Source organism: Engystomops pustulosus, chromosome 3 (assembly GCF_040894005.1).
Source record: "Engystomops pustulosus chromosome 3, aEngPut4.maternal, whole genome shotgun sequence".
NCBI lineage: Eukaryota > Metazoa > Chordata > Amphibia > Anura > Leptodactylidae > Engystomops > Engystomops pustulosus.
This window is the reverse complement of record NC_092413.1, coordinates 48,105,769-48,227,664: the sequence shown is the minus strand read 5'-3', so window position 1 is coordinate 48,227,664 and position 121,896 is coordinate 48,105,769. Positions and strand designations below refer to the sequence as shown.

Genomic DNA, 121,896 nt, shown 5'->3' with positions numbered 1-121,896 from the left:
AGCTAAATGAAAGTGTATATAAACCTAGACTCTGATGATCTAACCACATTGTCAGCTCACAGCATCTCATGGCACAGAGGAATCATAAAGTGCCTGCTTAGAGAGTCCCCACCCACTCTCTGGGATTTTATACTGAGCATCACTGAGTTATAGGACTTAAGACTGCTGCTAAAATATTGCAGCTAGTTATAAGACTGGTCTGAAGCATTTTATCACGTGCAATTGAATGGAGAGCATGTATCAAAGTTTTGGCCTGCCTTTTTCTTTCATTTTTGAGACTTTTCATGGTGCTTGTGTTTATTTGCACCTTTTTTGCGCCTAAAACAGTCTTTTTTTTAGTTTACCATTGTCTGGTTTTCTGCAGTGTTCCCTGAGTTATCATCAGACTCTAGATGTGAAAGTTGTGAATTTTGGACGCAAATCAGCGGATGCCCCTGACCAGGGGTAGAGATTAGCTCAAAGCTCTTTACTTCACAACATACAATGAGCAATGTCTTAGATGTTATTAAAGGTTTTCCACATCTCACGAATTTATCTCCATAAAATGTTTCTCTGCACATTGGCGCCGCTAGTTATACAGCCGGTCATATGCTTGAAAGGGTAAGTGCTGCAGTTCTCTGTGCAGTGGATCCATGACCAACCAATTGTGCAGGCAGCTGCAAAGCCTCCCAGTTAAAGAAAAAGGGAATTTTTCCATCTAGTGTGGGGATATTTTATAAATGTCTGACCTCTTAGATCCTCATCTATCTTCGGAAAGTGGGTATTCTTGGCTTAACAGAAAGTGTGCCACACATGCACCTATTCAACTCTATGGGACCAACAGAAATAGACAAAACTATACACTCAGAGCTCCCATAGAGTAGAATGGAGAGTGGCCGCACATGCAAAGCAGACTCTCTGCTCAGTCCAGCTATGTGAAGACCACGTTCCTGAGAAAGGTGTGGATCTTGGAGGTGAGAATCATTTCTATCATGTATTTATGGAAAACCCTGTGGATATGGCGTAAATAAGCTTGATCCCTTTAATGTGATAAGGTGGCAAAGAAAAAAAGTGTTAACGTAAAAAACAATCCTATAGCCTCAGGTTTGTATCAAATGCCTACTTTATCAAATGGGATTCCTTGTTTATTTTGACATCTAAAGATAGTGGTACAATAATGAGCTTCAGTTTTGGTCTAAGAATCTTTATTACTGTTCCAAAAGATCAGTCATAGTATGAGAAATTAGGATGTCTCAAGGAGCTTTCCACTTTGGTCGTTTTTTCCACTGCAAAAAGAATTGCAAAAAATACTTGGTACTCTAGCCCTGCTATGGGCTGGTTATTAAGTGATCCAAATTGGTTCTTTAGTGTCACTTGCCTGAACTTCTCTGCTCTGATTCATCTAGCTGTGTTTTTCAATGAGGGAAGCAGATACTTTCTACAGCAGGAAAGCAATGACATGGTATCTGATCAGAATTGAATTGTTCCCCTCATAGCTACGGATTCCAATTTTACCCAAACTGGTTGACGTCTCTTCAAAGCCCGATGTGACTATGGGAATGCTCATTTTGTATTGTCATGTGAAAATACTAAAAAAAATGTTTAAAAAAAGAATAGATTTTTTCCAAACTAAAGCAAGCTGACCTAGTACTCTGCAGTGGAAAAGGGGCTTTATTGAAGTCCTATAAAGCCAGACAGGAGCATGAATCCTACTGCTTTCTTTGTCATTTGTTAATGATTTTATATTTTTATATTGTATACATTGTTTACCTTTCCAAAAAAGGAATTCACCTTAGCTGCAATAATATTCTGCACTACCTAAAGTGTAGACAGGGTCAAATACATTTGGTTGCCTGGCAACATTTTTTATGAATTAGGCCCCTTATATACTTAATACATCTCTTTGGTCTTATGAAGGTCATTCAATGCATTATAATATAACATCAAGTCATCACCAGGACACTGTTTCAATCACTGAAGTGTAAAGTAATGCAGCTCTGAGCCTTTCCTAATAATTACATTGATAAAATAGTCTGAATACAATATTCCACATATTTCAAGCAGTTGACAAATGCATAGAATATAGCATGTACTATGTGGGGAGGTTGGTGTTATATATGATTCTGCTGTAAAATTGGACACCACCTATAATGTCCCTGCTAAATTGCCTTCACTTTCCAGTATTCCTATGCTGTCCTGATCTATTTACTTCCATGTCTATTATCACTGAACCTTTGACTCATTACACGACACAGAAGCATTGTAGATTATATAACAGATCTTCAAGGTCATTGGATGTCACCAGCAATATGTTGTATGGAATCTGCAGCATGGAGGCTTTTTGTAGTAGTAGATCCCATGGGAATATCCCTTAATATTGGGCTTCATGCTCCAGAAGACTATTTGGAATATCCCATTTGCTTGTCCGTCTCATTTTTTTTTACTATCCCTCTATAGATTCATTTAATATCCTAAGCTGGTCAATAAAAACTATTTTACAGAACAATCTTGTTTAGGCAATTTGCCTTCATCCACCCTCCGGTAGGAATAGTTTGTCAAGGAGTGGTTAGGATCTATATTTATTGATGCCTTAGTATAAAACTGTTTCTGCATCTCGTGAGAATAGCTGAAGGAAGTTTAGTTTGAGTTTTATTATTCGTCTTGTCAATTTAAAGTAGTAAAAAGCCAATATGTCAGGCAACAATACAGCCAAGGAACAGGGCAGATGTCTGCGATGTCTGAGCATGTAACCTACGGCTACCTGTTAAAGAGATGTAGGAATAGGGGACATACGTAAGGTGCATGTTGTTTCCAAAACAAATTAGATTTAGGGAGAATAAATAAAGAAAATAGATTTTTTTTAACAAAATGTAACAAGGGGAGTCAATTGACTGTATTCTATTGGCTTTATAGTCAATATATATTGCAAATAGTGTAAGGGGAAGCAGGGCAGTGCACCTTAGCAACATATTGACTTCAGGCTATAATTTTACAAGCTGCAGAAGGAAAAGAGACAGATTCTACTTTTCAACGAATCTACCCTCAGAGCCTTGCATTACCTTGGATGCACCTTCTTTATATGGTACAGTTTACAGAACCAAATAATACTGTCTGTGTCCAAATAAAAATGTCCTCCACAACATATTTATTTTTGCTCTACTCACCAATTTACTAAGTCACAAATTGGTCACATAGTTTATAAATCAGTGTCCAGGCCCTTTGATAAACCTAAGACCAAATCTTCAGATCTTATCTTATACAGGATCTGGGGACTGGGGATGCTCTGTTCTTAGTTATTATTATACCTTCCGTTGATCAATCATGGCTGGATACATGTTCCTTATCATAAAGAATTATATTCTTCTTATCTTCATGAATCAGGAACTGGTACTAGACAATTATATTGGTTCATCAACTAAAGATAACTTGTTCTTATTGATGTGAAGAAGATCTCATTGTGATGTTAAAAGTTCTTGTCTCGCTCTTTCAATGGAATCCACAGTCATGATTGTCCCTTTTCTCCAAAGCAAAACATTTTTCACATACTATGACTTCTGTTATGTGCTTTTCCCACAAACTTTACGAAGTCACATGATGTTTTGTATCCATTATATTTTAGCATTGAATGGGTTTTTAACACAATTATAGAAATGTAAACTGTTACTGGTGGACTTATCTCTCGTGCTTTCTATGTATCCCCTATGCCTGCATAAAATAAAAAATGTATTTATCCTTTCCATATATTTTAAAAGGTTCTGTCTTCAAATAACTTTGATTTATCTTCTGTTCTGATCCAAAAAGACATAGTGGTGCTTTCACTTAGGTTTTCCTATGTGTTTTCTGGCAATATTGCAAATGGACAAGATATATGGCGTATACCGTGGACTTACTACATCTCACATCCTTGTCATGTCTTTCATCCTGCCAACCTTAGTCAAAAGCCTCTGACTCAGCCAAACCAGCTCCCTACACTGTATTGAATAGACGCAATAGACTCTTTGGGCCCCTTGGTACCAATTGAGCATCGTTGCAACGCCACAGCCTACCTGAGTATTGTTGCTGACCATGTCCATCCCTTTATGACCACAATGTACCCAACATCTGATGGCTACTTTCAGCAGGATAATGCGCCATGTCATAAAGCTGGAATCATCTCAGACTGGTTTCTTGAACATGACAATGAGTTCACTGTACTCAAATGGCCTCCACAGTCACCAGATCTCAATCCAATAGAGCATCTTTGGGATGTGGTGAAACGGGAGATTCGCATCATGGATGTGCGGCAAATCTGCGGCAACTATGTGATGCCATCATGTCAATATGGACCAAAATCTCTGAGGAATGCTTCCAGCACCTTGTTGAATCTATGCCACGAAGAATTGAGGCAGTTCTGAAGGCAAAAGGGGGTCCAACCCGTTACTAGCATGGTGTACCTAATAAAGTGGCCGGTGAGTGTATGTTAAACAGTGATTTACAGATTTGCAAACCAGCAACATGAAAAACATGTTTCGTTCCATGGATTTGTAATTATTAGCTTATTCCCTATGAATCTTGTTTACATTTCTAAATTATTATTTACCAGTGACTTTATATATTTTTTATCAGAAGGAAATTCCATATAATTTTACAACCCATTTAACAACTAAAACAAAACAATGTCAGCAACTTTATAAATAACTTTGATTAAGTTCCTTGATTTTGAATGGGAAAAAAACTCATTTTATTATTGGGGTGTAATGGTGCCAGTGGGGTTTCTCTGCGTTGCTGCTTTGACACAAAAAATACTTTTATTCCCCTGCAGACTCTAATGTCTCTGCACAGTTTTTGTGGAGCAACGTTCGGTTCAGTGGGTGAAGAAGAGAAGGCATTTCAGGTAAATATTTTATACAAAGGCTAAATGATAAAAATTATGCAGGGAATTTATCACTACTTCTACACCAGTGGCTCTAATGGACAGGCACAGGGCGTCTACAGCATGTCACGTAGACTGGTTGCCCATAAGTGAGTTTAGACTAAAACTTTGATCTGTGCACTCGCAGGATTCCTGGACCACTACATGTATCACTGGGCTGAACTCAGAGGTTTGGCCTGGGAAATCTCACCAGCACATGAAACAAGTTTCTTGCATGAATTGTGCTCATGGGCAACCAGCCTTAGGCTGCATTTACACAAACGTGAGAGGGACGCAAGTTTGCGGCCATACATATGTCCCCCATAGACTGTAATGGATTTATGCAGTGATACGGTGCCACTGTACCTCTCTGTACATGGGGAAAAGATAGGACATATCCTATAATTCCCCGTGTACAAGGCCATGTGCCATGCATCTCTATGGAGAGGGGAGGGGTCACCCCTCTTCCTCTCCAGTGTGCTGGATGTTTGCCCGCTCAGCTATGGGTGGGCAGGCATACGTTTGTCTAAATGCTGCCTTAGGCTACCGGAACACTAATGTTTTTGAAATCTGTCTGCAAAGCACAAATCTCTTGACCGTTTTTGTGGTCAGTGTTTCTTCAGTATTCTTCATCTTTCTGAGCCGTACGACTGCAAGAATGTTCTGTGTGTCATCCCTATGTTCGTTTTTGTGGATCTGCAAAATGAAAAAATAGAAGGCTGGCAAATGATGGCAGTAGCTTTCCCAACCCTTTGGAGTGTCACATGATTGTGTTATCAACTGATTTGCAAATAAGGACACCACACCGGATGACACTTGTGTTTATTGCTTGTTTTTTATGTTCACATAGATATTATGGAGGTCATTTTTCATAGCTGTTGTTCCAACGCACGGCGTATGATAGCACCGTACCAACACGTTGTGGTGGATGCATCAAGAGGCTTATACTTCCTGATACATTTGCAGGCTTTAGTGAGTGAGCAGACACATGGCCGTGCCCACTTTACACCCCCTCCATGCCCACATGGCGTGCAGGTGGCATAGTTGTAAGTATAATTGCAGTGCGCAAGAAATTGTGATTATTTTAGTTCTTCTACACCATAAAACTACCGTACAAGCACTGATAAGTTCCCCATTAAAGGAGGATAGAGCCACAAACATGGCCAAGAATAGGACCTGCTAAGGGGCACTAGGCTCATAAACAGGGAGGAGGAAAAGGCAGCTGAATGTATGGACATAGGCGCACATGAGGCAGAAACAATGTGAAAAATACATATGTGTGCATGAGGGCCAATTGCTGAAAATTCTTAGTACAGAGTGAAAACTTGCCACCTACCCCATGTGTCAAACTGTCTTTGTTGTCCACAGAAACCAATCACAAAACATCTTTTATTTCTGAAGAGCTGTAAAAGATATGAAAGCCATTTTGTGGTTGGTTGCATACATTCAGTATTATTGTTCGAGTTCCCTCTTTCACAATGTGGTATATTTACACAGAAATATTCCCAATGCGCCAAAATATAAATGTAACTCTATTTGATTTAGAAGCTTGTCCCAGACCTTGAAAGGGTACTGCTGTTATAATTTCCATATTCCTGCCAAAACGGGGAGCATAAACAAGAACAAGAATCTGGCCAGCTCCCAAAATTGTAACAGAGAATGGATGCAGACTGACAGAAGAGTCACATCAATTAAACGGGAAACAGACTATGCAGATTGAATTGGTTTGGATGAAATTGAATCAATGTATTTGCTCAGCCTGCCATCTACACACGTGGAGAGTCCTCATTTTCCAACATCTTGAAGGTATGACATTAGTAAGCAATTTCACGGGTCTAATTGTCTTAATTAACATAAGCCAAATTGTACAAAATAATTGTTTTCTGAGCCCTTTGGGAGAGAATGTCTCTAATTTGCCTCAGGCTGCCTAGGTAGTATTTTCTTTAGAAGTCTCCGAGACTTATGTGCCATTTCAATGCATTAATAATGCTTCCCCCTGATTTATTCATGCAATAGTGCTGAAGAATTGTACAAAATGCATGTAATAAAATGAGGGATATTAAGCACTTAGTTCCTTTTACACAGCATAGTTCATAATTCAGTAACACCTTTATATTGTTTATTTGGAAATAGGGTATTCTTTGATTAATTAGGTTGTTTTTTTGTTGGTTCATTTTATTACACTCTTTTATTACACTTTTTGTTTGCATACACTGTAATGGGATGTGTGATTTATGAATATACAGAAAATGTAAATGGCTTCATGATTCTAGCAGAAAGCATATTTTTCAACAGAAGTATAGAATATAAGAGATTCATCAAGAGCAAATGACAAAAAGTATTTTTCTTGTAGTTTGTAGCATGATGTATGTCTAATAAGATCTCCACAATCTGAAGTACAGCTGTAGGGGAGCAGAGGTAGCAGAAGCAACTGGATTCTGTTACCTGAAGGGTCAAAAGATCCATATACCACATCAAGTCAAAACACACTGGATGGTTGCTCGAGTAAAGAAACTGGAAAAAGGACCTGCTGTTCGGGTTTTGTGTAGATTCAAAAACAGACAGACATGTGGGTTAGGCAGGAATGTAAACTTTATTTCATTGACTCATTTAGATCATGTAGACATCAATGACAATTGCTTTGCTTGTACTTTCTTATGTTGTAAACACTCAGACTTTTCTATTTTATTGTACATATGTTATGTAAGATGTCTTGTAACCATTTGCCTTCCTGTACTCTGACCTATTGTTTGTCATTAATAATATAATAAAAAAAAATTATTTAAAAAAAGAAACTATAGAAATATGGTTATTAAAGTGACACTGTCACCAGATTTTACCCAAAGTTATTACTCATCCTCTCAGGTAGGGTATTACATGTCCTTTCTAGAATTCAGTTTTTTATTTGAAATCTCCAACCTGACAATTCTTATTTAGTACAGTAAAACTGGGAGATCACTATACACATAGGACAGTTGGCCAACTTCAACCAGATCAATCCTATAGTTTTTGAGAAGATTTGCTATTACTTTAGGTGTCTGGCAGCTTTCTTCTTAACACATACTGTGACATCTGTGCCAAAGTCTTCCTCTGTCCGCAAAATACGGCTTAGGGTACATTCATACACCCATATGCCTGGCATGCATACCGCTGTGCACTGGAGAGGAGGGGGCGGGGACACCCCAGCACACACGGGGAAAGATAGAGCATGCTCTATTTTCTCCTCGTGTACGGCACGGATTGGTGCCACTCATGTGTTGCACCATACAGCCGCCGAGCCGCCATTGCCTTCTATGGGGACGTATACAGATTCGCGGCCGCCTATATTCTTCCCCCTAGACAGCCATGTGAATGAGGGCATAGGTGGTGTTGATTTTCTTTTTCTGTTCTAAGTGTCATCTGCCTGTGTAGAGTTTCACCACACCAATATTTCATGGTCCAGCAAGAGTTAGCTGATCTCCTATAAGTGTTTGGTTCACATTCAGTCCAGTGACGCTTTTAGTTTTGCTTGAGCTGCTAATCTCCTGTCAGATTACTTTGTTGTCTGCTTTTTCTATCTTTCTGAATTTCTGGTTATTTGATCCTGGTTTACATTTAGTGACTATCCCTTTGGACTCAGATTGTGTGCTTCTTTTGCTATCTCCATTGTTACCCGGATCTCTGACTACGCTTTATAGTGTTTTCCATTTGTTTGTCTTGTCTGTGTTTTCAGGGGCTCAGTTTGAGGCTCACTGTCCTGTCTTTACTTCACAAATTTAAAGAAGTATGTATTAAAAACACTCAATACACAAAATGAGTGTATATATATTCAAGGCGAGCTACAATAAGCAAACATCTAATGTAATTAAAACATTTTAAAAACGTTTATTAAAATAGAAAACACAACAAAACAAGGCAAAAGCAACAAAAACCAAAATCAGAATACCAGAGACATAAAACTGAAAAGTCCTAGGGCAGGCTGGAAGGTGACTGGTGCTCCAGGGCAGGTTGGCAGCATAGCTGATGTTCCAGGGCAGGCTGGCAGTATAGCTGGTGCTCGAGGGCGGGCTGGCAGGATAGCAGGTGCTCCAAGGCAGGCTGGCAGGATAGCTGGTGCCCCAAGGCAGCCTGGCAGAATAGCTGGTGCTCCAGGGCAGGCTGGCAGAATAGCTGGTGCTCCAGGGCAAGCTGACAGGATAGCCGGTGCTCCAGGGCAGGCTGGTAGGATAGCTGGTGTTCCAGGACATGCTGGAAGGATATCTGGATGGAGGGGTCCAGGACTCTGGCAGGATGCCAGGATGCCAGTTCCAGCGTCACTGGCAGGATAGCAGGATTCCGGGTTCCAGGGCTGCTGGCAGAATTGCAGGCTGCTGGGTTCAAGGGTCACTGGCAAGATACTCAGATAGAAGTGTTCCAGCATTGACAGGGTACTTAGAACCAGAATCCCTGGCTGCCGCTAACATCACAGACCTCCCTTTCACCATCTGCCCGGGGAACATTTCACTACACATATACCAGAAGTGCCCCAGGGGGAAGCTTCATTACATTTTGGCCTCCCCCAATTCTTGCATCCACCCACTGGTGTGGAGCAGGCCTGTTCACCTGGAACAAGCTATCAATGACACAACTAGGGGAGACCACGCATCAAGACGGTCACTCAGGTACCAGGGGAATCCAGCTGCCCCCAGAGCCAATGTCAGGCCTCAGTGGGAGGATAAACAGCAAGAAGTAGGAAGCGTGTAAGGGGGTGTAATAAATCTAGTTTCGGATATTTCATCTGAGCAATAGTTTCTATCATGTATAGCAATTTTCAATATTAGTAGCAAACCTCTTGACGTTAATGGACACATGCACATTAGGAAATGTATTGCTTTTTAACCAATTCATTGACATTTTAAGAAATGCTACTGAATATTCCAGGATGTTTCGCAAACAGCTTATTCCCTAGAAAAGCTTCTAAAAAATGTCTTCTCACAGAAAGACAATGCATTTCGAGACAACAAGTGAAGTCATCTAATGGATGTTTAATGCAATAATGTAAATTTAACAAGGCAATGCATCAAGAATTTAATATTAAATTCTAATAAAAAATTCTTCTACAATTGTATGATCATCTAGGGGAGTTTACTTTCATTTCTGATACAAGCAAGCAAGGGCCTATCCAAAGTGATAGCATCCATATCAGCAGCTATGGGGCCCGAAGTGTCATAAGTATATTTTCAAAGTGGGTGGGTGCCCCATTCAGTAGTCTTCTATTGGGCCCTGCCTCTCGTAGTTACACAACTGACAAAATGGAGCTCATTTACTAATGGGCCAAATCGCCGGGTTTCCCGAATATTACCGATTCGCGCCATTTTCCCTGAATTGCCCCAGGTTTTTGGCGCATGCGATCGGATTGTGTCGCATCGGCGCCGGCGCACGTGATGGAAAACAGAGGCATGTCCATCGGAAAACCCGACAGATTCGGAAAAAACATTGTATTTAAAAAAGAATGTGTGTCGCTTGACACACACTTACATGCACAGAAGAGAAGAAGGTGAACTCCGGCGGACCTCAGTTCAGCAGCGACACCTGGTGGACATCGGGCGCACGGACCTTAGTGAATCCCGGCAGAACCCGAATCCTTGTTGGAGAATGCACCACTGGATCGCGACTGGACCGGGTAAGTAAATGAGCCCCTATATTGGTATAAAAATTACACATTTACTAATAAAAAATCTCAATAATACACAATGAGGGAGATTACTGTTGTAAACTCAGACATGTGGAAACTAGACTATAATTAATTTTCAGGGGTGGAGCCAAAATACAATTCACATCTGACATGTTACCCCAAGAAACAAAATATTGGACTTGAGTTCAGCTCCATATACCCCAACAAATGAACTGTTGCATCAGCCAATTTTGTGTTATGTTTTCGGAGTTAGATTGGGTACAGCGACCTTTGAACAGAATGGACTAGACTGGCCTACACAAGTCAAATAATAATTTTTTGTTATCAGACCATTTACTGACCACCCCTGTGGCATTAGTTTACAAAGCACTACCTCTGTGACTAAAAGGTTTGTTTTTTTAAAGGAAACCTGTCACCGGGAATATAAATTTTAGGTGATGACATGTTCCAATAGCCTATGTTATGAGGATTTTAGAAAAGCCTTTGACAGCAGTCTAAATCATGCCTGTGCCTGTGTCTCTGTCTCCTTATGTATTCTTTAGTACTCTCCTTCCCCTCCCTCCCCTCAGTGCACATGATAGCAAGGGGGAGGGAGTTTGGAGGAGAGAAGACTGAGCAAGCACACAGAATGCTGTAGCTAAAGTAAAGTTTTAAAATGTACTGCAATGCTGACAATAGCATTTTTATAATCAGCATAAACTATCGAAACCAGTCGCTGGCTGAAAAATCCTTTTGCAAGTTCTCTTTAAGTTGAATTTGTATGTTAGCTTGAGCCGGTATATTTTGTGTAACTTTAGAAATGTTTTTTTTTTAATCCCTGTGACAGTTGGATTTTCAAATTTTTTAGTTGTCATAGAAACAAGGATTAGCAATACAACTATATTGCAGACACCTCTGACAACTCTAACAGCCTTGGGCGAAATTTAAGTACATTTCCAGCATCCAAGGAGTTTTACCAGAGGTCACAGTGGACAGAAAGGACGGTTCTGTAACTAGGATCAGTTGTAAGTCAGATGCCCTTCAGTTGGGGACTAGCTGTACTTTAGAACTATAGTAGGCAGATAGAAGATTAACACAATTTTATTATAATATTTTATATAATATTACATTGACAAAAAAGTTATTTAACCCCTTAGTGACCAAGCTCATTTGCGCCTTGATGACCAAGGTCTATTTTTCATAACCAGCATGTGTCACTTTATCCGGTTATAACGTTAGAAGACTAACTTACCCAAGTGTTTTTGAGTTTGTTTTTCTGTGACATTTTGTACTTCAAAATAGTTTAGTATATAGTTAGTATATGTAACATTTATTTATGAAAAAGGGGAATTTGGTAAACATTTTGAAAATTTTTTTTATTTTCAAACTTTAAAATGTTCTGTTTTTCAAACTGCCCAAATTAGTTACTAACTAATATTTACCATATCTTACCATAGCTTTGTGTTGGCGTCATTTTAGAAGTGTCCTTTTGTTTTATTATGATGCTAGAAAGATCACAAATCGAATACCATTCTCTCAAATTTTCAAGAAAATTTTTGAATTTTATTTCATTTCTATAGCGGTTTAACAAGTTCTGTTAATAGAAACCCCCCACATATGACCCCGTTCTATTAACTTCACCCTCAAACTATTCAAAACAGCAGGTAGGAAGCTGGTTAACCCTTTATGTATTTTAAAGAGATTCAAACAAAATGAAGGTTTGATTTGGAATTAACTAATTTTTATCATTAATACATTCATTTAGCTGCAAAATGTACCCACATTAACTGAATAAAAGTAGAAAATGCATCTAAGAATATATTGTGCAGTTTTTTCTGAGAAGAGGACACCCCACACGTGGATGTAACCGACTGTCAGGGCACATGGCTGGGCGCTGAAGGGAAGAAGCCATTGAGCTTTTGTAAGGCAGGATAGTTTTCAGACACCATGATGTGTTTGTAGAGCCCCTGAGGCCACATTCACACGTGCCATTTTGGTTGCTTTTTGAAACACAATCCAAAGGCTCCACCTGCAATCGCACGAAGATCCAGCACCTGATATCCTGCATGTGTCGCTCCCCGCTCAGGTCCGCCCAAGTCCACCTTCTTCTTCCCCGTGCATCTAAGTGTTTGGCTCGTCTGACGGCCCGTGTGTCAGGTGAAAGCCGACGCGATTGCGCTGATAGCGCGTGACACAATCCACGGTGCGATCCCAGAAAAATCGGGAAACCCGATGAAAGTGCGGCTGTGGGCCCCTTAGTAAATAAGCCCCAATTTTACCAAAATATGTGATCACGAATGGAGCCTTTGGATTACGTTTCCAAACGCAACAAAAATGCCACGTGTGAACGTGGTCTTAGGTAACACAAACCCTTATCCCAGAGAATTTGTAAACTTTTTATCATATTAACTCCTTGGCACTGATGAGCTTTTTCCAGTTTACTTTCTGTTTATCGCTCCCTACTTTCAAAAAACAATAACTTCTTTATTTTCCCATGTACAGAGGTGTTTGAGGGCTTATTTTCTGTGTAACACATTATACTTCCTAGTGACGTTATTTTATATTCCATCCCATGTACTGGAAGTGGAAATACAATTCAAAATGTGGTAAAATTGACAAGAAACCGCATTTGCGCCATTTTCTTGTGAGCTCTGTTTTTACGTCTTTCACTGTACATTCCAAATACCATCTGTAATATATTTTTTGCTTTGGTACGATCACAGGGATATCAAATTTATATAGGTTTTATTAGTTGTTAATAGATTTTACTAAAAATTTAAAACTTATGTACCCCCAAAAAATTATTACCTTTACCATATTATGACTCCAATAACTTTTTAAAACTTAGGAGAACAGAGATGGCTAAGGTGTCATTTTTTTTCCGGGATGAGCTGACATTTTCATTGATACCATTTTGGGGACTGTATGACTTTCTGTCGCACTTCTTGTTCATTTTCTAATTGTTGTAAAATGGTGAAAAAGGGGCGGTTTGAATGTTATTTTCAGTTAATGTAATATATGATTCTGTAATACTGTATGTAATACATGGTCATAAATTATTGATTTTAAATTTTCATAGATTATAACTTTTGGCACATGGCGATACTTACCCTTATACTTAGTGCAATGTTTAGATATTCGCAAATGTTCCACAGATTCAAATTGCAAATTTTAGTAATATGTAATTTAACGGCAGAGGCTACTGGGGCATGTACTAGCATTAGCTCCAAGTGCCTAACTATCATATGAACTAATGATTATTAGGTCCCCGGCTGCCTGGCTTAGAAGACGGCACCCCACGATCAGTCCCCTCTCTCTGCAGGTACTTAGATCCTGGGGTCACAGCAATATGACAGCTGGGGCACTGCTCCTCCCTGCACAGTGGGTCCATGCAGAACATAGGTTAGGCCGACGAAAAAAAGGCCCCTTAGTGACCGACATAGAAACCCCTATGGGTGGTCATGAAGGGGTTAAAGGAAATCAAAATCAAGCATGATAAACCAGGGACCCTTTCTTATAGATCCAGACGCTGTGACTGTGGTAATTTTTTTTATGGTTGTTATCCGTGGCCTTCTTCTTCTTCCTTCTAAAATCAACATTACAGCTGGTAGAGGGAGGAGGGAAGTGCTGAGCAGTAGCAGGGGAAGGGTGAGATTCTGTAACAGCCTGTGAAGCTTCAGCACGAAGGGGCTCTGTTACAGCCTTCAAGAGCCCTTCTGGTTCATAGCATAATATGGAGGAAGGATGGATAACAAATATAAGAAAAGTACCACAGACACAGTGCCTGGATCTATGAGTGTCCCTGGTTTTACATGCTTGATTCTGATGGTAGATTTCATCTAACTCTAATTTGCCAAATGGGTTTAATACAGTTTTACTATTGGAGGCTGGGAGCAGTATCCCACCAACTAACTTTTGCTAGATGAAAATCTATTTAGAAAGACAATGGGGCTCATTTAGTAAGGCTCCGCACGGCGCATTTTCGTCAGGTTTCCCGACTATTTCCAATTTGCGATGCATTTAAGTGGGGTTTCTGGCGCAAGCTCGCTGACAGACAACCCGACTGATTTGGACTTAGCGCGGGATTTACGATTCAAATTGTGTCGGAAGACATGCACTCATATACACCAGGAAGAAGAAGGTGAACTCCGGCGGACCTCAGCAGGGAAGCAACAGAAGCAGCAAAATGGACGCACAATCTTGAAGAATCCCGCCGGACTTCATCCATGTCGGAGAACGCACGTCAGGGATCGCGAAAGGACCGGGTAAGTAAATCTGCCCCAATGTGTAGCTTCACATTTGTAACCAAAAAATATATTGCTGATCACCAAAAATGTAATCTGATTAAGAATAAGACAAGACTATTGGATGTTAAAATACTGTATATAGTATTCTCGATGTAGATCTATATACCGTATATACTCGTGTATAAGCCGAGTTTTTCAGCACAAAAATGTGCTGAAAAACCTAATCTCGGCTTATACACGAGTTAATTTAAAAAAAAACCATGAGTTAATAAAAACTCGGCGGTGGCTCCTGGGCGGTGGCTCCCGGTCCTCTATGCGACTTGCCGGCGGGCGCACAATATGATGTAGCGGTGTCGCCGCTGATGACGTCATCAGCGGCGACACCGCCGCATCGCACTGTGCGCTCGCTGGCAAGTCGCATGGACGCGACTGCCGGCACGTGAAGATCGAAGAGAGAAGCCGCCACAATGGATCGGGAGCTGCCGCCGAGGACCGGAAGCCACCGCCCAGGACCAGGAGCCGCCGCCGAGGACCGGGAGCCGCCACTTCAAATCAAAGGTGAGTATCGTCGGAGGGTGAGTATTAAGTTTATTTTTTTATTATACTGAGGGCAGGCTGTATACTTTTTGGGGCAGGCTGTATACTTTTTGGGGCAGGCTGTATACTTCATGGGGGCAGGCTGTATACTTCATGGGGACAGGCTGATTGTATACTACTTGGGACAGGCTGTATACTACAGGGGGCTAGCTGGCTGTATACTACACCCTCGGCTTATACTCGAGTCAATAGGTTTTCCCATTTTTTTGTGGTAAAATTAGGGGTCTCGGTTTATACTCGGGTCGGCTTATACTTGAGTATATACGGTATTATATATATATATCTTTAATATAATATCAATTGTCAAAAAGAATCCTGATTGGAATATACATTGTGATCAAGTATGAGCAGAAATTGTATTTATGGCACATTCTGGAATAAAAGTAAGAGCCTTGGAATGATGACAGTGACTGGCAATATGGAATATTTCTTCCAAGGGTCATAATTGAAACTCATATTTCATTTTTCTTCTGCAGTATTACAGAATCATATATTACATTATATATGCTGAGGTCATGAAAATGATTGGAAGAATGGAAGATGTGAACTCATACAAGGAACATTATTAATGCCTTTCTTTTACTTGAGTGCTTTTACATTAACTTTATGATTTTTTTTCTTTTACTGTAATTTGGAAGGCTTCAGTCACAACAGAAATAAATAAAAAAGGGTTCTATAGTGTTGTATTCATCTTACTAAAAGAAATTACCGTGCATGATATGTCCTTAATTCTATGTGTTTTTCCCACTTATCTACATATATTCATTCAGAGACATTGTACAGTGTTTGAGTCTAAGGGCAGGACTGATGGTGGACAGCTAAAATGCAATCTGACAGTTTTAGATAAGAAGTTATGTTCTGCCATGATTTACCTGCCCCAGTGATTGTCATTGTACTCCACACAACTTCTATCTCACTACATGGTTGTTGGAATTCACACACATGGCGAATTCTTAACCCCTTAAGGGCTCAACATGTTTAAGCTTTAAAGGCATATTCCCATGAAGACAAGATTCTTAAATATACTCAGGATAACAAAAGAACAAATTCTTTGATTCTCTGTTAATACAGCATTTCAAAGATATAATTCCAACCTGTCTCTATAAATCCTGGTGTATACAATTTTGCTTGCTCTGGGAACCGACCATAAATTTTCTATCCTCTATGGTCGGCCAGGGCAGATTCTTCTCGTGAATAGCTTCTCCAGTCTGCAGCATGCAGTGCTCTCTGCCCCACCCCCCTCCATTACAAGCTCCCACACAGACATTCAGACATTTCCTGTCGGCAAGCGGCAGCGTGCACAGACTAAGACCCCATGCACAGGGGCATAAACCGTTGCATAGACGGTGGGCACAATGGGGCAGATTTACTAAGACTGCCTGTTCAGACTGCAAAGGACGCCCTCTGCACTGCTCCGGCAGAGTGCACCACTTTATTTTTGTTCCCCTTTACCAAAAGCCATGCAACACATTTCTGACAGGCTTTGCTTGTTAAATGTGGTGCACGGTCCAATTGGGCACCGGAACTCTCCCTTCCGTTCACAAATTTGTGTCGCATGACGAATAGTGCAGCTCAACCACAAAAGGGTCGTGTGTGATGAAAATGTGGTGCACTTCTTAAATACCTGGGAAGAGGGGTGCTTGTATACTGCGAGTGGGGGAGGAAGGCTTGTATAATGTGCGTGGGGGAGAGAGGAGCTTTTAGTAAGTGTAAGCCGCTTCTGGTCATTGTATTGAACAGATGCCGCTGCTGGTCATTTTAGTGAGTGGAGGCCGCAGCTGGTCATTTTATTGAGTGGAGACCACTTCTGGTCATTTTAGTGAGTGGAGGCCGCTGCTGGTCATTTTAGTTAGTGGAGGCCACTGCTAGTCATTTTATTGAGTGGAGACCACTTCTGGTCATTTTAGTGAGTGGAGGCCGCTGCTGGTCATTTTAGTGAGTAGAGGCCGCTGCTGGTCATTTTAGTGAGTGGAGGCCACTTTTTTTGCATTGAACCGGTGCTCATTCAGACTGTGAGCCACATTTAACATGCAACGTCCAACAGAAGTGTGGTGCACGCCCTATGTTAAAGGTCCACCAAAAAGAGAAATGTTGCACTCTGTCAGGGCACTGCATAGGGCACTGCATAGGGAGCTAGATTGATGCAGAACGGGCGCCACAAATCATGAAGCTGGCGCTCTCTGCACACTGTTTTTAGTAAATGTAGGCCATCAATTCCATTTATAATTTTAGGAATCATATTAGCCACTTATTATAAACTATTAACATTGCAATGTCATCCTAGTTTTGCATAAACTGATTTATGTTGTTTTCTGCAGCTTACAGAAACAATTATTCAGCTACCCGATCAAAAATCTGTAACAGATAACCCAAACATAGGCTCATCGCCAGTACAGTATTGATGTTCCTGGCAACAGCCATAAATTAGTCTTGAAAAATAACATTTAGTGATTTTACCATCTCTGGATCAACACTGTAGGATTATAGGTTAGGCTTGATGGACTTGCACCTTTATTCAACTTCATCTACTAACATTGTAGTATGATTTATTGTAGATGCATGGTATACAGACTGCTGTTCAATGTGCCTTTGCGGGCCATGTCTGAAAGTTAAAACATTACTAATTAAGATCAGTGGCTTTCGGCTGCCTGCCCTTCACGGAGCTTGCAGTACTGCATCCCTGCAAATACCATCTATTCAGATGGGATCCTTGAGATTTATAGTTGTACCACAATAGGAAATCAATAAACTAACTAATTTGCTTATGTTTTAGTTGTTTTTTTCTGTCATTCCATTATTTTTACTATAGTCTTTTTCTTCCAGTGCCTTATATATCTTTGTTGGGAGTAATAAATATCAGCACATCATATTTTATTTTCATTAAAGTTACCGTAATTTTAATACCATATTTTACCGGACTATCAGACACGTCTTACTATAGGACGCACCCCAGATTTAGGCTTCCAAAAAAGGAGAAATACATTAACCCGACCGATGGGTGGGATAAGGCTGCACAGAACATGGAGGCAGCATGCATATATTACCAGGCGGCGGAGCTGAAAGGTCCTCTGGTGACGTAGCCCAGAGCACCTCTGGCTCATTTGAAGTTTTTTAGAAGAATGGCAATGTAGCTGGATATAACAAAAGCGAGATCATCTCCTGATAGACACAATGGGGCACATTTACTTACACGGTCCTGACACCTTACATAGGTCTGTACACCGAAGTGTGAAAAAGTTATTGGCCTCAGAATTTGGCAAAATGGCAAATATATATTTTGTTGCAAGAAAGATTTACATTTTTTTTAAATCTACTAAAACCTAATAAAAGCTATCCCTGTGATCATAATGACCCAAAGAATGCAGGGGAATTGTCATTTGGAGTGTATAATAAAAGCCGTAAAAACAGAGCTCACAAGAAAACGGCTCAAAACTGTTTTTTTTGCCACTTGGAATTTTTTTCCAGCTTTCCAGTAAATTGCATAGAATAGTAAATGGTGCCACTAAAAAGTACAATTTGTCCTTCAGTTAACAAGCCCATTTACATTTCTCTGTTAAAGGAAAAATAAAAAAGTTAGAACTTTTGGAATGAAGGGAGTGAAAAACAGAAACGCAAGAACAAAAAATGTCCTATAAGGTTTAAACAACTATGCAACCAGTTTGGCAGAATGCTTCAGGTCATTGTCCATTTGGAAGACTTAATTACGTCCAGCTTTTACTTCCTGGCTGATGTCTTCCAATGTTGCTTCAGTTTTGCCACATAATGTTATTTCTGCATGATAGCATCTATTTTGTGAAGTGCACCAGTCAACCCCCAACATGATGCTGTCACCTCCATGTTTCACAGTTGGGATTGTGTTCTCAGGCTTTTCCCTTCTTCCTCCAAATGTAACAATAGTCATTATGACCAAACAGTTATATTTTAGTTTTGTAAGACCACAGGACATGTTTTCAAAAATGAAGGTCTTTGTCCCTGTGTGCATTTGCAAACATTAAGCAGTATAATGGCAGGACATTTCCATCTTGTTTGCACTTGCATATAATTGTTTGTACAGATGAACATTTAGGTATCTGAAAATTGCACCTAAGGATGAACCAGACTTGTGCAAGTCCACAATTCTCTTGCTGATATCTTGGATGATTTCTTCATACTTTCCCATAATGTTACACAAATAACCTGTGTGTTTCATGTGTCCCTACAAAAACAACCACACATGTGTCTCATAAACTCAGATGTTGCCAATAAACGCAATAAACACAGATCCATGTTTTAGACTCTGACTTTTAACGAGACAAGGCATATCTTTATTATGGGTCTATAACAAATATTTTATTAATATACATCCTTTTTTCATCCATTTGGGGAATGTAGTCAATAAACCTTGAAGAGCAACTAATCTCTGTTTCACAATGTCTGAAAGGGTAAGAACTCCAAGGGTTAACAATACATATTACATATTCTGAAAAGTGGTTATCATCAATCTATTGGATAGAGCTGAGGCATTGCTTAATTGTTTTATTAGTTAGCACAGATGGAGGCTGACATGCGGAAAACCTATATATTAATAAAGATTTCTTGTCAATGTTACTCAGGCATAAATTTATATGCATTTAATCTGACATTTTTGCTCTTTCCAATGAATTCACTCATTAGATTCTAAAAGTGCCTGGTTGCATCAATTAGACAAGAAAATCCAGTGAAGAGGGTCATTTTAATTTTAAGTTTCCTTTCCAGTATAAATAAACGTTTTTTTTTCCCCTTTAGCATAAGTGTTATCCAGCATGAATGCCCTTTTTGTTGTACAAATACAATTAGGGTTTCAGCTAGGATTTCAGTTATTGGAACAGTAAAATATTTTTGATTTTAATTTGTGTTGTGGTAATTATTACATAATTTTTTTTTAAGAACCCTGGATATTTTGATATTTTAAAAAGTGGACACTGGTGGAACTACCTGCTATAGAGAAGCATTGTTGTCATAGGAAGCACTTAAAGTTGACTGTAAAAGTTAAAGGGGTATTCCAGGAATCAGCATAATTCATATACAAGTGGGCACTCAAAATATAAGCCAATGTGTAATTAGTTGTTATTTAAAATTTTGCTCCCCTTAGCAGAAAATGCTGGTGACATAGACTGTGATGGAGAATTAAAATGCTACTGGCCCTTTAATCAGTCCGTTAATTTCCTCCGTGCGGTCCGTCGCAGAAAAGAAGATGGCCGCTGGTCACATGTCCACATCACATGTCCTGTACCTGCCTGGGCAGGGTCATGTGATCACCACTACGTTTGGCTGTAGTCGGTTGGTTGCAGTGCATCCAGTATGGACAGTGTTGTGGTGATGGCAGTTACACATCATTACTATGGTAACAGAGCAAGAAAACCTGTTACATCATCACTGTTAGCAGAGCATAAGTGGTAGGAGGAGTTACTGAGAACTAAAGGATCATGGAACTTGTAGTTTCCAGTGGCGGCCATCTTAGTGATAACTCCACCTACTTTAGAGAGGCCATACATTTTGTAAATCCTAAAATCATATTATTTTAGCTCCGTTTTGTGACTAATGACATTGAGTATTGTTGTATTCATTTATTTATATCATCAAGGGTTTTTGTGTCAGACGTTCATATTCCCGGAATACCCCTTTAAGGAAAGTGGAAAGGGAAACACAGGAGGCTACATTAAAGTGTGGGAAAGAGAGCATGGTGGGTAAAGGAGAGTGGTATGAGGTGGGGCTACAGAAAGGGAGGCATAAGGTGAGGCATAACAAATATGTTAATTTCGCCGTTTTATTTGCTCTGTATCTTTGTGGGCACCCTACCCTTGGCGTCTTTTCTGGTATTATATTTCTATACAGCTTGTTTGTTTATATTGTACCAATAAAGATTCAACTTTTGAAGTATCTTTTTCGAACATAGTCTTGTCCTCCTTACCCCTCGTCCTCGGGGGTACCATTGGATTTATCTGTTTGTTTCTTTGTGGCAATAGACTAGGTGTGTTCATCACATTAGGGGTGTCACTTTGGAATAGAGGTGGGACTACAGTGCAACATCAACGGTACTATCTGTTGTTTTTTTCCCTCTATCCTCCCCTTAAGCTTTTTCCTAACATTTTGTTTTAATACGAGGTGGGGCTGTAGAAAGGGAGGCATAAGGTGAGGCATAACATAAATGTAAAAGAAAAAGTGGTAGCAACATGTGGATGGGCTTTACAAGCAAAGAAGGGCCCAGAAAAGGGGTACTTTAACTTTATTTTTACATGTAAAGAGTTGTGTGTCGGTTTGTTTTCTATGTAACCCGTTGCACTTCATAGTGACTAGAGATGAGCGAACATGCTCGTCCGAGCTTGATGCTCGGTCGAGCATTAGGGTACTCGAAACTGCTCGTTGCTCGGACGAATACTTCGCCCGCTCGAGAAAATGGCAGCTCCCGCCGTTTTGCTTTTTGGCGGCCAGAAACAGAGCCAATCACAAGCCAGGAGACTCTGCACTCCACCCAGCATGACGTGGTACCCTTACACGTCGATAGCAGTGGTTGGCTGGCCAGATCAGGTGACCCTGGGATAGACTAGCCGCTGCCCGCGCTGCTCGGATCATTCTGTGTCTGGATGCCGCTAGGGAGAGAGCTGCTGCTGGTCAGGGAAAGCGTTAGGGTGTTCTATTAGCTTACTGTTAGGCAGGAGTGATTCTCAAAGAACCCAACAGCCCTTCTTAGGGCTACAATAACGTTCTACTTTTTTTATTTTAATTTGCATCTAGTACCATTTTGTGAGGAATTAGCAGGGGGACTTGCTACCGTTGTGTTTAGCTCTTAGTGGCACACATATCCATAGCAAAGACCGAAGTGGGAAAATTTAGTAGGGGTTAGATTTCAATTAGGCACTAACTCAGTGTCATCTCATCTGGCATAGTAGTGTGCTTTGATACTTGGCTAGAAAATAGCCATAGGAGAATACAAAGAGCTTACTTACGCCTACAGTAGCGTTCTATATATTTGATTTCTGGTTGATCTGCTGGTGGCTGTACTTTCTGCAGTGCATGTACTAGCCAATTCTGAGCAATTTGTAGTGAGACTTGCGACCGCTGTGTTCTGCGCTTACTGACGCACATATCCATAGCAAAGACCGAAGTGGGAAAATTTAGTAGGGGTTGGATTTCAATTAGGCACTAACTCAGTGTCATCTCATCTGGCATAGTAGTGTGCTTTGATACTTGGCTAGAAAATAGCCATAGGAGAATACAAAGAGCTTACTTACGCCTACAGTAGCGTTCTATATATTTGATTTCTGGTTGATCTGCTGGTGGCTGTACTTTCTGCAGTGCATGTACTAGCCAATTCTGAGCAATTTGTAGTGAGACTTGCGACCGCTGTGTTCTGCGCTTAGTGACGCACATATCCATAGCAAAGACCGAAGTGGGAAAATTTAGTAGGGGTTGGATTTCAATTAGGCACTAACTCAGTGTCATCTCATCTGGCATAGAAGTGTGCTTTGATACTTGGCTAGAAAATAGCCATAGGAGAATACAAAGAGCTTACTTACGCCTACAGTAGCGTTCTATATATTTGATTTCTGGTTGATCTGCTGGTGGCTGTACTTTCTGCAGTGCATGTACTAGCCAATTCTGAGCAATTTGTAGTGAGACTTGCGACCGCTGTGTTCTGCGCTTAGTGACGCACATATCCATAGCAAAGACCGAAGTGGGAAAATTTAGTAGGGGTTGGATTTCAATTAGGCACTAACTCAGTGTCATCTCATCTGGCATAGTAGTGTGCTTTGATACTTGGCTAGAAAATAGCCATAGGAGAATACAAAGAGCTTACTTACGCCTACAGTAGCGTTCTATATATTTGATTTCTGGTTGATCTGCTGGTGGCTGTACTTTCTGCAGTGCATGTACTAGCCAATTCTGAGCAATTTGTAGTGAGACTTGCGACCGCTGTGTTCTGCGCTTAGTGACGCACATATCCATAGCAAAGACCGAAGTGGGAAAATTTAGTAGGGGTTGGATTTCAATTAGGCACTAACTCAGTGTCATCTCATCTGGCATAGAAGTGTGCTTTGATACTTGGCTAGAAAATAGCCATAGGAGAATACAAAGAGCTTACTTACGCCTACAGTAGCGTTCTATATATTTGATTTCTGGTTGATCTGCTGGTGGCTGTACTTTCTGCAGTGCATGTACTAGCCAATTCTGAGCAATTTGTAGTGAGACTTGCGACCGCTGTGTTCTGCGCTTAGTGACGCACATATCCATAGCAAAGACCGAAGTGGGAAAATTTAGTAGGGGTTGGATTTCAATTAGGCACTAACTCAGTGTCATCTCATCTGGCATAGTAGTGTGCTTTGATACTTGGCTAGAAAATAGCCATAGGAGAATACAAAGAGCTTACTTACGCCTACAGTAGCGTTCTATATATTTGATTTCTGGTTGATCTGCTGGTGGCTGTACTTTCTGCAGTGCATGTACTAGCCAATTCTGAGCAATTTGTAGTGAGACTTGCGACCGCTGTGTTCTGCGCTTAGTGACGCACATATCCATAGCAAAGACCGAAGTGGGAAAATTTAGTAGGGGTTGGATTTCAATTAGGCACTAACTCAGTGTCATCTCATCTGGCATAGTAGTGTGCTTTGATACTTGGCTAGAAAATAGCCATAGGAGAATACAAAGAGCTTACTTACGCCTACAGTAGCGTTCTATATATTTGATTTCTGGTTGATCTGCTGGTGGCTGTACTTTCTGCAGTGCATGTACTAGCCAATTCTGAGCAATTTGTAGTGAGACTTGCGACCGCTGTGTTCTGCGCTTAGTGACGCACATATCCATAGCAAAGACCGAAGTGGGAAAATTTAGTAGGGGTTGGATTTCAATTAGGCACTAACTCAGTGTCATCTCATCTGGCATAGTAGTGTGCTTTGATACTTGGCTAGAAAATAGCCATAGGAGAATACAAAGAGCTTACTTACGCCTACAGTAGCGTTCTATATATTTGATTTCTGGTTGATCTGCTGGTGGCTGTACTTTCTGCAGTGCATGTACTAGCCAATTCTGAGCAATTTGTAGTGAGACTTGCGACCGCTGTGTTCTGCGCTTAGTGACGCACATATCCATAGCAAAGACCGAAGTGGGAAAATTTAGTAGGGGTTGGATTTCAATTAGGCACTAACTCAGTGTCATCTCATCTGGCATAGTAGTGTGCTTTGATACTTGGCTAGAAAATAGCCATAGGAGAATACAAAGAGCTTACTTACGCCTACAGTAGCGTTCTATATATTTGATTTCTGGTTGATCTGCTGGTGGCTGTACTTTCTGCAGTGCATGTACTAGCCAATTCTGAGCAATTTGTAGTGAGACTTGCGACCGCTGTGTTCTGCGCTTAGTGACGCACATATCCATAGCAAAGACCGAAGTGGGAAAATTTAGTAGGGGTTGGATTTCAATTAGGCACTAACTCAGTGTCATCTCATCTGGCATAGTAGTGTGCTTTGATACTTGGCTAGAAAATAGCCATAGCAATAGGATAGCATTGTTTGGTTTTAAAAACTAAAAAAAAAACAAAAAACACAAAAAAAAACAAAAAACACAAAAAAAAACAAAAAAAAGTTAAAAAAAAAATAAAGTTATAACTCTCATTTTAAAAATGTTTAACCCGAGGGCTAGGGGTAGAGGACGAGGGCGGGGACGTGGGCGTCCAACTACTGCAGGGGTCAGAGGCCGTGGTCCTGGGCGGGGTGAGACACCACCTGCTGATGAGGGAGCAGGGGAACGCCGCAGAGCTACACTCCCTAGGTTCATGTCTGAAGTTACTGGGACTCATGGTAGAGCACTGTTGAGGCCAGAACAGTGCGAACAGGTGATGTCGTGGATTGCTGACAATGCTTCGAGCAATTTGTCCACCACCAGTCAGTCTTCCACGCAGTCCACCCATGTCACCGAAATCGCCACTCCTCCAGCTCCTGCACCTCAGCCTCCTCCCCCCCCAGTCTGCCCCCTCCCAGGAAAATTTGGCATTTGAACCGGCATACTCTGAGGAACTGTTTTCTGGACCCTTCCCACAGTCACAAACCACTTGTCCGGTTGCTGCTGAGCAATTTTCCGATGCCCAGGTTTTCCACCAGTCACAGTCTGTGGGTGATGATGACCTTCTTGACGTAGTGGAAGTGTGTAAAGAGGTGTCCGACGATGAGGAGACACGGTTGTCAGACAGTGGGGAAGTTGTTGTCAGGGCAGGAAGTCCGAGGGGGGAGCAGACTGAGGGATCGGAGGATGATGAGGTGACAGACCCAAGCTGGGTTGAGAGGCCGGGTGAACACAGTGCTTCTGAGACGGAGGAGAGTCCTCGACCAGAACAGGTTGGAAGAGGCAGTGGTGGGGCCAGACGGAGAGGCAGGGCCAGAGCTGGTGCATCAGCGCCAAATGTGTCAACTAGTGAAGCTCCCGTGGCGAGGGCTCTTGCGGCGAGGGCTAGATCTTCAGAAGTCTGGAGGTTCTTTAAGGAAACACCGGATGACCGACGGACTGTGGTGTGCAACATTTGCCAAACCAGGCTCAGCAGGGGTTCCACCACTACTAGCTTAACTACCACCAGTATGCGCAGGCATATGAATGCTAAACACCCCACTCAGTGGCAACAAGCCCGTTCACCTCCGGCCGTGCACACCACTGCTCCTTCCCCTGTGTCAGCTGCTAGTCAGCCCCCTGCCCAGGACCCTGCCACAAAAACCCCATCGTCGCCTCCACGATCCTCCACAGCATCCACCAGCGTTCAGCTCTCCATACCCCAGACGCTGGAGCGGAAACGCAAATATAGTGCAACCCACCCGCACGCCCAAGCCCTTAATGTGCACATCTCCAGATTGCTTAGCCTGGAGATGCTGCCCTATAGGCTAGTAGAGACCGAGGCCTTTCGCAACCTCATGGCGGCGGCCGCCCCTTGGTATTCGGTCCCCAGCCGCCACTACTTTTCCCGATGTGCCGTCCCAGCCCTGCACCAGCACGTGTCAGACAACATCACCCGTGCCCTGACCAACGCCGTTTCTGACAAGGTCCACCTGACCACGGACACGTGGACGAGTGCTGCCGGGCAGGGCCACTATATATCGCTGACGGCACATTGGGTTAACTTGGTGGAGGCTGGGACCGAGTCTGACCCTGGGGCTGCTCATATACTGCCGACGCCGAGGATTGCGGGGCCTACCTCGGTCCAGGTGTTTCAGGCCTACTATGCCTCCTCCTCCTCCCACCCCTCCTCCACCTCCTCCTCCGAACTACCATCCGTGGGCACGGCGCCATCAGTCGGTAGCTCTAGGCACAGCAGCAGTGCCGTCGCTAAGCGACAGCAGGCGGTGCTCAAACTGCTGAGCCTAGGCGACAAAAGGCACACCGCCCAAGAGCTATTACAGGGCATCACGGCGCAGACTGATCTGTGGCTGGCACCGCTGAACCTCAAGCCGGGAATGGTTGTGTGTGACAACGGCCGTAACCTGGTGGCGGCTCTGCAACTCGGCAGACTGACACATGTGCCATGCCTGGCCCATGTGTTAAATCTGATAGTTCAGCGTTTCCTCAAGACATACCCCAATCTGCCTGATTTGCTCACGAAGGTGCGCCGCATCTGTGCGCATTTCAGGAAGTCCAGCCCAGATGCTGCCACTCTCAGGGCAGCGCAGCGCCGCCTCCAACTGCCCGCTCACCGACTGTTGTGCGACGTGCCCACGAGGTGGAATTCAACACTGACCATGTTATCCAGAGTTTACCAGCAGCGCAGAGCGATTGTAGACTGCCAGATGTCAACTTCCACCAGAACTGGTAGTCAGGTCAGTCAGCTTCCTCAAGTCTACAATGAGGAGTGGACGTGGATGTCTGATATCTGTCAGGTGCTGAGTAACTTTGAGGAGTCAACACAGATGGTCAGTGGCGATGCCGCCATCATCAGCCTCACCATCCCGCTGCTTGGCCTGTTGAAAAACTCTCTGGTCAGCATGAAGTCGGAAGCTTTGCGCTCGTCACAAGAGACAGGTGAAGAATATTCCCTTGTTGATAGCCAAAGCACCCTCAGGTCTGTTTCTCAGCGCATATCGGAGGAGGTGGAGGAGGATGAGGAGGAAGAGGAGGAGAATGTTGGCGAGACACAAGAGGGGACCATTGTTGAGTCCTTCACTGTTCAGCGTGTATGGGCAGAAGAAGAGGAGTTGGAGGAGTTGGAGGAGGAGGAAATGGACAGTCAGGCCAGTGAGGGGAGTGAATTCTTACGCGTTGGTACTCTGGCGCATATGGCAGATTTCATGCTAGGCTGCCTATCCCGTGACCCTCGCGTTCAAAGAATTTATTCCAGCACCGATTACTAGGTGTTCACTCTCCTGGACCCACGGTACAAGCAAAATCTTCCCACTCTCATCCCTGCAGAGGAAAGGAGTGTGAGAATGCATGAATACCAGCAGGCCCTGGTGCACAAGCTGAAACAGTATTTCCCTTCTGACAGCGCTAGCGGCAGAGTGCGTAGTTCTGTGGGACAAGTAGCGAGGGAGAGTAGGCGAGCAGGCAGCTTGTCCAGCACTGGCAAGGGTACGCTTTACAAGGCTTTTGCCAGCTTTATGTCACCCCAGCAAGACACTGTCACCTGTCCCCAGTCTCGGCAGAGTAGGGCTGATCTTTACAGAAAGATGGTGAGGGAGTACGTAGCTGACCATACCATCGTCCTAAATGATCACACAGCTCCCTACAACTACTGGGTTTCAAAGCTGGACATGTGGCACGAACTGGCGCTGTACGCCTTGGAGGTTCTTGCCTGCCCTGCCGCTAGCGTCTTGTCCGAGCGGGTTTTCAGTGCAGCTGGTGGCATCATCACCGATAAGCGTACACGCCTGTCGACTGACAGCGCTGACAGGCTGACGCTTATTAAAATGAATAAAGCCTGGATTTCTCAGAATTTCCAATCTCCACCAGGTGAAGGAAGCTCAACCTGAATAATTGATCCACTCCTCCTCCTCCTCATTTTCCTCCTTCTCCTCCTCTTTGTACAGTAAAGCAGAGGAAAATGGCTATTTTTTGACAGGGCCCACTGGCTCTTGCTATAGTACTTCATGCATTTAATTTTTCTGGAGGGCCACCTACCCGGTCCTCTGTTTGAAACAATTTTTGTGAGTGCCACATACAGGCACTCAATCTATTCCATTTTACTGCAGGGCCACCTACCTGCTCCTCTGGTTTGAAACATTTTTGGGACTGCCACATACAGGCACTCAATCTATTCCATTTTACTGGAGGGCCACCTACCTGCTCCTCTGGTTTGAAAAATTTTTGGGACTGCCACATACAGGCACTCAATCTATTCCATTTTACTGCAGGGCCACCTACCTGCTCCTCTGGTTTGAAACATTTTTGGGACTGCCACATACAGGCACTCAATCTATTCCATTTTACTGGAGGGCCACCTACCTGCTCCTCTGGTTTGAAAAATTTTTGGGACTGCCACATACAGGCACTCAATCTATTCCATTTTACTGGAGGGCCACCTACCTGCTCCTCTGGTTTGAAAAATGTTTGGGACTGCCACATACAGGCACTATCCAAATTAAATTGTCTCCATAGCAGCCTCCACACGTTGTCTCCATTGCTACCTCCAAAAGTCGTCCATATAGCTGCCTCCATACATCGTCCCTTTATCAAACGAGGTGTGTCAGGCAGAAATTTGGGTTGTTTTCATGGATTCCACATCAAAGTTGTTAACTTTGTCGCCACCCTGCTGTGTTATCCACAAAATATACTGGCAAACTTTTACCATTTAGGGATATTATTTCAGCGCTTCTTGCGCATCTGTTTACATTCCCCTCACCCGGCATATCCTAAACTTATAAGAACGCTACTACACTTGATCTTATACAAAAGGTTCTTAGAAGTGCTGTTTGGGGAGTAGCCTAGAGACAGGGGCTTGGATTGGCGAAAGCTCGCCTGGCAGCGGAGCGCCAGCTCCATGCGCATCATGCGCTTCTTGCGCATCTGTTTACATTCCCCTCACCCGCCATATCCCAAACTTATAAGAACGCTACTACACTTAACTTGGTGCAGGCTGGGACCGAGTCTGACCCTGGGGCTGGTCATATACTGCCGACGCAGAGAATTGCGGGGCCTACCTCGGTCCAGGTCTCAAAGGCCTACTATACCTCCTCCCACCCCTCCTCCACCTCCTCCTCCTCCGAATTACCATCCGTGGGCATGGCGCCATCAGTCGGTAGCTCTAGGCACAGCAGCAGTGCCGTCGCTAAGCGACAGCAGGCGGTGCTGAAACTGCTGAGCCTAGGCGATAAAAGGCACACCGCCCAAGAGCTATTACAGGGCATTCCACATCAAAGTTGTTAACTTTGTCGCCACCCTGCTGTGTAATCCACAAAATATACTTGCAAACTTTTACCATTTAGGGATATTATTTCAGCGCTTCTTGCGCATCTGTTTACATTCCCCTCACCCGCCATATCCTAAACTTATAAGAACGCTACTACACTTGATCTTATACAAAAGGTTCTTAGAAGTGCTGTTTGGGGAGTAGCCTAGAGACAGGGGCTTGGATTGGCGAAAGCTCGCCTGGCTGCAGAGCGCCAGCTCCATCCCAAGATCCAACTAACATAGTTGCAGCACCTTTAATCTACTACTAGTTCACTGCCTCCATAATAATAATAATAATAATAATCTTTATTTATATAGCGTCATCATATTCTGTAGCGCTTTACAAATCATAGGAAACAAATACAAATGTAATGTAACAGAGCACAACATTTGTATGGAACAACAGGAGTGAGGTCCCTGCTCGCCAGAGCTTACGGTTTATGAAGATGATGGGGTAACACGAGGTAAAAGAATATTTAATGGTCAAGCCATTCTTCTTAGGGAATAGAAAAAAATATAATAAATGGAATTGCTGTCGCTTGAACCACTCAGCCGTCATCTTATATACCAGGTCCAGGGTGAATGGGACTGCAGAGAAGTCTGGTGCCTGTTGGTTGCTGGATAACAGATGGGAGGACGACACAGGACGGGTTAGTAGAAGAGTTAAAACTTCATGCAGTTAATGAGTGTTATAGGCTTGCCTAAAGAAATGGGTTTTAAGAGCACGTTTGAAACTTTGGAGGTTAGGTATTAGTCTGATAGTCCGGGGCAGAGCATTCCATAGAATTGGTGCAGCTCTAGAGAAGTCTTGGAGACGCGAGTGGGAGGTCCGCACTAGGGTAGAGGTTAATCTAAGATCACTGGCGGATCTAAGAGCACGGGTTGGGCGATAGACTGAGATAAGAGAGGAGAGGTAGGGGGGTGCAGCATTATACAGAGCTTTATGGATGAGGGTTATTATTATTTTAAACTGTATTCGAAAGGAGACTGGCAGCCAGTGCAGCGACTGGCATGAACTGTAAGCATACATGGTCCCCTTATCAAACGAGCTGTGTCAGGCAGAATTTTGGGTTGTTTTCATGGCTTCCATGTTAACTTTGTCGCCACCCTGCTGTGTAATCCACAAAATATACTGGCAAACTTTTATCATGTACCGATATTATTTGAGCGCTTCTTGCTCACCTCCTTTGGTTCCTCTCTGACACCCATTGGTTTGAAGCCTGAGTCCAATTAGGGTATGTCGCCATGCCACTCTCTAGCCTGCTGCCGCTGCCTCTGCATGCCGTCCCCTATAGTGTCAGGGTCAATTATTGGATGTTTTAGATGCTATCTAGCTTCATTCTGTCACTCTGTCATGGCCATGCTGTTGCCCATAATTTTGGCATAATGGTGCGATTAGGCAGCCTCAGAGGCATCCATGCATGCTGCCCCTGCTGTTTCCTGTCCATTTCCGTGGTGTTTCCATCCTTTTCTGAGGTTCCCAGGTGTTTGGCCAAGCTTCCCTGTGCAGAGCCTTGGTCCCCTTGAAAAATGCTCGAGTCTCCCATTGACTTCAATGGGGTTCGTTATTCGAGACGAGCACTCGAGCATCGGGAAAAGTTCGTCTCGAATAACGAGTACCCGAGCATTTTAGTGTTCGCTCATCTCTAATTAGCACCGTTTTCTTGTGAGCTTGATTTTTACGGCTTTCACTGTGCACTCCAGATGACACATCTCCATTATTATTTGGGATCACGGGGATACCAAATTTGTATAGATTTTATAATGCTTTCATACATTTACAAAAATTAAAACCACCTGTACCAAAAAATTTTCTTTATTTTGCCATCTTCTGGCACTAATATCTTTTTCATACTTCGGTGTATGGAGCTGTGTGTGGCATCATTTGTGACGTTTCCAATGCTACCATTTTGAGCACTGTACATCATCTATTACAATTTACAAATCAGACAGCCTTGGATCTTTGTATGACCTGAGGCTGTCATGGTACATATCGCTGCTCCCCAATGATGTCACAGGGAGCGCTGATGTAAGCCAATATGGCGATGCCCACGCGCCTCTGGCTTTTTAACGGCGATTTGCCAGCAGCAAATCATACTATGTTTGGGCCACTAAGAAGTGTATTATATTGCATTAGCACACTAGGGGACAACATATAGGGGGGTGTAAAGTCATAGGATTGCTATGGGGCCCAATCAATTCTGGTTATGCCCTGTGGATATCAAAATGTTTGTTTAAGGCTATCCCGATATTTCCCCAAAAGTGAAACAGCTGATAAGATGTTATACAGGGGGTCCCCGTCTAAAGTACACTCAACTTACAGACGACCCCTAGTTACAAAGTGACTTCTGGCTGTTGGTAATTTACTGTACTTTAGCCCTAGGCTACAAAAAAACAGCTGTAACAGTTATCACAGGTGTCTGTAATTAAGCTTCATTGCTAATCCTGGCTCTTATGACAATCCAACATTTTTAAATTCCAGACCAAAAAAATTTGCCTAGAGCTACAATTATAAAATATACGGTTCTGACTTGCATACAAATTCAACTTAAGAACAAAAGTCCAGAACCTATCCCAGTTCCATGTTCTGGGCTATGAAATCATTTCCGTGTAAACAATATGGAAAACACTATTAAACCGGGCAATCATTTTAACTATCTGAGCTTCAATGTTTTGTAAAGACCAGAAGACTACAAAGGCAATTTATGAAGCCCCACTTACACTTTTGGGCCAAGGCCACATTTAGTGGTACAAGAAGGACACTAGTTGGATACAGAACCTTTCAGATCCTAGATGACAGTGCTTTTGGTAGAGAATCTTTTAGTCCTACACATTTGTATAAGCTATTGTGTAAGCTTTGGATTAATTTCAGAAGTTTAGAAGACATCAATAAATCTCTTACATTCGCACTTCTCTGGGAGAATAATTATTTATCTGGGTTTTTGATGCTGCTATTAAATTGTAATAAGGGCTTGATCCTAGTTTCAGAGTTATTTAAAATATAGAATTGAAATAGGAAATGGATATCTTTGATTTATGTTATGTCTTTCCACAGTGGTTTCATTATTTTCAATGGCACCAGCTTTTTCACTCTTTGGGTAGTAATCCCTGTAAAAGGCATAAACACAAGATGGATGGTTACACTCTTTAACCTAACCCTCAAAATGTGAAGTTTTTTTCTTTTCATTATAGGACCTTTTTGCCAATACATAGGTGACATTTTTATTTTAAATTAGTTAAATATTGTAAGTTAGTTAATAGTTAATAACAATCTTATTTGGCCAACAAAGCAAATTGTCTAATTAGAAATTTTTATACTGTTAATCAACCGCTTTCTTTTCTGCTTCCTTATAATAGGCTGGCTTTTGATGTATGCCCCAAATGTCTCCAAGAGACGCAGACTGGATCCATATAATTTGGCGGCACCCCAAATTAGTTTTTACACTGGAAAGGATCCAAGATGTTTGGAGATGCTATTATTTTACAGATAAAATTATGTTTTCTAAACTTATGTTTTACAGTAGAATGAATATATTTCATTCTTGGAGGTCAAGTTGACCTACCTCTTTAAAGAGTAAGTACACATTTTTACTGTCCTCATCCTGTGGGGGGTTACAGTAGTCCTGTTGTTGTTTTGATGGGTAAGTGGTTTACATCAAATAATTCTACAGCCCCAACACTGCTTCCCAGCAATCTTTAGACCACTGTACCAAAAGTTTTTACTGGGGATGAGGTGTCAATGTGCATGTATGACTGCTAGTAAATTCACTTCTATGGGGCTCGGTAAGATCATCATCCTGGCCGACCTATAGAGGTAATAGTGCACTGGTCATACATGCACCAATGTGTCTATGTATCATAGGGAGAGCTCACCTGTTCTCCCAAATCTGTGGGCCAAACCCCTATTGAAATGAGACCTATCATTTTGTAGATTACGCATTATTATACATGTCATCATGGACAACAAAACCCATTAACCCACTTAAAGGACTAGTAGGGCACTCAAGAAGATGTGGCATAGAATTGAGATCATGCTGTGTCTACTTTTGAAAATGTATTTGTTTTTGTAATTCTCACTTATAGAACATTACAGAATATGGCATTTCAAAAAAAATTCAGTCAGACCGGAGCTCACAATCAATTCAGTAATCTTCTATCCATCAATATAAATCTTCTCTTGGTTGATGAACGTTTCCAACCAGAATTGACATTTGGGAATAAGCCACCATTCAGACACGAAACGTTTTTCCTCCTATCCCAATTTCCTCCATAGCTCAGCTAGCTATTTACAAAATACATATGCGGACATAGGGTAGACGGTTTCAGCAAATATAAAACTTTTATTCTCGGTTCTACTCATGTAAAATAAGATAAAATGCGCATATAAAATGCAATCTACGAGGACGCCAGTCATTGCCCGACCCAGGGTTTCGCCTTTCAGCTTCTTCCGGGGCATGGAATGCTGTAAATTGGATGACTCTGGATCCATCCAGGATCGTTTTGCAGCTCTTGCATGAGAAGGTGCAGCATCGTATTTGATTTATATTACAGAATAAGGACCAGATCACCCCTGGTGGTCAACACTGATGCTTACAGCTAGTACCTATGAATTTGCAAATAAAGTTTATGATCACTTTGCTCCAGTTTTGTTCTTCCTTGTAAATTCATTCCCAATCAAAGTGTTTTCACCTTTACTCTGCTCTGTGGCTAACCTTTATTCTCTGTCAGACTTTTTTTTTATCAAGATGAAACAAACTTTTAAAATGGGTTTGCTGGGGCCTGGTTAATGGGAGAGAACAAGTTCAATTCAGTTCAGCCAGAAGTGAGCAGTGTCAGAACAATCTTTCAATTTAATTGTATCCGAAATTGCCAGAGAAAATTCTCTTTCAACTGTAACTGTAAAGTATTGTATTATTGACTCCAACTAGAATCTATGGCAATTAAAAAGAATGACTAGAAGAAAACTTTGGATGGGACTTTATTTAAATGAAGTCAATTTGAGCCACAAGTTGAAACCTCCGTTTTGGCTGGAAATTTGGCCAAGCACCGCCTTGGGCCGCAACTGATTGCTACATAACAGCTTGTTTAAAAATTAAATAACGAATGACAACTAATATGGGATCAGCCAAAATCTATACTAAATAAACAATCTCCTACATTCCTTAAAGCAGTGATGGCAAACCTTTTAAAGACCGAGTGCCCAAACTACAACATAGACCCGCTTATTTATCGCAAAGTGCCAACACAAAAATGTAATTTTTGATTTATACTTTCTTCTCTGTCACAGTTTTCTTTGATACCAGCACCTGAGGACACCAATAAAGCCCCAGGTAAAGCTGTCACTTTAAAATAGCTCTGTTCACAGCAAGTCCTGGGCTGTCTGGGACTGCAGGAAGATACCTGGAGTCATCTGTGGTGATGGCCTGAGTGCCCACAGAAAGGGCTCTGAGTGCCACCTCTGGCACCAGTGCCATAGGTTAGCCATCACTGCCTTAAAGGAAATCCTAATTTTTTTACACAGAGGTACAAAGAGTATATCTGTGATATTTCATATGCATCCAATAGAAAACAAATCACCAATAGATATGGATATAGAGATGGATATTATTTATAGTCTTTATATTGACCGCTGCAGTCAATTTCTTAACCCCTTAAGGACGGAGGGTTTTTCGGCTCATTTCTCGCTCTCCACTTTCAAAAATCCATAACTTTTTCATTTTTCTGTGTACAGACCTGTGTGAGGGCAAATTTTGTGCGTAACAAATTTTACTTTCCCGTAATGTTATTTATTTTAACATGCCGTGTACTGCGAAGCTGAAAAAATATTCCAAATGTGGACAATTTTTTAAAAAACCGCACGTGCGTCACGTTCTTGTGGGCTCAGTTTTTACGACTTTCACTCTTCGCTCAAAATAACATGCCTACTTTATTCTTTGGTTCGGTGCGATCGCGGTGATCTCAAATTTATATAGGTTTTGTTGTGTTTTAATACATTTTCAAAAATTAAACGAATGTGTACAAAAAAGAAAAAAAATTTTTTGTCATCTTCTGACGCTAATAACTTTTTCATACTTTGGCGCATGGAAATGTGTGAGGGGTCATTTTTTGCAAAATGAGGCGATGTTTTCATTGCTACCATTTTGAGGTCTGTGCGACATTTTGATCATTTTTTATTTCATTTTTTATGTTATGTAAAAAGGTGTAAAAGTCGCATTTCGGACATTTGGGCGCCATTTCCCGCCTCGGAGGTCACCGTCGGCCGTAACCGTTTTTATATTTTGATAGATCGGGCATTTTGGGACGCGGCGATACCTAATATGTTTGTGATTTTTACTGTTTATTATGTTTTATATCAGTTCTAGGGAAAGGGGGGTGATTTGAATTTTTTATATTTTATTAATTTTTTTTATTTTTTAAACTTTTTTTTTCTTTTTTTTTTCACTATCTTTTAGACCATCTAGGGTACATTAACCCTAGATGATCAGATCGCTGCTACCATATACTGCAATACTTCTGTATTGCAATATTTGGCATTTTTGCAGCACATTCATTACAATGAGCCACTGGCTACAGAGCGGTTGTTCCGCAATCCCCACAAGCACTAAATACCTGCATAGCAGCTTTAACAATACCTCATAATGCAAACTGTGTCTGACAAAGGTCAGTGTTTGACCGAAACTTTACACATAATTACCTGTTTGCCGAATAAATTATCACTCACTTAAGATTAACAATCAGTGTGACTGGATTCCATATTATATGTATTGATGGGAATGGGGCCCTATCCAGGGCACCTGAACAAACAAACTGTTGTGTGGTACGACTCCTTTACACTATGCAGGAGGTCGAGACAGGCAGCACAGAATCAGAGTCAAGAACAGAAACGGGGTCACAATGGTAATTCAGAGACACAGCAAATCGCATGAAATAGCTTTCTTAGAGGCACTAGGAACAAAGATCCAGTCGGGAAATGCTGGGAGAGGCCGGCTTTTTATGCAATTTCCTGGGGATGGCTAGTACCAATTAGCGGTGAGTGCCACAGGTGGGCAGCAAGGGGCACGGGTGAGCCCATGCCCCACAATATGGGTCACGGGAGCACCTGTGACAGGGGTCTGCTACTATGCGTTAGTACATGTGCAATGTCTGTGAGTTGGGCCATTACTAATTTGACTTGGTGTTCCTGTTAAGTGGAATCAGGAATATAAATACACCTTCATCCCCTAGATTCACTGCATGGCTATCCTAATACCATATGTTATTTTAGCATATGAAGTGTGATTGATAGAAACATGTGTACATCTTGTACTCTGTAAGGGTTAAATTACTTTGTATTGACCTTAAGTCTGCAAAAATTGTTACATTTTCATTTTTGGAGAATTTTGGTAAATGCCTTTTTTGTCAAACCACACACTTCATTTTCCTAGGCCATACCCCTTTGTCATACTAGTTGTTAAAGCATCTAGAGCTTTCTAAACAATTGATAAATAGGGAAAAGGGCATTTCACACCATTTTTGGCACAAATTAGAACAGAATTCTGCCTTAAACAGATCAGTCAATCTTCCCAATAAGTCCAATGGTAGCCAGCATGACAATTTCTGATATTTTCTTATTGAAATTAGTAGGTGCGGGGGAATGGAGGAGGACTCAATACTTATAGTTATGGATCTAATTATTTGAAGTTTAATAGCTCTGTCTTGGAAGGTTAAACGCTCAGGCAATGGGAGCAATTTGTCTGGCCATCACCAGGATTACTATTTCACTTGCAAGTCTAAAGATCTTCTCTGTAACCTTTCACTTTCAGTGTGACTTGCATTAATCACTAAGTGGCCAGCGACATTCCTCTGATAGGACAGCCCTTAGGGAACATTACTGTGTTTGGTCATCGTGCCAGCTATCAGTGTGCTCAGTGTTCTTGATTCTGATGGCGTTTGTATGACATACACTTCCAAACCTAAAATAAATACATGCATATCTCTAACAATGATAACATTTAATGATGATAAAAATAAAACTAACAGGCCATAAAATAAAATGTTGTAAAACTTTTATAAGGAATTGGAGGTAAGTTTATTGGAAATTCTGTTACAGTAGAATTCGGCTGAAAAACATACAACAAATTACAAAGTGGTATTTTAGTATTAGACAAATGCCTGTGTTATTGATCCTATATAGAACATCTGAGGAGAAAAGCATAAGTTTAGTTTTTAACATGAGTTTTATATTTATATATGGCAGCACGGTGGCAGAGTGGGAAGAAACAGCCTTGTAGCGCTCGGGTCCTGGGTTCATATCCCACCCAGGTCAACATCTGAAAAGAGTTTGTATGTTATCTCCATGTTTGCATGGGTTTCCTCCAGTTTCCTCCTAGACTCCAAAACATACTGGTAGGTTAATTAGATTGTGAGCCCCATGAGGACAGGGACCAATTTGGCAAGTTCTGTGCAGCGCTGCATAATCTGTGTGCACTATGTAAATAAAAGAATTATTAGTACTATATAAATTCAATGTATTATAGAATGACCTAGAGCCTCATTCCTAAACAGACTGGGGGTATTTATAAGGACTTATATGCCACAATAATGTTGTAGAAGCCCTAAATTTATTGTAAATGCTAGTGTATCACTGGCGGGGCATCAAGGGGGTGCCACCGGCAGGGAAGTGGTCCTGTCTCCACAAAGTCTGCACCCAGTGACTTTTCACAAGCGCTGGCATATGATAAATAACCCCCACTGGCTTCAAATTTTGAATCTTCCACAAGCCCTTGCATACTCAATTCAAGAGGACTAACTGCTATTGCAAATCAATCTAGACTTTCCAAACAATTTGAAGTCTACCCCAGTTATTCATAAGTTATTCATAAGTGCAAAACTTAGAAAAAGCCTAATCAAGCATGAAAATAATATTACTCCTCCACAGTTTGTTTGTTTTATATTCTTTATTTTTCTTTCTTTTGTGTTGTTTCATTCTGCCTGTTATGAGTCATTAGGCTCCATTTGTCTTAAGAAAAGCCAGGAAGAGGAGCCTGGCAGTGTGTTTATAACACCCCAGGGAGTCTATGTTTGATCAGAAAAGCATGGTCTTGTTAAGTGGTAGAATTGACATGTTTGGCCAGAGATGGTCCAGGAAGTGGGGGATGAAAAGAACCCACAGACTTTAGTTTTTCCCTCCAAATTTAGACAAAGGGAATATCATAGCTGTCCATAACTGGGGAATAATTCATAATTATGGGTACCCAGTTACACAGGACAGTTATGGGGTCTAGGCACACTCTTGGAGCGAAAATCAGAATGTCAGCACCAGTGAAAGGCAGCCAACAGCAAAACACCCCTGATATTAGGCTAAGACACCCCGAGTTTGGTATGTGGTTGATGGGAATAACGTACCCGTTTGGTTGGAAGCCATGGCACAATTGTGCCATCTTCCAATCAAAAGTTATGGGGTTTAGATAAAAACCCACACCCAAAAAGTACCTCACTGATGGGAGGGGGATAGAAAAACTCCCTCTCACAGTGACATCACAGCCAGGGGTGGGGGTCAAAAATCACCTGGGTTTAAATTAATGAAGCAGCCACATAGTTGTGTTCAGTCTGAGGATTCTATCACAATAGAAGGCCGGATCAAATTTTTTTGTTTCTCTCTTCACTCACTGTTTGTAAGTATCGTATGTGTATTGTTTTAATCTTTTTTTCATTTTATCTGACAATTTACCGTATATACTCGAGTATAAGCCGACCCAAGTATAAGCCGAGGCCCCTAATTTTACCACAAAACTTGGTAAAACCTATATATTTTTTACTTGAGTATAAGCCGAGTTTGGGTGTTAAGCACATTTTTTGTACTCAAAAACTAGGCTTATACTCGAGTATATATGGTAATTCTTTGAGTGTACTGCATTTTTATGTAAATTAAAACTTTTAATAAGCCTCTGCTTGTAGCATTAAAGAATCTGAGTCTCTGAAGGGAATCACGTTACCAGAGGTCATTGTTAGCATAGTCCATGTAGTAAGCGATTGCATGTTCTGTTTGAATTTATAATTGTAATATCGTGTAAGTAGTGAGTGCATGTGCTGAGTTATCATCAGGGTGCATTGTCTGTGTGGTTGAGGTGCCTACGGCCTTCTTTGCGTAAGTAACTCGTGGATGGTGGCAGTGTGGATTGGCTGGGGCTGAAATTCTGTGGAGTAAATTTAGCGTAAGGACGCCATTTTGAGGAAGTGGGCGGAGCTTAAGGGCTAAATTCTGGGACTCCATAGAGTAGGTATCCCCGTGTGTGAACTCCGGTGAGTCGGGTTCGTGACACCAAGTATGACTGGATTGGAAGTATTACCAGGAGAAAGTTTTGTATGAAAATAACATAGCAGCACAACTTATATGATCATCCATTTTTCAATAGACTTGTATGAGTCAGTAGCATGTAATGTATGTTTTTGAAGAAAAGTGTTACTAAAGTATTACGGTAGTTCTTTACAGGAGGGGGTGGGTGTAGTGAGTACAAGCATTAAGATTTCCAGTCCCCCAGCTCCACTATTTGTACCTCTGTTCTATGTGGCAGGGGTTGGCAGGTACAAAGCATTTTTTGACTGCAAAAGAACAGAAAGTGTTGGAAGAGGGGAATAAGGTTATTGTACGGAAAAGGAGACACTAAAAGGTGGACATAAGGTGGGGGTCTACATAAATACAGAAGTAAGTTTGTGAGCTACAGAAATGGGAACCTAAGCTGGGAGGTCTAGAAAGGGGAGCATAAGCTGTGGGATACAGAAAGGGTTATAATAAGTTAGGGGATTATAAGAAAAATAATAAGTTTGGGTCTACAGCAGTGGTAGTTGAGTTAGGGGATTATAGGTGGGGAAAGTGGTTTACAGAGCCATCATCACAGCACATAGCTTCTGCAGAGGAAGAAGTGAAGAGAGCTGCTTGGGTATTGGGAGAGGTAGGTATCTAGTGCTTATAATTTTTTATTAAGTTGAAACAAGGAAAGGAGATGGGTCCACAACATGAGGCGGGCTAAAATACAAATGAGAGATGGGGGGGGGGGCACAGGATGAGTGGTGGCAATATCGAGTGGAGATGATTGAGGCCCAAAGAATGAGGGAGGAGATGAAAGGCCACAATATGAAGGGAAGATGAGTGGGCAACACATGAAGCGGATACAACAATATAATGGAGAAATGAGGGGGATTAAAATATAAAGAAAGATGAGGGGCCACGGTATGAGGGAGGAGATAAGTGGGTTACAATATGAGGATGCCACAATATGAGGGGGAGATGAAGGCTAGACTGTGACTGCAGAAACAACAGCTGCATGAATATACTAATTGCAAGCCAATTAATGACAAGAAAAGAAATAGTTATTCCTCATATACACAATCACAACTACTGATCTCTACAAAGATGGTTAAAAGGTTAGGTATGCCTTAAATTCTATCTACCACAAACACTTTATAATGAAAATATAAGACATTGCAAACAGGAAAAAAAAATTCCAAACAGAAAAAAAATGTAAACAGCTCACCGTGGCCAGACAGGTCAGTTTTGTACGTGAGTAGCTCCCATGCTTTAACCTTGGTTGAACTTGATCGACATATGTTTTTTGTGCAACTGTACAGACTATGTATAATTGGTGGAAAGGAGAGGGAGGTGGACAACGCTTGTGCAGGGGTCCTGCAATCCAGAAAAAGAAAGTTTATTTCAAGCCATTAAAAACACGGTTGAATCCGGGATAGGAGGCTTGACGCATTTCACACCATTTCATTAGTTCTTAGTCATGGTCAGGTTTACAAGTTCACAGGTTAGGTCAGGTAATGACACCTGCAATGAACCATTCAGCAAGCAGGTAAGTATATTACTAAGTATAGGACCTTTATTAGTAGTGTACTTACCTGTGGCTTGTAAACCAGACTTGATAGGAAGGTTTTCCTATCATGGATGTTCAACCTTGTTTTTATGGCTTGAAATAAACTATAAAGTTTTTAAAGTTCATATTTTTCAAGTGCTAGAGACATGTTTGTCTGGATAGTTTTTTAACTTTTTGGCAGAACAGGGAGCAATAGACTCCCTACCGTGTTATTTAGAGCAGAGTTTTACACAGGAAAAAAATATTATTGAAAAACTACAGCAATGTACTATGTGCTTCTACACCTTCATATTGCACCAATGGAGAAGATTCCGTCATTTCTACAAGTGACCTTTGGCATGTTACTTGTATAGAATAAAAGCTCCCTGTGAATGACTGGTTACTGGCCCTTTAAATTAGAAAATCTTGCCAGCTCATCACTTACGGTATAATGGATTAGATTTGACAATGCAAATTAAGATTAAAATGACATTTGTGAGAGAGATACATCTATTTTCTGAAATGGTTTGCAGTGGAAAATGATGATTTTAGGGTTCATCACTATTAGATCATAAATGTGTCTCCATTTATTGAATTTAATATATGATAACATGAAATCAAGAGCTTAGGCAATTGAAGGAAGAAGTGGAGTCTCGCATATTAAAATTAAACATGATGATATGATGTGTCAATCATTGTAGATCTGGCTGGGAAGAATTTTCTATTTCTGGAATAAAGTCATTGGAGTTGTTCTTAACACACATTATATTTTATCATTCAATGTTATTTACAGGATACTTCTTGTTTTAACTTCTTAATTTCATCAAGCTTTACTGTTTTTATTTTGTTTTATTAACAGAACCATATGTGAACTTGTTTTCTACAGGTCTAATTGCACTTTCTCGTGGTACAAATCTGTATAATGTACAGGAAAGCTAGAAGAAAATTGTACATGCATTACCGCGAGTGCAATTTTCCTTCAACTTTCCAGTTCTATAACTATAACTAATTAAATAATGGTGCAGGTGGATTCACACTCCATAGGGTTTGGCTTTAGGGAACCCAAAAAAAAGAAACAAAAAAAACAAGCAGCACTCCAAGTAGCACCCATCTCTGGAGGGCTGCTAGTATCCTTGATTTATATATATCTAGCTATAAACCGTGCTATGCCTGACCTGCCTTGTTCTTTGTCATGGCGCTCCTCAGACTCGCAGCTTCCAGTCTAATTTACTAACTTGCCACCACAGCAAATGCGGTCTCATCTCCTCTGAAACTCACTTGCTGATACAGATAAGACATAGACTGGTTAATCCTTGAGGACTGACAGTCGCTGGTTACATCAGTTGGACCTGAAGAACAGAGTATTCCACTACCGAAATGCGTTGTCCCCCACTTTGTTGTCCAGTGAAATCCACAGCGCTTCACACCCAAGGAATATCAGAGGATGCTGATCGCAGAATCATTGAGAAAAAATTTAAATATATGACCGATTTGTCTTTGAAGTATAGTTTTGACATACTGCTAACCAGCCATTTTTGAGACATCAGTTGCATGGATGGCATTTGGTGACGGAATGTTTACATCAATTAACATTTGCTATTCATGGGACGGGGACACACAGAGGGGGATAAAGGAAACAGTTGACCTGGGGACTAGGTGCTTATTGCTAGTTGGTTTGAACTGGAAGGGAGGGTGTATCATACCCCACAAATCATCAAACCCACTTTTAAAAAATGACCAAAAGGGACAAAAAGTTGTACATTTCATAGATTGTGTGACTTTTTTTTTATAAATAAAATAGCAGCACAAGACATTATACATAGGCTCACTGGCTTTAAACAAAATTCTGCCTTTTCATTTCTATATCCTGAGTATTGTCCAAAAAATATTTTCTGATAAAACTTACTTTTATAATGCAAAAATGATCAGGCTTGAAATATGTGCATATTTGGTTACAATATAATTGTAATGTTTGGATTTTATGCTATTTTTTATGCTATTTTCTACCTTTATATTTTTTATGCAACATACAAAATATACAATGGTATCTATTTTCTAGTAGGAAATAGTCGAGAATAAGATGGAGTTAGTCCCCTCTGGGACTTTGTACTTAGGCTACTGCTGTGATTCTGTACATGTGTATGTATCTCCATGAAGATGGCTGCTGGTTCTACAGATAATCAGGGTCTTTAACCAAGGTGCATCGAACTACAACTGTAATTTCTTCTACAAATAGCAGGAAGCCTTAGTTGCCTGGCAACCGTGTCAATGAAAATTCCAAAACTATGATAGGTAATAGAGAATTTTTTTCACAGAATATACTCAATATATTTATTTTTGTACCGGCAAAGTATTTCTCTTTGACTGGGTTGAATGCAAAGCTTTGATTCATCCATGACTCAGTTGGGTTTTGACAAACAAAGAGAATAAAACAAAGCACCGTTTTCCTGTTGCATCCTATAATAAGGTAGTGATCTCCGTAGGAGAGATGTTGGCTGTAATTAAACCACTATGTAGAATGGTCGTACAGTCTCAGTTAGTTCTCATCACATGCAAATAGCCCATTCTGAAATGTTATTTCACATTTGTGTTCTAGCTATCATTAAAGGCTTCGCTGAAAAGATTAATAACACGCTGAAAGTGTCTAGATGAGTAAGCGTTGTCTATAACGTATAAGCCATGGAATTGCAAATAACTTGTTCTTTGTGAACATTCTGTGCTTAAGGGTCTATTTTTTTTTAGCACAATACATAACCAGGCATCTACAAATAATTGGCAGACTTAGAGAAATGAAATTATTATTGCTTTTCTTCTGCCTTTCTTGATTTCCTACAATCATGGAGGTTACAGGCGTAAATAGAGCATCCCTAGAATCAGCAATATGTAAGGGGTGGGGACAAACAGAGAAATGAAAAGGGGACTTTTATCTCTTTGGAGTTAAGTTTCTTTCCTGACTCATGTCAAGTGCTTTTCATCTAGCTAAACTAGTTTGCTACACTGTGCTGACAAGGTGCAATGACATTGATACAGCTCTGTCCACAGTTGGGTGTCTATTAATTATGGAAAATATATATTGGTTTGGTTATTATACCATATTATGTCCTTAGGCTTCTTGAAAGTCTACCGTAGATGTTGAAGGATACAGTAAACAACAACCTATGGCGCAATGACTAATCCCTAATATATGAAAAGAGGCTGCAGCTGGTGTTATCCGGTGGCCTGTGCATACAATAAGTATCAAATCGCTTTGTACTAATACAACCAAGTTAAAATAAGTGTTGCACCAGAGCTATTCCAAAATATGAGTCCAAAGGGCTCTGTGCCAACTAAACCAATACAATACTACACTTGCTACCATACACAAGTAAAGTATGTACTAAAATGTTCAAAAGTTGATGAACACTGTATTAGTATCTTTATATAATTAGTCTAAATAACAGGTAAACCAATGTGTAATGAGCACCTGTGAGATGCATCTAACCGTCTCCTCAGTGATGATTGAATGGTACTGGAAGGTTTGGTGTTCGTTCTCAATTCTTACGACGTATCCACTTAGATTCAGGGTGGCTAGAGAAAGCTGGTACAGAGATCCTCTATGAAGTTATTACGATCGGAGTGTGCCCCAGGTGGCGACAACAACTCCGTGCAAATCCAAATGCATAAAAAAGTCCGGTGATGTCACCGGTCTCAGAAAAGCCGCAGTAGGCAAGATGTAGAAGGAGCCGCCTTATTTAAGTTGTTAACACTGGGGCATTGTTATTATTTTTTCCAACCTTGAAAATGTATTTACATAGTCCTTTCCCAGGATCCCCAGGGGATTTTACATTACCTGCCTGAAGTGACAATTCATGTTTACATCTAACCAATTTTCTGTATATTCAGCTATATTTGGCAGACCAATAGAAAGAATTGGAATGTCAGCGTCTGTGATTTTTCAGATGTGTGCACAAGGGAACTTCTTCTTGAGACAGGGAATAAGTTGTAATCATGTAAGTTATTGAGACACACGGAATGTAAGTAGGGATGCATACAAACTTTTTCTCATCACCAGTGAAAAACACTTCCAAATTAGGGCAATTGGGCATTATCATGGAACTACTGGCAAAGATGGACACATATTGCCTGTTCACCAGTTGGTGGATGAGGATGTGATTTCTGGTGGTCTGACTGCACCAAGCCATAGACATAAAAACAGGTCTATGAGTGCCCTTGAGTTCTCCACGTTAATGGAATGACGGTGGAGCAGGAATCCATTCATGAAGACAACAAGGGGACACTCGTAACAACCACTTCTGGTTCCTTTGCATTTGCTCAATCTCTTTACAGCTTGCAGTGTTTACTTCTGACTAATGATAAAAACTGCTAATTGTTAGTAGCATTTTATGTTTCAGTTTAATGCATACACTTTATTGCTGCTCATACAAGAAGGTGCTGAGACAGAACAGATATTAATGCAATTATTTCACCCCTCGTTTCACATAATTGAGTGTGTTTTCATTTGCTTGTCATCTCATAGTTTCTATTATTAATGCGGCGCATGTCTCTCTAATGCACATTTCTCATTAACATCCAAATCCTAATTGCATATATTACTTTCTAAACAAGTATATACAGAAAAATTAAGTCTTTTGTAAATGTGAATACATGTCTATATTTTAGGCATTAGCTAGAGTACCATTGAAGCAGCCACTCATGGTACATGACATAAAGAATAACAATAAAGTGGTATAATGGCCCATCCAAGAGAACATTTTATTTCATAGCAGTGCTAAAAAAAATTGGTGATTTAATAAACTCACTGCACAACAATTCTGGATTTTCTTGCACCAAACTATTGACTCCAGTCTTTGCACAGAATTTTTTGTCAAGCTACTCAAGCACAAATTTGTCAAGTGCTTGGTCATTTAGTATTGACAGGGCAGCCTAGCAATTTTACCAACTATTTCAATTAACCCCTATTCTGTGGACAACATAATAAGCTGATTAGTGAGGTTTTAACCTCAGGGACCCCCATTGATAACAAGAATGGAACCCGCAGAAAACCATAGAGTGGGAAGTTGAGCATATGTCCTGAGGCTCCATTCAATTGTTTGGTCAAAAATTGCCAAGCAATTCTATGTCAATTCACTATCGGCAATTTCCAAGATGATCATAGAGTTAAATGAACCAGCAGGACACATGCTCATCCTGCCGTCTCCCATTCCCTTGATTGTGATGGTCCCAGCAGTTGGACCCTCACCGTTCTGATTATTATCCCCTATCATGTGGGGATGCAGCCCCTTTAAATTGAAGGTTGCTCAGGACTGTATTCTGATATCTATAGTATGTTAAACCAATGATACAATGTCTTGCAGATTGCTACCTACTGCTGCAATGCATTTTTCATTATAACAAAGCACAAGCACTCATTATTGGAATTATTTAACCACTTAACCAAGCAGTGCACAACACTAAATGAAGATTATATTTATTTATATAATACACAGTCATCTCCCATATATCACATTTCTTCTTCGGATTTTCCATAGACCCGGTGGCTGCTAACATAGAAATGTGGTTCCTGTACCCACTGTCCAGATCCAATTATAAATGTGCCACATCTAAATCCAAGTATAATAGTTCTGGTACCAACACTAACAGAGCTATGTCTGATGTCAGAACCCTGAAGCCAGGATATGCAGATGCCAAATCCACCTCTGATGTCATGCATAATGGTGGTATGTATGATTTCAAGGTTACCAGTGTTGATGCCAGGTACAATCGTGCCATGTTTTATGCTAATTGTATCAATGCCAAGTATAATAGTTGTCATGAATACCAAAGCAAGTAATTGCCAAACCATGTTCCTGTGAGAATTTTGTTATAATACAGAATCTGCGGTTGCCTCTACTCTGCAGATTATTTAGTATATTTGGCAAGAAGATGCTTAAAACACTAAATGCTATGTTTTCTAAAACAACTCTGTTAAATACTGTACATGTGCTTTTAAGAACGTTACTATACAATACTATACTGTGCAGGCACCTGTCTAAAGAGCATTTCTTAGCTTCAAGGCCCAGGGATGAATGTAATGCCGTAACAGGATTAAAGTAGGGTTAAAAACAATTTTTGAATTTCTCTTTTTCTACTTTAAACACTGAGTTTTACTAATACTGCTTCAAAGAAAGTGCAAAGTTAAAGGGGTTGTCCACTCTAAGCAAATAATTGATATTATTTGTATAATGGAAAGTTATACAATTTTCCAAAATGCTTTCTATATCAATTCCTCATGGTTTTCTAGATCTCTGCTTGCTGTTATTCCATAGGAAGCTTCTATGTTTACTTCCAGTGGATAGAAATCTGTCCATGGTCATGGGATGGACATGCAGGTGCACGAGCTGTTAGTATCACACGGATCTGATTACTCTATGTGATATAATGAGCTGTGCACCTGCCCATAACCATGGACAGATTTCTATCCAATTTAAGTAAACACAGAAGCTTTCTATAGCAGGACAGTAAGCAGAGATCTTCAAAAACCATTAAGAATTGATACAGAAAGTTTATTGGAAAATTGTATAACTTTTAATTACATAAACAATATCAAATATTTGCTGAAAGTGGACAACCCCTTTAAGCTTCATCATCATAAACTCCATCCGATTTACAACATTTGATGCTGAATGATAAATCCATCACATCTATAAATTGTCAATTCTAAAGCCCCTTATAGACACTAGATGGTTCTCCATTGACAGATGAAATGTTGACAGCTGTTTTTCCAGACCCCCTGGCAGCGGCTTATCTCCCAAGGATAAAGGAAGTAGATAATTAGATTTTGACTTGCTCCCTTCTTATCTCCCCTGATATATTCATTTAATGTGTATGGGGGTTACATTTGACACCTCCTAGTAACATGCATACCCAATTTTTATACACATTTGATATATAATTCTTACATATATTTATTTGTATTATTTGTTTTTTATCAATTATCATTAACCTTAATCCCTAAACCTATTAATTTTAGTGGACTTGTCGTTGTCAAGGGGATAAAGAGAGAGGTCACAGAATGAGCCCTGTCCATACGGGGCGGTTGTCCACTCTACTATAAAGCTGCTATATATGCTGGTAGCTGCCATTGTGGGTGCTGGTACCGATCGTGGCAGTTAACCGGTTCTGTGGTTGAACCCGACCATGGCACCTAACAGCACTGCTGGTGGGCGACGCCATCTTTAAATTATGATTGGCGCAACCCGTGACTTCAAAAGAGGGCACTAATCGGTTGCCATGACAGCTGTGAGACTTTTTAGAGATTCCCTATTTTGTATGCTGTATTACAGTTGTATTGCAGTAAATTGTATAATTCCAATTTTACCACATTTTGAACTTTTTCCAGGTTCCCAGTACATTGCACATAATATTAAATGTTGGCAATAGAAAGTGCAATTTGTCCTGCACATAACAAAGGCCTATTCCCGCCACCGCACATAGAACTACTGCTGGTGGAACAACATGCAAAGCCAGAATCCTGACTTGTGACTTTTTAAGAAACTCGCATTGTCACTCCAGCCCCCCTGCTGCTGTATGTGCTGTGACTTTTGATGCATTTTACGCCTTTTTGAGCCTTTTAAAAAGAAAAATTCTGGACACATATAGAGAATAAGTGGATTTTGGTTGTAGTTGGGGCACTCTGTCTCTAAAAGGTTCGCCATCACTGACCTAGAATAAAATTTACACTTTATCCTTGGCATTATGGTGGGATTTGTATTTTTCTGTTTTATATATTTTTTGGTTTGTAGGTTTACAATCCTATTTTATGTACATATTCTACATATGTGGAATATATTACCCTTAGACTAGGTTGGCATACCAGTGTTTTTAATACAGACAGCCAAGTTATTCTCGGAAAGCCATGCAGCCATTTAATAATGTTATACTCCATATTGTAATATACTGAAATTCTTGTAAAAATACTTTATTACAATACAATCGCCTAGGATATGGCTCAGATTCAATCAATATATTTATGGGGAATTCTGTAATTTTCCATAATTCTTTATTAGCGGTCTGTTATTTCCCCTAGTGAGGTGGTCCTGCAGTAAAATCTCTAGATGGAATATTAGGTCTTCATCTTTTTTCGCCCACATTCTATACAGTATAAACCTAGAGGTTGACGAAATCTGCGATCAAACCTTTCTAGAGACTAGGGTTTTACAAAATAGCTTCTATACAATAATAAGCATCATGAAATGATCATGATATTGTATTGAAATATTTTACTATTACTTTTCTATGAAGTTACTATTATGATAAAAATAGTATTCTAAAACATAGAAAGTCAGTAATGAGCTGTTTGGAAGAGGTGAGCTCTGTGCCCTGTTGAAGCCTGTTTGCCCAGTGGTTACTTGCCCTCAAATGCTGTGAAATGGGACATCAAAACCAGCTGCAGCAACCATTACAAGGGGAGCTGCATAGGATAAGAAGGGTTATTTAAAATTTACTTGTACATTTTTTTTTCAATTTCCAGTAGTAATTTCCCTTGAAGCCAAAGATGCCAAAAAGTGCCCATTGCCATCCTGACTATAAGGAAAGAGGACCAAAATATGTTCTGGATTCATGAACCCAAGATAGTCCCAATGGGGGTTATTTATCATACACCGGTGCACGTGTGCTGTGTCCTACCTGGCGTAGAAATATTCCACAGGGTGCAAACTTTCAGCCTTGAAAGTTCACTAGCTGCAACTTGTGTGCAGGCGCTGGACAGGAATAGCCACCCTCACGCCACCCTTCCCGCCCTTCCACCACCCCTGGTATAAAGGTGGAAATAAACACTTTTTTTCTGGTGTATAAGCCCTGATAAATAACCCTCACTGCATTAGTTTCTTCTGCAGTGATCATTTCACTTCCGGATGGATACAAAGATGGTGGTTTTTAGAAGTGTGGGAAAAATGAAAAAATTATGATAAGGCCTCCACAGAGATCTGGTCCCATTTTAATCTACTCTATCAGAGAGAGATTTAACCGGTTAAGGACCGGGCCCTTTCCTGTTTTTTCATTTCCATTTTTCACTCCCCACCTTCAAAAATCTATAACTTTTTTCATTTTTACACGTAAAGAGCTGTGTGATGGCTTGTTCCCTGCGTAACAAATTGCACTTCATAGTGATGGAATTGAATATTCCATACCGTGTACTGGGAAGCGGTAAAAAAATTCTAAATGCAGTGAAAATGGGGAAAAAACACATTTTTGCCATTTTCTTGTGGGCTTGGATATTACGGCTTTCACTGAGCTCCCCAAATTACATGTCTACTTTATTTTTTGGGTTGGTGCGGTCAAGGGGATAACAAATTTGTATAAGTTTTATAATGTTTTCATACATTTACAAAAATTAAAACCTCTTGTACAATTTTTTTTTTTGATTTTGCCATCTTCTGGCGCTAATAACTTTTTTATAAGGAGCTGTGGGTGGTGTCATTTTTTGCGACATTTGATATTATTTTCAATGATATCATTTTTAGGACTGCACGACCTTTTGATCACTTTTTACAGTTTTTTTTTATATTTTTCAAAATGGCAAAAAAGTGCCATTTTCGACTTTGGGCGCTATTTTCCGTTATGGAGTTAAACGCATTGAAAAACCGTTAATATATTTTGATAGGGCATTTTCGGATGAGTCGATACTAGAGATGAGTGAGCACTAAAATGCTCGGGTGCTTGTTATTAACTTTTCCTGATGCTCGAGTGCTCGTCTCGAATAACGAGCCCCATTGAAGTCAATGGGAGACCCGAGCATTTTTCAAAGGGACCATGGTTAGGGAATAAAATGTGTTATTTAATTGAAAAAGAATGTCTTCTGATAAGTTGCAAACATCTGCAATCTATTCTTCACTGTTCCGCGTGTATATTATCTCCTGACAAGTTAGCAGATGTGAAGAACAGTGAAGAATAGAATAAAAACAGTGAACACAGGATCATTTAAGTGAAAAACGCAGTGAAAAACACAGTGAAGAATAGATTGCAGATGTTCGGCACATCTGCTTACTTGTCGGGAGATACGCTGTCCTGGGATCCGCTCCTCTTCTTCCACTGAAGTCTCCCCGATCTCTCTGCCCTTCCCGATGTCTCTCTGCCCTTCCCGATGTCTCTGTGCCGCTGCCCCGCTGTCTTCGTGCCTGCCGCTGCCCCGCTGTCTCCGTGCCTGCCGCTGCCCCGCTGTCTCCGTGCCCGCCGCTGCCCCGGTGTCTCTGTGCCTGCCGCTCCCCCGCTGTCTCCGTGCCTGCCACTGCCCCGCTGTCTCCGTGCCTGCCACTGCCCCAGTGTCTCCGTGCCTGCCGCTGCCCCGGTGTCTCCGTGCCTGCCCCGGTGTCTCCGTTTCTGCCCCGCTGTCTCCGTGCCCGCCGCTGCCCTGCTGTCTCCGTGCCTGCCGCTGCCCCGATGTCTCCGTGCCTGCCGCTGTCTGTGCTGCTCCCCGGTGTCTCTGTGCTGCTCCCTGGTGTCTCTGTCCTGCTCACCGTGTTCTTCAATGTGTTCTTCACATACTATTTTGTTCGCACCGTTCCGCCGTATCTTCCGACAAGTAAGCAGATGTGCCGAACATCTGTAATCTATTCTTCACTGTGTTTTTCACTGTGTTTTTCGCTTAAATGATCCTGTGTTCACTGTTTTTATTCTATTCTTCATTGTTCTTCACTGTGTTTTTTTAATTAAATGCTCGATCTCGAGCAGGGGAAATACTCGTCCGAGCAACGAGCCGTTTCGAGTACCTTAATACTCGAACGAGCATCAAGCTCGGACGAGTATACTCACTCATCTCTAGTCGATACCTAATGTGTTTATGAGTTTTACTGTTTATTTATATTTATGTCAGTTCTAGGGAAAGGGGGTGATTTGAATTTTTAGGTTTTTTTATTATAATTTTTTTTAAAATCTTTTTTAAATTTTGCTTTTTACTATTTTTCAGACTCCCTAGGGTACTTTAACCCTAGGTTGTCTGATTGATCCTATCATATACTGCCATACTACAGTATTGCAGTAAATGGGGATTTTCCTCCTCATTCATTACAATGTGCTATCAGCTTTGCCGGCAGCGATCGCTGTGATAAAACCCGCGATGTTTACTGTTTATTTATATTTATATTAGTCCTAGGGAAAGGGGGGTGATTAGAATTTTTAGTTTTTTTAATTATTTTTTAAACTTTTTTTTATTTTTACTTTCACTATTTTTCAGACTACCTTGAGGTTGTCTGATCGTTCCTATCATATACTGCCATACTACAGTATGGCAGAATATGGGGATTTTCCTCCTCAATTATTACAATGTGCTGATCGATGGATCGCCGCTCCCCGATAAAGTCACAGGGAGCGACGTTCCGCAGCAAGATGGTGGTGCCATCTTTTTGAAGCCGCCGGCAATTCAAAGAAAGCACCGATCGCGGGTTTTACCGGCAAGTCTTATATGCAATATGCAGCAAAGACTCATCCCGTGAGCCCTCTCGATGCATCGTACTGGTACGGGGCGCGTCGGTAAGGTTAAAATGTATTATTTATGACCATGTATTCCGTAACTGAAAATATCATTCAAACCACCCCTTTTTCACCCCAGTAGCCGCTGCAGTTAAATTACATATTACTAAAATCATTTTTTTTAACAAGTTAGGTTAGGATCCAGGATTATTAAGTTACTTCTCTTTCTCCCATTTGCCTTAGCAATTTGCATCTGTGGAACATGCAAGATCAAAACATTGCACTTCTTTGAATTGCTTTAATTTTATGATTTACTAAAGCCCCTGCGTCAGTTTTCTGTCGGACTTTACACCTTCTTTTAGGTGCACCCGGCTTGTACATGTATTTAAGAAGTGCCTGCGCCACATATGTGTTGCACCGACTCATTTTTGTCGCGGCTGCATTACACCCGATTCAACAAAAGTTTCTGCACTGAAAGGACCGTTCTAGTGCTAAGTTGGACCATGTGCCCCATTTATCATGCAGAGTCCAACAGAAATGTGTCACACACCCTATATTAAAGGTGCACCATAAAAAGTTTAAGGGGCACCAGATTTATGAAGAACGTGCTCCACAATTCATGAATCTGGCATCCTCTATACAATACACAGACTGAATACCAGCATACCTAAAGTGGAGTGCCATAATGTGCCAGAAATAGACTTTTTTTCCTTGTACATCATAAAATTGGCACACCAGACATGATACATTGGCCCCTTCGTGCCTACAGTTTGCAGCAGAGCTTCTAACAATATATCAGCTTCACCATCTGTTGGTTGTAAAAGCAGCAAGACCACCTACCAATTAACACCCAAAATGAGAACTATCCACAAAGGTGGCTAACAGCAGATCGTGTAATTCTAAGTGAACGCAGGCATTTAACTGTACAAAAAGCTTGAATGGCAGAAGTGCAATATCTGTAGAAGGAACACACATACAGTCATGGATCCCAAGTGATGTCATCACCAGAGATCTCCTGGTATATGTCAGATCCTGACAAGTAAATTAGCTTTATAATTGCATTCATTACAGTGATCCATCTCCTGTCTTTTGTTTAAACAGACTGACACATTGGTACACATTCTCCGTCTATTGAACAAGCTGAAATGTGTGGCAATGAAAGATATCATGAATATGGCTGCAGAAGGCTTCATCAACATCTATAAAGAGACATTTGATGCTTTTAAAGGAAACATGTTGGCATTTTTTGTTTTGACACTTTAAAAGCATACCAGTTTTTTGTAATGTGTTTTTGTTATTTTATTATTTTATTGCCACCTTTACTGAGCTAAAGTAAAAGTATTAAGTTATAAACATGGTAATATTAAGGGTGGTGGTGGTAGCCCTCCCCACAATTGTTTTTTAATAAAGTAAATGTTGCTAGTAATATATAAATACGCTCCAGTAATTCATACATACATATAAATTACATTTAGATTTTGTGTGAATTTTGTTGGGGAACTGGGATTGTACATAAGTTGAGTCACCATCTAATGTCAGTAGTCTTTTGTAAAGCTGTTATCTTCTATTGAAATCCTGCCTGTCTAAATGAGGTGACTGCTAAACAGACTACTAGATAAAAATAAGATATAGTGATTACTATTAATATTATATTAAATATAGAAAGTGAGATATAAAACAATTACAAACAAGTTAACCATCAGTTTGTCTCATGGGATGAGCTGAGGCCTGAAGTTTCCAATACAAGGCAGTTAAGGCAACCCCTAGATATACCTGTGGATATGGAAGAAATGCTGTTGATGAGAAAACCCTATTAGTAACTTGCAATGATTGCACACCTGACAGCTAAGCATGCTGGGCAATATGGTTCAGTGATGATATGGGGATACGAGTGGGATAAGAGACCCTGTGCCATGGGTGGAGATGCAGGGGATTTACAGATCTCCAATATTAGAAAATGTAAAGTAGCTTTAACCGATATCCTGAAACTCAGGAGAAGTACAGGCAGTCCCCTACTTAAGAACACTCAACTTACAGACGACCCCCAGTTACAAATGGACCTTTGGATGTTGGTAATTTACTGTACTTTATCCTTCGGCTACAATAAATAGCTATTAAAGTTATCAAACATAGCTTAAATTAAGCTTTATTGTTAATTTTGGTTTTTATGACAATGCAAGATTTTTTAAATCCAATTGTCACAGAGCCCAAAAAAATATTTGGCTGGTGTTACAATTATAAAATCTACAGTTCCGACTTATATACAAATGCAACTTAAGAACAAACCTATAGAACCTATCTTTTACGTAATCCGGGGAGTACCTGTACTAGAAAAGTAGTAGAACAATATTCAATATTTATTAAAAAATTTATAGAAAGTAAACTCCAGTAAAAGCACAAGTACCAACCCACATCATGTATACCCCATACATGAAAAGTCTCTGATAAACAGACCATTACATAAGATCACATAGTTAGTAATACAATACCTCAAGAAATAATGAACGTTTTAGTAACAAAATAAGCAAAACATACGGACCATTGATGGAAAAGTTAACTCATCCAAAAGGTGCCACACCATGGTTTGTTACACCTTTAGTTTCATTCTATTCAGCCTTGTCGAATTTCTATGATTACTATCTTTCAAAGAATGAATCCAGTTTCAACACCTGGCCTTATTCCATGACATAGACACTTTGGGGGAGATATATCACTTTCACTTTCCCACAGCTGTTTATAAAATTAAAGCTGAGCTCTGATTGGTTTCACATGGGAAAACATAACAGTTTTACCTCCAAAGCTTCTGATACTTCTCCCCCTTTGTGGTTTTGATTTGCCCAATGTAAACTGAGTTTGCTTTTTAAAACATATTTGGCAAAATCACTTTACATGAACTACTACAGACTGATTGTGCCACCAAATTGTTTGACTTTAGGCTTCTCTAAATCTTCTTATTGAAGTAATCTTCTAGTATATACCCTTGATGCCCCATATAGGGATTTAGATTTCTCTGTAGAAGACCACCGGTTGCTTTCTTTTGGGTAAGCCTAACATGTACCAGGGAACAAATCATTGATAGAGATTAGCTGGATGTGGAAATCAAGGCAATATGATCCTTAAAGGGAACCTACCACCACAAATCTACCTATAAAGGTAGATCGGGTGGTAGGTGGATCAATAGGACGTGAGGATAGCGCTTTCAAGGGATTATCCTCATGTCCCCACACTTTTTTAATAACTATTATTAGCCAGATATGTAAATTTTATTATGTGGCTACTGGGGCGTGGGGTACCCGCAGCTGAGGTTACATGGCGTGGCTACTCCACGCCCCAGTAGCCTCTTTGTTCCTCCTACCCAAACTCTTCGGCGTGGAGCTACGAGGAGAGGCGCGCCCTCGTCCGAATGAACCTGCCATCTGTGCATGCACAGAACAGCAGGCCCGCGCAGGGCGCAGACAGCAGGTTCGTCGGACGAGGGTGCGCAGCTACGAGGAGCTGCGCGCCAAAGAGTTTGGGTAGGAGGAACAAAGAGGCTACTGGGGAGTGGAGTAGCCATGTAACCTTAGCTGCGGCTACTCCACGCCCCAGTAGCCACATAACAAAATTTGCATAACTGGCTAATAAAAGTTATCAAAAAAGTGCGGCACTTTATTTGTTATTCATACAAATAAAGTGCTAGCAGAAAGAGTGTACAAACGATTGCAGCTAGTTGGCCTTACACATATTATTTCTCTATGAGAAACAATTTTCATACTTAAATACAGCTATGGGTGTGTCTTTATTATGCAGAATACAGAACAGAAATAGCTACAAGATAATGGGATCAGTGAGACGCGCTCCTCCTAGAACTTCTTCATTCATTTGTCACTCATTTTCTTCATTAGACGTCTTGTCCAGGATTTCTAACCTTACAATAAGATAAGGAGACCACCCACCCACCACTGATTGTACATTGTGCCTCCTATAATGAAAGTGGGTGTCTGTTATAAGGATAATGATAATCTCTGGCGTGACAGGGCTGCCAATGGATTTGATAGAACGACGCCCTCTATTTTTAGTTCAGTATCTGTGCAAACATTTGTGATAAAAATACTTCTTGTTCTTGATTTTCACATTTTGATCTGTTTCTTGTAATCAGATAATTTGTCTGTGATTCAGTTTTGAGGAACTTTCACATGACCCATAGAAATGGTCATATGAATATGGCCTAAGGTTAGTTGATAAATGCCACTTTTATTAAATGTTATGTTTTACCAATTTGATTTCTTACTCTTTCAATGTCTTATAAGAGTTTTTAGAATTTATCTCCAAATTATGTCTTCAGTCTTTTATGACTGGAGTGTAAAATTTGTCCTGCTTGCATGTTGCATTTCAATGGCCAAGTTTTAGTTATTTTCTTTTCTTGTCTAGAACCAGTTTGGGGCTTTAGAATGCATTCCTTTGCTTTCTAGTTCTAAAAACTATAACTTTTTTATTTTTCCATTTGCATTGTTTTTTGTGAAACAAAGTGTACTTTTTGCTGGTGCCCATTTGTAGTGGCTATAATTTATTGCTTTTTATCAACTTGTGATTTTTTTTTCATGAGCCAGTTAAAAAATTGAGATCGGAGTGCTACGGTAAGTACTCAGTGATGCCAAATATGAAAGGATCTTAGTAATTTTTTTTATCATAATAAAAGAATGTTTAAAAAAGGAAACAAATCCATTATTTTTTCATAAATTTTAATCATTCTTTACTATTTTATTTTGTCCCAGGAGGGTACTAAAAGGTGGGATACCTTTTCTCTCAACTCATACTATAGTATTGCAGTGCATTATGGGTGTCAGGAGTCATGATATAGGAACTAATAAAGGGTTAAATTTGGCAGGCTTGTCAGCTACTACGGTGATGCATTAGTACCTTCTGTTTGTGGCTTGGGGGGAAAGACCCTCAGAACATTTTAGATGCTGCAATTCATTACTTGGATTTAGGACATGCTGAAATCTTGCTTCAGTTTCATGGGCTCAGCTTCTCAGCTGGTGCCAACACTGCAATGGTATAGTAAGTCATTTGCATATAATCTTTCAACCTGGTGGTAGATGGCCTTTAAATGAAAAGTGAAAAATGAAACTACATAATATTGGCTAATTTTGATTTCTTGTAGTTTAAGGATTAATAATAATTATTAATAATTACCCCCAATTGTTAATCTATTCCTCCCACATGTAATATGAACACATACAACCAGGTTTAGCATAAAAGGGAACACGTCATAGGGATTAAGGCTCACAAATTGCTACCATACTAGGATAGAACTGTATACCAATCCAGCATAGTGACAAGAGGGTGGAAAAGTCAAGCCAGGAAGGGGCAGAGCAATTCTCCTCCGCCCCTATGACCCTTGCAGTTCATCTTAATACAGCAATACAGTTCTTTTTCTATGTAATATTTGGTCTGCCATAATATAGAAGGACATTATAGGGATCCTTTCCCCTTTGGCTTGCAAACAGGTTGGTGACAACAGGCACAATAAACCTTACTCACCCCCCACCCCACTGTACCTTCGTTGAAAAGGGAATTGCAGAAACCCCAGCTTAAATCTGCCTCCTCTAGTCATTAATATTGTTCCCTAATCGTTTTCTCCCTTTGTTCAAGTTGGCCAAGCCCACTACAACGTGGCCTGCCACTGATGGGCTGTGTGCATTTCTTAGAGGCTGAAGGGTATTTTTTGTACTTATTTATGTGTAACCTGCTGTGCTTATAACCAGATCACAGTGATCAATGGTAACAGTCTATGACAGTGATGGCGAACCTTTTCGAAACCGAGTGCCCAAACTACAGCCAAAATCCACGTATTTACTGTGAAGTGCCAACATGGAATTTTAAGTTGTAACTTATTGCTACCTGTTCTTCCACATCTTTCATTTGTATTGGCCTTTCCTCTCTGTAGAGGAAGAATAATTGGTCGAGCAGGATGACCTCCAAAGACATTGCAGTTCTTTCAACAGTTCTCAATTTTCCCACAGCCAATCTAGTGTCACTGTAAAATAGCACTGAGAGCAGCATTTCTTAAGTTGCCTGGGACTGCAAGATTTGGTGGATTTGATCCATATTCTGTCCTGGGGTGATGGCCCGAGTGCCCACAGAAATGGCTCTGAGTGCCACCTCTGGCACCCGTGCCATAGGTTCGCCACCACTGTCTATGAGGTCAGTGTTACTAGTGATCAGACAACAGGGATAAGCAGGGAAGATGCACAGCACATGCGGCTTAGCCTCCTCTGCACTAGACATGAATATGTATGTTAGAGAATGCCCAGGCATCCAGAAGTAGCAATGTGATCAGGGATCAATGACAATGAACAGATAATCTCAATTCTATGTCACGACGCAGGATAAGGCAGATGTTTGTCTGCACAGTTCCATGGATTTCGCTATGTACAACAAAAGACAATTACCTGTCGCAACTAGTCCTGGAGCCAACAAGAGGGGGGGCACTGCTGGACCTTATCCTTACCAACAGACCTGATAGGGTATCAAAACTACAGGTTGGGGGGAACCTGGGGAATAGTGATCATAATATCATTGATTTTGTATTACGCTTTACTAAGCACGTTAGTGAAGGGGCAACCAACACTCTAAACTTCAGGAGGGCAAATTTTCATCAACTAAGGGAAGACCTTAAAGGCATAGACTGGGATAATGCTCTCAAAGACAAAAGCCCCCCCCCAAAAATGGGACTTTTTCTCATATATTCTGAAAAAGTCCTGTGAGAAACACATACCTTATGGGAAAAAGCATAAAAGGAACAAGAAAAAGCCTATGTGGCTAACTAGTCTTGTAAGGAAAGCAATAAGCGAGAAAGATAAAGCGTTTAAGGTGCTAAAACGTGAAGGTAGCGATGAGGCATTACAGGATTATAGAGAGAAAAATAAATCCTGTAAAAAACAGATAAAGGCCGCAAAAATAGAGACTGAAAGAAATATTGCCAGGGAGAGCAAAAATAATCCCAAATTATTTTTCAAGTATATAAATGATAAGAAACTAAAAACAGAGAGTGTGGGTCCCCTTAGAAATAACATGGGGGTCATGGTGGAAGGAGATGAGGAAAGGGCCAATCTACTGAATGTCGCCTTCTCAACTGTCTTTACCCAGGAAAATCCCCTGGTGGAAGACACAATGAGGAATAATGTAAATTCTTTTTATAATGTCAACAGTTTAACCCAGGAAGAGGTACGGCGCCGCCTCGCAACCACTAAGATAGATAAATCACCTGGGCCAGATGGCATACACCCCCGGGTTCTGCATGAATTATGTACGGTGATAGACAGACCGTTATTTTTAATATTTGAAGATTCACTGAGGACTGGTTATGTTCCACAGGAATGGCGCATAGCAAATGTGGTACCAATATACAAAAAAGGATCAAATAGCGATCCTGGAAACTACAGACCCGTAAGTCTAACTGCTGTGGTGGGGAAAATATTTGAGGGGTTTATTAGAGATGCTATCCTGGAGTATCTCACTGTGCACAACCTTATAACCCAGCGTCAGCATGGGTTTATGAGAGATCGGTCCTGTCAGACTAATCTGATTGGTTTCTACGAGGAGGTAAGTTCAAGACTGGATCTGGGGGACGCTGTGGATGTTGTATATCTGGACTTTTCAAAGGCATTTGACACCGTGCCACATAAAAGGTTGGTATATAAAATGAGACTGCTGGGAATAGGAGAAAATCTGTGTATCTGGGTAAGTAATTGGCTTAGTGATAGAAAACAGAGGGTGGTCATTAATGGCACATTCTCAGATTGGGTTGATGTTACCAGTGGAGTGCCACAGGGGTCAGTATTGGGGCCACTTCTTTTTAATATTTTCATTAATGACCTTGTAGTGGGTTTACACAGTCAAGTTTCAATATTTGCAGATGATACTAAGCTGTGTAAAGTAATAAATACTGAGGTCGATAGTTTAGCATTACAGAGGGATTTGTGGAAGCTTGAGGGATGGGCAGAGAAATGGTTGATGAGGTTTAATGTAGATAAATGTAAAGTTATGCACTTGGGCCATGGAAACAAAAAGTATAATTATGTTCTAAACGGTCAATTACTTAGTAAAACTGAAGCTGAAAAGGACTTGGGCGTATTGGTGGATGGTAAACTTAATTTTAGTGACCAGAGCCAGGCGGCTGCTGCTAAAGCAAATAAAATAATGGGATGTATCAAGAGAGGAATAGATTCTCATGATAAAGACATAGTTCTGCCCTTATACAAATCCCTGGTCAGACCACACATGGAATATTGTGTACAGTTTTGGGCACCAGTGTATAAAAATGATATAGTAGAGCTGGAACGGGTGCAGAGGAGAGCAACCAGGATTATTAGGGGAATGGGGGGACTAGAATACACTGACAGATTACAAAATTTGGGATTATTCAGTTTAGAAAAAAGACGACTGAGGGGAGACCTCATTACAATGTACAAATACCTGACAGTACAAGGATCTCTCCAAAGATCTTTTTATACCTAGGCCTGTGACCAGGACAAGGGGGCATCCTCTACGCCTAGAGGAGAGGCGATTCTACCATCACCATAGACAAAGGTTCTTTACTGTAAGAGCAGTGAGACTATGGAACTCTCTGCCGCAGGAGGTTGTTATGGCCGACTCTATGTACATGTTCAAGAGAGGCCTGGATGACTTTCTGGAGAGAAAAAATATCACGGGTTATGGGGATAAAACATTTATTTAATTCTTGAAGGTTGGACTTGATGGACTTGCGTCTCCTTCCAGCCTTATATACTATGATACTATGATACTATGATGTAGATCAACAGTCTGTAGTCACAGGGACGAGTTCACCTTCTTGTTAATAAGATATGTAGTGAGGTCTTCCATGGGGTTGAAGAGTTATATTGAGTTTACTGTCTAATTTACAGGATGCATGTTATAGAGCTGGGTAGATTGTTATATAGTTGTATAGGAAAATAATCAGTATAACTTCTGTTTTATAAATTTAAATCCCAGTTCAATATAGGCTTAGGAGTCCAGTGGGCGGTCCAACTCAGTGATTGACAGCTATGTATACCCACTGATACAGGGAAGGCTGTCAGTCATTGAAACAAACTGGTTGCTGGACTCCTAAGCATAAAACTATGGATTTTAACAAATCAAGTTTAGTAGATAATGAATCTTGGCATGTGATATATCTTTATGGTATTTTAAATCTGATTCCAAACTAAGTATATACTCAAATTGAACAGCATTTTACAAGTGATAGTTTTGCTTTAATTTATACATTTTTTGTTTCTTCCATTTTCAACTAGGGGGGAGAACACTGCATATAGGCTGTGCTTCTACAGCTAGCACAGAACTCTCTATTAGCTTTGGGAATCGGCAAGCAGTGAGACCCCGTAGTGGCCATTGCAGGTAAAATAGGATTTCCATTACACATTTCCATTATTTCCAGTTGTGTGGAAGACTTTGTATGGAACTTTTATATGTGTGATGCAATGATGCCATGATATAATAATTACCATGAGGGGTTTCCATTATAAAATAACTAACCATTTCCTAATAGGTTTCTTTGACAGGCTACAGTGCTTTGGTTTACTGAGTGTAGCCAAGCAACCAAAAAATCATGATGTAAATTTTATAACCTGTAAATTAAATTATAAAAAAATTCACATGTCACAGTGACCAAAAGAAAAAACATTTTATCTCATAAATGCAGTTTTTACTTTGCAACATCAACACTGAAAATAAAATGTTTGCCCTAAAAAATCTAAAAGTTAATCAAGAACTACAGATTTATATTGTACAAAAGTATATGTGATTTTGTTTTTAAACTATGCATATGTAGATGAAAAAGGAAAACAACAGAAACAGTCAAAAATGTATATACAGTGAACAAAACAGGGTATATAGGGTAAGAACCCTAATAACTGCAGATATAATGGGGCTTATTTACTAAGGGTCCGCAGGCGCACTTTTGTCGGACTTCCAAACATTTTCGGGTTTCGCGCGGCTGCGACAGGTATTTAACAGGGGATTGTGTCACACGCGATCGGATTTTGGTGCAGCAGCACTGACTTTCATGTCACAGAAATTGGGGGCGTGCTATCGGATTATCCAACGGATCCGGACTTAGCCCGGGATTTAACTTTCAAATTGTGTCGCAAGATCAAGCACTTACATGCAGCAGGAAGAAGATGGTGAACTCTGGCAGACCTGAGCGGGGCAGCGACACATGCGGGATATCGGCCTTAGTGAATCGTGGCATGATCGTCGGACAAAGCACTTTCTGTGAACTCCTCCGGACGGGCAAGTAAATATGCCCCTTTATATACAAATAAAGAAGAAAGTGAAAAACAGACAAAACAAACTCTGTAACTCGGGGCATATAAGAGAAAACAAAGATGAGAGACAAGAAAGAGAAGGGGGGAGGCATTAATTTCATACTATCCTTTATAGATAGGGGATGAATACCTGCTAGGAGGCATAGTGCTGTGACCAATAGCAGTCCCTCGGTTTCCAGATCACGTTAAAATGATCTGTATGATTGTTCAAGTATTGAAGTAAGTGCATGTAAATCAATATATAAATATATGGTAGAATACAGTTAATTTGTCATAAAAGCCACACTGTGAAGGACACACTACATACAGAAACGGTAAATAATTTTCATGTACCTCCAATATGGTGCTTTTCAAAAATTTAGTTGGTCCTTCAAAAAACTGCCCCTTATACCAAAAAGACAACAAATAAATTAAAAAGTTACGGACTGGCTTTTTTCATGGCAATATGATAAAATGAAAAACAAAAATGATCTAAACAGGCTGGTTCTGAAAAGGTTAACCAGCCAAGTGGTAGTGTAATCATCACATAACCAATAAAGCTTCCTACTGAACGACAGCAAGCAGAGATGATGAAAATTGATTTGATTGTGATCTAGAAAGCTCTGTGTGGCGCTGCAGAATTTGTTGGTGCTATATAAATAAAGGAGTTATTATTAAACTGAAGACTTGACACGGAAAATATATATAAAAATGCATAAAAAATGATTTCTTGAAGTGGAACTCCCCTTTAAATAGTGATGTATTTTTCCATCACTTTATTGTGAAGCTGTAGAGTCTTGAAATGACTTTTTCTTGTGCATATTAACTACTCTGTCGCGCTTATTTCCATATTAACGTGAGATAATTAAATCTGTCTCCGAACTGATGTAGCTGGTGGGATCTCTCTGCGTCAATGCTGCATCCTTCAGCCTTCTGTCACGGAGAGGAGAAAACAATGCTGCTTGAGGATTCTGTCACTGGGACTGGGATAATTAGAACGTGACATTAGCAATGGATGTCATTTATGCTGCAACATGGTAAGCGTCTTTTTATGATTCAAAACTATTGTCTTATGTTTTTCATATTCATTGATGGGGACTGTTGAGTAATGTATGCTGTAACAATTCTTTTTACGTAGGATTGAAGTCTTAAAGGGATTGTGTCTCCAGAACATGGCCCATTTCCTTTTCACAATCTATTTCAATATCCTGCAATTTTTACTTTGACCACTAGTGCGATAATAGTCTGACCCTTGCTTATTGTGTAGGGATTTCTTTACAGCAGTCACCTCATTTACATGTTATACAAGACAAGATTGCAATGAAAGTTAAAGACCTCTTTAACAAGAAATACCATAATTGCATCCACTTTTGACATTAGATGAAGTCACATCTTATTTACTCTCTTCCTTGCACAAAACATTCCCAAATAGACATCAATGGGGGTCATTTATTAAGGGCCCAAATTGCTATTTTTTGTCGGGTTTCCCGAATATCACCGATTTGCGCCGTTTTTCCCTGAATTGCCCTGGGATTTTGAGGCACGCAATCGGATTGTGGCGCATCGGCGCCGGCATGCATGCGACAGAAATTGGGGGGCGTAGCTGTCGGAAAACCCGATGGATTCGGAAAAACCGTGGAATTTTTTTAAAAAAATGTGCCGCTTGACACACGCTTACCTGCACCCAAGATAGGACGGTGAACTTCAACGGACAAGACAAGATGGCAAAACAAATAATTGGACATTGGCTGAATGTGTAGTGAGTCTTGTATTGGCCTTGGCTGCATTAGACTCATTGGCCCCACTATATCATGCCTTTTATGATAGTTTTCTGGCATACATGGCATGAAAAGTTGCAATTTAAAGCTCACACCACAGAAATTGCAACTTTTTGCCCTTTTTTTGCGCTCTGTGCAACATTTAAAAAATTGGGGCAAAAAAAATACTGGCACAGATTGTAGCTGAAATATACAAAAGGTCAGACCTCTTAGTAATTACGGTATTTCGAATACCAATTACACCGATGCACAAAGCGCCGGTCTTAATCCATCGACCTTACTGCATGTGTAGCTTCCCTCGATCAGGTCCGCCAAAGTTCACCATCTTCCTCCCGGTGTATGTAGGTGCATGGCTTGTGGCACAAACTGAATTGTTAAATCCCGTGTATAGTCCGAATCTGACGGGTCGTCCGACGGATGTGTGTCGTGTGTAAGCCGGGCCAAAACAAAGTAAGGCCTCATGCACACAAACCCATGTGCATGAGGGCTGCATCCATCCACAAACAATAGGCCGTGTTCCGTTGTCTGCATCCAGTTTGACCTGGGCAAGCGCCACTCATCCCGCCCCTTCTCAAATTATATTTTTGTTTTAATACCTTTTAAAAAAAAAGGTAATTTAAAATAATAAATGTCATCATATTCTAACACCCCTATCTTTTTATTTTGATCTATTTTTTTCTGGGATGAGCTGATGTTTTCATCAATACAATCTTGGGACCTGTATTACCTTTGATCACTTTTTACTAAAATTTGTGGGGAAAAGCTGAAAACATTTTGTTGCCTTTATTTATTAAAAAATGTTTAGGCCTATCTTTAAACCCTTGGGGGTCTGACCCTATGTAGAATATAATGCCAATATAGTCATCTGTATTATACCCTGCCTTGGAGTGTTGAAGGCTGTCATAGAAACAGATAGGGAAGCCCTGTTCTCCTAATAGATTGGGGTTACAAATACCAAACACTTACACCATTCCACATGAGAGATTGGAAACGGCTTGAATGATAATTCTGGCTGGTGTTTTTATTCAGATAAAACACAGCCATGTCCCAATAGTATCTAGCTTTATATAACACCTCTTCCTAACTTGAGATTGATGACTTGTTTCTTTTGTCTGTTGTTCTGTGTAGCTATCAGATCCTGTCCATGTTCCTTTGTTCCGTCTTGTCATGTCTGTTCAGTTCCTTTTGCCTTGACTTGTCTTTCTCATGCAGACGTGTCAAGTTTGTCCCCCTAGCCTGCCTCCTCATGTCTCAGTTACCAGTAATGACCCTGTCAACCTGGTTTTCTCGAGTAGGGTACAAGATATCACATATTGCAAAGACTTCAACTTGGAAAGCAACTTGGAGCTAAAAAAAATGCCTTAAAGGGGTATTCCCACGAAGTTGTTGCTGTGCTGAAGTGCCCGCCGAAATGCACTCAAGTTCACCGGCCTATTCCTAGTGAAGTTAAGTGCAAGTCTTGCGACACTTTTTTTTTTTTAAATGCAGCGGTTTTTCCGAATCCGTCGGGTTTTTGTTCGGCCACGCCCCCGATTTCCATCACGTGCATGCCAGCGCCGATGCGCCACAATCTGATCACGTGCGCCAAAATCCCGGAGCAATTCAGGGGAAATCGCCGAAAATCAGAAATATTCAGGTAACATGTCGGGAAAATGCTAATCGGGCCCTTAGTAAATGACCCCCATTCTCTAATTCGCTGTTGTTAACAAAAATACAGCATTTCACAGATACAAGTCCAACCTGTCTCTATTAGTCCTGGTGTACACAATTTCAGTTTCCCCTAGACACAACCCTGTAACTTGACTAGGGTGGGTGACCGCTATCTTGGATTCCTTTGCGACAGCCTGGAGCTGAGATTTCAGTCTCTCTGCTCTGAGCCTGTAGCCACGTCCCGCTGCAGTCTAGCACGTAGTTTACAGACACTCACTGACTTCCTGCCAGCAAACAGCACATTGTGAGGAAAGGAGGAAGGGGGTGGTAGGCACATATCAGGGAGAACAGAGATGTAGCAGTGCTGGCAGTGTGTAATAGGCATGTCGGCTCATCATCTCTGATCTGCCTCATCTCTTTCTATGTGTCAGTGCCTTAGTACATTTTCATCAGAAGCCAGATGCAAATGTATATCCAACCACATTGTTACCCCACAAAACTAGATGGATCATAATGTGTCTGCTTAGAGAGTCCTCGTCCACACCCTGGAGTTTTGTACTAACCACCCCAGGGAGTGATAGGAGCTAAAACAGCAATAAAACTGAGTAAAATTGTAAAGCATGGGTTTAAAACAATCTTTATCATCATTGGGGGGTTGAGATTTGAGAATTTTCTTTCGTGGGAAAACCCCTTTAAAGGAATATAACCATGACCAGAAACTAGGGCATGTAACTATTGTATGATAGGCAACCATTTATTGATCGGTGGAGAATGGCCACTGCAACCCCCTCAGAATGATGGAACTACAGTTCTAGTTGTAGAGTGTTTTAACTCCTTCACTTTTATTTTCTAATAGATGTGCTATTTTTGTCTGAATTTGATATCTTGTTCTCACATCAATCATTTATTGAGTTCACATTAAAGGGATATTTTAGAAATAAGTTGGCCCTGATTACAATGATAGTGGATAGGGGAAAACAGAAAATGACCGGAATGTCTGTCATGATATACAGAGGGCTGCAGGCCCTAAACTCACCCATAACGGCTGACATCTACCTAATTAGCCTAGTGGTTATGGAATTCTGGTCAACAATTCTGGCACAGAACCAAATTTCAAGAGATACACATTCCAGCAAATAGCAATAGCAGCAGGAAAGATAGATGGACAGTAAGTGTCAGAAAACTGAATTAACCAACAATCAGTAATCAGAACTGGGCAGATATATAAAGAACGTTGATGAGTTGTTGGTTACCATTTAGGGTAGGATAGGCAAGTATGTAGGGAGAGCTTGCATTACGGCTTACCATTTGTGTCTGTTCTTTACTTTTCATCTTATTGTCTGTTCCAAAACAAAAGCATTACACTACACTTGTAGTGTATATGGAAATGGATAAAGGTTTGGGAAAAGACTCTGCTTTGGAGTGTTCAAATCTTCTCTACAGCGAAGTGCTATGTACTCCCCTTGCCTTTGGGATCATTCCATTAACATAAATATAAATTTATATTATGACAGATAGAGCCCTTTTCACATATGCACTTTTGAAAAGGAGTATTTCTGTGATGAATAAATTCCACATATTGTAACAGTACATATCAGCTCTACAAGATTAAATACAGAAAATGATAAGGAATATTAGTTGTTATTTTACAGAATAAACAAAGAAACTTGTTCTCGTATGATCTGGAAGGAAATGGAAAAGGGAACAAATGACTCAATTCTGTTCATTGTCAGATATAGTTTATTCACTTATAAAAAGTAATACTGAGTGATGTACAAAGTTATGAAGAAGCAAAAACCTTGAGTAACATTATTCTGTACTACACACAATGAGGATAATAGAACCATATACAACACTTTATAAAGCATTGCATTCTGTGAAGCCTAAATTTTATCATTCTAACTCTTTACATTGATGTAACCAAAATCCAGGTCTACTTCTTGAGGAATTTTATTTAAAAAAAAAGTATTATTGAACAAAAACCTCACTGGCTCTGTGGTCAAAAGCTGGATTGTACATACAGAGGACATGGAAAATATTCAGAACCCTTTACATTTTTCACAGTTTCATTACAACCAGTTGGTAAGATCAAAAAAGATGTTTTTTTTGTTCATTATGTGCACTCTGCACCCCATCTTGACAGAAAAAAACAGAAATGCAGATGTTTTTGCTAATTTATTAATAAAGCAAAACTGAAATATCACAAGGCCATAAGTATTCAGCCCCTTTGCTCAGTATTGAGTAGAAACAGCTTTGGAGCTAGTACAGCCATGAGTCTTCTTGGGAATGATGCAACAAGTTTTTCACACCCGGATTTGGGGGTCCTCTGACTCTTCCTTGCAGATCCTACCCAGTTCCCTCAGGTTGGATGGAGAAAGTTGGTGGAAGCCATTTTCAAGTCTCTCTAGAGATGCTCAATTGGGTTTAGGTCAGGGTTCTGGCTGGGCCAGTCAGTAATGGTCAAAGAGTTGTTCTGAAGCCACTGTTTTACTTTAGCTGTGTGCCTAGGGTCATTGTCCTTTGGACCAGTCTGAGGTCCAGAGAACTCTGGAAGAGGTTTTCATCCAGGATATCTCTGTACTTTGCTGCATTCATCTTTCCTTTAATTGCCAGCAGTCGTCCTGTCCCAGCAGGGCTGCAGTGATAGTTGACTTTTTGGAACTTTCTCTCATCTCCATATTACATCTTCTTTACCTCTCTCACTAAGGCTATTTTTCCTACAATTGCTTAGTTTAGCTTGGCAGAAAGGTTGAAGTAGAGTTGTGGTCATCCCAAACTTCTTCTATTTAAGGATTATGGAACCCAATGTGCTCCTAGGAACCTTAGGTGCTGCAGAAATTCTTTTTTAACCTTGGCCACATATGTGCCTTGCCCCAATCTGTCTCTGAGCTCCTTAGGCAGTTCCTTAGACCTCATGATTATCATGTGCTCTGACATGCACTGTGAGCTGTGATGTCTTATATAGACAGGTGTCCGCCTTTCCTAATCAAGTTCAACACATTTAATTAAGCACAGCTAGACCAATGAAGGAGTACATCATCTTAATGAGGGTCAAAAGGAAATGAACAGCATGTGAGTTAAATATGTTCATTACAGCAAAGGGTCTGAATACCATGTGATATTTTTTTTCTGGTTTGTACTGTCAGGATGGAGTACAGAGTGTACATTAATGAGACAAAAAGAACTTGGTTGTTATGAAACAAAGAGTGAAGAATTTAAAGGGGTCTGAATACTTTCTGTACCCACTGTTTATTGATGGTATATGCTCTATATTACTCTTAAAGTCTTAAAAACTAAATTCCTGCAGTCACCACTAGTGGGAGCTCAGTATATCATATTTAATGCAACTGCCATACTCAATGTAGGCTGTACCAATCTCTTTGTGCAGATCTCCCTCTAGTGGTGGCTACAGAAAATTGCTGCATATCCAAGTCAGTAAGCAGCTGTAGCTGAGTGGCCAGCTCTATGGTCTATTTCCAAGGTAAGAACACTACTAGCATGAACCAATTTCAGATACACAGGAACTTGAACATTTGGGAGCCCTCTTAAAACCTAATAAACTCTAAACCAATGGAAGGGGGTCCCAGACCAGGAGAAGATGAAGGCACTGCATCCAGGTATCCCTGAAACTGCTCTGTCTCTGCTCCCCAGAATAGCTCCTGTCCTAACAAGGACAGTCCCAGGAGACCTATAGAATCTAAAGGTCCCTAGGATTGCTGTAGAATGCCTTCCCAACGCGTTTACAGATCCGCCATCCAGGAGGATCTTTCATCAGGGGAAATAAGACAAGGTGCATCAATAATGTCAGCTTGGTCATGCCATGGACAGCGGTCCTACAAAGAACACAGTGGTGTATCTAAGTGGCAGCATTAGGGATACCTGGATGCAGTGCCTTCATCTTCTCCTGGTCTTGGACCCCCTTATGTTGACAGTAGCCGCTCCATATTCCTGCTCTATTTCCATGGCTCCTGACTCCTCATCATGGGTGAGATCTTTCTGGCTTTTTATCTTTTGATATGAGATCTCTTCTCGTGTACTGATGTAACATTGTCTGTTTTATTACTGCTTTCCATTTCTTCTGGTGTTATGAGATGGAGTGTGGCTCTGGTCTGAAGAAATTTATGACCTTTTATGGAATATATTAAAAGTTATGTTTTAATAAGCTTTAGTTCACCTTTCCTATACACGAATTCAGAAACTACAAACAGAAGTCGAAACCTTATGAGCATTGGGAATGTTTGAACCAATAGATTTTGACATGGTAAAAAGATTGAAGCAGATATTGACTTCCCAAGGACTTTTGGGACTTCTTGTAACAGCAGTCAGTTTTTTCCTAGTTATTGGCCTAATTGCTACTTGATAATCTGACGCCTGCCTTGTCCTATTCCCACATGGACTTTTAATACATTGATATTACTTGCACATTTGACATTGGTGAACATAACAAATTGTTATTAAGCAGTGTGTTTTATTGCTTTCTTACTGTAGGTCGCTTCCACGCACGTTTTATGTCTGACTCACGGTAAAGTCAAGAGAGTGAAATTAATATTTGCTAATTTGTGAAAATGTGACACAGTTAAAGTTAGCAGCAGACATTCTAATTAATTAGTGTACATTTACATCTTATAAAGTGCTTGGAGGTGGCATGTTGCAGCAGTAGGAACCTTGTTCCCCTCTTAGACAATTTTCAATTCATTAATCATAGCAGTAGGGTGTCATATCTTCCTTACCGTAAATGGTTTGAACAGCAGTTCTCAAAGAAAAATAATATTATTTCTTATAGAATTCTTGTTTTTCCAAAACCAAGATGTATGTTACCATACGACCTCCATCTATTACAAGAATGGGTGTCTCCTTCACTTATTCAGGTAAGGTTACTGCTGCATTGTGATAGAGATTGAATGAAAAATTTCTGTATATCAGTAAGGTCTCCCAGAAATGTAAATGGAATTGATATGCCGCCGTACCATTTGCAGCCAAATATTGGTCCCCATTGACGTCTATGGTGCCTGGTCACGGTGCAGCCAGAACACATTGGGGCACATTTACTGAGGGCTTTGCGCTATTTTTCTGTCAGACTTTGCACGTTCTTTCTAGTGTAAACTGCTTGCACAGGTATTTAAGAAGTGTCCGCGCCACTATTGTTTTGTGACGCAGTTGCACTGTGGGGCCAGTGCAGGGACGCGCCAGATTCATGATTTCTGTCTCACGTTCTTAATGAATCTGTCACACCGAGCTTTATACATAAGCAGAGCACTCTTAGTGCAGTTTCCTACATTCTTAGTAAATGTGCCCCATTGTCTCACCGCATTGTGACTGTGCACAGCGAAATATAGGACATGTCCTATATTTCGCTGTGTTACAACGCCAGCCCTACGCTGCTCTATGGAGATGCGAGGTGTGACCACCGCTCATCCCTCCTCCTCTCCAGAGCGCTGACGTGTGACATGGGCGCCGCCATCTTGTATGGAGGATCAGCGCCCCCTGTGATGTCAGCAAATGGCGCTGTTCAGTTGTTATCATCAAGCAATCTATCAATATTAAAAAAGAAAGAAAAGCAGATGTGAGCACATCTGCTTTTCTTTTTTTCTTTCTTTTTTAATATTAATTTATTTCAGATGTTGTATAATATCTTTATTCTTTTAACCCATTTTTTCGTAATTTGATCATCAGGCAATCTATATTACAGCCAAACTGTAACATATAGAAGCAGTACATAGATAATATACAGCAATATAATTGAATTTAAGTATATTTTATAAGTGATCAGCCACCCCTTAGATTGTAGCACAATACAAGGCCTGAAATAACAGTAAAAAAAAAGTTTAAAAAAATATTAAAATATTTAAAAAAAATGTTTAACATCAAATCACCCCCATTTCCCAAGAACAGATATAAAAATAAACAAGTAAAATGATAAAAATTTTAGGAATCCCCATGTCCCAAAATGTCCAATTTATGAAAATATAGAAACGATTATTTCCGGCAGTGAACCCTGTAGCGGAAAATAACACCCTAATTGTCTGGTTCACCATTTTTTCACCATTTTGCAACACATAAAAAATGAAATATAAAGGTTAAATAAAAATCAAAAGGTCCCCAAAATGGTATCAGTAAAAACAAAAGCTTTCACCACAAACACTTACACTGTACAGAGCTCTGTACACTGAAAATGTTATGACTATGGAAAGAATAAGGTTTTTTTTGTACAAAAGATGAAAAAAAAATTTTGTATTAAAACATAAGAAACCTACATTTTGTATTGAACTAATAAATAAAGGGGAGGTGGCTGCACAGGAAAAGATGTAAATAAATAAGCCCTTAGGAAAATGGAACACTTTTTTAATTGCAATCCGACCACATTTTATTTTTTTTCCAGCTTTTCTATAAACTGAAAAAAATATAAAATTGTGCCACTAGAAAGTACAGTTCATCCCACAGATAACAAGCCCTTATATGTCATATGTAGAGATAAGCGAGCATTAAAATGCTCGGGTACTCGTTACTCGAGCCGAACATTTCCTGATGCTCGAGTGCTCGTTTCGAGTAACGAGCCCCATTGAAATCAATGGGAGACCCGAGCATTTTTTAGTAAAATTAAAAACTGAACGAGCACAGTGAAAGAACAAAGTGCAGAACAGATTGCAGATGTTCGCGAACATCTGCGATCTGTTCCGGAGACACGCGTGCAGAACGATGTTCTCTGCAATAGTATTTGAAGAACAATATGTGTGAAGAACAACTTGCAGATGTTTGGAAACATCTGCAAGTTGTTCTTCACACATATTGTTCTTCAAATACTATTGCGGAGAACACCGTTCTGCAAGCGTGTCTCCGGGACATCTGCGATCTGCTCCGGAGACACGGTGTTCTCCGCAATAGTATTCGAAGAACAATATGTGTAGAGAACAACTTGCAGATGTTGTCAAACATCTGCAAGTTGTTCTTCACACATATTGTTCTTCAAATACTATTGCACCGTGCAAGCGTGTCTCCGGAACATCTGCGATCTGCTCCGGAGACACGCGTGCAGAACGGTGTTCTCCGCAATAGTATTTGAAGAACAATATGTGTGAAGAACAACTTGCAGATGTTTGACAACATCTGCAAGTTGTTCTCTACACATATTGTTCTTCGAATACTATTGCGGAGAACACCGTTCTGCACGCGTGTCTCTGGAGCAGATCGCAGATGTTCGCGAACATCTGCAATCTATTCTGCACAGTGTTCTTTCACTGTGTTCTTCAATTAAATGATTAAATTAAATGATTAAATTGTATTTTTTTACTGTTCTTTACTTTTTTTTTTTTAAATTAAATGCTCGTTATCGAGCAGGGCAAATACTCGCCCGAGCAACGAGCCGGTCCGAGTATGCTAATACTCGACCGAGCATTAAGCTCGGACGAGTATACTCGCTCATCACTAGTCATATGTAAACTGAAAAATCAAAAACGAAAAAGGAGAGTAAGAAACTGAAATGCTAAAAGGCAAAAGGACCTCGTAAGGAAAGGGTTAACACCAGTTCTTTTTTCACCTAAAGTAAATTGACCGGATACACAATTGATCAGCACCAGGCATCTTTCATATTCATATTTCATATGTCAGATGTCAAACGTAACCTGGAAACCTTCTTATTTAAAAATGCCTACAACAGTTTTGGTCCCTCATCATGTGTCTCCATCTACCCTCCATTATAGATTGTGAGCCCTTACAGGTAAGGTCCCCCCTTCCACTTGTATCAGTCTAATGTAGTTTTGTGCCTTTTGTACTTTCATTTTTTCTTGTCTTATTGTATGTGAACCACTTACTGAATTTACAGCACCTTGGAATTAATGGTGCTCAAGAAATAAATACATAATAATAGTTATACTTTAGTTCTGATCTCTGCTGTAATCCACGTATTCTCATATAATATTAACCTTTTATTTGGAACAACATGAAAAGCTTTCTAAAAATAAAGATATATGACCTCCAACAAATACATTTACTACAGTGCTGTCATTTGTCTTTGAAGGGGTTGTCCCAAAAGTGCCACTCAATATACTGCAGAACATTTTTATACTTTGCAATGGAGTTTGGGAAAGACAATAAACAAGAGAAGTGCCGGGAACCAGCAAGTCACCCAGCGGGATGTCGGCACTGCCGACAGGAACGGCCATGGGCACACCGGTCGCATGTACCTTCGCCAATATTTTTTTGGCCATGTTCGAAAGTAGGTATATTCTTAATACGGCCAATCCATTCATCAAACATATACATACTTATTTAAGGTACGTGGACGATGTGTTCATGGCCTGGTCCGGGTCTGAGCATGAATTCAATAAGTTTGTAGACTACCTTAATGAGGGGAACAAAATGAATATGCGTTTTACTAGTGTTTTCGGCGACACACATCTGGAATTTTTAGATGTTCAAGTGAACGCACTACATGATCACATCCAAGTGAGTGGGTTTCGTAAGTCCACAGCTACCAACGCATTATTACACTACGATAGTGCCCATCCAGATCACGTCAAGAGAGCCATCCCTTATGGTCAGTTCGTCCGCTTGAGACGCATCAACGATACAGACGAATCCTTTCTAAAACAAGCGGTGGAACTGAGGGATAGACTAAGAACCAGAGGGTACCCCGACGACATTATTGGACAGGCTTTTGAAAGGGCATCGAAGCTAGAGAGGAGGCAGCTGATACACGGGGGTCAGAATAATAATGATAAAAAACACGAGAGGGATAGATTTACATTCACCTTCGATTTCGGACCCAATGAGAACAATATCCGCAAGGCCATCCAGAAAAACTGGAATATACTAGAAAGGGACCCGGAGCTTAAAACACTCACGGCCAATAGACCTATGGTAGCGTTTAGACGTAATCCCTCTCTTAAGAACCTTCTGGTTAGAAGTAGATTTGGAGATGATAAAACCACATGGCTAGACAAAGCGAGTCCACAAGGTAATTTTCCATGTCACCATTGTAATTTTTGTAAATTTCATTTAAGGGACAAGACTCTCCAGATAGGAGGAGTCACAACTACTGTGAAGCATTTCATTAGTTGCAAAACTGATTACGTAGTCTATGTTGTTTTTTGCCCATGTAGACGATTCTACATAGGAAAAACCATTAGACCTCTCTACATTAGGTTTAGGGAGCACCATCGTTCCGTTATTACAGGAAAAGGTTCCCCTAGATTGATACAACATGTGCATACAATGCATGCAGGTAACCCTGATGCATTGACCTTTGCGGGAATAGAAAGAGTAACAGTGAATACCAACGGAGGAGATAGACATAGAGAGCTCCTCCGGTGCGAGGCTAGATGGATCCTTAAGACAGAAGCGGAAGGTCCAGTAGGACTAAATGATAAAAACGACATGGCAGTTTTCTTATAGATGTACTAGATGCTAGAAGAGAGATATAGAGTAAGTTGATTTGCCCTCTGCAACTTTTCGATATACCACACTGCATGGAATATTGTTTTTATTATGTGATGTTATTAGGATTATGTGTAACTTGCCATTTCTTGTTTCACTTTTCCTCGTTTCTTGTATAACACTGCGGCTTGAGGGATTGTGCTCGACGGCGACGTCCGTAACTTGACTGGTCAGCTGACGGTCCTGTGCGGGCGCCGCCCACACCTTTGCACACACACATACACACCCCCTTGTTTCCCGATCACATGATTCCTTCGATCACATGATCTTTCTATGAGTGACGTCAGAGGGAGGACGGTTATAACCCCGACTCCACCGGCGTCCCTCATACGGCTAGACGAAGCGCAGGAGTGCGCGAAACGGCCCGTCGCTGAAGCCTTTCTTGTGCTGCACCTCCCCGTCTTATGCAGTAGCTGAATAAAGAAGATTTCTGGGTGAGTGCCGCTCTCTTTTGTCTTTATTTGATTGCATCCATCGAGTTTGGGAAAGAGTCGACAGAGACAACAGAGACTTATCGCTCTGATCAGGAGAACAGGAAACCAAAATTCCACCTGAATCCGCCAGTGGGCCTGCACAACTGGCAGTCCAATTGATCCTTTGGTGCTGCCGGGATGATGAGTGTCAGGGATGTAAGTAGGAGAGGCTGGGCCCCATTGAAAAGTCCTCTTTCCCCCTCGCCAGGCAGTCTTCTTATCCCAGGGGGGTTAAAGGAACATATCTGTCCCAGTATCTGCAGACCACATGGGGAAGTAGACGGAAAGAAGCTAGAGATGAGAAATTCCAATTCCTGCTGTCTCCTCCCCTGACATTTATTATTACGTTATATATAATATTCAACAAGGAAGAAGGGCTAGTGTGCATAGGCATAGAGTACATATAATTTTTATTCATTGAAAATTTTTTTTAACAAATACCATGCATCAAAAAATATGTTTAAAAACAATTAAAAGGTGTGAGAACACACATAAGGAAACAACAAGTGGACCAAGACAGTGTAAGTTGATCCACATTCAGCCACAAATGTTTGAAAGGTACACAATTCCCACAAATCAAAATAAACAATGCATGAATGTCCTGGATGAAAAAAGGACTCCTGCAGTAGTCACAGAGTCAAAAGAAGTGGGAAGAGACAGTCACAGTATTACTGGTGGCTGGAGGCCAATGTGATGTACAATGTGCAGCATAATATGTATATGACGCTGTGTATTTGCCATTTTTTTGTGTGTCAGGTTGGATGCTTAGGCCCCATGAGACTGCGGACCCCATAGCAGACACTCAAACCCACAGTAGAGAATTGAATGCCAATCGTGACTGTGTACTACTGTATATACTCGAGTAAAAGCCAACCCGAGTATATGCCGAAACCCCTAATTTCAACACAAAAAACTGGGGAAAACTTTTGACTCGAGTATAAGCCGAGGGTGGGAAATGCATTGGTTACAGCCTCCCAGTATATAGTCTGCCAGCCCCTGTAGCATACAGCCTACCCAGCCCCTGTAGTAGGAAAAAAAATAACACTGTACTCATCTTTCCGACGTCCTCCATAGGTCCTCTTCTGTCTCAGACTGTCTCAGACAGAAGAGGACCTACAGTTGATGTCAGAAAGGTGAGTTTTGACTTTATTTTTTAGTTGACTCGAGTATAAGCCGAATTAGGGTTTTTGAGCACAAATTTTGTGTTGAAAAACTAGGCTTATACTCGAGTATATAAGGTATATGTTTCAGGGACACTTGCTCTTCGAGGCCCAGCAGTTGAACCTCGGTGCTCTTACACTTATTCCCTATCCTGTGGATGGAGGATTATTATTAATTAAATTAATTAAAACACTCACGGCCAATAGACCTATGGTAGCGTTTAGACGTAATCCCTCTCTTAAGAACCTTCTGGTTAGAAGTAGATTTGGAGATGATAAAACCACATGGCTAGACAAAGCGAGTCCACAAGGTAATTTTCCATGTCACCATTGTAATTTTTGTAAATTTCAATTAAGGGACAAGACTCTCCAGATAGGAGGAGTCACAACTACTGTGAAGCATTTCATTAGTTGCAAAACTGATTACATAGTCTATGTTGTTTTTTGCCCATGTAGACGATTCTACATAGGAAAAACCATTAGACCTCTCTACATTAGGTTTAGGGAGCACCATCGTTCCGTTATTACAGGAAAAGGTTCCCCTAGATTGATACAACATGTGCATACAATGCATGCAGGTAACCCTGATGCATTGACCTTTGCGGGAATAGAAAGAGTAACAGTGAATACCAACGGAGGAGATAGACATAGAGAGCTCCTCCGGTGCAATTTTGTGTTGAAAAACTAGGCTTATACTCGAGTATATAAGGTATATGTTTCAGGGACACTTGCTCTTCGAGGCCCAGCAGTTGAACCTCGGTGCTCTTACACTTATTCCCTATCCTGTGGATGGAGGATTATTATTAATTGTGCTTGGTTACACAAAATTCTAAAGTGATCTGCAAAATTGTAATCCTGTTGGATAAGATTGGTGTTTAGTGCGAAAACCGAAATATTTCAAGATTATTTTATATAGAATCACCAACTAATAAAATTTTTATAATAAAATAATACAAGAATTTCCATTAAATTACTATTTTACATGTTTTGGTACACATGAGACTTTCTGTCTTTGCATAGTAAAAAATGACAATAGCTTTTTACTTTATGTTTTAATAAATGAAAGGTAAAAATTACACCGTAGCATGAGACATGCATATTTTGCAATTCATTTCGATTAAATTATATAAATTTAGTGATTCTGGAAATTAAATGAGACGGTTATTTACTTTAAAGCTTGAATTTGCAAGATTGCTTCAGTGTGTAATTTACCCTGGTGGATAATAGCTCATTATTGATCAGCTGTTATAGCTCATGGTCTAGCACTTAGGCAAGGAGACTGCTGCAGGCTGAAGAAGCAAAAATAACCAACCTTTTTTATATATGAAAGGATGAGAACAACATTGTAAAATAAAGAAGATGCAAAAATATCCAAAAAACGAAAATTCAAAGGGAAAATGTTTCTTTGGGTGTCCCTATACACACAAAACTACAGAAGTAAAAAAGTCAAGCAAAAATATGTCTAACAATAAGTGTGCAAGAGAAAAGATTATCTGTATATTTATCATTTTAGCAGGGTTGGGACCAAGGGTAGGCAAGAGTAGGCAATCGTCTAGGGTGGCACCTATGTTTTCTACCCTTGGGGGCTCCGTTCCAGCCCTAAATAGCAATCAGTGGTATGTGTGTATTTAAGATGCACATACCACTGATTGCACCCTCTATGTGACCCATTGTTGCTTAGGTGACAACGCTGCTTGGAAGTGAAAAATGTGGGAGCAAGGAAGCTGCTGCATATATAATAGGTGCATGTGCTGGGCTACCTATATCCAGGGGCATGTTCTGGGCTACCTATATACTGGGTGTATGTGCTGGCCTGTGATGCTAAAATACTGGGGGCATGCGCTGGACTACCTAAATATTGGGGGCCTGTGCTTGGCTTCCTTCAATAGAAGGGAGGGAAGAATTCCAGGGTGTGGACCGGGCCTCTCTAAGCAGACACATTTTGCTTTAGCTAGTTTTGTGAGGTAACAATATGGTTAGATTATTGGAGTACGGGTATATACACTTTCATGTGGCTTCTTATATTGTACTAACACACTGACACAAAGAAGGAGAGATGAGACTGATGAGAGATGCATGAGATACATAAGATTATGCACACAGCACTGCTACATCTGTGTTCTCACAGATATGTGCCTGCATCCCCCTTCCCGCGGATCAGTTATCTCCTTGTAGTTTGTAGCTTGTCTCTTCTCACAATCTCCTTCCAGGAAGTGAATCAGTGTCTGTGAGCTCTGTGCTAAGACTACAGGGGGCATAGGTACAGGAACAAGACACAGAAATCTCATCTGCACGATCTCACACAAAAATTCAAGATGGCGTCCGAATCCAAGTCTGAAGTTACTGGGTCGGATTTAGGGGCAACTGAAATTGTGTACAGCAGGACTGATAGAGACAGGTTGGACTTATATCTGTGAAATGCTGTATTTTTGTAAATAACAGTGAATTAGAGAATTAGTCATTTTGTTATGCTAAGTACATATAAGAAACTTGTCTTCGTGGGAATATTCCTTTAAGTTGGGTGACTGTCTGAATATGGAAATCCTGTTTCTGCAATATATTAGTATACAATTTTGTTGCTTTGATTATAATACATGTTGTGTTTTGTCCATAAACATAATGTTACCTTCATTGTGAAGTTTCTGTAGATGAAATAGTAAGCTTGGTGCTACTGGATAGTCTGGATCTGAGTAATAGATGTTTTATTGACTACAGGGTGGTTAATGGGAATACAATGCAGAATAAAACGCTCAGAATTTAGAACCCTTTTAATGGGCTGAGTCAACTGTACGAAATCTACAGACCTGATTATAATGCATTTAACTATTGTGAAGTAGTTTTCTACCTTACACTGTAAGTTTTAATTAAGTGGCTGCACGTTGCATTACCAATATACAGTAAATCCTCAAACAACATCAATCTGCACACAGACTTTATTAAAATCCCTACAGTAGTAGACGAGGCAAAGCAACAACATTATTATTCAGTTTATAAACTACGTTACCTGCATTTACTGTATGAACGAGAAATACATAAAAACTATAAAAATCCTGATTGATCTCCTAATGATTGTTAACGCTGTTTGTTTTTGTGCAGTAAGAAATAGTTCCAAATAAGAGCATAAAATAGTAATTATGATAAAATTACCACTATTTAAGCTACATTCAGTCTTTCATTTTTTAAAGCCACCGCCCATTTACATTTTGCATTCACACTGGGGGTCATTTAAGGGCCCGATTTGCGTTTTCCCGACGTGTTACCCGAATATTTCTGATTTGCGCCGATTTCCCTGAATTGCCCCGGGATTTTGGCGCACGCATGCGCTGGCGCTGGCATGCACGTGACGGAAATCGGGGGCGTGGCCGAACGAAAACCCGACAGATTCGGAAAAACCGCCGCATTTAAAAAAAAAAAGTGTTGCGGGACTCACGCTTACCTTCACTCGGTCCGGCTTGGTGAAGATCAGTGCATTCCGGGGAACTTCAGCAGAGCAGCGCCACCTGGTGGACGTCGGAAGAACTACCTTAGTGAATCCCGGCCGGACCCGAATCCACCGCAGAGAACGCGCTGCTGGATCGCAAATGGACCGGGTAAGTAAATCTGCCCCACTGTGTCTTCTAAAAGCCACAACTTTTTTATTTTCCCATTTATTGCATGTGGACTTGTTTTCGGTCAAATTGTATTTCCTAGTGGGAGCTTTTTTTGTACACTGTACTGGGAAGCTGGAAAAAAATTCCAAATGCAATGAAATTGACAGCAAAAATGATATTTTCCCATTTTCTTATGGGATTTGTTGTTATGGCTTTAAATGACTTATCTTTATTCTTTGAGTAAAAACAATCATGTACAGGCAGTCCCCGGGTTACATACAAGATAGGTTCCATAGGTTTGTTCTTAAGTTGAATTTGTATGTAAATCGAAACTGTATATTTTATGATTGTAGTTCCAGACCAAAAAAATTTTTTTCCCCAGTGACAATTGTAGTTTCAAATTTTTTTGCTGTAATGGTAAGAAGGACTATCAATAAAGCTTCATTACAGACACCTTACAGCTGATCATTGCAGCCTGGGACTATAGTAGTAGCATCTGTGGGTCATCTGTAAGTCCGGTGTTCTGAAGTAGGGGACCGCCTATACAGTTTTGTTATGTTTCAATATCTTTAAAACAAGTCTTTTAGAAAAAAGTGTCATTAGAAATTGCATGACTGAATTTTTTAAATTTAAATTTGAATGGTGTAACAGCAGTGACGCTGACATTTTGATGCCTTTGGGGTTATGGTAGGATGATTATTTCTCAATTTTGATAAATCACACATTTTGGGACAAGAGAAAATCTAATTTGTTTGTTTGTTTATTTGTGCATTCTGGGCTGATCTTATTTTATTTATTTTGTTTTTCAACTTTTATTAGTATTATTAGTATTTTTTTATTAGTATTTATTTTAAAACCTTATTTACAATTATTTTAGTCCCTGTACAGAGTCTAATCCCTTTAACAATATACTACAATACTTGCTACAATGTATTGCAGCATATTGCAAAATTGTTCATTCCCTATTATACCCAAATACCTGCATTCCAGGTGATGTTGAGTGAAGATGCCAACAGCCACCAACACTGTAATTTACTTCACACAGTGAGGTTTGACTATGGCACCATGGCACCAGCCGTGAGACAAATTGGGGCACATTTACTAAGGGTCCGCAGCCACGAATCCGTCGGGTTTTTCCCGAATATTTCCGCTTTGCACTGTATTTCACGGGATTGTGGCGCACGCGATCGATTTTTGGCGCAATCGCGCTGACTTTCGCGCGACAGAAATCGGGGGACTTGGCCACCGGACAACCCGAAGGATTCGGAAAAACCGCAGAATTTAAAAAGCCATTTGTGTCGCAAGATCAAGCACTCACATGCACCAGAAAAAAGCAGGTGAACTCCGGCGGAGCAGCGACACCTGGTAAATATCGGCGCACGGACCTTAGTGAATCCCGGCAGAACCCGAATCAGCATCGGAGAACCCGCCGCTGGATCGCGACTGGACCGGGTAAGTAAATGTGCCCCATTGAGTCTCTTGCTTCAGGCTGCACCACCTGCAGCAAAATGGGGGGTAACTACAGGGATGCAGTCATCTACTACTAAGCAGGGTCAGACCTTTAGGCAAAATAACCTCCCATATTATTATTATTAATTTATGGGGCAGAGGGGGCGCCTTTCTTTAGCTCGCCTCCCATAGCAGATAGTTTAGTCTCACATCTGTATGCAACATTAATACAAGCACATTCCAGAACGTTTTTTGGTCATTTTTTGAAGTTGAATAATACAGAAGACACCCGCCAGATTATTGAATACTGGTGCACCCTGCACTGCTCTTTGTTTATATCTATGATTGTCTACTATACAGCCCACATATTACTGACACGTCTGTCTATTGAGATTCAAATCAAATTGTTTCAGCATTCTATAAGATAAGACACTGTATGATTCAATATAAGATAATAAAAATGTAACTAGGATTTACTATAATTACTAATTATTACAGATGTAATTTATAAAACACATTTCATCATGAGGCTTTCAAGGTCCCACAAGTACATTATTAACATATGGCCACTTGTAGTTATACAGCCATTACCCGTCCTCCTTAATACATGTAAATAAAGGGATGAGCCTTTGATGATTTTATAGCTTATTTGTTAAGCAACCTTGCTTGTGATAGTTGGCTGCATGTGAGGGAGACTGGATTAGCAGATGCTGCCGCTGATGAACAATTAATTTAGAAAATTGTATTCATCAGCCAAATTGCTAAGAGTTTACTGCGGCAGATTCAGTAATCTAATGGTAAGCATTTTATAGTATTATTACACTTTAATTGCCCATGCACACAAACGTATGGTGGACTTATGTAAGGCCGTAAATTTGCGGCCACATAGTTGTCTCCATAGTTGTCTATGGTGCTTGGGCTCCGCACGGAAAACACAACGTTTGTGTGCCATGGCTGTGCTCTATCTTTGGCCGTAAGAACCATGTGCCATTTTTCTTTATGGAAGGGGGAGGGGCAAGCAGCGCTAGTTTTTCCTACTCTCCAGTGCGCCCAACGTTTGCCCGCCCAGTCGTTACTGTGTGGGCACACATTTGTGTGCATGCACTCTAACTTTAAGTCAATGCCTACCGGTGAAGAGAACCTGCCAACATAAAATTGGTGGGGTAGATGTATCAATGTATGGACAACACTTTTTAGGTTGCTTCCATAGCATCACATTTGACAGATTTAGGAACAAAATATGCCAAACACCTTGCTCAAACTTTTTCAAAATGTGAGAGAGAAAGGGTGTGGCTTCAAAATGTTTATCAATGAGAAAAGCAAGAATCGGTTGTAGGAAAGCCGATGTATAGGAGATGCAAAGTATGAATAGACAGCTTTAAAGTACGCCAGATTTATCATCCATCATCAGACACTATGATAAATTTGGTGCATATGATACTTTTAATAAATCGTCCTCACTTTGTTCCCTGCAGGGCAGTGGGGGAAATGTACGAATGTGTTCCATGGTACAACAATTCAAATTTAGACAATGCTAGTCTTAGTCTTCAACTGCACCAGATTTATCACAAATCTGGTGCAGTGAAAGACCTTTTTGAGTCCTTCTTCACACAATTTATTTGATGGTCTAGCGTTTGCACTTTTTACTACCAGGCCATGGATTCTTTTCAGAGACCATTCCCCTTTAGGTCTACTAGTCAGCAAAGTTTCAAAAAAGGTCTAAATGACTTGATCATTTAGAGGGTACGCCCCAGTATCTTACAGTGTTAGGGCTTATTCACATAGATGTGTCCATTGCCTGTCCGATACATAAAAATCAGTTTTGAGGGTTTTTTTTAAAAACTGAGAAGCATCAAACATGGTGTAATTTTAAAAAAATTAAGCTACTCAGTTCAAAATCAGAATGCTAACAGGGCCACACAGCTGAAAGAGATTTTATAATAATAATTCCTTTATTTATATAGCAAACACAGAATACAAGGCGCTACACAGAGCTTTCCAAATTTTATAAAATTTTATGTTTTTCATTTTACACCTACTCCACCAACATTGGCTTTTCTACCTACCCCAGAACCCTAGCACTTAGTAATCCTGAGTGGATTGAAGATAGAAACATTTGGCTTCTTGTATATAGAGTTAAGTTTCAAACTCTTGACTAATTCACTTTTCATTTATATTAATAATGAATATTAATGATTTCTTTATGTGTTTGTTCTCTTTGTACATTTCTGCAACCTCCTTTTTCCAATATTAGCAAATTATGTAAAATAAAGATAAACAAATAAAACCTGTCCAAATTTTTATGATTGCCAGTAAAACACCTTCCTTCAGACTCGTAACAGTTTATGGCGGTGCTCTGCTATTAGTCTGAGGGAAGGTTCCAAAGTATTTAAAGAGAATTAATGACACCATCTTTCAAAGTATATAATCATGGATAAATGGATTGTAAATTTAATATACTGCCTGTTCCACAGCTCATAAACAAGTTTTGAAAGCAAAATACATGTATATTTCTTTAGTTAAAGGAAACCTGTCATCAGAAATTGGCCTAACAAATCAATACCATGATGTTGTCAAGCAGCTGAGCAGCTTCCAGATCAAGTTTCTTGCATGGCCTGGTGTGGTAGCATCATCCAGGAAATCAACTTTCAATTGAGATGTAAATTGGTTTTCTGAAGTCAAGGAGGCGGAGAGTTTAAATCTTAAGTCAAGCTATCCCTGTCTCAGAAAGCCTCCTTCACTGTAATTGATGGTGATGGATCCAGAGACATAATTGGCCAGACCTCCTGAAGTCCAATGCATGCTGTCAATCACAGGGAGTTGCTCAGCAGTTAAACTCTACTCCTCCCTGACTTTATACAACACTTCAAAGTTGATTTTCTAGATGATGCCACCACCCTGGACCATGAAAGAAACATGATCTAGAAACTGTTCAGCTGCTTGACAGAATACTGGAAGTGGTTTATTAGGCCAATTTCTGATAACCGGTTCCCTTTAAATATCTTGACATTATCAATAACTAAATAGGGAAGAACTTGTTTTGTCTCTTGGCCAGACACATTCATATATGTTTTTAATGGGAGGGACATACTGTAGATATTCATCTAAGAATCCATTTGCCGTTAGAAACATGTGGTAAAAGAACTTCTAAAAACTACAGTTCTATTTGTGGTATAACCTACTTTTCAATCATATAATGTTAGGTAACTATCACAAGGTTATGTGATAAAGTTGTCCATGTGTGGGCATCCAGTTCTGTGGTTTGTAGCCTTTCATTGGATTTGTTAACAAGTCGCTATATAGTATCAATTACAAATTTACCTTTTTAACCAGCTCAAATTAATTGAAATTAGAGTAAGCATATCTGGGTTCATGTTGAGTTTAAACTCAAGTTTTAGGCTGCATCCAGACAGTGGATCAACCATATATAGCCTTAGCTGTGCAGCACCCAGTGGTTGCTCAATTTTACAAATGGGATTCATTTTAGAGATTTTGTGCAATATCGTGCAATTTGTAATGTAATGTGGTCACAAAATGAAGTGAAATGTCAGAATATCTCATATTAAACCAATCATTTCCCAAGGTAGAAGACCTGAATGTAGTCTTCAAAGCTTTTGTAATTTGTATTGTGCATTGGTGAAAAATTGACTACCAAGCAATACCGTCCACATGATGTGGGGTTAATTTAGCAATTTTTTTTTGTCCATGTTTGGTGTTGTTTTGGCACATTTGGTACAAATGCTATTTTGTTAGAGTGTTAGAGTGCACCACCTGACCAGAAGATCCTCCATTAGACCAAGGCTCTGACACATAATAATTGCCTTGCAATGTCGAGAAGGATACCAATCTCTCTGGGGCAGTCCATCAGATATTAAATATAAATATGCTCCAGTTAAGATGCAGTGTGAATGATGGTCTATAACTGAAGACTCTCAATTTTCAAAATTCACCAGACTTCCTATAAATCACTTGGAACATACATGCAAAAAATTTGTGCAAGCTTGAGTGATCGTGGTCTCGGTGAAACCATTGATGTAACGTGATTACGATTTATGGACTACTGTTTTTTACAAAGCGAATATTGGTGATGTACCTCCAAATGTCCTTTGACGAGGTTCTCCAAAAATATAATATCCCCAAGAGCAAATTCCTTAGTTATAAAAAAAAATAGAATCTTTTTAAAATCAGATACCATACGAGAAAAATTACATATGGACAATTCAAACTTGCCGAACTTTATAAAATATTTGAGGGCAGGAAATAAAAATAAAGGAGAAATCTCAATAGCATATAGGGACATAATTACCGCCAGTTACTCAAATAATAAACTAACCTATATGCTAAAGTGGGAATCAGACATAGGGAAAATCTTCCCACTAAAAGTCTGTCTATCTTCACTAAACGAAGTATTAAAAAACCTATTTTGCCTCAACCACAGAGAAGGCTTTTACGAGACTATCTCTAGATGGCATCTGCCCCCCAATAGGCTAGCAAATATTTATGATACTTATTCCAACTTATGCTGGAGAGGGTGTGGGGAACCAGCAGATCTTCGACATTTATTATGGAGCTGCCCACTTATTAAAAACTTATGGAGGCAGATAGCCAGTCTGTTCAAAGGGCTGTGTAAAAGGAAACTGCCCACTAAGCCTGAGCTGTTCCTCCTCAACATCTTGGTCGTTAATATATAAATAACGACCAAGGAACATAGAGAAATTTTCTTTAGGTTATGTGCTACAGCCCGTACAGAAATTCTAAAGAAATGAAAAAGTAACTCCATACCCTTGATTGAAGACGTCATCCTAGGAATGGATAAATTGAAAGATTGTGAACTGTTCATGCATAATGGGGATGCAATAGGAAAAAATTAGCCACTAAAATGCAGGAAATTTTGGTCTAGACATCTGTGACGAGCCAGTTTTAAGTTCTAAACACTAGAGAAACACTTTATATATTCCTTATCTTTTTTCCTTTTTTGTTTTTCTTTTTTTTTTGGTATTGCAGTCTAAATGTATCGATCGACTTGCATGAAATATGTATTTTTTCTATGTGCTTTATTCTTTTTTGTAAATAAATAAGAGAGAATTAAAAAAAAATGAAAAAATTAAAAGAAAAAAAAAGGAAAGAGAGTTTTTGACGCATCGGAGCCGGCTTTCATACGACACAAAAATGGGGGGGCGGGCCGTCGGACGATCCAACGGATTTGGACAGCGCACGGGATTTAACAAAGCAATTTGTGTCGCAAGAAACGCACTTACAAACACCGGGAAGAAGAAGGTGAACTCCACGGAGCTCAGCGAGGGAAGCGAGTTACGAGTTACGTGAATTGCGCTGGACTTCATCTTCGTCGGACCGTCCGGATCGGGGATCGCAACAGGAACGGGTAAGTAAATGTGCCCCAATGTATTTGTAGATGTATACTATGTTTATGCCTGTTATGGTACTGAATAATTTGCTGTTATATAGTTACAGATCATTATCATTATCAATATGCAGAGATGCATATTCCATTGGTGCATCATAAGGGGGCCCACTGCAAATCCCCTTCCTACTGTCTAATAAGTTAAAGATAATAAGAAAACTAAATGTAGCCGCTAAAGTACATTTTGTTAACCTCATTTATACATTTTACCAAAAGTATTATTGGAAAGAAATGTTGTTTATAGTCAATCCAATATTTTCACCTTTAACACTCACACGTTGCTTCATGTAGTATCTCAGTACTGTAAATGAGAAATCCGATCAGTACATCTCTCTACAAAGTTCACTTGCTGGAGGCAGGGCTTAACCTCCCAACCTCATTGTTTATCTGGAAAATAAATGTTTGAGATGGAAAAAGGGAAAGGAATTAATTCTAAACTGAAATGGTATGTCAGATAGCTAATGCAATATAAACCCTCTGAAAATATTAAGTAAGATTTCTTCATGTGCAATATAAAGAATGTGGAGAGAAAAAATTATTTGAGTCTCAAAAAAGATATAGCGGAAATTGTTGAATTTATTAGCAAAACATTACTGTGCAGATGCTATTATCTACTTTTTCCCAAAAACTCAACTTACCATAAAAATTTACATATTACACTCATATATACACACATTTTTATATAACTAATTATATGGTTCTTCACTCACACACACACATTTATACACACAAACTTATACGCACACATATTGGGGCAGATTTACTTACCCGGTCCATTCGCGATCCAGCGGCGCGTTCTCTGCGGTGGATTTGGATCTTCCGGCGATTCACTAAAGCAGTTCCTCCGATGTCCACCAGGTGTCGCTGTTGTGCTGAGGTCCGCCAAGTTCCGCCGGAGTGCACGATCCATTCTTTAGTGTCAGGTGATGGGGCCCCCTGACACTGTGGGCCCCATAGAGGCTGCTATGGCTGTTACCACTCTAGTTACGCCTATGGGCTTTGGCGATTGATAAATCCACTGGCAGCGTCTTATAGTATGTGTGTTGCTTGCAACAGTTACATTAAAAAATGGGAAAAAAAACCTTAAAATTTGCAGAATATAGACTTGGGAAGGGAGTGGAGTAAACTCGCGCCAAAACTTGTGCATAAACGGAAAGTCGCAAATCATGAATACAGTCCTACTGTGAAAAACAGTCAATGCAAATAAGAAATTTGGTGCTGTCAAAGTGACCTTGCACTGTCCTATATTCATTTGTCGCAAAACAGCATTAGTACCATAACTGAACCAAAACCACGCCAAACATAGTAAAAAAAAACCACTGGTACATCAGACCCCAGGAAATTGAACCTGGAAAAACTAGAAAAGACATAGCACTCATGTTTAACTCATGCAGCTACACTACCACAATATACTGCAATGCACAAGTATTGCATTATGTTGTATCAGTTGTCAGGCCCCAAGGGTTCAAGGGGGACTAAAAAAGTTAAGAAAAAATACAGTTAAAAAAAAAGATAAGAAATTGTTTGCACATGACTGTGGCTAACTCATAAGACCTAAAAGTTAAAATTGTCCCCTTTCCCTAGAAAGTAAATAAAAATACTCAATTAAAGAAATATAATCATAAGCATATTCCTGCGTCCCAAAATTTCTAACCAATTAAAATATATAATTGATTTTTCCCTGCATTGCATAATGGAAAACAAATTTTCAAATCACCACTTTTTCGCCATCACAGAGATATCTATATAAAGTCAGTTAATTCTGCTTTGGTATGCAAATTAGACAATCAATAAGTCTCATGTACGCCAAAATGGTTCTATTGAAAGCTGTATCTCATCCTACAAAAAATAAGCTGCCATATGGTTGCATTGACCAAAAATAAAATCTGATGACCCTTAGAATGTTTTGTTACAAAAAACAAAAAGTTCATTAAACATGTTAAATATGTTCTTTCCTTTTTATTGGTCACACACAAACGCTATGCATACTTGGTATCAATGAATCAATTAATTGCTATTAATACTAATCCTTTTCTTGGTTTTTGATGTACAGGCGTTCCCCTACTGAAGGCAGGGCCGCCAATAGGGCAGTACAACTGGTACTGCCCTATGGGGCCCGGACTCTAAGACACTAGGGGGGGGGGCCCGGCCGGTGGGCCGCAGACTGTGCGGTCTGTGCTGCACAATATGTGTGGGGTGGAGGCGCCGGGGGCCGCTGGTTAACCCCTTCCCGACGCGCGCCGTACTAGTACGGCGCGCGCCGGGTCCCGGTACATGGAGAGGGCTCGCGGGCCGAGCCCTCTCCATAGCCGGTAAGTCTTTGCTGCATATTGCAGCAAAGGCTTACCGGTAACACCCGCGATCGGTGCTAGCACCGATCGCGGGTGCTTTCACGGACATCGCCGCCGGCAATGCTGCCGGAGGCCGCCATCTTGCCGTGGATCGCCGCTCCCCGATGACGTCACGGGGAGCGGTGATCCGTTGCCATGACAGCTTCGGGTCTCACGAAGGCCCGAAGCAGTCTCGTTTTAACCCATTCATTACAATGTGCTATCAGCACATTGTAATGAATGAGGAGTAAAATCCCCATATACTGCCATATTGCAGTATGGCAGCATATGGTAGGATCGATCAGACAACTTAGGGTTAAAGTACCCTAGGGAGTCTGAAAAATAGTAAAAGTAAAAGTAAAAAAAAGTTTAAAAAAAAAAAATTATAATAAAAAAACCTAAAAATTCAAATCACCCCCCTTTCCCTAGAACTGATATTAATATTAATAAACAGTAAAAATCATAAACACATTAGGTATCGCCGCGTCCGAAAATGTCCGATCTATCAAAATATAATTACGGTTTTTCACTGTGTTTAACCTCGTAACGGAAAATAGCGTCCAAAGTCAAAAATGACATTTTTTTGCCATTTTGGAAAATATAAAAAAATTAATAAAAAGTGATCAAAAGGTTGCACAGTCCTAAAAATGATAGCAATGAAAACGACATCAAAAGTCGCAAAAAATGACACCACCCACAGCTCCGTACACCAAAGTATGAAAAAGTTATTGCCGCCAGAAGTTGGCAAAATCAAAAAAAAAATTTTGTACAGGAGGTTTTAATTTTTTTAAATGTATGAAAACATTATAAAACCTATACAAATTTGGTATCCACGTGATCGTACCGACCCAAAGAATAAATTAGACATGTCATTTGTGGCACACAGTGAAAGCTGTAAAATCCAAGCCCACATGAAAGTGTTGCAAATGTGTTTTTTCACCATTTTCACTGCATTTGTAATTTTTTTCCCGCTTCCCAGTACGCGCCATGGAATATTGAATACCGTCACTGCAAAGTGCAATTTGTTACGCAGAAAATAAGCCATAACACAGCTCTTTATGTGGAAAAATAAAAAAGTTATAGATTTTTGAAGGTGGGGAGTGAAAAATGGAAGTGAAAAAACTAAAAAAGGCCAAGTCGTGAAGGGGTTAAGTGCGCAGTGCGCTGCGTACAGTTCTTTCATGCTTACCCTGCCGCCAGCGTCGCGTCGGTCTCTGCGCGCTTCCTCCTGGGCTGGCTGTGTGATCCCGCGAGATCCAGTGCTAGGTCACAGGTCTCGCGGGATCACACACTGTCTGCAGGAGAAGAAGGCGCGCGCAAGAGAACGAGAAGAAGACCGGAGCAGCCTTTTCCTTTTTGTAAATATATTTTGTGGCTGGGGCCAGAAGAGTGTGCCTTGTCGTAGCAACAGGCCTCAAACCCTGTTTGTGAAAGGTCACTGCGGGGGGCAGGAGGCTTGTTCGGTTTTGGGGTGTGTTGGGGCCCAGACACTTTTGCTGTATGGGGCCCCGAATTTCCTGATGGCTGCCCTGACTGAAGGACACCCAACTTACAAATGACCCTTAGTTAAAGACGGACCCCTCTGCCCACTGTGACCTCTGGTGAAGTCTCTTGATGTTACCATAGTCCCAGACTGCAATGATCAGCTGTAAAGTGTCTGTAATGAAGTTTTATTGATAATCCTTGGTTCCATTACAGCGAAAATTTTTTAAACTCCAATTGTCACTGGGGCAAAAAAAAAATTTGTATGGAACTACAATTATAAAATATAGAGTTTTGACTTACATACAAATTTAACTTAAGAAGAAACCTATGGAACCTATCTTGTATGTAACCCAAGGACTGCCTGTACTCAAAATCATTACCTGCATAGTATACTATAATTACACTGCCATAAACTGAAATTTTATTAATTTTTTTTTAAATTTTGTAAAATGTTGTATATGTTCTGAATTTATACCATCTCTCTCTTAATCGGGGCAGAACGTTCCATGATTTTTCAGATCTAAAATAAAATCTTTCACTATATAGATTAAAACACTCTCCTTATATGCACAAGGAGTGGCCTTGCAATGTCTGGGGACTATAATCTGATTGTAGAGGAATTTTCCAAGTCAGTATAATTACATTTAGTGATCATATAACTCCTTAATCTTCACTTCTCTGGTGAAACCCTACCTAGACCGGACATGCTATCCACATAGATGAGAATTTAAAGGAAACCTACCATTTGATTTGATGCATTATAAAGCAAACATACCTTGAGTGAGAATGCTGTAGCTACACTAATGCTGAATTATGTCTTGGTTAATCCCTGAGCTGAGTGGTTTTGCTAAAAAAACAATTATAACATTCAGGACCTTGTGAAAGCTGGCTGCCAAGATAAACACATTACACATGGGAGCTTGGAATTACAAATGGAGGTTAGTCAAGACATGACTAATCATCCTGAGCGGGATCACTCATACACAGCAGCTAGTGCAGCAATTGATGTCAGGCAGGGAGAAGAGTGATTGCATCATACTCTCCTGCACAGAAAAACTCACATGCTAGGACAAGCACTGAAGGAGCCATAGAAGCCACAGAACTTCATTATCATAATGTTATATCTGTTTTTTTCAGCAAAACCATTCAGCACAGGGATTAACCAAGATATGTTTCTGCATCAATGTAGCTACAGCATTCTCAAGGTACGTTTGCTACATAATGCATCAAATCAAATATAGAAATGATTTTTGTGTTAATGTTTTTTTCTATATGAAACAGTCAATTGAGCCTCATTTTAGGCAAATAAGTGTTAGGAGTTTTCTAGGTCATCTTTGTGGAAAGCAACTTCCAGTTGAGTAAAACAGACCATGTTTATTATAATTTATCTCCCAATTGTGTAACCTAAAACAGACAGGATGCTAATATTTCTAAAACTATTTCCAATTATAAAAATGACACATAAATATATGAACAGTATAATAAAGGCATGCACAAGATGTCCTAGATGTCATAGAGCTTGTGCTGATAAAGGGTTCTAATACCAGGAGCCAGAATTGTAAGCCAAGAACACTGGGCCACATGTATCATAGTTTTGTCTGTCTGTGGTGAATTTTAGAGACATTTGGCGGCTAGCTTTTGCGCCTTATGTATAATCCTGTCTTTTTACTTGTGATACATGTTCAGTTTTTCCTATCCTGGCAGGTGCAAATTTTGGCTACTTTTTGAGACTTTTTGTTGCACATGTCTCAAATCCACATGGACACAAGCCACATGAGGGGGTTATATACAGGAGTATTTAAGTAGAATTTTAATGCAATTTGAAACCTATTACAACAGCTGAGGAGAAGTGATTTTCCGAATTACATTACTGTTAACATTTGAATTTACAAAAAATGCATAGTAAATGCAATGTTAACACATGCGTTAACGTGGCATTTATATTGCGTTTTGTGAAAGCAAATGTTAATGAAATAAGGCAAATCACCTCTCCTCAGCTGTTGTAATTAGTTTCAAAATGCATTAAAAATGCAATTAAACCACTACGTGTGATCTCACCATTAGAAGTAAGCAATAAAAATTTTTAAAAATGCAAAGATTTAAGAATTTTGACAAGAGAGGTTACTGTGCAAAATGTTAACCATTTAAAGCATTTGAAATAATTCCAATTTACATGTTAAAATCAGGTCCATAAAAAAAAATTTCCTTTGCACCTGCCCTGGACCAAAAAAGACGCAAAAAAGGTGCAAAAAAGTGAAACCTAAGTGAAATGTTGCACGGAACATCTGGAAAACAATGATACACAAGGCACACTGCACAAAGGTGCAGACAAGGCATATTTGAAAAAGAACAGAGTTAAAAGTAGCAAAAATGGCGCAAAAACGGTAAAAGTCTCTAAAATTAGACAATTTGCATAGCTAAAACTATGATACATGTGCCCCACTGACCTGCTGGTGTGTATCCCCTCTAACAGGTTATTTTCTTCTTTTAGCTTCTGATGCTCTTGCCTTAAAAAAAAGTTTAAAAATTACGCAAATGAGCCTGAGGGGCTCTGGGTTCCATAGCTGTTAATTGAGCCTGGAGCCCCTCAGGCTCATTTGCATGATTTTTAAAACCTTTATTTTAGAAACAAGGGCATAAGACGCTAAAAGAAGAGCAGATCCTGCCAGACTGGGTAAACACCAGCCTATCAGTGTGTTTGGTTTACAATCCTTGAAATTGCTGCTAGATTTCTTTTAAATTATGAGAATATTCTTGGGTTCAGGAGTTCAGGAGTCATTTACAACCTATGTTGGAGTAATATGGTGTATATTAATGGAGTTGGAGGTGGTGGCCATAGAGGGTCAAGATTGTAAGGTCAGTTCCAGCTACACCATATTAAAGGAGTTGTCTGGGAATATGATCTTTTATACACTCACCGGCCACTTTATTAGGTACACCATGCTAGTAACGGGTTGGACCCCCTTTTGCCTTCAGAACTGCCTCAATTCTTCGTGGCATAGATTCAACAATCCATACAAAGGTCTTTTCACATTATGACTACATGTTTACTATACAAATATAAGTAACTAAATTTATTATGAATAGGTAATATGCAAATAAGTTTTGCTGGGAAAATCAAAATAATGCTACAGTGCTACCTAAAATAAGACGGCTCTATGTTCATCACAAAGCCTAGTGACATGACAAACCAGTAAGTCTTTTTCCAAAGGAATAGACTCCCAACTATGGACAGCGTAGTTTCATTGTATCTCGCCAATACAATGAAGAGAACCGGTTTCGCTAGGAGAGAGGCCAGCAACATTGGTCAGGCAAGAAACTAAAGTAGATGCATAGGGAGCTGCCCTATTTAACGTAGCATTTGAAAACTTATTTGCATATTCTTTACCCTTAATCCCCAGCAGAGTATGCATGGCCTTTAAGACTTCATACAACAGCAAAGGTGACCTGCAAATGCAGTTTCCATAAGGAGTTTTGTTCCTTTCCTGACCCAAATTTATTCTCTTTATACAGCATTCTGAAAGGTATAATTCTATTTAATGCAAGAAAAATTTTACTAACTATAAATATACTGTATAATGTACAATCATAAGTTTAAAATAAAGTCAATAAAAAAGATATGATTAACCCCTTACCGACGTGTGATGTCTCTGTACGTCACACATCGGCTCTCCGATGTATGTAGAACCCTCTTCATACAAGATCAGCATTTTTTGCATATTGCAGCAAACACTCACCGGTAACCCTCCATTAACACCTTTCAATGCTGGCACCGATCGTGGGTTTTAAAGGAAACCTACCACTGCTCACATGATGAAATCATACAAGCACACCACCCTGTAGGCTATTTAATACTGATGCCGGCACATACTTTAGTTAGGCACAGCGATCTTTAGTTTAGCTAAAAAAAGATTAACTCACATATGTAAATTAGCCCTCCGGTGCTACCCCTACATCATCATTCTATGCCTTCCAATTGTTATTTATTCACACCTCCATCTTTCTACCTGCCCTCCTTCAGGTGCAGAGAGCCATGAAAGACGGAGGCATGAATAAATAACAATAGGAAAGCATCGACGGAGGGCTGATGATGTAGGGGTAGCACCGGAGGGCTAATTTACATATGTGAGTTAATCGTCTTTTTAGCTAAACTAAAAATTGCTGTGTCTAACCAAAGTATCTGCCGGCATCAGTATTAAATAGCCTACAGGGTGGTGTGCTTGTATGATTTCATCATGTGAGCAGTGGTAGGTTTCCTTTAACCCTGTAAATGCCTGCAAAGCTGCTGGAGGCATTTAAATCCCGCTGGCATGTGGGCACCACCATTTTGGATTTGATTGCCTCCCCCTGTGAAGTCATGGGGGGTGGTGACCGGTTACTATGGCAGCCTCAGGTCATACAAACAACCTAGTGTTAAAGTACCCTAGGGGGTCTGAAAAATAGTAAAAAAAAATCTTTAAAATATAATTTTTTTCTATAACAATGCTTTTTTGGTCAAAACCACATCTGTATGGAATGGGGGCCTTTTAGACCCCTTCTATTTTTATCATATACTTAGCAGCACTTGTATCTCTAGTTACTTTATTTGTTGTCCGGGTTACTGGTGGATGGGCCGGAGGGTGAATCATGCCATGTGAGGATGTCATGTGATTTTGGGAGGGGGTGATATGGCTTGAAAAATTTGTTATACTTGTTGGTAATATGAAGCCAAACCGACAAGAAATTTGGTTGGTAATATGAAGCCAAAATCTGCAAGAGGAAAATAAAATCAACCAAAATACAAAATGAAAGACAGGTGGCTAAAGATAGCAAAACAAATCCTAAGAAATTTTATAAGTATATCAATGCGAATAAAAATGGGTCAGAGCAGGTTGGACCCCTTTATTCTGAAAATGGGGCATTAGTGACTGGAGACCAAGAGAAGGCCGAGATACTAAATGGCTTTTTTAGCTCTGTTTATACAATAGAAGGAGGATGTTCATAGGTTGCAGGGTGACTTGGACAAACTGAGTGTTTGGTCATCCACTTGGCAAATGAGGTTCAATGTGGATAAATGTAAGGTTATGCACCTGGGGGCTAATAATCCACAGGTAACATATGTCCTTGGGGGAGTAAATCTGGTAGAGTCCCTTGTTGAGAAGAACTTGGGCATGCAATGTCAATCAGCTGCCTCTAAAGCCAGCAAGATCTTGTCATGTATTAACCCCTTAACGCTCTGCGCCGTAGCTCTACGGCGCAGAGGTATAAGGGATGTATGAAGAGGGCTCACGGGCTGAGTCCTCTTCATACAAAGGTGGGGGTTTTTGCATATTGCACAAAACCCCCACCGCTAATAACCGCGGTCGGTGCTTGCACCGATCGTGGCTATTAACCCCTACAACGCCGCCGGCAAAGTCGCCCGCGGCGTTTAAAAGACGGCGGCGCGCGGGCGCCGCCATCTTTTTTCCGATCGCCACGCCCCCGAACGTCATCGGGGGGCGGCGATCGGTTGCCATGGTAGCCTCGTGTCTTCTTTTGACACGAGGCTATCTGGCAGCTGCAGATTCGTTACAATGAGCCAGTGGCTCATTGTAATGAATGTGCTGCAAAAATGCCATATATTGCAATACAGAAGTATTGCAGTATATGGTAGCAGCGATCTGACCATCTAGGGTCAATGTACCCTAGATGGTCTAAAAGATAGTGAAAAAAAAAATTAAAAAAAAAGTTTAAAAAATAAAAAAAATTAATAAAATATTAAAAGTTCAAATCACCCCCCTTTCCCTAGAACGGATATAAAACATAATAAACAGTAAAAATCACAAACATATTAGGTATCGCCGCATCCCAAAATGCCCGATCTATCAAAATATAAAAACGGTTACAGGCGGCGGTGACCTCCGAGGCGGGAAATGGCGCCCAAATGTCCGAAATGCGACTTTTACACCTTTTTACATAACATAAAAAATGAAATAAAAAATGATCAAAATGTCGCACAGACCTCAAAATGGTAGCAATGAAAACGTCGCCTCATTTCGCAAAAAATTACCCCTCACACATCTCTGTGCGCCAAAGTATGAAAAAGTTATTAGCGTCAGAAGATGGCAACATTTTTTTTTTCTTTTTTGTACACATTCGTTTAATTTTTGAAAATGTATTAAAACACAATAAAACCTATATAAATTTGGTATCACCGCGATCGCACCGAACCAAAGAATAAAGTAGGCATATTATTTGGAGCGAAGAGTAAAAGTCGTAAAAACTGAGCCCACAAGAACGTGACGCACGTGCGGTTTTTTTTCAATTTTTCCACATTTGGAATTTTTTTTCAGCTTCGCAGTACACAGCATGTTAAAATAAATAACATTACGGGAAAGTAAAATTTGTTACGCACAAAATAAGCCCTCACACAGGTCTGTACACGGAAAAATGAAAAAGTTATGGATTTTTGAAGTTGGAGAGCGAGAAATGAGCCGGAAAACCCTCCGTCCTTAAGGGGTTAAAAGTGGTATGGACTCTCGCGATAGGGATGTAATATTACCACTGTACAGGGCATTGGTTTGGCCTCACCTGGAATATGCTGTCCAGTTCTGGGCTCCCCATGAAAAGGATGCCCTGGAGCTGGAGAGGGTTCAACGTAGAGCCACAAAAATAATAAGCGGTATGGTGGGTGCAGAGCCGCATCTGCCACCAAGCAGCAGAATTCGGAGCATTTTGCCACTCTAATGTGGACGATTCGGGCGCCCATTGTGCCAGAATCGCCCACCAGATAAATCTCACCTGTCTCTTTAAGACATAAGTGCGATTTACATGCGCCTTTATGGCTGCTGGCGTCGCTCCGTACTATGCAGGGACTCTGAGTGGAGTCGCGGCTGCCAGAAGAGCCGCATGCTGTGGGAGCCACATGCCGCGGGAGCACCCTGCCTTGAGGTTTTATTATTTTTCATATACACTTTTCAATTAAATGTGGCCATATATATAAGGGGCGGATACTAATATAACTGGATAGAGGGGTGGGGGCTTCTATATATACTTATATGGGACCTGATTCGTTTTATACTGGGGGGCTGTGTATGTTTATATTTGGGCCAAATTATTCTTATATTGGGGGATTATATGTTTATATTTAGGCCACATTATTCTTATACTGGGGGGCTGTATATGTTTATATTTGGGCCAGATTATTCTTATACTGGGGGGAGCTGTGTATGTTTATATTTGGCCCAGATTATTCTTATACTGCGGGTGGGGGGGGGGGCTTTATATATTTATATGGGGCCAGATTAGTTTTATACTGGGGGGCTGTGTATATTTATATTTGGGCCAGATTCTTCTTATACTGGGGGGGGGGGGCTGTGTATATTTATATGGGGACAGATTCTTCTTATACTGGGGGGGGGGTATATATGGGATACAGGATATTACTAAACTGTGGGGCTGTATATGGGATACAGTATATTACTAAGCTGGAGGGGATCGGTATATGGGAGCTATATATAATTTAATTGGGGGCTGAATAACGAGGCCTTTAAATATATGAGAGCAGGGCTTTATAAAAATAAATTATATATATATATATATATATATGTATATATGTATATATATATATTCATTAGGGGGTGGGTGCTTTATATTTACATTGGTCAGGGTAGCACTGTCTATAAAATAATATGTAACATAATACATAGGTGGGATAACAGGGTGGAATATATTAGTTATAGGATACAATAGATTACTTTGCATCATGTAAAACAGAAGTTGGGGGGGTCTGTATTAATAATTTAGGGGTGTTGTATATTGATTGGTGTGCTGTGCATGCTATAATTCCAGTACAATATATATATATATATAATGCAGGGATGTTTTAGGGACGGCGGGTGGAGATGTGTTACACGGAGCTGAAGATACCTGGCCTTGAATTCACCTGTAATACTGCATGGTTTGGAGAACCCGGAATAAAGTCCTACTGATGGAAGAGATTGTCATCCATAAGGTACCATATGCCACTAATGACTCTCAGAACCTGTAGTCAGTCACACAGTGTCAGTGAGCTGTCTGTGTGGATGTGTCTTGTTAGTAGAGTTTTCAGCATTTACTGAACAGGGAACAGGCAATGGAACAGGAGTGGGAGTGGGGGCAGAATTTTAATATTCACCTCAGGCAGCAAATATGCTAGAATCAGCCCTGGGAGGGTCTCAGTTATGAGGAAAGATTAAAACAGCTAGATTTATTTAGTCCGGAAAAGAGACAACTACGAGGGGACATGATTAATTTATATAGTTATGAATGGCCCATACAAAAAATATGCTGTAAAGCTGCAGATTAAATCAAATCAAAAGATGAGGAAGCACTGTCTCCATCTGGAGAAATCAAGGTTTAATCACCAGAAGCGACAGAGCTTTTTTACTATGAGAACTGTCAATCTGTGGAGTAGCCTGCCTCAGGCGCTGGTCACGGCAGGGACAGCAGAGAGCTTCAAGAAGGGTCTAGATGCCTTTTTATATCTAAATAACATTGATGGTTATGTTATATAGAATTTTTTCCCATAAATCTCTTCCTTATCCAATACCTTTGTTGAACTTAATGGACATGTGTCTTTTTTCAAGCAAATAAACTATGATACTATGAGTTGAATGCTACACCTGAAATCAGCAGTAATTGCTAAGAGGATAGTTACAGGCGATTAAGCTGCAACTAATTCTTAGTGATTCCCATCAGACAAAAGCATATTGGTGCCGGGGCATGTATGGAGAGAGCTCACAAGATGAGCTCTCTCCATGCACAGCTAGTGTCAGCTGTCACCTAACATCACTCCCGACGGGGTCGCCATCTTGGATGGCTGATTGCCCCCCATGACGTTGTGAGAGATATATTCCTCTACAAACCCCATTGAAATGACCAAGCGGAAGACATTTTAGTCTGTGAACTGCATTTTGTGTGCATTTTGATGCGCTAAAATCTGATCGCGCGCGCCAAAAACCGGGGGCAATTCAGGGAAAAACGCAAATCAGTAATATTCGGGAAACCCGACGAAGAATAGCGATTCGGGCCCTTAGTAAATGACCCTCAATAACTGTATATTATAGTATATAGTATGTGTAATCAGATCCTGCAGGCTTAAAGTACCCTAGGGCGGTATGAAATAATAGTAAACAATGTTTTCAAAAATATAAAAAATAAAAAAATAAATGTTTAAATCATCCCCATTTCCTTAGAACACATATAAAATAAACAAACAGTAAAAATCATAAACATGTCTGGTATTGCCACGTCCCAAAATGCACATTCTATCAAAATATAAGAAAAAAAAAATTATTCCCGCCCCTGAACACTGACAGAAAATAGCCACATACAACATGATCTAGCAAGTCATATACCGTATTTTTTGGACTATAAGACGCACATTTTTTCCCCAGAAGATGGGGAAAAAATTGTGGTGCGTCTTATAGTCCGAATGTGCCGGAGGGAATGGAGGACGGCACATGGCAGTAAGCGCAGGGGCAGTGCTGAGCTCGGCTCCACTCACTGCTGCCGCCTGCTAGTTTCTGTGAGCAGCGGAGCTCGTGCAGTGCACACAGACTGACACCACTTCCAGGTTATCAGATGAAGGGAAGCAGAAGCCACGCCCCCTCAGCACGGAGCTCTTACTGTGACTGATGCCAGGCAGGTCACTGTCTTCTCCCAGCTGCTCGTGCTGCAGGGGCATCAAATAACACTGAAGATGTGACCAGTACCAGAAGGTGTGTGAAACTGAACAATTCCCAAATAGTGCTTGTACAAAATCACAGGAGCTTACAGTCTATGTCACCTCCTGTGTCCTCCTCCTCCTCATAGAGTGTAAGCTCTTGTGTTCATTGTACAAGCGCTGTCATCTCCTGTGTCCTCCTCATAGACTAAGCTCTTGTGGCCATTGTACATGCATTGTCACCTCTTGTGTCCCCTCCTCCTCATAGAGTGTAAGCTCTTGTGGTCATTGTACAAGCGCTGTCATCTCCTGTGTCCTCCTCCTCATAGACTAAGCTCTTGTGGCCTTTGTACATGCATTGTCACCTCTTGTGTCCCCTCCTCCTCATAGATTGTAAGCTCTTGTGGTCATTGTACAAGGACTGTCCCCTCCTATGTCCCCTCATCCTCCTCATAGATTGTAAGCTCTTGTGACCATTGTACAAGTACTGTCATCTCCTGTGTCCTCCTCCTCATAGATTGTAAGCTCTTGTGACCATTATACAAGCATTGTCACCGCCAGTGCCCTTCCTCCTCATAGATTGTAAGCTCTTGTGACCATTGTACAAGCACTGTCCCCTCCTGTGTCGTCCTCCTCATAGATTGTAAGCTCTTGTGACCATTGTACAAGCATTGTCACCGCCAGTGCCCTTCCTCCTCATAGATTGTAAGCTCTTGTGACCATTGTCACATATACCTATACAGCCCTGGTAACTCTTGAGACCCCCTGACTACGTGTCAGCATAATTCTATCTAAAGAGCGTAATTCCCATCACTAATTCTGCCCCCAACACTGGTTGGCTGAGCTTGTTGCTAGCCAAGCCCTAGCCAATTAGTGTTGGGTCAAAGGAACAACACTCTCCCCGACCACCAAGTGTTATGTATAGAGCTGAATCTGACAATACACTTGTAGTGTCGGCACCAGAGTCATCCTTCAGCACCAGGTAACAGTGTCCCATAAAATGTCCCCTAATAAAGTCTGCTCGCCCCTACCCCTTTCCAAAGAGAAACATGGCTGCACTGCCCCGTAAGGCGCCGCTACTTTACTGTTACTTTAGTGTGTTTTAGCACACTATTTGGGGAAAAAAACTTTTTTTCTTATTTTTCCACCTCTAAAACCTAGGTGCGTCTTATGGTCCAGTGCGTCTTATAGTCCGAAAAATACGGTTCCCAAATTGATATAAATTAAAACAGCAGCATGTACCACAAAAAATGACACCTTGCATAGGTCCGTTAACAGAAAAGTGTGAAAAAGTTATTGGCTTCAAAATTTAGCAAATATTTTTTTGTGCAAAAGATTTACATTTTTTTAAATAATTTTTTAAATAACAAGCCCTCACATATCTCTGTAAACGTAAAAGACAGTTATCGTTTTTGGAATGAGGGGAGTAAAAAACAGAAATGAAAAAAACAAAAAAGGGTCTTATAAGGGTTCCTATCCGCAGGAAAGGGCCTAACTTGCTGATTGCAGGGGGTCTCAGTGATTACACCCTCAGAAATCACGAAAACGAGGGGTCTGATGTTGGACCAAGGTAGCTCAGTGGATAGGGCCTAACTTTTATTCGTGGGAAATCCCATTTAAGGACTTTTAAAAACATTGGTGCAGTCTTCCAATAACAGCTGCACACATGACATGAGTAGTATGTGGTACTGCACCTAAGCTCCATTCATTGCTATATAGCTGCGCTCCTGGTACAAACCATGGTCAGGTGTGACACTGTTCTTGGACAAAAGCAACCATAAAGTTTTAGAATATCTGCTATAACTTTTTTTTCCTTTGTTAGTAAATAAATCTCATGGTAGGATGAAATTCAGTGCATCCAAGTTCAATATTAGACACCAATTAAAGGTTTGGAGATTTGTTCTGGTGAAAAGATATTTTGCTTGACATTTTGACATAAAATTAAAAAAATAAAGCCTCAGCAGGAGTGTTTGCAAGTGACAAGGAAAGGATTAGTGAATTGTGAGGGGGTAAAACAGAAAGCCGATATAAGTACTGTACAATATTTAAAAGCCCATAATAAACACTTTGCAAAGTTCAAAATACCTATTTAGCTGCAGTTGCACAAGCCATTTCTGAAGCTCAGTGGGGAAAGTTGAAAAGTCAGAAGTAAAGCAATTTAAATGGAGCTGTCATATTACATTCACATGCCTCCAACAGCTAGAGTACTGCGTGACTACAAAGGAAACACTTAGAAAGTAACTTGAGGGATTTGCAAAAGTACATGTTTTTTTTCTTGCTTTTCTTCAGAAACATTTATGTAATTTTGTGATGTTAGAATTGGAACATTTATTTCCATCTAATGATACAAAATGAAGGCTTATTAAACTGTAGACCTTGTCTTCCTTTGGCCTCAACAAACAACTGGATCACTTTACTTTGTGTGAACCTGTTACAGGTAAAGCAGCGAATTTTGCAATCTACCAGATGCTTGGATAAGGACCTTATGGTTGGAAATGGATCAGATGGATGAAACTGTCTGTATTTTCCCTACGTGAGTGTTGTGTAAACTGAATAAAGCACTAAAGGACTAGTGGTTCTACTTTCTCTGTATGAACACATATTGGGGCACATTTACCAAGGGCTTTGCACTGCACTTTAGTTGGAATGTTCATGTTCTTCATGGCTAAAACGGCTTGCACAGGTATTTAAGAAGTGTGTGCGCTGTGACCCTTTTGTGGTGATGCTGCGCTGGCTTCCATGCAACACAAATTAGGGGGCATGAGGTCGGTCGGTCCGACTGATTCGGAACAAGTGGCGTATTTAATTTTGAATTGTTGTTGCACGCCCGATGTTAAAGATGCACCACAAAAAAGATGGTGAACTCTGTCGGACCTGACCGGGGAAGTGACAAATTCATGATTTCAGATGTGATTTCATGATTTACCGGGGAGCATGAGCTGGCTTTCTATATACTGGGGGGCAGGAGGTTGACTGGCTATATACTGGTGGTTATGAGCTGGCTGGTTATATACTAGGGGGCATGAGCTGGCTGGCTATATACTGGGGTCAGGGGGCTGGCTATATACTGTGGGGCAGGGACTGACTGGCTCAATCCTGTGGGTAGGGGCTGGCTGGCCTTATACTAGGGGGCATGAGCTGCCAGGCTATATACTAGGGGCCAGGGGCTGGCTATTTACTAGAGGAATGGGGTGGCAGGCTGGCTGGCTATATACTGGGTGGAGGCTGTGACCAATGCATTTCCCACCCTAGGCTTATACTTGAGTCAATAGGTTTTCCCAGTTTTTTGTGTTTAAATTAGGTACCTCAGCTTATACTCGAGTATATACGGTATATATAAAAAAATTTACTCGGCAAAAAGCAGTGTTTGCAGGGCATGGAGTGTACAACTTGTTGCAAGATAAATACCCTAAGAAAAAGCTTCATAGCACTGTCTTGGGAACTGCAAAAGATGGGGAGATCCTATTCCTGCACATCTTTGCAGTAATTTCCTATGGACTTTGTTGCAGTGAGCGGTACTTACCTGCCAGCATCAGACAGACCGCAAACAATTGCACACGGATGGTTGCTTTAAGCGTTGACGGTTGCTTTATATTTATACGGTCAAGTGCATGAGGCTTTCAAGAAATTAATTAAAACGCTATTTTACTTATGTTTAATATTGGCTGTCTTCAATAGTCAATGTGGAAGGAACATTAATAGATGCTTACTCGCTACTTCCATCTGAAACTGAAAAGTCGATTTTCTGAACAAGGAAAAGTAATTTTTCTAGGAATTTGGAACTACCACCGGCAAATACATATGAGAGAAAATATTGATTGCTGGACAAAAGTTGATGTATTGCGGATATTACTAGTTTATTGGTTCAACTTGTGTTATTGCTAAGGGCGCAACAAGATTCCATAGATATTACCAGATACTAAATTCTCTTAAATTATTTCAAATAAATAAGGGAATTCTAGAAAGGACATTTCATAACCTAAATTAAGGGGCTGGTAGTTCAATGAGGTAAAATCTTTAAAAATAAACTTTCCCCCTTTCCAACCCCTACTCTCTGCATCCTATAATAGGTATTGTTTCATGCCTTCGTAAACCTTACCAATTATCTTCCCCCCTTTTACCCACAAGCTCATCATAGTTATACCCCGGAACTGAAAGCCAGAGGTACCAGTATACTAATTTCTAGTGCACTTCCATGGGAATGGCTGGATATATATACAGAAGAGGAGGGACGATTGATCTCTGTAAAAGGACATATTGCTTCCCAGATATACACATTTACCTCAATATATCTACCTAACATTGCTATTTAAAGCCTTGGACCGGGTGTGGGGTTTTGAGGAGGGGATCGTGATACTGGGAGGAGATTTTAATGTGGCCCTCGATCCAAGAGTGGATACCTCCTCTGGAATATCACAGCATCCTGCTTCCGCATTGTGATACATAAGGCATATTCTACACAGTCATAAATATATTGATTCCTGACTTTTGCTTTATGAGACAGAGAAGGATTACACATATTATTCTGTACCGTATAATGTACATTCTAGGTCAGAAATAAATTTTTTTTAAACACCAGGATTTGCAATTATTCCAGGACTCAAACATTGATACTATTTGCAACCATTGCAAATTTCTACATAAGATTTCTTCCTTTACATTTCTCTCCACGGGTCAAACTTACCCTATACGCAAGTATCTCAATTGCGAAACAACACACCTAGTGTACATAATCACGTGCACACAGCATAAATTGCAATACACAGGTTGTACAACCAGAAAACTCAAAAACCCCTGGAGCAGATTTACTTACCCGGACCATTCGCGATCCAGCGGCGCGTTCTCTGCGCTGGATTCGGGTCCGGACGGGATTTATTAAGGCAGTTCCTCCGCCGTCCACCAGGTGGCACTGCTGCGCTGAAGAGCATCGAAACGCACTGGAATACACTGAGCCGGGCTGAGTGAAGGTAAGAGCAATTTTTGCGACACATTTTTTTTAAAAATGCGATGGTTTTTCTGAATCCGCCGGGTTTTCGTTCGGCCACGTCCCCCGATTTCCGTCGCGTGCATGCCGGCGCCGATTCGCCACAATCAGATTGCATGCGCCAAAATCCCGGGGCAATTCAGGGGAAATCGTCGGGAAAACGCGAATCGGGCCCTTAGTAAATGACCCCCATTGTACTTTGGAATAAATGAACTCTTATGACCTCTGGAAAAAAGTATGAATATATTAAAAATGATAGCGACACAAACAAAAATTTTGCTGCGCAAATGTAGCACTAACGTTTGACACCAGTTTTGTTCGATTCGGTTAATGTTGGGGGACGGGCTGCTTGAATTTTTGACCTTTAATTTTTTGTTCATATATTCAAAACAAAAGCAGCACAAACAAAAATTTGAGCAGCACAAACCAGCACAAACATAGCAGAATTGATTGGCACCAGCTTTGTTTGGTTTGGGCAATTTGGGGGGGCTGGTGGACCTTTGCTGCACAAATCAGCACAAACGTAGCACAAACAATCTTAGTGAATCGCGGCAGCTCCGAATCTTCGTCAGACAATGTACCTTGTGGATCGTGACAGGACGGGCAAGTAAATGTGCACCATTGTTTCACGCCTAGAAGACCCAAAAATCTTAACTGAAGTTAAACAGGCAATAATGGAGCACTTTGCCTCAAGCCAAGGTAACATTTCTGATCCTTACATTAGGTGGGAATCACATAAAATAGTTACCAGGGGAATATTTATTAAATATGGGACAAGACAGAAGAAGGAAAGGGATAAATGTTTGAATATGCTCCTTGAACAAGTAAAGGATCTCGAGACAAAACATAAACAACTATTAGACAATGACCTCCTTTTGTTACATAAAGCTAAAAACATTTTTACAAAATGTCGCCATTTTTATTACGAGCACAGGAATAAATGTAGTCAGGGACTAGCATAATCAGAGGGCTACTACATATGTCCCGGTTGTAAAGGATACACTGGCGAATAGGTTTAACCTGCCAGATGAGGTGGTGGAAGTGTTCAGGGAATATTATGCTTCATTACATTCAGTAGATAGTTCTAATCACAATACATTACGCCCATACTTTAGGGCACAGATCCAAGAGTACATAAGAGGGTCAGGATTACCTTCTCTGGCTGATGCAGAGTTTGAAGACGTAGACAGACAATTACAAGGGAGCAATTAGAGTCTGCAATAGGAGATTCTCCATCTGGTAAGGCCCAAGGCCCAGATGGGTATTTTGTAATATATTATAGAAAATTGTTCAGGGAATTGAGCCCCCATATGACCAGACATCACTAACGGACTCTCTTATGGCATATACTAAAGTCCTACCAAGACCAGGTAAGGACCCCACAGAATGTCCCAGCTTCAGGCCAATTTCCCTGCTCAATGTGTGGACACAAAATTGGTGGAAAAAATGTTAGCTGAGAGACTTATGCCCTTGGAGGTTAAACTCTAACACTTAGATCAGACGGGCTTTTTAACAGGGCGTGAAGTCGGAGGTCTCCGATAACGCTAGCAGTGTAATACTGCTGCGTCTGTTTTAGCACTAGGAGCTGCTTACTTTAGTAGGTTTTTATAGGTGAGAGGTCCTCTTTAATCCATTATGCACAGGTGCATAAACAGGCAGTTGCATTATTTTCAACAGATATAGAGAAAAAATTTGACAGGGTAAATTGGATATATGTGGCTGAGACACTGCATGGAATAGGCCTGAAGCATAACATGATGCAGTGGATTTATATTCCTACCCTACAGCAAAGGTGAGGGTAAACGGTATCCTGTCAGGAGATCTGCAGATAAGAAATGGAGTTAAACAGGGTTGCCTATTATCTACCTTCATTTTTGTGCTGGCCCTAGAGCCATTCCTTAGACGAGCTAGATCAGACCAGAATATCACGGGAATAACATCCCGGGTGGAATAAATTAAGAGCACCATATGCAGACAATTTATTGATTTTTGTATCTAAACCCAGGATCTCTATCCCTAATCTTATGCAACAATTAAAAGAATATTCCCATGTATTTAATTTTAAAATACATTTTTCCTAAATCTGAGGCACTGGCGGAAAATATGTCCCATGAACAATCAAGGGGGTTCAAGGATTTGTTCCCCTTTAGGTGGCCAAAAAAGGGAATAAAGAGTTGTATAGTATGAATTTTTTTCCTCTGATTAATGCCACTAAAACAGATGGAATAAAGGTGTGAGGGTCAAGATAATGATTATATGTCCATAATAATTATATGTTTTATGATTGTATACATGTGCCCTTTGCCCTATATTTTTGTACACTGTCTGTTATGAAATACAGAGCTTTTCCCTTACATCTGTTCTGACCAGACATGCAACTGTCAGCGAAACTCAAGTCTTATGATCAAAAAGCAGATGTTTGATAAGAATAGCATCAGCATCCAGACTAGCGGTCAATTTACTGTAGACAACGGTGACTGGAAATTCCCCTGGCATAGCAACCAAGGCCTAGTTTTGAGGACCAATCAGCAGGGGTCGGGGGCCAGACATATATGCTTAGCTATAACCAATTATAATGATTTTAATGTCTGTAACCACGCCTTTTTGTAAGGGTATAAGAAGCTATGTATCAGGAAATAAAGACACAGTTCATTTCTCTTTTCTGTACGGCAAGTTAGGAGCATGAACTTAGGATAAAACAGAACTTCAGTCTTCTGTCTTTTCTTATCAAAACGTGCACGCATGCTCAAATAATTTGGGGTGTCTGAGAGAAGAGTGTATTGGCGGTTTTGCGCTGCCCCGTCAAAGGTAGGTTTTCATGGCTAGGCCGCTGTGCTATATTTAAAATGATCATATTACCTAGGATTATATATATGTACCAAGCCCTTCCGGTTCCAAGCCCTTCTTCAGGGACCATTCTTTCGGATAATAACATCAATCCAACTAAAATTTCTATGGGTAAGTTAAAAATCCCACTTAAAAAAAAGATATACTATATAGACCAAGAGATAAAGGGGGTTTGGCCCTCCCCGACCTCAAATTGTACTATAGAGCTACCCATTTGGTTAGTGTAATAGATTGGTGTAAAAATCATTAAAAATAAATTATGGGTTGCATTAGGACAATATTTTTCACCAGTATCATTACCTGGTGTACCTTGGATTGAAAAAAATACACTATTCAATTATTAAAACACTCAACCGAAGGCAACTTAAGGGCGACCTTCACTCCACACATTCACTGCCACAGTTGTAATATTTTAAAAGGGAATGTACTGATTTTGAAAAACTATGTTCAATTACAGAAACTGTACAACATTCTTTATCTAAGACCTATGGCATACACAGCAGAACAATGTATCACACACTCCCCACATTCACAATGAAATGGGAACAGGAACTTCAAATCAGTTTGACGGCAGAACAACGGGGACATATTTTTGAGTTTACATATATATCCCTTACTAACTCCAGATTACAAAAAAGTAATTATAAAATAGCATCACAATGGTATCAAGTACCCAAAAAAATCCATGCCATCTTTCCGGATGTCAGTCCACTGTGCTGGAGATGTGAAACTGAGGAGTGATTATTTTTGCATGTATTCTGGTCCTGTCCTTTATTAATAATAAAATACAGTACGTAATGCAATACAGTACGTAATCCAACAGATTCTGAACATTCATTTCCCCTTTGTTTTATTACAACACTATGAAACCCATAAACAGACGTATGTAAGATCTTTACTGTGATTCCCCTTGATAGCAGCACATGCATCCCAATATTTTGGAAACAATCACTAGCACCACCACTGTCCCTCTGGACAAGAGTGAATGATATTATGTATATGGAGGAAATGACTTTATCTGCAAATGGGGCGAAAGATAGATTTGATGCCACTTGTGGTAGATGGATAAGATTAAGAAATTTTGAGGAATACAGGACTCTGATGGCGCTCATCTAATAGTAAAGAGCTCAGTTAGCAGAGTTTCAATGTACAGTATTTGGGTACACAATATGCTAATTAGACTCCCTGCTGTCAGGTGGGTGGTCCTGGACAGAAGCAGATAGCCTGGCTACCTCCATCTGACAGAATAAAATAATGAAATAGATTTTTGGTAATATAAAGGACTACAAAAGTTCCAATTGTTCCAGAAACAGCAATGTGGCACCTATTAAACAATGCAAAAAGTTGAAGATGGTGATAAAAGGTCCTTTCTCAGAGACCACAGCAGAAGTCTGAATACTGAATTCTCTGAAATCGTCTCATTTGTGTTCAACATCTATCTTAAGAATCCCAGAACACGACCATAAAATCCTTACTATGTTCGGGTAAATTCATGGCATGAATATCATCTCTTGTACTGTATATGTCAGAATCTTCAGAAGCTGAATAAAAGTGTAGATAAACCCTGCAGCCTTATAAACTAAGCACATTGTCAGCACACAGCATCTCATAGCACAGAGGAATCATGAAGTATCTGCTCAGCTAGTGCTTGTCTATACGGCTGAATCCGACACTGACCATCACTGAGTGATAGGACCAAAGACAGCAATAAAACTGATTAAACTTTTAAAGTAAGGGGTTAAAAATGATCTTTTCATGCAAACATCACTAGGGGATTAAAATTTGAGAACTTTCTTTCATGGGCAAACCCCTTTAACAAATTTTTCCTTTTTTGATTATTTGAATCATTTGTACTCTACAAAAGTAGTATTCCATTTTTTGTTGACTACATATCTTTAGGATAGATGGTGAATGCAAATGAGATCATTGTAGAGAATTCAGTGTTCAGACTACTGCTGCCACAAGCATATAGCCACCATCATAACATCTGGCAAAAGAATACTCAAAGGTATCCACATTGGGGGTCAATGTGCAGAAAGATTTGTTTCTCAATTTTTTTTCTTTATTCTTCTGTTTTATTCAATACTTGACAATATAATAAAATGAACACATTGTAGAAAATAAATCAGCAAATTATTCTAAGTTATGTAATACATGTTGGATTGGATAACTATACCTCTAATGTTTAAACCCTAAATGTTGGAGTTTTACCAACAGACCTTAGTTAAATGTTCCTACTGAACCTTACAGAAGCTGCTGTACATATTTATTTCTATATATAAATAATTTACATAAGAGTTTTAAAGATTTTTTGTGATATGAATCATGTTGCATTTTCTCGGGGGAAATACTAAACATATGTACACATCAACATAATTGATCATTACTAAAAATATACCAAACCAAGTAGACAATTCATCAACGGTCTGGTAAACCATGAACATCTGTGCGGTGCGGTAGAATGGAAAGTGAAATTCTCAGACCTGGAGTCATGCTGTTCATATATTCTATAATTCATCAAATATATGTTTTAAAGGAAATCTATCATTCTGATAAACCAGGGGCACTTCTTATATTAGTTATTCATGGCATATTTTAAAATTATGCTAATGAGCACAAGGTGTTTCCAGTTCCCCTCCGTGATTTCTTTTTACCGGTTGTTACAATGAGCAGCATGTGTCATGGATAACAAGAAGATTACCACAGTCATGTGGCTTGGATCCATGAGTAAGTGTCCCTGGATTTTTGTTAAGCACAGTTTCTAACAAATAGATTACTACTGGTAACTATAAAATGGACACACATTACAAATTCCCTAACAGTCTCATTATTGAGTGCCGTAGATAGCTGAGGACTACTCTCTGTAATTTCATGCAATCCCATTGTATTGAATTCAGTGCAGCAAAATCACTCCAGAAGTTCAGTGAGGATGTCTGAAAGATCCAATGGGGGGATTTAACAATGTGTTTCAGGTTCTGTCTGTTTCTAGCCGGAAAACACTAGTATTTTGCTGCGCCAGATTTATCACTGTGATGATGAATTCAGGTGCAGTATAAGACTGTTGGTTCCTACTTTAGACTTACTTTTAGTTGGTCTAAACTGTGCGCCAGAATTTTGGGCGCAGGGGCGATTCATTGCAAGTCACGCACCTTTCTCGCAAAGCCATGCCCATTTCCCGAAGGCCCCTTAGTCAGACGAGTCGGGAAAGTGCCAAAAAGGAATTTTAAACACTGTTTTTGGCCCAAAACCACCAGAATTATGGCGCAAATACGTTAGTAAATCTCCCCCAATGTCTTGAATGACTGGTGATAAATATAATCCACCTGTGTGTAATCCAGTCTCCCTAAAAATACACCTGCTCTGTGATAGTCTCAGGGTTCTGCATCATGAAGACTAAGGAACACACCAGGCAGGACCAAAATATTGTTGTGTAGAAGGCTAAAACCGGATTTGGATACTTTGGATACATCCTAAGGAGCACCGTGCAGGTGATCATATTTTATATTTGATATATTTTATATCTTTATCTTTAAAGACTGAAATGTGGCAAATTGTATAAAAGTTCAAGGGGGTCAAATGCTTTCGCAAGCCGCTGTATATAAGTAGAAGTTTCTGAACTTGGACACATTCAAAAACCATTGTCATAGATAAAATAAAAGCAGAATAGATTAATACATTCAACATAAACTATACTTATGTCCATTGTTTCCACATTTTACAACTCAAAATGTGATGGACTCAAAATGTCAGTAGGAGATTAATCTTATTTTTTCCTACAAGGATCTAAGAAGGAGGTCAGTGTTGAAAGCTTTAATGGTGGATATGGAGCTACTGCAGAAAAAGAGGGTACCTATAAATGATGTCGTATGATAGCTATTGGCTGCCATCCATGTTCTGCTGTCATGAGTTGTGAGGAACACTTGAAAGCTGTGTCATATTTTCAGATTAGGTTTGACAGTTTAGTGGAAATTTACAGCTTGGAAGTGTTTGTAACATATAGTTTCTTTTTTAGGAATATGCAGTGATAGAATTTTCATAATACAATACCGTGATATGACCACTATGTAGACTGTAAGATAGAAGTGATTTGTATAAAAAAAAGTTTGGCTTCTTACAAGAACTGTGTACAAGTGACAGACAAACTTCTTCTGAATACAGAGCTTCTGTCCTGTGACTGTTTCAATATTGCTTCCTCATTGGAAAATGTGTCTAGTAGTAAATAGTGTGGCGTATTGTGGGAAGGGGGCAGCTGTGCTGGGGAGAAAGATGGTTAGTCGACTCGAGGAGCTTTCAATCTAGTTTGTGGAGTGGGGGGACAGCTGTACAGATAGAGAAGATAAAGGGATAGAATGGGGGGATTATTTAGAGGGGGATGGGGTTAACAAACAAAGTAGGGAGGAAATCAAGAATACAGCTAGACCAAAGAAATATATAAGTATTACAGATAAATGTTTGTTGACAAATGTAAAAAATCTAACAGGGCATGGAGTAAGTGTATTTCATAGAAGCCAAAGGAATAAGGATGGAGGGAACAATATAAAGTGTATGTACACTTATGCCAGAAGCCTCACAAACAACATGTAGGAACTGGAGGAAAAATATGATAGTGAAACATAGAATCAAAGGGGCATATTTATCATAAGCTGGCACTCGTGCGCTTCCGCCTCTGGATGTATCGAGGCAGGCGGCTGCGCTGCATTTATTCTACGCCAGGCAAAAAGTACAGACGGCGACTTTTCACTTATCAAATGTTGCTAGCAGCAGCAAGTGCGCCAGTGTGGGGACAGTAACGCCCCGCGCCAGTTCACTCGCAGATTGGACCTTAGATGATACAATGTTCAAATATGTACAATTACAATGTACAAATATTTGAGTGGTCAGTACAGAGAACTCTTCAAAGATCATTTTATACCTAGGGGCATCCTCTTTGCCTAGAGGTTCTACCATCGCCATAGACAAAGTTTCTTTACTGTGCGAGCATTGAGACTCTGGAACTCTCTGCCACAAATGTTGTAATGGCTTCAGGGGCATAACTAGAATGGTACCCCTAAGAAAATATACATACATTTATACACTTACTCAAATGTTTCCCAGTGGCTGCTGACCACATGGAGGAAGTGCACAGCAGGAATTAGAGATGAGAGATCCCTAGTCCTGTTGTTGTGCTCTCCACTCCCTCTCCCCCAAAATTTCTTAACTGAGCTGCCGATTCATGCTGTATAAGATGTGCACTATTTATACATATTTATCACACTGTCTGAAAGTCAGAATATTTCGAGTTGCCCATGGCAACCAATTACAGATCAGCTTTCATTTTGCCAGTACTCATTAATATTTTAAAGGGGAGCTGTGATTGGTTGCCACGGGCAACTAGAAATATTCTGACTTTCAGACAGCTTGATAAATCTGGCCCATTATGCTGTACAATGTGCCTCACAATAAATGTAAATGATGGTGCACATTCTCCATTCTGACACTGCAGGCCCCATAGAAGCTGCTTTGGCTGCTACCGCTGAAATTGCACCCCTAATTTGCTGATAATTTAAACATGTTCAAGTGGGGAATAAATGTTTTTCTGGAAACTTTTTGCTAGACGTTTCTGTTGATTTAGGGAGTTATTCTGACCACCATACTAGGGGTCAGGAAGGAATTGGCATCAGCCTTAGAGGGTTATTGCCTTCTTCTGGATAACATAGTATAATGTATAGGTTGGACTTGATGGACAGATGTCTTTTACTAACCTTTTTTCTATGATATTATGATATGTCAGTATATCGTGTATAAAAATTGAAATAGTCACAATTCCTGTCGCAAAGCCAGGTATTGCAACAATTTCCCCTCTTAAAGGGAACCTACCACCACAAATCTACCTATAAAGGTAGATCTGGTGGTAGGTGGATCAGTGGGACGTGAGGATAGCCCTTTTAAGGGCTAATCCTCATGTCCCCACACTTTTTTAGTAAGTTTTATGAGCCTTGTATGCAAATTTTTTATGCGGCTTCTGGGGTGTGGAGTAGCCGCATGTGAGGTTACATGGCGCGGCTACTCCACGCCCCGGTAGCCTCTTTTCCCCTCCTACTCACCATCTTCGGCGCGCAGCTCCTCGTAGCTACGCGCCCTCGTCCGACGAATCTGCCGTCTGTGCATGCACAGAACAGCAGGCCCGCGCCTGCACGGTCACTGCTCCAAATTTGCATACAAGGCTCATAAAACTTACTAAAAAAGTGCGGGGACGTGAGGATTAGCCCTTAAAAGGGCTATCCTCACGTCCCACAGATCCACCTACCACCCGATCTACCTTTATAGGTAGATTTGTGGTGGTAGGTTCCCTTTAAGCCACCTCTACACCAAGTGGTGGGGTTGTCGTCAGGTATGGCTTTCCTTCCCCTAGACTTAGCATTACATATAGCCTGCACCAGATATATCTTGCGCCACTTGTTATGTCTGTGCAATACTACCCAAGACAGGACCTGTTATTGAATTTTCTGGCAGCCCAGTCAGCTACTGGATATATCAGGAGGTCGGTGCCTCTTGATATATACAAGAGAACAGTTATTTCACTACCTCCAGTACTTCCTAGTACACAGAAAAAACCATCATCTCATCACACTCCTACACTTTATTAAATCACCCAGTAAAACCATATTACAAAATGTATCTCTTTATTCTAATTTGTTTTTACATTCTGATGTAGATTTGCTTACTTTTATCATCTTTCCATGATTATGGGTCCTGCCATTTTGGCTGCACCTGTTGAAACGGGATCAAGTGATAGACTTTACTGCAGGCTCACAGCCATAGGCAGCTACAAGCAACAAGGAAACATTAAAAACTCACCAAAGCTTTTTAAAAAATGTGTTCAATATTAAAGTTATAAAATCTTATAGGAAAAACAAGTGCTGGACTTTTCCAATTAATGAAATGAGGAAACTTGCATAGCTTTTGCCTCAACACTTAACCCTTAAGGACGCAGGGTTTTTTCGCTCATTTCTCACTTTCCATCTACAAAAATCCATAACTTTTTCATTTTTACGTTTACAGACCTGTGTGAGGGCTTATTTTGTGCGTAACAAATTTTATTTCCCGTAATGTTATTTATTTTAACATGCCGTGTACTGCGAAGCTGAAAAAAAATTCCAAATGTGGAAAAATTGAAATAAAAGCGCACATGCGTCACGTTCTTGTGGGCTCAGTTTTTACGGCTTTCATTGTGCACTCAAAATAACACCTCAGCTTTATTCTTTGGTTCGGTGCAATCGCGGTGATACCAAATTTATATAGGTTTTATTGTGTTTTAATACATTTTCAAAAATTGTAACAAATCTGAAGAAGCTAGATAGCCTCGGGTCAAACGAAGACCCGAGGCTACCATGGCAACCGATCACCGCCCCCCGATGACGTTCAGGGCGCGGCGATTGGAATAACGATGGCGACTTTGCCAGCGGCAATGAAAGGGTTAATAGCCGCGATCGGTGCAAGTACCGACCGCGGTTATTATTGGTGGGGGTTTGCTGCAATATGCAACAACCCCCACCCTTGTATGAAGAGGACTCAGCCCGTGAGCCCTCTTCATACATTCCCTATACCTCTGCGCCGTAGAGTTACGGCGCAGAGCATTAAGGGGTTAAGAGGTACAATGGTTACAGTACAGAAATCTCCGCCAGGTTAGACATGGAAGAGTCTGACGCCAGAGCACCAGTGGAAGGAATTTTAAGACCATTTAAAATTGTAGTCTTAAAGGAAATCTACCACCTGGTGGTAAAACGCCGCCACTAAGATACACCACTGTGTTCTTTGTAGGACCGCTGTCCATGGCGTGACATTATTTATGCACCTTGTCTTATTTCCTCTGGTGAAAGACCACCCCGGATGAGGGATCTGGAAACACATTGGGAAGGCATTCTACGGCAATCCTAGGGACCTTTAGATTCTGGATATCTCTTAGGACTTTTTTTGTTAGGACAGGAGCTATTCTGGGGAGCAGGGACAGAGCAGCTTTAGGGGTACCTGGATGCAGTGCCTTCATCTTCTCCTGGTCTTGGACCCCCTTCTGTTGACAGGCTCCTGACTCCTTGTCATGGGTGAGATCTTTCTGGTTTATTTTCTTTTGATCTGAGATCTATCCATTGTGTTTTGATGTAAAATTGTCTGTTTTGTTACTGCTCTCCATTTCTTCTGGTGTTATGAGATGGAGTGTGGCTCTGGTCTGAAGAACTTTATGACCTTTTATTGAATATATAAAAAGTTATGTTTTAATAAGCTTTAGTTCACCCTTCCTATACATGTTTTTGCTGGTGAATTTATACTCATTATAATTTGATGTAAGGAACTGATATCACCTGTTGTGGTCTTCTCAGTAGTGCTTCTTGTATTGTTCCCTGGTGGTAAATTTCCTTTAATAAAGTCCCTCCGTGTGTAAAAAGCTTGGCTGATACAGAGTCTTTAAAAAGGAAAGAGCTTGGTGGTTAACTGTCTCTCTAATAGGAGCCGACAATGTGATGGTTATAGTCACTCTGTAGGGGCACATAGTACTTTGTTACATTCTTTCAGCTAGGACACAGCATTTTTTAAATATTTTCTCAGTCCCAACAGAACTTTTATTACAGAATTTGAAGGACACTTTTAAGGTACAGTCTCTGGTCTCAGTATTAGGTTACAAACATTGATATATCCAAGTGCTTGAGAAACCAATGTTCAGTGACAATTTACAAGTCTGCTCCGAACTGTTGCCTTCCAAAGTTTGGTGCAGATTTGCCCTCATGTTATCAGTTCCAGGTATGGTCAAAGACTCGGTTGCCTTTCAAGATGATCGGGTTGTGGATTACAAAGGATATTAGAATTTACAGACCATAGACCAGTTAGTTCTTTAATTACTACATTCAGTAATAATAATAATAATTCCTTTATTTATATAGTACCTACAGATTACGCACTGCTGCACAGAGCTTTCCAGAGGAAACCGGAGTGTGGGAGGAAACCAGAGGACCCAGAGGAAACCCATGCAAACATGGAGAGAACATACAAACTCTTCATGCAGCATGTCACTGTCACATTTGACCACTTCCTTACTTCAACCGTGTCATAAATCATCAGAAACATCACGACAGGCTTAAAAATAACCTTTAACTATACAAACAATGGAATCTATCAAGTACTTTTTTTGCATCTACACTAAGAGGCCAGAGACTTACAAGGCCAACATGACCATCTTGCAGAACATTTATTCTTTTGTACCTCAATAGCCCTGCAGCAATAATTGTAGCCTATAGGTTATAGCATATGTTAACATCTTTGTATATCTGGACGGCTGTGTACAATCAAGTACCACCGAAGGTAAAACATTTTGATAGATAATCTTTTCTTGCTTTATACTTTTCTATAAATATTCATAATACATTGTTCACCGTTCTCCTTTCATCAAACTTATAATTTTTTCTCCTTTTGTGCCCAAAACACATGACATGGTTTCAACAATAGACAATAGATTTGCTTGCATCGCTGGAAGAACTGAAAGAGTTTGTGTGACTCAACCACCATGGCCAGAAAACATTTCTCTTTCACCTTGGGTTCGAGATAAGCTTTTGTTTCCTCGCATTTAATGGAGAGCGAAAGCATTACAGGTTTCTTCTGTGCTCATGTAGGAGTAGAAAGCTATTTAATCTGATGATCATGGAGTAAAGTCAATCAACCTTTTGGAAAACATGTACAAGATGTGATTATTTATACCTGATGTGAATGTGGGGTTACAGCACATTACTTAGTCTCCAGAGATGTAAAATCGTATTAGAATTCTTAAGGAGTCCGTACGTAGTTTGCCCAGAAAAGTGATTAAGGACCTTAATCCATGGAAATTATTGTCAAAGTGATTTTGAAATTGAACTTTTATACTTAAGTCACTGGGAAAATGACTTAACACAGGAGAAATAAAAGTGGCAAATTATTCTGTCAGTCGTAATAGAAATATAATCAGGACGTCTAGTTTTGTAAATTGTTTAGGGTAGCTTTAGGTAACAAACCAGACACACATTCAGTATAGGGTTCAGCTCTGTAGAAGTGCATGGATTTGGGATGTGAATGTATTCTACGCGCAACACAAATTTCGTTACTGAAGGGGAATTCCAGTGCTTACTTGTACCATGCGTCAGATTTAACATATAAAGTCTGACAGAAGTGTGCCACATGCCTCATGTTAAAGGTGCACCAAAAAAAAGTGGTGCATTCTGCCGGAGCAATGAAGAGAGCACTAGATTCATTAGAAATGGGCACCACAATTTATGACTCTGGTGCCCTCTGCATAGTACACAGGTGAACTGTACATAGGGCAGTTAGCACTGTTTTAGTTAATGTGCCCCTATCACTTAATATTGAATCTGTCTAGTTATTATACAAATGCCTAGTATAATTAGGGGGAAACCCGCCATATGTAAAAGCCTGGAACTTCTAAATGGATCATTGCCTGCATACACTACATTATTTCACGGCATTCATTACTGCTAGTGCTGTCAGTTTGTTTGGTTGAACAACCCATAGTAACAGTCCCCTCTTCCCCTTCCCTCTTTTGCTATACTATGAGTTATAAGTAGATTGTTGTTATCATAGGTCGTGGAGCTATTGTTTTATTTGGTTTACCCCCTAATTATACGAGCCCTCTCCATAGCCGGTAAGTCTTTGCTGCATATTGCAGCAAAGGCTTACCGGTAACTAGCTAGCACCGATCGCGGGTGTTTTCACCTCGATGCTCCCGGCGGCTTTAAAAAGATGGCGGCGCATGGACGCAGCCATCTTGCCGCGGATCGTCGCTCCCTGATGACGTCACGGGGAGCGGCGAACCGTCGCCATGGTACCCTCGGGTGTTCCCATTTTACTACTTCATTTTAACCCATGCATTACAATGTGCTAATTGCACATTGTAATGAATGGGGAGTAAAATCCACATATACTGCAATACAGTAGTATGGCAGTATATGATAGGTTGAATCAGACTACCTAGGGTTAGAGTACCCTAGGGAGTCTGAAAAGTAGTAAAAGTAAAAATAAAAAAAAGTTTTAAAAAAATTATATAAAAAAAAAACTAAAATTTGAAATCACCCCCCTTTCCCTAGAACTGATATAAATATAAATAAACAGTAAAAATCATAAACACATTAGGTATCGCCGAGTCCGCAAATGTCCGATCTATCAAAATATAATAACGGTTTTGCCCTGCGTTTAACCCCGTAATGGAAAATAGCGTCCAAAGTTGAAAATGAAACTTTTTTGCCATTTTGAAAAATATAAAAAAATTTATAAAAAGGTCGCACAGTCCCAAAAATTATTGCAATGCAAACGCCATCAAAATTCACAAAAAATTACACTACCCACAGCTCCGTACACCAAAGTATGAAAAAGTTATTGGCGCCAGAAGATGGCAAAATAAAAAAAAAATATTTTGTAATTTTTTTAAATGTATGAAAACATTATAAAACCTATACAAATTTGGTATCCAAGTGATCGTACGGACCCAAAGAATAAAGTAGACATGTCATTTGGGACGCAGAGTTAAATCTGTAAAATCCAGGCCCACAAGAAAACGTCGCAAATGTGGTTTTTCACCATTTTCACTGCATTTGGAATTTTTTTCCTGCTTCGCAGTACATGCCATGGAATATTAAATACCATCACTGCAAAGTGCAATTTGTTACACAGAAAATAAGCCATCACACAGCTCTTTATGTGGAAAAATAAAAAAGTTATAGATTTTTGAAGTTGGTGAGTGAAAAATGGAAGTGAAAAAACTAAAAAAGGCCAAGTCGTTAAGGGGTTAAGAAGTGTCTGCACCACATTTCTGTCGCACGCGACCATTTTGTGGTGCACGTGCACTATGCGTCATTCAACACAAATTTCTGCTCATTCGGACCATGCACCAGATTTAACATGCAACATCTGACAGAAGTGTATTGTGCAGCCCATGTTAACACCTTGCCGACCGAGGGCGAACTACATCATCTTCGTGCCACAAGGGGTGTAGGGAGAGAGCTCACGAGCTGAGCTCTCTCCGTACACACCGGGTAATGGCTGTGAAGGGATGGCGCCAGATTCATGAGGAACAGGTCTCAGAAATCCTGAATCTGGTGCCCTCTGCACTATACACAGGCAAACTGCATATAGTGTTTTTAGTAAATTTGGGCCACTGTATATATTTTCTCACCTGGCTGCTGATTTATTCTATAACCTTCCAATGTTATCGGTTGGAACAAATAACCAACAGATGTACTTAGCCGTATGGAGCTGCATGGTGCCAGGCCTTTTGTGCATTAAGCTGTGAGTATTTCCTGAATGGTACTT

The 121,896-nt window shown here is 40.3% G+C and overlaps 1 long non-coding RNA gene across 1 annotated transcript; it reads left to right on the top strand.

Annotated features, from left to right (window-relative positions):
- Nucleotides 1–6,540: 6,540 nt before the first annotated feature.
- LOC140120466 (uncharacterized) lies at nucleotides 6,541–100,005 on the top strand. Its single transcript, XR_011853811.1, has 5 exons — nucleotides 6,541–6,676; nucleotides 62,298–62,400; nucleotides 64,200–64,345; nucleotides 71,520–71,604; nucleotides 99,925–100,005. It is a non-coding gene; the product is annotated as an uncharacterized lncRNA (long non-coding RNA).
- Nucleotides 100,006–121,896: the final 21,891 nt, after the last annotated feature.